The sequence below is a fragment of the Cololabis saira genome, chromosome 2 (genome assembly GCF_033807715.1).
Source record: "Cololabis saira isolate AMF1-May2022 chromosome 2, fColSai1.1, whole genome shotgun sequence".
Taxonomy (NCBI): Eukaryota; Metazoa; Chordata; class Actinopteri; order Beloniformes; family Belonidae; genus Cololabis; species Cololabis saira.
Genome location: NC_084588.1, coordinates 17270811 through 17414989, shown reverse-complemented (window position 1 = coordinate 17414989; position 144179 = coordinate 17270811). Strand labels below are relative to the sequence as shown.

The following is a 144179-nucleotide window of genomic DNA, read 5'->3' as shown; positions in this document are numbered from 1 at the left end:
ACTAAAACTTTGGATCTATTGAAAATGTTTTGTTTTTAATATTTATGTAATATTCATGATGTACATTTGACCTATTTGACATTAAAAAAACGCGAAGAAGGTAAACAGATCAATGACTGACTTGGAGGCTAAACAGCTTTCAGAAGACACTGATATTGAAATTATTATTTTAATTTATATATTTTTTTAGGATAGAAAAGGCCAACATAGGAGCTCAGAAAAGAATGTCTTTCTGTTGACAGACTTCTTCCATCTGCTGCACACAGAAAGTTTTAGCGCAGTCACCAAACACACAGTTGACCTCTGACCTTATTGTGGAGGAGTTTATTTGGACTCAAAGCATGAGGGGAGAACGTGAGTGTGGCGTGTCGCAGCTCATTTAAGCCAATTTGAAACAAAGGGGTTAAAAACAAGTTTGTTTTTGTCAGTGACCATGAACGGGGACTGGGCAGCAAAGAGCCATAGGTTTCTGCAGAATGATCAGCAGAGCGTGACCAAGTGGGGTGACTGTTTTTAATATCATAAGCATTAACCTCTGACTAACATCAGTAAGATATATATATATATATATATATATATATATATATATATATATATATATATATATGGCTTCATCCAGCTTGGATGAGCCTTTTATACCCAGAAGAGCTTTATTTTATTGTAGTGCTCAAAGTTATGAACCACAAAATAATTCAGGGCACAGAGACCATTACCTCGTCCATCACCTCTGAAATTTATTCCCATTGAACATTTATGCAGCATCACAGGACAACCCCTCTTATAAGGACAGAGAAATAAATATCCTCACTGGGACGATGCTGTTTCCTTTTACTTGCTGCAGAATAAACTCGCTATTTTTAGGACTAAAATATTGACAAGAACTTAAAAGTCTTATCTGCCCTTTCCAGGTTCCATGTTGACTCTAAATAAGGCAGTTATGTAATGAGCATTATGAATGCAGTTTCTTTGTGGATGTACGTTTCAGTTCTGTATTAATAAATCACATTTTTCCATACACACACACAGTTAAGTTCAAGACAAATTCCCAGATGTTCCACCAACTCCTCTGAATATGACTAATGGTGTGCTGCGTTCTGAATGCAAGATTAATCGGCCATGATTTGTGTTCATTAAGGACAGAATGTGCATTAACAGCAATTTCTTTCAGCTGACATTTCCTAAAGGAAGTAACACCTCAGAGAACAGGGGTGACTCTATAAAATTCCTTGCAGCTTTGTTAAGCAGGAACGGCAGTTCAGCAGGATACCGGGGAACTCGGGGGTCCCTGGTGGCAGCAAGGGCAAAAGGGACGGCCGTTGGATAGTGTGGTCGCTGCCCAAGTGGTTGTTTTATTGTTGCTGCAGGGAGTCCAGCTCATGGTGCAGGTCTGACGTTCTACTGAGTGCAGCAGTCTGCAGAGTTTAGTCTTAACACAAACTCACAGATGCTTTCTCTCCTGTGTGAATAGAAGCCAAGTCGTGCAGGTAAAAGCAAAGTACATTCACTCAGCTACAGTTCTGAAATATCCACGCGATTTGAGAAATGTCACTGTTTCTCACGTGCTACATGTATCAGATCACTTGTACTTTTCAGATCTAGATTTATTTGTTTTTTTTATTTATTTATTTTTTTTTGGGGGGGGGGGGGGGGGCGGTGACATCCACTGCCAATCCAGGAAGCAGGAACACACGGAGGCACATGTCAAGCACTGGAAATCTGCAACAAAAACCACAAACAAAGCACAAAACCAACAAATCCAACACGGAGCCAAAACACAAGCAGCAATCAACCCAAATCACAGTCTGAGCTAAGGTACCGCTAACTAACCCCAAAAACTACAGAGCAAGCATGCAGGTGAACAGACCAGTGTGTATGTCTATGTGTGTGTATGCCTGTATGTATATGATCATGCGTGTGCGTGTGTGTGTGTGTGTGTGTGTGTGTGTGTGTGTGTGTATGTATATGATCATGCGTGTGTGTGTGTGTGTGTGTGTGTGTGTGTGTGTGTGTGTGTGTGTGTGTGTGTGTGTGTACATGTCTTTGTGGCTATGTGTGTGTGTGTATGTGTGTGTGTGTGTGTGTGTGTATGTATATGTTTGTGTGGCTGTGTATGTGTGTGTATGTGTATGTATACGGATGTGACTGAGTGGCTATATATGTGTGAGTGTGTGTGTGTGTGTATGAGCGTGTATATGTATGTGTGGCTAAATGTAACTGTGTGTGTGTATACATATGTGTGTGTATGTGTGCATGCATGAATGTATGAATATGTATACGTGTACGTTAGTGTGTATATGTCTATGTGGCTATGTGTATGTATGTGTATGTGCAGATCTAGATTTATAAATAATAATCACTTTTTATTTTATCAGACACGACTATTGCAGAGCGATTATTGGATGGATGGATGGATGGATGGATTAAAAAGTAACAATAGAATACATCATAAAAACGTCTTTTTTTTCTTCTCTTTTTCTCTTTATCCTCCTCTTTCTTCTTTTGTCTGTGTCTCTTTAGTGGTCCCTGTAGCGGAACTCCCATTTCCATCTTCCTCTGTCACACCAGCCAGCCGTGTATCTTCTCTCACCACATCCAGAAATGTGATTTTTCTTGTTTTTCACCTGCTCTCCTCCCACCGTGTATTCACCATCTCCTTTACTCACATCCTACCTGGATGTTCCTCTGACGTTCATGCCCTGTCCAGCCTCGTCACTCCCAGACAACATCTAAACACCTCCAGCTCTACCTCCTCCAGCTCTGCTTCCTCTCTCTTGCCAGTGCCGTTGTCTCCAAGCGAGGCAGAGGGAATGAGTCCACAACCATCTCATAAACCTTCCCTCAACTCTTCTTTCACAGGCCCTCTTCTCCATCCTCTACCCATCTGCACTCTTTTCTTCACCTCTTCCACACACTCACCATGCTTTTTATGTACACACATGATCTATTTAAACTTATTTACAACCAGAAAAATGTATGAGATGTGAAATGCAAAAATATGGAATAAAGGAAAATACAATTTACATAATGATTACATAAAGTATAATTGGATCCTAAAGATCTACTATAAATATTAATTCAGGCATAAGAATAAACACTTTAATGGTTAAAATCCCAATTGCTTTATGTTTTTTCAAGAGAAAATTAACATCATCAACTTTATAGCTAGGCCTAATCACCTGAATACACAAAAGAAAATAAAACAAAACAGAGAGATTCATTTTTATGCAGGTCTATTTTTTTAATTAAGTGTTATCATGATGCCTTTTATTGTGGGTAATAAATGATTTGTTTTTTAAGTTTTGGATATAAAAACAGACCTGCATAAGAGAGTAATTGTTTTAAAGCCAACCAGCCACATACCCACCCCGACCCTTTAAGCTCCTTCTTCTTTAACGTATTGACGTGGATGTGTTTAATGAATTGATTTTACTTGTCCGACATAAATGCTGCTACAAAATGCTTTATGATGACCCCGATGAGGCCGGCAAGTCCTCAACCTTCAGTCACGTTTTAAAGTTGTTATATAATACAACAGATGCTGCTGCATTCTTGGCCTCTTTCACAAATTTTCCCTCCCCACGTACCTTGGAAGTAGGTCAGATTGTGGTAGAAACCTTTGGACCACTCAGCAGGAAAAAAAAGTTTCAACTTCACCCCTGAATTCTGATTATGGACATTATGACGTCAATAGTTACTTCCCTTCTCCCTGAGCAGCTTGACTGCAGTTTTATTTGTGCATCTAAAGTCATCACAGAAAACTGCATCATTTGGACTTTATATTTAAGAGATGACTTGCACAGTTTTGAAGGAGGCTTCAGAAAAAAAGAGAAACAGTAATGGTCAATGGTTTTTTTGTATCTTTTTTCGATAAACTTTGTTGTCTTCTTTCATGTCAACATTTCCATGATTTGTATTTGTTTTGCTTCATGCGTCACATTGTTATGTCGCAGCAGGTTTCAGTTGCTGGTGGCCACGCACTGGTTTTTTTGTTCTTCACCATCTCCATTCACTCTTAGGTTTCCCTGGTTCATCGCTAGATCCTCACCTTTGGCTCATCGTGTTTTTTATTTATCCTTTAATTATCCAGGAAAGTCCCATTGAGATACAATATCTCTTCTGCCAGGGAGTCCTGGTCAAGATGGCAGCAGAAACATAAATTCAGTTTCATATAAAAGAAAATACATACAAGGACAAGTAACTTTACAAAAAAATAAAAACATATCAAAACAAGAAACAAACAAACATAAAACATACAAGGATCAGAAAGCTAAAAAAAATTCATGACAAATAATGACACTTGTTTAAAAACAATGACATTGTTCTGTGAAAACTGATTTTAACATATGTTTGAACATGTTAATAAATTGGATATGTACAGAGGTAGTTTACCCAGTAATGCTTTTGCAATGAATATTAACATATGTGATTTTCTCCTTAGACTCAGTGAAGTCCATTCAACCATTTGATACAAATTACAATGATGTGTACGTGCACTTGAACCAGTTACAAACCGCAAGGCAGCATGATAGACTACATCCAGTTTTTTCAAAAGAAATGAAGATGCATGCATGTAAATTACATCACCATAGTCTAATACTGACAAAAAGGTACTTTGTACCATTCTTTTTCTAGCTGCAAAAGGAAAACATTTTTTTGCACGAAAATAAAAACCTAACTTTGGTCTGAGCTTTTTTAGGAGGCTATCAATATGAACATCAAAGGTCATCAAAGTGTCTGTGGTTTTCCATGTCTTGGCTGCATCGAAATGAACATTTGTATTTCAGTTATCAGCTTCCTGCATCTGCAGTGTGCTTGCTTTGGGTTTGGTTTATTTCTTTTGTTTGTTAAACCCCTTTTTTTTCTTTTCTTTTTCTAACATCAACCCTCTGCCACCGAGACTCTTTCGAGGTCTCCATCACCACTTCAGTTTCAATTTCTCACAAAATTTAGGTGCTCAGAGGAAAATATTGATTCAAAGCAAGGACAAACACAGATGTGGCCGTCCCCAATGATGAGCATGAATCAACTGTGTTTGTGCTCTCACTGCCAGAAGGGGGAGACGATGATTCTGCAGCGTCCCTGAATCTGACTCCTGATGAAAAAGCTCACGAGTTTCCTCAATCTTTTCTCTATAGTCTGACATTTCTTTCACAGTCTTTATCCTACACAATCCTTTTAACTCACCATCTTGTGTTTATACTCTTTAGCTTTTGCCCCACTTGTGTTAAAATCCTTAGTATAATGAAGCTGAGTGATTCTGACATTTTCCTTTTCAAATCCAGCTCGTATGTGAGTAAACGTCCAAAGGCTGTGTCAATATTTGGTATGACAGGAATATACCACAAAAATAAAAATGTATTTTTAGCGGTTTGGGAAGTAAAATATGAGTCAAGTAAGTTTTAATTGCTGGGTTTCCCCAACCTTAAATCCTAATAACTAATGGGAAACCCTTTATCTCAGGAAGATGTGACGCATTTTGAAAATGAACTCTTATATAAATTATAAAGGTGGATAAAGTGTCCCTGACTGTATAACTGCCTACAAAGATGAGGATTTCAGGTAAGAACAAACTGGAAACGTGACACACATGCAAAGCAATGGAGGCGGTGCACAACAAATTAATTACAACCTCTCATATCAGTGTTCTCCATCTCACTGTGGGGGCAGATTCATTTTTTTGATTCTCTGCCTCCATCTGAGCCTTTCACTCATATAATCTAAACAAGATTTCTGAAGATACCGACTAGCTCCTCGTGGGTAGGAGGAAAGACCTTGAGCCAAGCACCATCCCTGAAGCGTTGAGGGGGAAAAAGAGGAGGATTTGCCGAGAGTCAACAGGTTGGAAACATAGATCCCAACCAAGGGCGAACAGATCAAAAGGATTAAGAGCGGTGCTATTTAAGCAATGGAGGCAGCAAACCGCTACAGATGTTTGGAGAGGCACGGAAGAGGCAACTCTCACAGCAAAAGTTTAAAGTGACTCCAGCACTCCACAGGTAAGACTCCTGCTCACAACCATGATCTGATACTGTCTATATTACCTTTGGCATAAATGAGATTATACACCAGGAGAATCTGTAAAAGCAAACAATGAAACAACTAAATCTATAAAAGAAAATATAGTAGTCACAGCATAATCTGTTATAAATAAAGTTTGTCTCTTATCTGCTTGTGTTAAAATATCTTAGGAGATAAGGAGAAGATGCTGTGTCTTTAAAGGTGATTTAAATGTTTTGAGCAAACCTTTTCTTTCCATCACTGTCTAATTGAAGTTGGGATTTACTTACTTACGCAATGAGGAGTGTGACTGCACAAATAAATGATCTCTTTATCACTGATTTTCTTAAATCTTCTGCGCCTGTTATTTTCATTTCAGTTCAGTTTAATGCAGTTCAATAATACTTATTAATTACTGTCAGGAAAGTGTGTATTTTGCTCACTTTCTGAGATGCTGTTTAAACTCCTCATTAATAATTTTTTTTCTACTGTGATCCAAATCATTATCTTCTGCTTGACAACATGTTTTTTTTCTAGGCAGCGGCTACAAGTCTTCTCTCATCACTTAAACAAAATGGGGTTTGTTTTGGGGGTGTTTTTGCTTTTGGCTTTCAAAACACTTTCTTCTTGAATATTATTCTTGAATTTGTTTCAGTAAAATCATAATTAACACATTAGCTTTAATTGATATCATCGGCCTTTCCTTGTTTCCAATGTGCTCACAATAGGGTGGGATGGTGATTAAGAGCATTCTTTTAGATTTGTTTTATATCATTTTAATACAATACAACCACATTAACATTGCAAGAAACCCATTTTTAAATTAAAACAACCATCAGTTTTCATCTACAAGTCCCTAAAACAATGTAAACTTCAAAAATCTTAATCAAGAAAAGAAAAAGTTGCAGTGCTAGAAACACATTTTGATGAAAGTGCTGGATCTTCTGGGATAGTTTAAAACGTGTGAAACCTGATCCCCACACGTGGTGTTCATCTGTGCTGCACCCACCAGGGGATGAAGCTGGTCGTCATGGCAGCAGTGCTGGCAATGGTGGAGGTGGGGCAGGGATCCTGCTCCAGGTGTCATTTGAAAGACGTCAGCATCTGCGTGGAGCGCTGCGGCATCACCGAGTTAATCCACACCACCATATGTGAAGGATGGTGCTACCAGGAGGTGACAGCTGATTCACACTGTCAAAACAACACTTCTAAGTTGTGACACTTCTTGCATGCGATCTGTCATGATACCTGTCAGGTACTATGCAAGTATTTTGCATGCATGTGTGCATTTGTTTAAAGGGATTGTGACATGAAAAACAAATTTTTCTTGATTTTTTGTGTTTTGTTGGGTGTCTTGACATCAATTACACCCAAAAAACAACGAACTTTTAACATTCAGTGTATTGTGTGCTTTCTGGGATTTTCCGCATAACTATGCAAAAACGGCGCACCTGGTTTGGTGGCGGATCGTTACGTAACGACCCGCTAAATCACCGCCCCCTCCACCCAGCTCCCTGCCTCCTCTCCTCTCCAGCGCACCATAAAGGCTGATGATTTATGGTTCCGCGTTACACCGACGCAGAGCCTACGGCGTAGGGTTACGCGGCGACGCGCACCGTACGCTAAACCCTACGGCGTAGGCTCTGCGTCGATTTAACGCGGAACCATAAATCAGGCTTAACACGGAGCTGTTTAGAGCCTCTTTTGTTCTAATCACCGGAGGAAAACTGCTAAGAAGACCCGCGGCCACTGACTGGACTTAAGATAAGGGGACACTGCTGCTTGCATGCCTTTATTTTTATGATTGTTTGCTGTGGTTCGCCGTGCTGCTTTTCCGTGCATGCTTCGCCTGTCGCTCCCGGCTTAACTCTCCGACGCCGCTGTGAGCGTTGGAGGAGGTTGGGAGGAGGTTTGGAGGAGGAGCGGCGCAATGATTGACAGGAAAGGGGGGAAAGGAAGCGTTTTTCACGGCGCAAAAAAACACTGTAATAAAAAGCCAGGAATAGAGTACTAGAGTGAATTTTTTCTTGTTACACTCTTTTAGACACATTTGAGGGATGTTGGCCAAGACTTTTAATAGTGTTAAAAGCATGTTAAAAATGATGTCACAATACCTTTAAGGCCAGAGCATAAGGCTGTCATGATTGTTCATTTTCATAGTTTTCAGTATTTCTTTCTCTATTTTAGTTTTAGTCAAGTATTCATTTCTTGAAAGCTGTCCGATAACACTGTAGCAGAGACTTTCTCTCATAAAGTATGGTTGTATATTTATGGCCTGGTCATTTTTAACCTGAGACGGAGTCATCCATCTCAGGCATTCCTTTCTGTATGACAATTTATTTTGGGATGTAATGTTTGTTGCTGTTGGTGACAGGATTCCATATTCATGAACCATGGTAACCAGCCTCAACAGAACATCTGCAACGGAGACTGGACCTACGAGGAGAAGTTCATCGAGGGCTGTCCAGAGAGCTTCATCTACCCTGTGGCGACAAACTGCGGCTGCACCACATGTAACACAGGAAACACATTCTGTGGCCGCCCACCCACAATCTTACCGAGCTGCTAAACTGCCCATTTGTTCATGTAGCATGACCTTATTTTCAATGTTTTGCTTAACAAGCGCTGAAATAAAAACATTTTTAAAATTACTCCTGTTTTCCCTTGGGTTTTTTTTTTTTTTTGTCCCCAAGCATCTAAAACCACTTTGAAAATGCCCTTTATCCACTCCACAATGTCTTAAAGCATAATCCTCCAACGGTTCGCTGCCACAGAGCGATTTTATTGACAGGGAGATTAAAATGTCCTACCGACCGTTTTCCTTTTTGTCCCAGATGCGGTGACTGACCCCCAAAGTGCAGCAATGCTGCAAGTCAGGTTTTCATTCTGAGAAAGAAAAAGAAAGCGTCACCTGCTTTTTGACAGGTGTAAATGAAAATAAAGAGGCTGCAGTATAGCTAAGCGCTTCACTGGACGGCATGCTGGTCAGTGGCTTCCCTCCGTAGATTTCACAAAATATAGGAAGGGATTGGAAAGCTAAAATTAAATACAGCATCCTCTGAATCATGATGCACATACTGTATGTGTTTATGTCCTTGGAAGATGCTTTAGGGGTATTTTTGTCTCTTGGCATCAGTCAGTAATGAGAATAGTTTTTTGTTTTGTTTTGTTTTATTTTAAATGTCACATTGGTACCAAATAAAAGAAGAGTTTACTTTTGCACCAAGAATCAACAAAGACATTATCTGTCCACCCTTCCAATATGACAATTGAAATTTACTTAAAGGATATCAAAACTGAGGCAAAACATTGTTAGAATATTGAAGGAAAAGTACTCACATGGATACGTCACTTTTTTATACTTGAAATATTAAAAGTGGGGCAATCATTTATCTATTAGCATCAATTTATTGTTGTAGCTGTTTAAGGCAGAGCCAGTTTGGGCTAATTTACCTGTACATCAATAACACCTTTACAAAGCCATCAAATGCTACTGTACAAGTTTCTTTTGTTTTAGAATTGCGTTGCAAAAATAGATTTATTAACAAATCCAGCGAAGCTGGGGTTCATTCGTCCTGTATCATAGAAGTCAAGGTGAATGTAAGAATCATTTTATTTATTTGCATTTTCCACAGTGTATAGTACCGGTACATTTTTTCTGCTTTTCTGGGACCAGGTCACAGAGGGAAACAGACCGAGTAAAGGTCCCCAGACCTCTCTCTTAGCTCTTCCCAGCTCCCAATTAGCTCTGCCAGAGACAAACATGTGTTCTTGATTCCACTGAAAGATATAATCTCTTCAGTGAGTCCCACATCTGCCCCGAGGCCTCCTCCTGATGGGCTGGAGGTTTCCTGAGGAGGTTTGAGCAGCCTAACAAATGACAGAACCGCTGCAGCTGGTCCTCTCAATCTGGACAAGCAGTGATTCTTTTCTGATCTCTTTGCATGATGCTGAGCTCCTCCCCGTATCCCTTAGTGATGGCCATGCCACCCTTCCAGGAAGGCTAATTTTGACAATTTTGCATTCACCACCTCATCTTTTTCCATAAACACAGCTTATAGTGTGCTGCTAAAGAAACGTACATGTAAAGGTATCAATATGTCATCTTGTAGTGCAGCCGTCAAAGCCAAATGAAGACACTGATGAAACGACCAGTAACAGGAAAAGACAAAAACTGTTAGTTGATTACTCAAAGAATACCGACCCACTTTGACTTTGTACTACAAAAATACTGTATTTCAAATAAACAAAATGCATTATGTTGTATCCACTCAGTGCCTTACGTAGAGATCAGAGCTCCACAAACTTGCCTGTCGCGTAAATGAAGAACCAGCAACCGGAGGTGAGTTGTTAATGTCTCTCCCTACTTTATATATGATGGCATTGGTAATGTAATTCATACTATCAACTTACTACCGCCAATGAGATACTAAATCTAGGCTATGTCCCGCCTCCTCGCTGTAGATTGAAATGGCGCTGATTTGACACACGTTTCAGAATTGCAACCACAAAAAGAAAAAGAGAAACTGAGGGAAACATTTCTAAAATGGAGATGGATTTAGAAATGATGGAGAGAAAAAAAGGCATAGCCCTGAAATATGATTGTGCTCTTGGTTAGAGATTTGGATTTGCTGGTTCCGATTCTAGGTTTTAGTTCTGAGATTTTGGGGTTCTGATTCACAATATATTTGGCGTTAAGTTGACGCCATATAAGTGTTGTCCTGGGGTTGGTATTTGGTTTGGATTAATTAATAATTTAAGTGCTACAGTTGGAGATTGATGTGTAATGCTATAATTACAGGTAAAAACTGAAAAATCCAATTTCCAAATCGTTGTCAACCTATAATTAGCTGTTTGGTTGTCCGGAGGCTCAGCAGTAGATTTGTTAGGGAGATAAGCAGCTGACAGACCAGCAAGCACCCACGCTTCATCTGAGGTTCTCACTAATATGGGGCACCTGCTCATTGCCGAACAGCCGATGACTATGGTTATTGGTTGTCTTTTTCACACATATTCAAGTTCCTCACATTTTGTTGTGTTTGTTCATTTTAAATCAAAAGCAGATCTTTGGAATGTTTGGTTATACAACTGTGAGACAGTCGTGCCTTTTTATATGATGCTCGCAGTCGAGCGCCACTGCATCAACCTCCATGAGTGGTCAGCAGTGGCATCTATGTTTAACTGAATTCATTTCACAAATGTAACGCCTGTTTATGTCAAAGGTGATGCAGATCAGAAAGAAGACCAGTCACAAGGTCGAGGCAGATGTAAGTATCAGTATTGTGTCGTGGCACAAATCTGGTGAAGGATGCACAACTGTTTCTGCAGTGTTTAAAATGTCCAAATGTTGGTTAGACTCCATCATTCTTAAATGAAGGATTTATTAGGCTATTTTAGATTTGATAGCCCAACTGAGTAATCGGGAATAGATGGTTCCTATCCAACAGGTAACTAATAACCTGTGCAAATAAAGTTTTGAACCAGTGGTTACCGTTAATGAGATCCAGAGTTTCTTTGTCCTCCTTTGAGGGCTGTTCCTTTTCCACAACCGTCAGAGCAGCATTTTAACGGCCAGGGCTTTGTGGTGGAGAGAAGAGACTGAAACAGCTCCACTTTGACTCTTTAGAATCTGAATATACACGTGCTTTTACATTTCCTGCAAATCTGATGAGACAGAAGAGTCATATCAAGATTTTTAGATTAGATTATATGTCTTTATTGTCGCTGAACAATTTTAGTGAAATTGGCAATGCAGCTCTCGTATGCAAAGAAGAAAATTTGCAAAAAGAACCACAGCAAAAATACAATAAAAGACTGTAAAATACAATTGAATATAATATTCTGAAATACAAGGAAAATGTGCATGTGAGTGCTCTTGCGTGGCTTGGAGGAGGGTGGGTGTATGTGTATTGCTGTCGGGAGGGAGATGTCAGGAGGTGTCTGTGCGTGAGTGTCTGAGGGGTGGTGAGGTGTGTGATGTAGGCTGCAGGGGGTGAAGGATCTGACAGTTCTGGGGGAAAAGTTGTCCCTCAGCCTGTTTGTTGTGGTCCGTATGTTTCTGTACCGACTGCCTGATGGAAGCAGTCCATGGCGATGGATCTGGCCCTCTTCGTGACCCGGCCTGCATACAGTGGGGCAAAAAAGTATTTAGTCGGCCACCAATTGTGCAAGTTCTCCCACTTAAAAAGATAAGAGAGGCCTGTAATTTCCATCACAGGTATATTTCAACTATGAGAGAAAAAATGAAAAAAAAATCCAGAAAATTACATTCTCTGATTTTTAAATAATGTATTTGCAAATTATAGTGGAAAATAAGTATTTGGTCAATAACAAAAGGTCATCTCAATACTTTGTTATATACCCTTTGTTGGTAATGACAGAGGTCCAACGTTTTCTGTAAGTTTTCCCACAGTTTTCACACACTGTTGCTGGTATTTTGGCCCGTTCCTCCAAGCAGATCTCCTCTAGAGCAGTGATGTTTTGGGGCTGTCGCTGGGCAACACAGACTCTCAACTCCCTCCAAAGATTTTCTATGGGGTTGAGATCTGGAGACTGGCTAGGCCACTCCAGGACCTGGAAATGTTTCTTATGAAGCCACTCCTTCGTTGCCCGGGCGATGTGTTTAGATCATTGTCATGCTGAAAGACCAAGCCACGTTTCATCTTCAATGCCTTTGTTACTTTGGTCCCAGCTCTCTGCAGGTCATTCACTTGGTCCCCGTGTGGTTCTGGGATTTTTACTCACCGTTCTTCTGATCATTTTTACCCCACGGGGTGAGATCTTGGTGGAGCCCCAGATTGAGGGAGATTATCAGTGGACTTGTATGTCTTCCATTTTCTAATAATTGCTCCCAAAGTTGATTTCTTCACACCAAGCTGCTTACCTATTGCAGATTCAGTCTTCCCAGCCTGGTGCAGGTCTACAGTTTTGTTTCTCACGTCCTTTGACAGCTCTTTGGTCTTGGCCATAGTGGAGTTTGGAGTGTGACTGTTTGAGGTTGTGGACAGGTGTCTTTTATACTGATAACCAGTTAAAACAGGTGCCATTAATACAAGTAACGAGTGGAGGACAGAGGAGCTTCTTAAAGAAGAAGTTACAGGTCTGTGAAAGCCAGAAATCTTGCTTGTTTGTAGGTGACCAAATACTTATTTTACCAAGGAATTTACCAATTAATTCAATACAAATCCTACAATTTGGATTCTTTCCCCCCATTCTGTCTCTCATAGTTGAAATATACCTATGATGAAAATTACAGGCCTCTATCATCTTTTTAAGAGGGAGAACTTGCACAATTGGTTGCTGACTAAATACTTTTTTGCCCCACTGTATATAGAGTCCAAGTCTGGGAGTGGGCAGCCCACAATGCACTTGTTTCCTCTCCAGTGCCGTGCAACTGCCATATGTAACACCGAGGCAGAGGATGCTTTCGATGGTGGCCCTGTAAAGGTTTACGTGCAGACGAGAGGAGAGTCCAGCACGTTTCAGCTTCTTGACGAAGAAGAGACACATAGTTCTGAATAAAATAGTCACAAACGTAAGGGCACCATAAATCATTTCCAATAAAAGCTGAAGGTTTAAAAGTTGTTTTAGTTAATATTCCTAGTTTCCTCCGAGACTGAGGAATAGAAAGATTTTATTGCACATTTTTAAGTTTTCCAGACGACTTCATCATTTTAGAAGAAACTCTGAGGTTGGAATCGATGAAGGTCACATGACAGTCTGATGAGAGTTTGCCAAAAGACATCTGAATAATACCAAGACCATAAGAAGTAAAGTACGCCGATTTTCACAACAAAAAGACAGGACTGCTAGATGGCTGTGAAGTGGGATCCTTTTAATGTCCAGGTTAAATGCACAAATCTTGTAGAGTGATTCCTACACTCACATAAGGCCAAATAAAGGATGGCTGAATCAATCCCTGACCCCATGACATGCAGAAGTGTTCTTGAGTAGCCCCCATGTTCCTCGCCAATGTGTTCATTATGATTATAAAAAAATCTGAAACTGACTTTATATAAATAGAATATGTAATAAAATTGAGTGTGTTTGTGCGAATGGGTAAATGAGGCCTTTATTGCAAACCACTTTACAGTGCCTATATGTTAAAAAGGTGCTACTGTATACTGTACATCTGCAGAGAATTTACCATTGCTATTAGTAGTGCTTTACATACAAAACATACCGTTTTTATGGTTTTCAGTTTTTTAGAGGTGGGGTTGTGTGAAGCACCTGTGAGCAGTTAGCGCCTTACTAGCAGCAGACAGCCGGCACGGCGCTGTTTTCAGATTAAGATCCTTCAGTCTGAATCTTCAAGCAATCAGGAAGACGGTCAAAAAAGAGCACATTTTTACCGTTTTAAACAACTACCTCAAACATTTTGTAGAGGTGGGAGCGTATGCTTAACTGAGTTTTACACAGATTGCTGGGCGAGCTCTCGTAATTCACACCCCCTTGCTCTGTTCTCTTCTACTCCAACTAATGACATCATCATCATTTTTAACCTGTGTTCCTTTCTTCCCAGCAGATGTTACAAATCTGTTATTGTCCCTATTCTCTCCTCTTTCCTGTCCTCTCAACCACCAACTGGTCGAGGCAGATGGCCACCCTTCCTGAAACTGGTCCTGGCAGATGTTTCTTCCAGTTAAAGGGGAGTTTTTCCTCTCCACAGTCGCCTGGTGCTTGCTCAGGGCGGGGGGTTGTATCAAAGAAAAGTTTTGATGCAATCTGCCGGTATCCTTGGTGAAGCAATAACCATTAATAATAATAATAATAATAAAACTTTATTTGTATAGCACATTTCATACAAGAATTGTAGCTCAAAGTGCTTTACATCAATAATAAGGCAAACAGCAAGTGCAGTTTAAATAAAGAGAAAGGTATAAAATAACAATCAACATCATGTCAGATCCTAGCGTTCTTATATGTTACTTAGTTACCATAATCTCGTTACAAACACACATTAAAAACATTAATCAACATCATATCAGATCCTAGTGTTCTAATAGGTTACTTGAATTACCATAATCTCATTACGGAGTATAAATAGTGACAGTTAAATAAATTTAAAGTTTAAAAATATAAAAGTTTAGAAAAAATTAAACAGTACTGTAGGCACATACAGTGCAGAGTAAGTTAAAAGTGCAAGTCGGTGCAGTAAGAACTGGAACAAGTATTTAGGGTATTTAATGATGAAGGTGGGTCAAGGTGGTGATGAAGGTGATGAGGGTGGGTCAATCAAATGCTTTGGTGTACAGATATGTTTTAAGCTGCCTTTTGAATATCTCTAAGGTGTTTGCTTCCCTGATATTTGAGGGTAGTGCATTCCACAGTTTTGGGGCATAGTTAACAAAGGCTGCATCACCAATCTTTTTATTTTATGAGTGTTCTAGCTGGTGTGTAGTTTGTTAGGGAGTTTGCAATGTAGCTTGGTCCTTGTCCATTTAGGGCTTTGTATGTGAGAAGGAGGGCCTTAAAACCAATTCTAAAAGTCACAGGTAGCCAATGTAGAGTAGCTAAGATTGGACTAATGTGTTCTCGCCTCTTGGTTTTGGTTAATAGTCTAGCTGCAGAGTTTTGAATAAGTTGGAGTCTTTCAGTGGTTTTCTTAGGAAGACCAGTGAAGAGTGCATTGCAGTAGTCCAGTCGGCTAGATATGAACGCATGAATTAGCTTCTCAGCATCATTTTGATTTATGAATGGACAAACCTTTGCTATGTTTCTGAGGTGGAAAAAAGCGGTTTTGGTCACTTTGTTTATGTGTGAGTTGAAGTTCAAGTCTGAGTCAAGGATGACGCCAAGACTAGTTACCTCAGGTTTAATCCAGGAAGTTAATTAATGTTATTTTCTTAGCTTGGTATGAATTGGGTTACTTTGGAACGAGTTGAACTGTATTGTCGAACTGCCATGAGATGACGTTTGTCATGATTTGGCGCTATATGTATAAAATTACTGTTGTGGTCACTTGCCTTCATGTGCCATTGAGTCAACATGTTGTAAAGCAAAGATGTTCTGATTACCATCTCCAATCTTTTGTGTTCAACATTACTCAGCAACATTTAAAATATATATAACCGTTGGAAATATAAACCTGTTAAACATCAACAGCGTTTATAGTAACAATCAAGGTGTGCTGAAGTTAGTATTTAATTCGAAGCACACGTTTATAGGCAATCGATTGTCTGCTTATCTTAAAAACTCAGTATTGAATTTCCCAAAAACAAGCTGGCAGCTCATTAGATGCATGCTCGTATCCTTTAACAGCAAAGTGAAATAAGCGACAGCCCCCCCCTCTTTCTGTCAACATCCAGAAGGACTTTCCACCTTCTCACCCTTATGTTCATGGATTTTATTTCAGCCTTTAAAGCACTCCCCTCTCACGTCTGCAGCTCAGAGTCAACACGGCAGGCTGGATATCTGCTGACAGGTCTCCGTCCGTTCAGGTCATTGGTGTCGTGTAATAGTGGCTTGTTTTTACTCAGCAGCTCCCTGGAGGTGTTTTGCTCCTGCAGCCAATATTTAAGGAGACATTTTATCAAGTTTATAGCCAAGTCTGTCATCGCGCCTCCTCTGCTAGCAGAGGGAGGAAATGAACACCGTAATGCAGGCAGGCAATCTTAAAGTTTCTAAAAACAAAGACCACAACATTTTCAGACATCAGCTGTTTACGACTGACATTGACTTCTGAATGAGTGGATGCATTTTCATGAGAGATTGGCTTAAAAATAGATGGAAACGGCTTTGCTGTATTGTGCTTTTAAGTTTGTTTGTTTTTTTTCATGGTGCTGTGATTCGTCAACTTGATATTAATTGGTTTCATTTAAGCCGTTCAGAGCAGCGGAGTGACTCACGACAGACTGAAAGGCAGCCAGGCTGCTCTGAGGCTGCAATGGAAGAGATTGGAGGGCTTTGAGATGAAAACATGTTCACAGTCGCTCCTTGTTCGACCAACCTGAAACTGGTGCCGGTGCTGAGCAGCTTCCTGAGCCACGTTTTAAGACCCACTTTGCTTTTTCATATCCACAGTCTTTATAGAGCCAAATCATTACGATATTGTACCTAAATGTCTTCAAATGTTGAAGTTCCCTTAGCGCACACTGAATATCTGTAGAGGACAGCGGTTCACAAAGGATACATATCTGTTTTTGATCAAAATAAGTGTATTAATATTTCCAGTCATCTTTGATAAAAAAAAATAATGCCTTACACTTCTATAGCACTTTCCAACGGTACTCTTACCGCCCCAAAGCGCTTCATACTATATTCACACACCGGTTGTTAGCAAAGCTACCATGCAACGGTGCTGGCCTGACAACCGGGAGCCACTGGGGGTTCAGTGTCTTGCCCAAAGACACTTTGGTGGCAGGAACTAAGTCTTGGACCACTGACCTTCAGGCTCATGGGCAAATGCACTACCAATGGAGCCACTTTCTCCACATAAAGGTTGTTGTAGACAACGGTTGGAACGCTCATTGCTCTGCTGACAACAACCACTGTGATAGTAGAGCTGCAGACAACTTTTCACTAAATCCAGGTGCCATAAAGTAAAAATCCTGTCCAGCAGTTGTTCCAACCAGTCACTAAACCAGCTGCTCTGCAGGTAGATGGTAAGTCAGTAGAGAAAACACCTGTTTTAAATGTACAGGCTGGTCCAGAAACATGGCAGGGTTTTTACTTCATGACACCTAGATTATACACCTCTGCTGATTTTAGGACAATAAAAGTTGCTCTTCTGCCATCACAAAGTGCAGATAGACAGTCTCCGCTGCTTGATTTTGCAGTACATTCATTGTTTAGTCCTTTGCTTTGTTTCTACACTACAAGCTCGACACTGATGTGACATAAAAGTGGTAGTCAGATGGAATTTTGTTTTGCATCTAACTCAGTAAAGTTTAAGTGCCAGCATAAAACCAGTTTTCTTGGCGCTGACGTGATGCTTTCTTTCCGGCTGGGTGTCCAAAAACAAAATAACAGCTCTAAGTTTGGCACTGGCCTCCAACAAGGACTGGAACTACTTGGGAGGAAAAGACATAAATGCTACGATACTGATGTGAAGCAGGTGTACTTGTTACCAATTACCATAGTTATTATACGATTCCTTCGTTCCTCACACACTGTACAGCTGAAGGGAGGGATATTATTTCAGCAAGTGCATCTATTTTGTTTTTTGTTTAAGATTAATCTCAGTGTGGTATTAGATTAAACAGAGATCAGCTTTATTCTAATTCACCCACAGGGACCCGTGGATATCTTTGTGACAAACCATACAGTGATTGTTAAGATTTTTCAGTTCAGCGGAGGCTATCATCACTTGAATCATACTGCTGATGGGAAAAAATAACCTGAAGGATCCCTTGGTCACTCAGAAGCTCAGCAACTCCTCAAACTAATAAATGAAAATAATGAAGCAATCTCATTCTCCCAACATCAACACAAATAATGGAGCTCTTAATATTCCTACGGAGAGTCATAATAAAAGAAAGCACTGTTGTCATGTAAAGGCTGACACCTGGATTTAGATGATCTGCTGTACAAGGACCTAAAAGTTCTCTACTTGAGAAATATCTGAGCTTGGATTTGATTTTCACGGTAGAGCAAAAGTTCAGTTTTGTGATGAACGACTTGTTTGAATTGAATTACCCTGAGCATTGTATAAATATTTATAAGCTTAATTTATTTGCAGCCCCTTTACAAATGAGCTATAAAATGCACAAGACGTAGGCAATAGAAGGCAGAATGAAAGGAACGGCTCCTCTACATTTAATCATGCAACATTGTTTTTGTGAAATGAGAAGCTGGCTGCACACATCTCCACTATGAACCGCAATTTCTTGCATTTTATTTGCAAGAAAAGGGGGGGAAAACACCTCCATCAGTGTTGCACTGCAAAACTTAAGCTTTGTGGAAGTGTGATTTTCAGTCCCAGCTAAGAGCAGTATTAGAACCTGCAGATGCGATGAGGTGAAGCTGCCTCGGGCTGCACGACACCTCGCCCAGCTGAGCTACGTGGCGTCAAGATGTGTCTAAATTACACTTTACAGAGTGAAGAAATTCTGCATCTCTGTCTTTGACCAGCACAAAGAACTGCTGTGTCATGCTGGCTTCCTTAGAGTTGCAGGAGATGTAAGTAAAATGAGTTGTGCTTTACTCTTTCCGGTCTGTCATAATTGGAAAAAAATGACCTTACAGAAAGAAATAAAATTTCATTTTTCGTGGGTATTAATTAACTTGTTGGAATACTGATAACTCCACACAGACACATTAAAAGGGCTTGATATAATGTCAAACTGATTTCCTTTCTATAATGTACATAATGGAAAAACTAAAGTTATTTAGAAAGAAATGTCTTAGAAAGAAATGTCTTTGACTGAACCCTGCACATACATAGACTTAGTGGGCCCACAAACATACAGCTCTATATGGGATCAATATTCAGTTTGTAAAACTGTGCACACGCAAAAGCAGAAATCTGCATATGTCAGATTTATGAAGCAGCTTACTGGTATGGTTTCTTTTTATGAACACTGATGGTCATGAAATTTTACAAGTGTCTAATGTCCACTCCCATTTTTAACGGGAAATGGATGAATGAGGACATTCCCCTGGTTAACATTTTGTACATAAAAACAACTACACAGACATGAAATAACATGTCAGATTTACCACAATGGGTTATATTAAGAGACATGAAAAAAATGCAAAGCCGTAACATTCATCAATTAATTCGTCCCGTTTTGCCGCAGTTCCAGATTCACTAACCAAAAATGAACAAATGAAGGGGTGAATAATAATAATGATAAAAAAACAATAATAATCAGCTCTGCACATTCAGACCAAAAAGCCCCAACAGAGATAAGAAAACAAATTATTTGGTTTGAATACAAACATGAGAAATTGTTTTAGCTGAAAGCATCAGGACCTCCGGTGCTTTATCTGCAAATGATAAATGGACACATGCCCGCCGATAGGGGGGGACAAACGGGTCTGTTGTCCCGGGCCCAGGGTAGGGGGGGGGCCCAGAACAACAAACGGGTCTGTTGTCCCGGGCCCAGGGTAGGGGGGGGGCCCAGAACTGAAAAAAAAATTAAAAAAAATGTATTTATTTATTTATTTATTTTATTCTCATTAAATTATGGAATCATTTTTCAAAATGTTTCAAAATATGCCTATTTGTGGAAAAAATATGTAGTATTTGAGTTACATAAAAGCTTGTTATTTGTTTTCTTCCTAATTGTCCTTTCGGTCAAGAACCCCAAACACAAAAATGGTTTGGCCGCTGATCAAAATTTGATGTTATCATTTAATTCAACCATTAGAATGGTCAAAATGTCCAGTCAGCACAAGTCCGGTGCTCAGAAAAGAAGAGAAAAGAGAAGAAGAGAAGAAGAAAATAGAGGCCTCAGAGATTCTCTACACAAATATTTTAAAAAGGTGGTGACGGTGAAGCTGGAATTAATAAAGTCAGCGTAGAGCAAGGTAAGAAACAGCGCAGCCAACGTTTACCAACCTTGTAACTTAACCTAACTGGCTAGCTCTAATGTTAACGTCCATTAGCTTGTATAAAAACCTGAAGAGCAGAGGGAGAGGAGAGGAAGAGGGAGAAGGAGAGATCCGGGCGCAGGGGGGCCCATCTTAGATTATTTTGTCCGGGGCCCCGGCAAGACTGTCAGCTGGCCTGAATGGACAACTTGCATGTACCGAGTCTTACAGCCGTAAGTGGAGATCGTCATAAGCCTGGATCCATTTTCCATTCAAAAAACAATCAGGGACAAAGTAGCTTACAGGGAGAAAAAACTGTGTACCGGTAATTGTTATTCGGGACAGCCCTACAGATGTCTACCTGTTTCCTATCCCAGTCTAGATGCTGCCGGTCCAAATAACGATGCTCCCGCCACCATGTCCCTGACGGGATGAGGCTCTTTGCAAGAATGAAAAAGAAAATTATAAATCCCAAAAGAACAGTACATGGTATCGGCCAAGACTACTGGTCCACTGGCCGTTTGCAAACAGCAAAATAATACACATTAGCGCCACCACGTGGTCAACAGTGTTGGATGTTTGGTCAATGGCTCTTGTGTGGCTCTGTAGTGTAAAAACACGCTAGCTAAAAGGGCTGAGGAGGGGGACGGCCCTGTTAGAGGTCCGGTGTGTTTTCCCCACCAATGTAAACACTTTTTGATTGGGTGTACTCCTGAATTTTAGCATTGGTAAAAGTATTTCTTTTCTTTTTTTTTACTTCCCTTCAAAGACTAGATCTCTCCAAGGTGTGCCCCACCTCCCACCTGTTGACACAGTCACCCTGTGGAAAATGTGGAAAACTGACTGTATTTGAAGACTTTTAACACCCACCTTCCTCTCCGAGGGGTCTATACTACCACAGCCACACTCTGGAAGGTCTTGTCATTTCCAGCATTTAGTAATGTTTTTCTGATTTAATTTGTCGAGTCCAAACTCTAATGATTTTCCAGTCTGGAAACCACCTGTGGGCACGTGGGAGTTATTAGTACTGTGGGAGTTATTAGTACAACCTCATATCCGAAATGCTAATTCTAGTTTCTCTACTTTCACATAATGTAATATTGGATCTGGTTTTGAGGGGATAATTGGATACTATTCCAGTAAAACAATAGCCAAATATAATCTATCTTCATGAGCATTGTCAAAATCTGATCTTATTTCATTATGTAAAAATCTATGCCTCCAGGGCTCACAAACCATTCAAGAACTACTGAATTCACGTAAAACAAATCAGTTACTGCTCAGGTCCACTCCGTTCAGTCTGACCCAAATGCCCATGGTTTTGTTTTTTCCCCAAAAAGGCCCAAGGGTTGATGCAACAGCATGTCTGTTTTCATGGCACCTCTTGGCTTTACTATTGTTAATTTTGTTAAATGTATTCCTTTTTCTTTACAAATGTTTTATTTTCTATCCTAACAGCTGTCAATGTGATGAGAAGTGATAATTAAAACAAATCTATACAAAGAAATCAAAAGCAGCTTTTATTACCAAAGGAAGTAGAGCTTATAAAACATTTACATCCATGTCAGTTTCCTATTCAGAATCAATATAGATTAATATATTTTCTCCTGTTGTACAAGTAGGAAGCAAACGCATCTTCATTTCTTGGAAGTCCAAAATGTAACTGAATTCTGTTAACATGCTGGGAAAGTGTGGAAGCTGAGCCACTTGGATGTCTGGGATCGAGTTATTCCCACCTCAGAGAACGTCACGTTCTTTCTGTTGGAATAATTATGTATATAAATATAGACAAATGTTGAAGTGCCCCTCCTTGAACCGCCACCTTACTGTGGTGGAGGGGTTTGTGTTGTCCGAATGATCCTAGGAGCTTTGTTGTCTGGGGCATTACGCCCCTGGTAGGGTCTCCCATGGCAAACAGGTCCTAGGTGACGGGCCAGACTAAGAGCGGTTCACAAAGCCAATCATGAAGAGGAAGAAATCGAGGACCATTACGTCGCCCGGATCGGCGTCACCAGGGCCCCTCCCTGGAGCCAGGTCTGAGGTTGGGGAAAGGATTTCTAGGCGCAGCCAGGGGCCGGAGGGGATCCGGTTTGGGAACCACAGGATTTTATCTCTGCTTTTTGCAGATGATGTTGTCCTGTTGGCTTCATCGGACCAGGACCTTCAGCATGTGCTGGGGCGGTTTGAGGCCGAGTGCGACGCGGCAGGGATGAGAATCAGCACCTCCAAAACCGAGGCCATGGTTCTCCATCGGGAAAGGGTGGCATGCCTTCTCCGGGTGGGTGGAGAAGTCCTGCCTCAGGTGGAGGAGTTCAAGTATCTCGGGATCTTGTTCACGAGTGAGGGAACGATGGAGCGTGAGATTGACAGACGGATCGGTGCAGCGTCCGCAGTTATGCGGTCGATGTACTGGACCGTCTTGGTGAAGAGGGCGCTGAGTCGAAAGGCGAAGCTCTTGATTTACCGGTCAATCTACGCACCTACCCTCACCTATGGTCATGAACTTTGGGTAGTGACCGAAAGGACGAGATCACGGATACAAGCGGCCGAGATGAGTTTCCTCTGCAGGGTGGCTGGACGCTCCCTTAGAGATAGGGTGAGGAGTTCGGTCACCCGGGAGGAGCTCGGAGTCGAGCCGCTACTCCTTCACATTGAGAGGAGTCAGCTGAGGTGGCTTGGGCATCTGTACCAGATCCTCCTGGACGCCTTCCTAGGGAGGTGTTCCAGGCATGTCCCACCGGGAGGAGACCCCGGGGAAGACCCAGGACACGCTGGAGAGACTATGTCTCTCGGCTGGCCTGGGAACGCCTCGGACTCCCCCCGGAAGAGCTGGAGGAAGTGTCTGGGGTGAGGGAAGTCTGGGCATCTCTGCTGAGGCTGCTGCCCCCGCGACCCGGTTCCGGATAAGCGGTGGAAAATGGATGGCTGGATGGATGGATATGTTGAAATGATAATTTTTCATGATTATGCCACAACTTTGAATATTAATCTTATGCTTATTGCTTTATATGTGTTAACTGAAGCTACTGAGAAACAGAAGCTGCAACAAGCGCCGGGTAATGTGGGAGTAGAGCACATTCTCTTATCAAGCATTAGTGTGTGTGTGTGTGTCTGTGTGTGTGTCTGTGTGTGTGTGTGTGTGTGTGTGTGTGTGTGTGTGTGTGTGTGTGTGTCTGTGTGTTTGTGAAAGCGGTCTTTCAGGCAGGAAGACAGCAGCCAGGTGCCAGCGGAAAGGGAGGCCTGACTGCATCTTGGACTGAAGATATTAACTGACTGCTAGTATTATTCTACTATTGTGAGCTAATAATTTCCCACATTTGCATGAGCAGCACTAATCCCCACCCTTACACTGCTCGTGCTCGTGCAACCAGGGCGTTCCCAAATTAATAAAAAGAGGAGACGAGGCAGAGACGGACAGAGACAGACAGAGATGTTTGGAGGATTGTGACTGTACGTCTCCCCTCGGGAGTTTTTTAACCTGAACTGATGTCTCTTGTCTTTTGTTAATATCCAGCAGATTTAGGCTAGTTGCTGAGGGTGTCAATCTGGACCAGGCCCCCGGTCTCGCACTCAGCAGGCACGCCGATTTTTCCCAGTGGCCAGCCGCGGTACTGCAACAAAAAAATCCCATGGGGCCCAAAAAGCTTTTTTCCCATAGACCACAATAGTAAAAGAGAAGCCTCTAAAACTGTTCACAGGACACCTCCAGCTGTAATCACCGGCAATTACTAATCTTTGTATTCTATATTTTTAAGTCGTGGACTTTATATCCGTCAAAAATGTTTTCTAACGGCCAGAAAAGTCAAAGAAAAGTCTCTTTCTGAGCGTGACGTCACGGCTGTGCCGTGCACTCCATGGATGTATTATATTAATACATATTATATAATTATATTATATTAATACATTAATAATATACATTAATTAATATATTATATTAATACATATTATATTAATACTCGTTCTCATTGTCCCGGGGCATGATGGGAGGCCCCAGAGCATCATGGGAGGTGACTCAACTGCGCATGCTCTATGGGCCCCATAATGCGGAAGTAAACCCGGAAGTCAGGAACTTTTTTCGGCGTATGCGCCAGCGAGGAACTTCCATTGAAATGAACGGCGGCCATTTTCCTGTCCGGTATCCAGGTTAATATAATACATCCATGGTCTGGACCTGACACTTTCCCATCAACAGTGTGAAAATTAAGTGTTAAGAAAAGGGTTTATTTACACATGATCGAATAGAAATGAAAACACTTTAAACAACATTTACATCATGGAACATGTCCTTCCTAACCTTTTCAGTCTGGAAAATCAAAAAGTCACTAAGATTTAAATGGCAAACTTATTCCGAATGATTTCTCCCCCTTCCACTTCCACCTGCTCATAAAGCCACTTCCTGTCGCAGCGGCACTCAACCCCGCACTTGCGTGATCCACACTCCGGGCAGGGGTAGAAGCAGCCCATACAATCCACATCCAGACAGTCGCACATGTCCTTGCCGTTGGAAAGCAGACGACCTTTGGCGTCGTACACTCTGCTCTTGGCTGCAGCAGTTACCCTGCAGGAGGAAGATTTAAAACGTGCACAATGTGATGCGTTCTCTCACAGTCAACAATATGATTCCAGCCCCCCGCCCAGTGGTTTTTCTCTTTTATTAATGTCTCACACCGTGATGGTGTAAAATGATCAAAACTTGATTGTAAACCATCTCCGCATTAATGTAGATCAACACCGGCAGCCTTTAACACAATCTGGTAATGTCAACTGAAAACATTAGTGGGAAAGTGTCATTCTTCCCTATCATGAAGTCATGATCAGCCTCTGATTTCAGCAATTTAAGAGCCAAACGGTGACGCCTAGTGTCTTAAACTATTACAAGAATACTTGTACCCGCCCCAAACTATGAAATAATTGCTACTTTAGTGGGCTAAATTTATCAGTAACTGCCCAGTCAATTATTGGTAAGGAGGACACACGCAAGATATATAAGGTAGGTCACCAGCATCTGCTCCAAGCCGCCATCAATTAAATCAAAGCAGAAGCAAATAATAAGCAAGACCAGCACTTATGCACAAATTTAATTTGCAAGTGGATCAGAATGTTTATGTGGCATTTGTAACATAAAGACAATGACTCACTGACCACTTTATAGAAGAGCAGAGACATAAGAAGATACTTTCTGTGAATTAATATTTAGATTTTAGTGCTGTTAGAAGAAAGAAACACTGTCAGAGTTTCTCACCTGTCAGACATTTGTTTTCCTCCACGACCTCCTCGACCACCCTGCAACAACATCAGTACATTTAAAACTCAAGTAAATTATCCCATTAGTGGCTAATTACAGACTGAAAAATGTATTTTGACATACGCTCTTGAGATTGCAAACAGCGTTCCCAGTTTGGATTTATAGAAATTAATTGGCTGTGAATGTTCTACTATACTTCCAACTTGAATCAATTATGCCTTGGATAAAATGAATACGCTCCAGTTTCATGAAGATAAATAAGCTTTTACAGCAAATGCAGCAGTAAGTGTCACAATCTCCCTGGAGGAATGAAAACAAGACGCCCCCCCCCCATTCCCAGGACATCTGTGTTCTGACTGTATCAGAACTGTACCGGGCCGTCTGATAACATCAAGGACAATGGCTAAGGAGCAGCTCTGGTGCGAAGTTCACAGACTTACCACTTACACACACAATGATAAATACACCTTCCTTTAAAGTCAACGCCTTCCCCGGCCCCCACTCTTATCAGCCCCCCCAACACAGTCAACAGGTTTGAGAGCCGCGCCAATGGCCGCGGTGCTCACTTGGGGTACTGTGCCGGGATCCCCCCGCCCCTAGAACCACCCCACACACACACATGTGCAAGTCTTGTGATGATGATGTTAAATTTGTTATGTTGCTGTCTGTGCTGAGGTGTTTTTTTTTGCACTTTCACGCTGTGTACTTATACACAGTGTGAAGATGCCTTTTTTTCCCCTCCCCCATCCCAGTGTCATCCTTTCTCAACTGATCTGATCTCACCAGTTGACTCATGTTATTTGTTTTGTCTGTTGTCTTGATGGGTTGTACTGGTTGCAGTTTCACTGTGCTGGGACGCCAGCCCAGCGACAATAAAGCTTATTCATTCATTCAAGTGAGGTTTGGGGGAGGTTAAAAAAAAAAAAAAAAAAAAGGGAACCTGGATAATTTGATTCTCATGTCTGGGATGTCACAGTTCCCTAAAAATCAGAATCCCTCACTAAATGTCCCCGTTTTTTACCTCGACCCAAACAAAATGCCAGAGTAGATAACCAGTGCTAGCACCAACAGTGACAGAAACTTGTTTGGCTTTCCGTTTCAATTTGAAACGTATTTTAAAAATCATTACACTGTATTAGTTGTTCCTGAGTCAGAAAAAAGTATTTGAAAAAACATTAACCCGTGTCTAAACCATCTCAATCCACTGATAATTCTCAACGGAGCCACTTATACAATACTTTAACTGTGAAAATGACATCATCGGTGGTGACGGAAAACTTACCCTGAATCCACCTCTTTTTTCTCTGCGAATGGCAGCGTCTCTGGCTCTGTCTTTGTCTGCTTGTGTCCCCATTTGATTTGCCACATTTGTCTCCTTTGGTATTACTCCTCTTTTACGCAGCTCAATCTGTAAAAGCTATAGCAAAGTTATATGTTCGCTTAGTTTTAAAATACAGTCAAACGCAGTCAATCACATGGACAATTTTTTTGAGAAGAAAACTAAGATATTTGTGTCCGTGCCTTTGAAGTGTCCTGCGGTTGGCTGAATATGGTGGGCACAGCATCCTCTCTAAGGAACTGCTTCCCGTTGTAATCCCTGAAGCAGTCGGTCCTGAAATGCTCCGAGCAGAGGCAGGTGTTGGCTGTTGGGATGAAGTTTTTCATCCCCAGGCTCTGCACCCATTTGCTGGCAAGTTGAGGCTTGCTAAGAGGGAACCTGACAAAAAGAAAGATAGTTTTCAAACCAGACATGAAGGATTTCAACTATTACACCTGTTAAGAAGACGGCTAGTCTCAAAGATGTTAATTCTTACAGAGTACACCACTGACTGGTGAGAAGAAAAAATCTTTAGTTTTTCCAGATAAATAAGCTTTGAGCACCGACACCTTAATACCAATCCACAGTGCAATATTTCCGCTTGATTCGATTATTAAAATGAACATTTCGACACATCTCAATAATGCACAGGATGCCAAATTTGTTGCATAATCATTTACATGTGATCATTGGGTAAATGATCGACAACCAACTGGCTGACAGAGCTGAGTGCGAGCAAAAACTATTTTTTTCCCCTGTTAACTCCCATTTCTGGATCTTGTTTATGTGCCTTTTATGTCAATAATGGAGTTTTAACTTTTGTTTGCTTAAACTAGCAGCGTTTTACACCACATAAAGAGCCCCACCATGAAAGTGTTTCCTTTCACCCCTTCAAGTATCAAACAAAACGGTATAAATAATATCCAAATCACGTTTTTCTCTTTGTATTCTGCAAGACTTCACAACGTTATCAGAAGGTTCACGTTGCAAGTAGGAGCCAGATTAGTGTGCAAGACTGTATTCTGCAATTTCACGTTTGCTTATAGCAAATATCTGGACTACTACCATTATATAGTATATATATACAATTATACTTTTGTAGGTTGGTATTATAAGGTTGCTGTAAGCAGGAAGGATGACCCGGTGCTGCAATGTGCTCAGAACATGTTTATTACAGTCAGTATTTAAAAGTTTTAACGTTGTATTAACCCTACAAATAATCTAAAGAAAGTCAGATGTTATCGTTTCTAGCAGAGAGAAATACTCTTAAAGCCAAAATAAAACCCTTCGCGACATTTGTACAAAAACTTTAGACTATTCTCTAGAGCAGTGAAAACATACCTGTAAAACCTTATTTCTGACCCCTTGACAAACTTATTGTTGCACCCTGACGCCGCACAAATGACGGGCATGGTGTTTGTTCAATTGGAACGGATTCAGATGCAGAAATGTGTCCTGAAAAGACGAAAAGACGAAAAGAAATGTACAAAAGAGCACGACTCCCAATTGTTGTCGTTCGTCTTCTTCTCCGGCGGAAGTTGAAGCTTCTTTATTGTAACTAGTGCGCCCTCTAGCGACGCCTCTCGGCATCATTAAATATGTATGTAGTACTACAGTTTTATCATACTACTCATATGTGTATGATTAAACAAGGTCAAGTTTGAAAATAATTATTTATTTTATGTTAACGGTGCAGTAATAATTTAATGCTTTTGTTTTGTATCTTTAACATACCACATATATACTAGTGATGCACCGAAATGAAAATTTGTGGCCGAAACCAAAACCGAAAATGATAATAAACACTTGGCCGAATACCGAATAACATACCGAACATGGTTCTTCGCAGTTTTTCCATTTATTTTGCCCATTTTTTCACTATTGCATATATCAAATAAATGTGCTTTAGGCATGCTTTTCAAAGAAAAAAAGTCTTTTACAAAATTACAAGGTAGAAATATTTATTGAACATGAACAACTGAACATTTCCCAGAATTTTTCAAATATTCCAGCAGACATTATACCAACAAAGCACAATAACTTAAAATAAATAAATTGCCAAAATATTTTTTTTGGCCATCTTTGAGCTTACATTAGGCCTATAACTGACTGCTGAAAAATTGTTACATAGGCCTTAAAAAAATGCATTTAATGCATTAATGTGCATTGTAAAAAAAGTGAAAAAGAAGTGGATAAAACAAAATAAAGAAAAAGAAAATCACCCCCTTTCCCATACAAGTATTAATATGGGAAAGGGATTGATTTTCTTTTTATTTATTTTGTTTTATCCACTTCTTTTGCGTCATCTAAACATGCCGTTATTAATTGTTCGGTTTATTCCCCACTTATTTTTTCGGCCGAACAATTTCGGTTACTGAACATTCGGTGCATCACTAATATATACACATCTGTTCAATACTGTAGCGTTTATCTGACTAAGTAGCAGCCAGGTGTAATCGGATATCGTCTAAGATTTATTAACATAAATATATATAAAAACCAAACCAGACAACAAAAACAGAACAGCCTGCCTGACCTCCTACCAATCAGAGAGCCCAACTGGGTAGGAAATTGACAGGTTTACTGTCCTTTCAGCTTCTGCTGAGTTCAAAGCACCCAGTAAACGTCTAACCTGAACTTGTTTCTAAACGAGTAAAAGTACCACAGGCCAGTTGACGCAAAATAACTAATCCAACGCAGTCCATATACTGTAGGTACCATCGTCACTGGATTTTTATTTTCGTATTCCTTTTTAATTTATTTATTAAAATTCTGGGATTTATAAATTACTTAAATTATTAATTTATCTCATATGAAGTTGTGAGAGGTGTACACTACGGGGGGGTGGCTGGATCTGCTGATGTGGCAGGGAACAATGACAGCTGCTGCATGTACTGTAATGGAAGATGTGGGTCAAGGTAAGATGGGAGGTCCTTTTGCCTGGGGGCAGGAGAGGAGGATCATGAGTTTGTTTCTGAACTGAACCTGTTGAAGAATGTGTTCAGTTAATTAACTCTGTCCAGACTGGTATAGAGACAGTACCTCAGTGTTCACCTCCTGCTTGAAGCAGAAGAAGGACCAGATAGATGGAAGTTCAGATCATCTGGAATTGTTATACTTGTTATTCTCTTTTAAGGTTGCTGTAATTAAGCAAACTCTCAAAAGAACATGATCCAGATGCTCTGAATAATCATAGACTTATATCCAATCTTCCCTTTATTTCTAAAATCCTGCACTGTTGCAAATCAGCTATTTCACAATTTGCACAGACATGATCCATTTGATGAGTTTCAGTAAGGACTTAGATCACACCATTGCAGAAAAAGCGCTTGTGAAAGTTACTAATGATCTCCTCATGGCCTCAGACAGTGAGCTTGTTTCCATCCTTGTCCTCTACTAGATCTCAGTACAGCCTTTTGACCACAATATTCTATCACATAGGCTTGACTACATCATTGGGGTTACTGGAACTGCATTGGCCATAGATTTCAGTTTGTCATCCCTGTACAACAGAGGTAGCCATGATGTTCCGTATTGGACCTTTGCTGTTCGCTGTCTAGATGCATTCCTTTGGTTCTATCATTCAGCAAAATGGCATACATTTTCACTGCTATGCAGATGATTCTCAGCTATATTTTTTCGTAAAGCCAGATGAGATCAGTAAACTTATTGGATTACAAGCTTTTCTTAACAATATGAGGATCTGAATGTTAATTTCACGCAAGTAAACTCAGACAAGATTGAGATTGTTGTCATTGGAACTGAGTGTCTTAGAGAAAGACTGTCTTATCAACTGTCACTTGATGGTTTTACTTGGACTCCTTGTACTACTGTTAGGGACCTGGGCATTGTCTTTAATCAGGATTTATCCTTTAAACCAGTAATATATTAAGCTTCCAAGTCTGCTTTCTTGAAATATCACTAAAGTATTGCTAAAACCTTATTTCAGAGAGATGCAGAAAAGATGGCCATACATTTGTTACATCAAGATTGTACTGTTGCAACTCTACACTGCTAGGATGTCACATAATTGCTCTGAACTGCCTCCAGCTCATCAAAAATTCTGCAGCCAGAGCTCAGATGAAGATAAATGGGAAAGATCATGTCACTCCAATTTTAGCTTCTCTTCACTGGCTTCCGATTAAATCCAGGATCAAATACAATTCCTCTCCTTATTTATAACACTCTTAATGGCAGAGCTCCATCTTATCTAAAAAAAAACTTGAAGTTCTATACTGTCCCAACAGAGCAATTCACTCCCAAAGTGTATGACTACTTTTGATCTCCAGAGTTTTTGAGAGCAGAATGGGAGGCAGATCTCTCAGTTGTCAGGCTCCTCTAATGTGGAATCAACTCCCAGCTACTGTTCGTGATGCACACGTCCTCTAGTTTTAAGAAGAGGCTTAAAACCTACTTTTTTAATAAGGCTTATGGCTGGTTCAGGTAACCCGAACCATTCTTGTTCTCTGCAGCTCTTTTGGATCACCTACTTCTTTTATTTTACTGTTTTATTCATGCATGCTATTCGTGCAATTTATTGACATTGACTTCCTATTCAATGATTGATTCTACATGTATTGTTTAGGGCAGTGTTTCATTGCGTAGCACCCACTTTTCTTTTAGCAAATGACTTCAAACATCTGGGAATTGAGGAAACCAGTTGTTGGAGTTTAAGCAAAGGAAGGTTGTGCCATTGTTGCCAGATTTGTTGCTTCATGATACACCAAATATTTTTTTGCAGCCGGGCCAGTTCAGCACCCGGACCCTTCTCCTGCTACTCTTACCCACGCTGTTGTGATGGCAGTAGCATGGGGTTCAGCATTGTCTTTCTGAAACATGAAAAACCTTTCCGTATACTTTGGATGGAATATTATGTTACTCTAAAACCTCCATGCACTTTTCAGCATTGATGGTGCCTTTCTAGATGTGTAAGCTGTCCACACAATGGGCGCAACCCCAGCCCAGCAGAGATCCAGGGTTTTGATTTAAATGCTGATAATAAGCTGAATGGTTCATCTCCTCTGTAGTCTGCAGGATGGATGTCCATAGATTAAAAAAATTATTTCTAATTTTCATTCAACTGACAGAACACGTTTCCATTTTACATCAGACCATTTTAAATGAGCTTGGCGCCAGGAAAGATAGTGGCGTTTCTAAATTGTTTTTCCCAATGGCTTCTTCAATGTATGATAGAGCCATACGCTGCATTTGTGGATTGAATGGGAAACTGTATTCACAGACAGGGATTTCTGCAAGTGCTCCTGAGCCCATGTAGTGATTCCCAGTAGATAAGTATACCTGTTGACTGGGAGGATGAATATCACAACATCCAGTTATGACCTTCAGGCTTGTCCCTATAGCGCACAGACTTCCCCCCTGATTCTCAGAATCTTTTGAAGATCTTATACACTGTATTGTAGATCTTCAAAGTTTTCCTGAAATGGTTCCCTCTCTCTCTCTTTTTTTCCATTCTAATCTGCCCAATTTATGAGAAGTTCTGGCTTTCTGAGATGCTCCCTTTTATCCAATCTGTTGCCAATTAACCTATTGGCTGTCAAATGCTTTTGGGATGTGTTGCTGCCATTAAAATCAAAATGAGCTAAGACTTCCGATGAAATGGCAATATGTTTCAGCTTCAACAACTGATGTTGAGTATGTTATAAGGCTTTATACATTTGGAAATCATTGCATTCTGTTTTTATTTACATTTAGTCATCATTGTATATTTTTATTATTTATGTTTTGTATTTCTTAAGCATGTTTTCTTTTGCTTTCTTCATTGTTTTACTGTAATATGCATTTCTCAACTATGATTTGTATTATATATATATTATTACCCAGATCCTTTATTTAATAAATTACCTTGGATTGATGTTTGCTTGATAATTTGCTTTGTTAAAAAAAAAAGAGAAAAATAGGTTGGTGATATTTTTCGCTTAATAAATTCATATTTATATCAAATATCATATTTATCCACCCCTGCCTCTCGCCTGTTATTAGCTGGACTAGGCCCCAGCAGACCCTCGTGACCCTGAACGGGATAAAACGGGTATAGAAGATGGATGGATATTTATCCTTAGAAACCAAATTCACTGAGAAGCGCTTCAGGGCTATTATGAAAAACACGTTTTCTCTTGCTTTAACATATATAAAGTGGTCTCCCCTCAGCCTGCCAACTCAGAGGAGGAGGAAAGCAATCAAATTCTGCAGTGTCTGTACAGCCGCCCGGATGAGCCGTCCAGTGTGATGTGGCTTCTACGAGCCGTTCAGATTCTGCTCCCGTCGTTACGTAACCAAAATGAGATTTACATAGGTTGGCATCCGATGCGTGAAACCACGCCCACAACTAACTCCGCCGGCTGGAGCTTCCGCCATTTTTTCGTAGCGGTGTATCGCGTCATTCAGGCAGCCAATCAGCACAGAGCCTCATTATCATAGCCCCGCCCACTCAGAATCCCACATAGATAATGAGGTTAGAGAATGGGAAGATAAAGGCATGGCTCAGAGGCTGAATTTCTAATTTATTTAGCAAAAACAATCAAAAGCTTGTTTTTAAGACATTCAAGGCCTGTTTGAAATAGGTATTAGATGCCATAATAGGTCCCCTTTAACCCTCCTTCTGCCTGTAAGACTGGGCACAGGGCAAACATCCCCATATGTTTGTTGTCATTCCTCAGAGGAACTGCGGCTGCGCGTGAAGCGGCTCGATCACATGACGTAACGGCTAGCCGCGGAGCTAACGTGCTAGCCTCTGTTGTCAAAGAGAGACTGACAGCAACACCCGACCGACGGACCGGCCCGAACCATCTCACGAGAAGGTACACAGGCGGAAAGTTTCCGACAAGTAAATTACAAGCTCTTCTTCATATCCGAACGTGATCCGGCAGCCTGGAGATAGCAGAGCTGGGTGAGTTGAACTTGTAGTAAGAGTATCGATACTGGCCTGCTGTTGACTGAAGGATGATTTATGGTTCCGCGTTACACCGACGCAGAGCCTTCGGCGTAGGGTACGCGGCGACGCGCACCGTACGGTGTGCGTCGCTGCGTACCCTACGCCGTAGGATCTGCGTCGATTTAGGCTTGAGCTCGGAGCTAATCTCACCTGAACTGTTTCATGTTGTTACCAAGACTAGTTTCAGTTTACTGACGAAGCGCCGGACACTCCTCAACCGCTGTTAACGACTATTAGTTAATGTTTTTCAGATGAACTGATAGTTAGCTGCGTAATTATTATTATTTTTTTTTTTTACAAGAATAATATGATGAATTTCAACTTGGTGGGGTAACTTACTGAGCTAATGTTAGCAGCAGGTATGAGCTCTGGACCAGCGCTAAATCAGCCTTAAACTACTCTGTTGTCACACCACAAGTCTGGAAACATGTGCTGATCTTTGATTCGCTCTTTCAACTGTGTATACATGCAGGTAATTGCAATTTTCACTTGGATACTAACAATAAATTACAAGTTGAAAACAAGTCCAAGCTCCTCGGTGTCACTGCTCCCGTTTCGTTTATTGATATTGTTTGAAGCGTTTTTGAAAGAAGTTGGAGTTGAGAGACCCTAACACACCTGTCCACCCACATGATGAGGGATGTACGGTTGAAACCAGAAGCATTAAGAAAAGAGAAGAAAATGGAAAAAAAACAGAAACTAAGGTAACTGTTTTCAGGAGCTCAAACATTTACAGTTGAAACCAGAAGTTTACTTACACTGCAAAAAGACAGCATTTTTGTCTCACTGTCTGAAGTTAAATCAGACTAAACATCTCCTGTTTAAGGTCAGTCAGGATTACCAAAATGATTTAATTTTGCTAAATGCCACGAGAGAGAGAATTTCTTAAAGAATTGTATATTTTTTGAGGTCATAAGTTTACATACACGAAAAGTACTATGTCTTTTAATAACGTGGGGAAGCCCAGACGAAGATGTCATGGGTTTGGAAGCTCCTGATAAGTTAGCTGACAACATGTGAGTTAATTGAAGGCACACCTGGGGGTGTATTAAGGCCACACCTCAAACACTCTGCTTCCTTGTTTGAAATCATGGGAAAATCAAAAGAAATCAGCCAATAAATCAGGGAGAGCTCCACAAATCTGGTTCATCTATGGGTGCCAGATGTTTGAAGGTGCCACATTCATCTGTTCAAACAATTATACACACATATAAATATAATTGGAATGTCCAGCCATCACACCACTCAGGAAGGAAACGGGCTCTCTGTCCCAGAGAGATAGATGTGTTTTGGTCCGAAATGTGCAAATCCACCCCAGAACAAAAGCTAAAAGCCTTGTGAAGATGCTGGATGAAGCTGGTAAGAAAGAGTCATTATCCACAGTGACACGAGTCCTGCACTGACATGGGCTGAAAGGCCACTCAGTGTGAAAGAAGACATTAGTCATAAATAAAAAAGCCAGATTACAGTTTGCAAAAAAAGACAACAAAACAAAGACCCTAACTTCTGGAGACATGTCCTGTGGTCTGATGGAACAAAAATGGACCTGTTTGGCCATAAAGACCAATATTACATTTGGAGGAGAAAGGGGGAAGCTTGTAGACCTGAGAACACCACACGGACTGGGAAGCACAGAGGTGGCAGCATCATGTTGTGGGGCTGTTCTGCTCCAGCAGGAACTGAAGCTCTTCATAAAATAGACAGCATCATGAAGAAAAAACTTTACATGGAAAGATTAAGGCAACATGTCAAGACATCACCCAGGAAGCTAAAACCTGACCAACAACCTGACTCAGTTACACCAGTTCTGTCAGGAGGAATGGGTTAGAATTCCAGCAGAAGTGTCAGAAGCTTGTGGAAGGTGACCCAAAACGTTTGACCCAAGTCATGCAGTTCAAAGGCAATGCTACTAAATACTTAGGAAATATATTTAAACTTTCGACCTCGAAGAAAGTAATATAACATTCTCTAAGAAATGTTCTCTTATGGCATTTAGCAAAATGAAATAATTTTGGTAATCCTGGCTGACCTGAAATAGGAGAAGTTTAGTCTGATTTAAGTTCAGACAGTGAGACAAAAAATGTTATGTGTCTTTTTGCACACTGCATGTAAACTTCTGGTTTCAACTGTAAATGTTTGGGCTCCTGAAAACAGTTTGATGAAAATGAGTTTCATTAACTCAGTGACAACTTTTTGTTATGATTGCGATCTTGGAAACTTTCAAAAAGTAATTTGTTTTGAAAAAAAGTGGGTTGAACTTTCACCAGATTGTTATTCAGGTCTCCCTTTAAAAACATTCTATCAGAGACTTACTGAAAAAGTTCACTATTCTCAATGCTTCATAGAGGCTACATAAACATCTGGTGATAAATGATGATGATAAATGATGAGTCGAAGTTTGGCATTACAAAAGCAAAACAGGATGGTTGTTCAGTTCATAGATACTTTATTAATCCTCAAAGTGAAATTGATTATTTCCCGAGTTTTCATGATTAATTAATTGTAATTGGGAAATTCATTGTCACAGTAGTCATTTAAGTCTCTTCTAAGATTCATTGTAGAAGGTTATTGCAGTTGACAGGAAGGATCTCCTCTAGCAGTCTGTGTTTCAGTAGTACTGAAGAAACCTCTGACTGAAGAGACTGTTGCTGAATGAAGAGGATGCTCAGGGTTGTCCATGATCGTCTTCATTTTATGAAGTATCCTCCAGAACCGGCCCCAGAGCAGAGCCACTGTTTTATGAATCCAGACTGGAATTAATGCATATAAATTCTTGCCTACCTTTTGTAAAATGAAAGCATTACTCACAACTTCTAAGGGTGCCTACCTACACAAAGAGTTGTGGGCATGGAACTACTCTTCATTAATTCATTAAATAAAAAAATAAAAAAACAGCATCAGAATCCAAATGTAACTATCTGAAAAGACACAAATACACAGAGTGAATGTTCAGAGGATTGTGTGCACTTCAATCACTTGATCATGGTCTGTTTTCCTGCTTTAGAGCATTTATTTATTCATTTATTTGAACACAAATGCACAAAAATCTGTACATATCCACACCTGGGTAAGTTGTTTATGCTGACAAGTCACATTTCTCGCTGTGCACCTGCTGTTTGTGCAGGATGCCCTACACGTGTATGAATTCTTTCAGCATGGTCTCCTGATGTCATTCCCAGTGAAGCCCCAACCACAGTTAACTTAACGATATGTCTCTGTTCAGAAGAAGAGAAAACATCAGGGTGGAGCTGAAAGCATTGAATGAAATACTTCTTCTTCCAACAGTGTGTACATGGGAAAATTGATTTATTTTGGAGCCGGTGATTCATGAAATCTTTGACTTCTTCCTTTCACACGTAGTTGTTGCTGAATCTGTCCATTCATTTTTGCTTCACTAGAAAGAGTTGGATCCGTTTTTGCTCTGAGAGTTTGACAAAGCAACATTTCCCACTCATTTAAGCTGATTGCCTTTGTATGATGATGTTTGACTTTCTCACAAGGAATTTATGAATATGCTTTTCTTACTGTTCTCTGTAACCCACTAACACAGTTGCTGACACTGGCTGTAATTACACCTTCCAATTCCTAACTCTACGTGTGAAATGGTTATTTTTTTTCCCCTGAATATTAAATTAATTTACTTAACAGAAATTTGAGAAACTACACCCAGTAAATGTACTTTGAAAATGACAAATTTAGGTTATCTAAATTGTGACTGATTAACTGATTGTCAGCCAGCTGATACAATTGCATAATATGTGAGAAGAAAAACTAATAGCATTTTTTAAGTTAGATGCTAAGGTATCATTTGGGCTTTTGAGATTACATAATGTTCTCATAAACCTTTACAGTGTAGATAAGATAGTAACCTGAGGTTTAAATGAAGGTTTTCTTTTTTGCTTTATTGATTTTTGTGGGTACTTTAATTTCCAGCAGTCTATGGAAACAGGCACATGGACAAAGGTGACTGACTGATAAAACGCGGGGGACATTGGACTTTAACTGTCCGATCAGGGTGGGGATGGCATGAGGTCATATGCAAGGTAGAAATAGTTAAGGGCTAAAGAAAGTGAATTAAGTCAATAAAACTTGATATGTTTGATGACTGTTCCTGTCTGTTAAAGAGATTAGAGCTTTCTTTGTCTACTTTTTAAGCAATCAGAAATCAACCGTGTCCGTCCACTTGGCCCTTCTGACATGACATTTTACATATTGATCAGTGGTTTCTCAATATATTCAGAATTTCATTGCCCTGTGACACTCTTTGTAACACTTGTGAGAAATACTTTAATCAGAGACGGGTTTGAATCTTAAGCAGTGGACCTTGATGTAGGATATATTTACATTTTTAAACAAAACCAGGCTTTCAGTGCTGCAAGTTTGATTAAGAGAATGGGGCTACTAAAGTAATCAAAGAGGGGGATAAAGGCTAAATTCACATGGTGCTTCTGTGATTTTGGAGTCGCACAAATGACCGAAAGTAACCTATGCTGTTCCCTTTTTCACACTCCTCCCTCCGGCTTATGTTTTCCCTCTCGTCTCCCATAGGGCTCTGCAGAAAGGGACTTCTTTCATACTCGCCCGCCTTAAGATATCGAGTCATTAAACTCTCAGCATATTAAAGCCATAAGGATTTTGGCATTGGGAAAAGTTCGTCAGGCACTCCATCAACTGGAGATATCAACAGACTGAGTTTGTGGACTCCTATGGGCAAAATGGACAGACTATAAATAAAATATCAACTTCAGAGGTAAGACCATTCCAACACTGAACCTGTCACAGTTACGGCTCCAACTTCATTTGTTAAACATAACTTTTCGTTAAGGGTTTTGTTTTTCTATTTTTTTAAGGCTGATTTTTTTTTTTAAGGCACTTTGCTTCATTTCATCATTAGCTAATGCTACTGAAAGTCATAACGGCTCTTATTAAAATTTTCATATTTTAATGAGAGGAAAAAAGGCTATTTTTTATACTATACAGTGTAAAACCTTTTGTCCTTACTATTTGGAGCAGTTACTACTGCTTTTATGGGGTTAAGAAGCTTTTCAGTGGGGCTTGGTGAATAAATGCCATTGTAGCAGTTCAGTTAGTACTGTTTTATCGTGAGTTTTCTGTTTAACTTTTTGAGCAAAATTGTCTGGATTGTATGTAATTGTTTTTGGTCTGTTTTTCCATGTCAACATTAGGAATAACTCCCATATTGGAAAAATGCATTGGAAAAATTAACCAACTTAATGTGCACAAATACCAGTGCTCACATCATCCAGTGTCTCCCAGAGTTGAAAGAGTGAAAGCCAAAACGTGACAAAATCCAACTGTTCCATGTTTTTAAACTTGCAGGGAAGTCTGAACAGGCAGACAAAAATATTTCAGGTTTTTTATCTCAGAAAAGCGATACCCTTGTAGTAAAGTTGACAATGAACGTTTTTAATTATTGTGAAGACACACCATTGCACGGTCATATATACTTTTAAATAAAAAGGGGGAAAAAGTATGTACAAAGATGCAAAGGGCGAAGCTGAGGAAGCCTTGATGTAGGACATTGACCCCCACAATAAAGTTATTGCAAACACTTAAGTACATTTTAAGAAATATGCATGTATAAGTTAAGCTGACAGTTCAAGAAAACCTTTTTCTGACATGCTTCTTCAGTAAATTGGTGCATACAATTACCTCAAGGGGAAAAGCTGAATAATTGTGAATGCTAACTTTCTTTCTGCTAAAATGTGTTTGAATATGTAAATCATATTGTTATAGATGGACATATACTGGACATATACTGATGGCAAGAAATAAAAGGAACTACTAGCTTAAGCTTAATATTAATATTAAGCTGTTGCTACAAACCCTGGCACATAAAACTTATATAAACTTTGAATCTAGACTCAAGCTCACACTTAAGCTTGCTTTTTTACTCAGTGGAAATGCAGTACTTTTACTGAGCTGATTAGTTTTGAATCAAAAATCATTACGGATAATTTTGAATTGGACTGTGCAATACTTAAAAATTATCAAATCTAATATTTGCAGGAGAAGTTGTCCTGTCCCTGTTATGCTAATAATTAATCAGCTAAAAAAGACACATTTGATGGCCACTAAAAACTAACAAGGGGAAAAGAAAATAAGTATTGTGCTGTTTAATTTTGTTAAAAGGTTATGTATATCCCATGTGGTAATAAACATTTGACAAGTCAGATTTATGGTGCCTAAACTGACTGTTATTGTATATTCAGTCAAATATTATACAAAACTAACTTAAATCATCAGGTATCTAAAGAGGGGGTTATACATAAATGTATAAGTTATGCCACATTCATATTTAGGGGGAGATGGACAAAATATCAGCAACTCAAAAAAACACAACTAACTGCACCATCTGAAATTATTAATTTAATTACAGTTTCACATTAAATTGATACTTTAATTCTTTTTGCTGTGAAATTAATTTAACAAAAAATACACAATAGAAATGGTTTATTGTGTTATTATATTATACTTTATACGTTTTAGTTAAGGGGACTTAATAAACATGCAGTTAGTATAATGTTTATTCATTTCTCAAAAATAATTCAGTCAGCCCCATCTTGTACATCATAAAAAACACGTTTGAGTTTTTGTCGCAAATCCTGCATTTTCAAATTGGGCTTTCTGTCCTGCAGGCCGTTTTAAGAATAACCAGAAATGAGCATGCATGTCTGCTGAATCAGTTTCCTGCAGAAGTGGCACATGACAAGACTTTCATTTCTGCTTTTACCTCCATTTGGGTTTCTTGTACATATATCTGTAGATTTTGAGCTCATTTCAATAATTCTCACACTTTCAATCTTAGAACAATATTTTGGTTTGTGAAATTATAATAATGGTCCTGTCATTGATGCTATGTAACCACAGTTGTATGTTGAGCGTGAACAAAATCATGTTGTTGTCAAATAAACTACCACATGTCATGAGATTCACATCTCTGTGGTATTTATCCCACTGCTGTTCGTAGAAATGTTTCTGGTTCTCAAACTCTCTCCAATCTCCTTTTTTTGATATCCCCAGACTTTTGTTGGCTGACTACATGCATGATAAAAAAATCCTCACAGTCTAAAAAAAACCCCAACAACCTTAAACCTTTTTTTTTTATAAAAATTTGTGATCTAATACATTGATACATACAATATTCAAATACTTACAGTACCCTCAAGACCTGCTCTTTTACAGTCGGGGAGCGCAAATGTATGGTAGTTGTATTTTTGTTGAGAAGAAAAGGATACTGTTTTGTTTTGGAAAGATTGATTGATTTTTGAGTGTGCATGTTATTTTTGTTGCTCAGGTGCACGTTGATTTCGTAATGACAAGCTGCTGTGCAGAAGATGTCCACGCTGTCTGTGACTGATATCCCAGATGTTGGTCATGGTAAGAGGAACAGCCTTTGTCACATTTCTGAAGTCATAGTGTGAGATCAGACTGGACAGGATATAAAACTCTTGCAATCCTCCTCATTGTCACACCATGTCCCAATATCGGTATGCTCTTCAATTAAGACTGGTTCATGTCTATATACGCGCCAATTTTTAAACATGTTCATTTTAGGCAGCTATCACACCAGATAAAGACAAATAGAAATAATTTATCTGGAAATATTCAACAACAATGGCTCTTTGTTTTAAATGCATTTGTTTTTTTCAACCCTATCAGATGAAGGTAAGGTGTTTGATGGGGCGTCTGAGCTGCAGCTGGACTACATGGTTGAGGAGAGCAGCGGAGGCCCCACACTGAAGCCCGATGGGCTGCTATCCCTGACCAGCCTCTCCCCGCCCAATGACTTCCCTGTCCCTGCTCATAATGGCCCTTCACTGACTGACATTAGCAGTCCTCTGCCAGTGGAGCCAAATGACATTAAGATGGATCCAGATGCAGGGGACACACCTTCCATCATAGGTGAGAAAAAAGGTACTACAATATTTGGCTTATCGTGGGTAAGAGTGTTTTATGGCATTTTGGATAAAAGGGTCAGGAATTTGTTTATCAAATGTTGCCTTAGTCATTACAACCAGTCATAACTTTTGAAGTAAAAGAACACATGTTCATCGCCATCCTGAAAGGAAAAGCGAGAGCATGGCAACATCTGAGATCAGATATGGTTTAGTGACTGGTGGGAAAGTTTCCACAGAGCAGACTAAACAGTTTTTGTTTTCTTCTGCTCCATCTCTCATAATATCAGATGAGTTCACCTTGCTTTTTAACATTTTTATGATTCTGTGGCACAGTTCATATAGACCTATTTATAACCATTTTCACATAAAGGTCGAAGCATGTCCAGACCTATTTCACAGTTTCCTATTCTCTGCATGAGATGAGAGAGGTCATGAGCACAATGTACAAAGCACATGCTAATAATACGCAAAGGAAATTGCTGGTTGTTATTCATAGCAAGTTGAAAAGATGTTTGAGAGTCTCTCGAGGCTGCTTATACATTGTTAAAAGTTGGTTTGAAAATTACAGAAAAGACAAACGTGAGCTGGCAAAATAAAAGTAAAGTAGCTTATTTTCAAAGCAGTTCATATTATATCGGAGAGATCCTGCATATATAGGAGATATCCTGTATATTAGTAGTGCAAACAGAGAGTGGTTGTTTGCTCAAACAGAATGAGCATGTTAGGTGAGTGAACCTTTGAGACTTGGAGAGCTGATAATCTCACTAATAAATACTGCAGAAGTGTAAGTTTGATAGTAGTTCATAGGTTCCTGCTGGAACCTTGACAGATTTTAACTGATGGTTACTAACATCCCCTCTCCTCCTCCCTGCCCCCTCCCCTTCTCAATCACTGAAGGTTTTCCAATCCTTTAAGTGCTCTAAGGATAGAGGCCTCCAGTGGAGCAAAGAGGCTTTTGTTGTGACTCCTGCAGTTATTCTTTTTGCTGGTTATGGACTTAACCAGTATATTTTTCTGCTGGTGAATGATTAGTATCATCTTAAACAGCCTGAACAAAGTAAAGCCCCATTCATGGTAGCATTTACCCTCTATGTTGGTGGTTCATGCAGCTCTGAAAAGACACATCTGCATGTTGTAGCGTTTTGCTGCCACTTGGGGGCAGTCTCAACACATGAAGGGAAGGGTGCTTGTGGTGGTGGAATGGAAACAAGGAACCAATGTAGTGGACAAAGTGCTTTATAGGGGGGTGGAGCTAAACCTAAATGTGTAGTTTGTTCTAATGTGGTGTAATGAATTACTCTTTAACTTGTGCATGTTTTGTTGAGGCCATTTGAGACATAACACACAAATCCTGATGTAAAAAACATGTCAATTTCCCTAGTGTCCAATTTCTTTTTTTTTCTTTTATTTACTGCCTCTTGTTTGTTTCCACACTAAACCTCTCAGAGCATTTCCAGCTGTATAAGTGTCTTTTCACCACCAAACTACCTACTTTGAAACAACTGAAATGTGACAGGAATAAAGTCCTGACTAATTGATCATTAATTCTCATGAAAATCTCAGGTCTTCATTTGGGAGATCTGTCTGGTGCAGATGGTTGCATTTTCACATGCATTTCCTGTGGAAATTGTATAGAATTTCAGAGCTCTGTGCTTGAAACATGAACAAGCTTTTTGTTCATGTGGAATGCATGAAATTAATTATCTTTTAAAAATCGATATACTTTCTTTTACCATGCGGCTGTTTCAGACGGCCGGCCAGCGAAGAGGAAGAAGGGGCCTGCTCCAAAGATGCTAGGAAATGAGGTGTGCAGTGTTTGCGGCGACAAGGCCTCTGGTTTCCACTACAATGTGCTGAGCTGTGAGGGCTGCAAGGGCTTTTTTCGCCGAAGCATCATTAAAAGTGCCCAGTACAGCTGCAAGAACAACGGTCGCTGTGAAATGGACATGTACATGCGCCGCAAGTGCCAGCAGTGTCGTCTGCGAAAGTGTCGGGAGGCAGGCATGCTGGAGCAGTGTAAGTGATGATGATTGTGAAAATGTAGGTTTTACTGTGTGTGAATGCGTGGTTACATGTATCAGTGAGAAGTATGATTTTTAAACAATTTGTATTACTATGGATTATATGATAGGATGATATGCATCCTGTGTGACCTTTTTCAGGCGTGCTTTCTGAGGAGCAAATACGACTTAAAAAGATGAAGAAACAGCACGATGAGGAAACAGCTCGCACATCCACAGTGGTCACACCCACCCCTCCACCGGAAACAGCCACTCTTGATCCACAGCAGCACGAGATGATTGAGAAGCTGGTGTCCATGCAGAAGCAATGCAACAAGAGGTCTTTCCTTGACCGACCAAAAGTGACGGTAAATGAATGCTTCGAAACAGAATTGCTACAAAAAAATGTGTTTGCTAAGAGCATTTTGTTCTCAAATGCTGATGTTGGTCGTTTGTAAATGTTTTAGAGTCAGATTTACCCAGCCTCTGCTCATTTGTCAATTAATTACAGCCTTGGCCACAGAGTCAGGATTTGCAGAATCGAGAAGTGCGTCAGCAGCGGTTCGCCCACTTCACTGAGCTCGCCATCATGTCAGTTCAAGAGATTGTGGACTTTGCTAAGCAGCTTCCTGGCTTCCTTGAGCTCACAAGAGAAGACCAGATCGCTCTGTTGAAGACCTCTACCATTGAGGTTTGTTGCTTATGGTTGGTTTGGGCTTTTGTTCAGGAATTGCATTTATTTTACTAATAAATCCCTCCTCATATACGACCATATTCTGAACAAAGGGCAGCATGTTGAGGTTTCTGGTCACACCAAAGGGCAAACTCTGGATCTGGTTATCACTGACTCTGCTTCCATCGGTAACCTACAGGTCTATGATCTCAGTGTATCTGACCACAAAGTGGTCTCAATGGCCTTAAACTTTATGCTGCCTACTATTAGACCTAACTAGAAAAGCATTGACTCAGCCACTATGACCATGGATCTCCAGCTCATCACCTGCCCAGCCTCTGCATCAATGGATGAATTAGTGGAACTCTACAATACATCTCTGAGCAGTGTTTTTGATCTCCATGCTCCTGTCAAGTCACGTGAGGTCAATTTCTCACGCTCCGCTCTCTGGTTCAAACTAGGGCTGTTCGATTAATCGATTTTAAATCGTAATCGCGATTATGTAATTAGAACGATGTTAAAACGTGAAAATCGTAAAATCGATTTTTCACTTTTTTTTTTTTTTTGTCTGCACACATATTAATGATTGATACCATATTAATGATTGATGGAAATACCTCTCAATACCTGTGACAAGTGCCCCATGGGAGAGGCTCTTTATTGTAGGAGGGGGCGTTGTAACATGCCACCGGGCATCCCTCAAGCCAGATGCGGTAGACCGGCTCGTGTTCCTTGCAAAAAACTTGCAAATGTGAATAGCAAATGTAATGACTGACATTACACACCTCTACCTCCTTCATGGGTTGCATTATTATTTAGCATGCCAAGACCCAGTTTAGTTTGATTAGAAAATGTCTTGTTTTATTTAATTGGAAATATAACTTACTGTATATTTGCAAGTGCTGATTTGCTGATTTTTTTTTTTTTATTATTTTACAGAGTTTTGCACTTTATTCATTCATTTTTGGTTTAATAAGAGCAAAGTTTGCACTTAAAGCCCAATGGGGCAAATGTTCAATAAAAGAACAGCATATTTGAAATCATTTCTTTGCCTTTTGTCAATTCACAAAATAATCGTAATCGAAAATCGGATTTTGAGAGAAAAAAATCGAGATTTTATTTTTGGGCAAAATCGAACAGCCCTAGTTCAAACATGAGCTAAGGACAATAAAAACAGCTGGGGCTGGCCTGGAGCGACGCTGCAGACACTCCAACTCCCTTAAAGATGGTCGCTCACAATTCTATTCCGGGTTAATCAATAAAAACTCTGGCAACAGCTTTTTTCAACCATAAGCTATCTCCTGAAGCCACAACCATCATCACAACTGAGGCTACAAAGGAGCAATGCAACAGCTTCATCGACTTTTTCAGATCAAAGGTCAAAAACATTTGCTCTGTGATGTCCAGCTCTCCATGTCTGCTCCCCTCTGACACCAACACCTTCTCTACGAGTGTGCTGGCTCCTCTACATCTCACTGAAGTTCAGGAGTACAGCCATGTTGAGGAAATCCTCAAAAAAATGAAATCCTGTACCCTGGACTCCCTTCCCACTGCTCTGCTCAAGTCACATATCCCCACTCTCAGTCCTCTCATCACCAAGGTTGTTAACCTTTCCCTTCATATCTGGCTATGTCCCACCTACTCTCAAGGTTGCTGTCATCCGTCCCCTTCTCAAGAAAGCCACCCTGGACCTGGAGGTTCTAGCCAATTACAGGCCTATCTCCAACCTTGCTTTCCTGTCCAAGGTGTTAGAGAAGGTAGTCGCCTCTCAACTTCAGAACCACCTCAAACGTAACGACTTGTTTGAAAAGTTTCAGTCAGGTTTTCGTTCAGCCCACAGCACTGAAACGGCTTTGCTCAGGGTTACAAATGAGCTGCTGATGACAGCCGATGCTGGATCCCCCTCACTCCTCATCCTCCTGGACCTGACTGCTGCGTTTGACGCAGTGGATCACACTCTCCTCCTAGAGCGCCTCTACACCGCTGTCGGACTATCACACTCTGCACTCAAGTGGTTTCAGTCCTATCTTTCTGTCAGAACTGAATATGTCTCACTAGGAAGATGCAAGTCCAGACTGCTCCCTGTCTCCTGTGGTGTTCCGCAGGGGTCGGTCCTCGGCCCCATCCTCTTCATTATTTACATGCTCCCCCTCGGTCGTGTCATCAGCAGACATAAGATGTCCTTCAAATGTTATGCTGACCACACGCAGCTTTACTTAAAAACTGCCTCAAGCCCCTCTGCAGCCATTTCATGTCTCTCCGCCGGTCTTGGGGGGATAAAGACATGGATGAGCAACAACTTTCTCCAGCTAAACGGTAGCAAAACCGAAGCTCTCCTTGTTGGCACTCCACACCAGGTTCAGTCATCCTCCGTAACTCACCTCACCTTCCATGGTCAGGTCAAACCCCTCTCCTCCACAGTCACTAATCTGGGAGTTAGGTTTGATCCTCACCTGACCTTTTAATGACCATGTAAAACACCTGTGCAAAACCTCCTTTTATCATCTCAAAAACACCTTCAAACTCCGTCCCACTTTAACCCTGTCAGATGCAGAGAAGCTCGTCCACGCATTCATCTCCTCTAGACTGGATTACTGTAACTCTCTCTTCACACGGGCGACCGGGCCTTTTGCTCAGTAGCCCCTTGCTTATGGTCTCCCTGACCATCTAAGGACGGCACAGACACTGGACTCTTTTAAGACTGGCCTAAAAACCTTTTTATTCAGGAAGTTGAGTGTTATGACTTATTATTGTTAGTTTTAACTATGTACTAGCTCTGTGGCACTCTGAGATTTTCGGATGAAGAGTGCCTTACAAATAGAATGTATTATTATTTAAACTAACTACTATTGAAGTTGATTAACTGCAAAAAAGTTGTGACTGTAACCAACATTTGTTTTTGTTTTAGTACTTTACTCACAGATGTTTATCTTCCTCAGATTATGCTGCTTGAAACATCTCGACGTTACAACCCTGCCATTGAAAGCATCACATTTCTGAAGGATTTTAGCTATAATAAGGAGGATTTTGCCAAAGCAGGTGCACTTACTATCTTTTTCTTATCAGGTTTTATGTTTGTATTTATGACAAAGGAAAAAAAAAATTTGTCAGTTGTGGCTTTCCCACATGCATCTTATTTCCTTCTTGCATCTATGTCATCCTTAATCCTTCCAGGGCTTCAGTTTGAGTTCATAAACCCCATCTTTGAGTTTTCCAAAGGAATGAATGACCTGCACCTTGATGAGGCTGAATATGCTCTGCTCATCGCTATCAACATCTTCTCTGCAGGTCAGCCTTTATAAAGTACACCATCTCTAGCTTGTCAGTGTACAGAGCTCGGAGTGAGATTATCTGTCTCCTTTTAATTCCTTAAGGATTACATGGATTGTTTAAAGTTTTTGCACTGCATGCATTTAATCTCAGCCAAAAGAAATTTTAGGTAATAAGGATTTTAACTCTTTTTACTGTATATGCTTTGTTATAATAACTGTGCTTAGATCGGCCAAACGTTCAGGACCATGATCTGGTTGAGAGGCTGCAACAACCATATGTGGATGCACTGCGCTCTTACATCATGATAAAGAGACCAAATGTGAGTACTCAGGGCTTTGCATAACCGCTCCTGTTGTGATGGACATGTCAGCATAACCTGGTTGTCATCATCACAACAAGCACATTGGGTCAGAGTCTGGGTCAAATTGTTTTGCTGGGACTGGTAAGGGAGCGGTAGTGCACTATCCGCAGCCCTTTGGAGAAAGGGAGAACTTAATATTACATGTATACGGCTAATAAATGTAAACTACTTGCTTTGCTTTTCTTTCTTTTTTTTTTTTTTTTTTTTTTTTAAAGAAATGCATGATCAAATGATAAAAATGAAACTTAAAAAAAACAGCTTGCAATCCTTTCATTGCAGTTTTACCACATTCATTGTTATGCATTTTTTTCCCCAGCACAAGGCCAAAGTTGCCCTATTAAAATTAAGATTTTCTCTGAAAAGTATTGTAAAAAAACAGGAAATATTTTAAGAGTTTACCTTAAATTTATTTTTCTCAGCCCCCAGAGAAAATGAAAACAAGAGATAACCCTTCAACTTCATATTAATTAATACTTCATGATAATTATTGACTTAGCCCATATCGACATTACACCACTCCAAGTCATAAAGAGAGACATGTATTATTTACGTCCTGTTTTAAAAGGTGAAACACAGTAGATACTCCTAGGAAGTGGTCACTGAATTAAAGGTCTCCTTAGCTAATTGTATAATTAAAATTCTGTTTCATCTTTCCTCAGGATCATCTGATGTTCCCCCGTATGCTGATGAAACTGGTGAGCCTTCGCACGTTAAGTAGTGTTCACTCGGAGCAGGTTTTTGCCCTACGCCTGCAGGATAAGAAACTTCCCCCGCTGCTGTCTGAAATCTGGGATGTCAATGAGTGACTGCAGTCCCGATGTTGAACTCTGTGGCTTTATGAACCCTGATACAGGACATCACATCAAGCAAGACCACAGACTCCTTTTCTGCCGTTTTGGTCAGAGATTGATTATTGCATTGAGATTTTTTTTTTTCAATTTTTTTTTCTTTCCCTCTCAAGAAGGAGGAGAGCATTGTTGCCTCTTTGCTCACTAACGGACTGCTGAGTGGCTTTGTGTTCATTAGGAGAACCATGAAGGCCGCCTTTTTTTTCTTTTTTTGGTTTGTTTTTCCCTTTCATGTAGATGCTGACATGACACGTTCCTGCATTTGGCTTTTCAGACAGTTATTTCTGGTTTAATACTAGCTGAAAGTTGTGTCAGTCCGTAGAGCTGTTCTGTGCTCTTCTAAAATTTAAAATCAGGAAAGTGCGGAGCAGGTCTTTGCTGTGACTGTGACTGTCTCAAACATCAGGATTATGGACCTACGTTAAGTCGAAAAGTGATTTCTGCAGTTGTGCAATAGATGGAATTGTATCTAGGATTGAGCAGACCTATATCTGCCATTCGCTTAATTAATGTTTGGTTAATTTAGAAGGCCATGTAGTTGGTATTGCACACTTGTAATATACCTTAAAAAAGTTGTATTCCCCTTGGAGTTACAGAAATCCAAAAATTGGGTTACAGGGCTCCAGACTGCAGTTTAGGGTTTTGGCATTTTTTTGCAACAAGGCACACCGGGATTTAAAAAAAAAAAAATTCAGTTATTCTTTCAGTCGTCATCATATTAATTGTGAAACACAAAGAGGGAGTGACAATCTGTTTGTGTTTGTATCTTGTGTGAATAAGAGAGTAGAGAATCAACACAAGACTTTTGGCATTTTAAGAGTCATCTGTTTAAGCTCTCTAAAAAGCAGGCAATCTCGGATGGAAAATACGAAGACCACCTCCTGTTCTGAAATGTGCAAGCAGTAGGCAAACTGTGCACACACACTGTTCCTGGTGCGACACAAATGTGAAACGTGTAAAGGACAGCAAGGCGTCACGTGTGTCTACACGGGAACAGATTCACTATCATGCAGCAGCATTTTAAAGTCAAATTATTAGTCTGCAGAAGAGGTTCGTCGGACAAGTTTAATTGTTTTGAAATTACTATTATGTGCTACTGATTGGAAGTGGCACTTTTAACATTCACCTAACTCACCAGATTAATTGTTATTCTGTCTTAAGTGCATTACTGATAAATCCTTTGGTAATCAAGTCAGTTTATCCTTCAGGAATATCAAACCAGTTTTATTTTAAAGGAAGAATTTAATGTTGACCTTTAGATGGCTGTTGTTGTTTTTTTAAGTAACTGTTTTTGCAAAGTAATTCTTTGTGTCTGTTTTCCTTTAAAATAAATAAGAATTTTGGTCATTTCTGTAAATTGTCTGTTTATAACCAAATAATTAATTTATCATTCATGCAGTCAAGATAGACTGTTTTCTAAATTATGTGCTGCTGCTTTTAACATTTTCAGTTTGGAGCACCAGTGCCTCTAGTTAAAAGTTAAATAAATAAAATAAGTTAGTCTGGAGTCCTGGTTAAGTTGCTCAGGTAATGTGAATATAAACCTCTGACAAGTGGAGTCTTCTTTCATTTATGTTTTAATAGTTGAGCTTTCTTCTGGGTGCATACAAGATTGTTTTGGTCACAAACAAACAAAATTTTACATAAAGCATATATTTATTTTCATGTAAAAACCGTGTTAAGCACCCAGAAGAATGCACAATAACATTAACGCACAAGACGGTAAACCTACACACATCTGGGCGACTGCTATCATTTACAGGAAACTGTGATTTAACTTTTTTTTCTAAGCTGTGCACTCACTGGTACCTTCACATGGGTGCTACTAATGTGTTGAGAAATTAAAAGATATCAGAATCTAACTTCAAAAAGAACTTTTCTCTGACGTTCCTTTCGAAAGAGACCCGTTCTTACAAAGTTGTACTTACAAATGACCAAAGTAGACCCGATTTATCTCTTCATTTGTTTTTATTTGATTGTGAAGTAGTTTTAATAGTTCCATCAATGAGCAGTACTACTTTTTTCTTCATTGTTGGTTCATGATTTTCTAGAATTAAAAGTATGCAGAATAGATTTAATTTTAACTAGATTGACTTTGTTTACTTTTGATAATTTGCTTTATTACAAATATTGAGAGAAAAAATATTTAAAAATAATTCAATCTAAAGATGTGCAATAGTCTTAAATTAAACAGTTACTCAAAGTCAGCAGCTTTAACTGGTCCAGTTCTGGAAAGCCTCATTAAAAATGTACTAGTTTTAACAGGGAAGAAGAAAATAAAAATCTGAGTTTAATTTCATAACCGCAGAGATTCCGATGTTTATGTCCATGCTTCATTTTCAGTCTTTTTGAGTTTTTCAGTTGTGTTGCGTCAAAGATGATTGAGTCTCAGTGTAAGTTAATAATTATTACGTTTATTTTTTCTGCCTTTCATTTGAGTCAAGAAATAAGTATAACATCATTGCAATCTTGTTTTGATGTGACAGTAATTTCATTTACTATCTGTGTAGCTTTTTCAAAGCCTATAAGAGCTGCCACGGGCAAATATTTGTTTGATCTGTTTAAACATTGATGCTTTCAATTCTTTTCAAAACTCATATGATGCAGCTTTGAAAAATCAGATGATACAGACTTGAAGCTTTGTACAGTAGTGGTCTGCAGTTGTTTTGTGGGTTTAACTCATTAAAATGGTGTTCAACCTTGACATGTGACAGTTATAATTGGACACAGGCTCTTTAGATGAGCACACAAATCCAAATGCATGCAACTCTTAGTTTTCATTGATTTATTTTTTTTTAATAAATGCACCGTTTTGCAGCACGCATTCTCCCTTTTTAAAGTTGGAAAACACTTAGAATAGAATTTGGCTGTCATTCATATATTTTCTTTCCCACCTGTGGCATCTTAAAACATCTGATGGGGGGGGGAAAAAATAGTAAATTTGTAAAAATCACATCCTTTTTTTTGTTTTTGCTCTTCGGCTGATCTATGACACAGCTGCTTGTGTCACTCCGATAACTTAAGTGATCTAATGAGACAATAATACACTGCTGCAGTCTGGTGCTTCAGCATGTTGGATTAAACTGTGTCAACACACTTTGTATAAAATTCTTTTTAAAAAGTGCTGAATATTGACAACTAGATCTTGCCCCCTTTTCTTTTTTTCTCCCCCCTTACTAAATCAACAGTGGGGGGGTAACTCCGGCTGCACAATCATCACGGTAATGGTTGGTTCATAGATTTTCTTCATTGACTGATGTTTGGAAAGATGCCTAACAAAAGAGTACAGTTCAGTATTTTTTACACAACAGCACAGCCTTGGGTTAGTGTGGTTTTCTTTTCTCCTTAGCTGTCATGTTGCATTACTAAATTGAATTTTGCTTGGAATAAAATCGTAAATCTAACATCACGAAACTGAATTATGGACTCCAGAGGGCAATCTGTACATAGGTACGCATTTTGATTAAACAAAAACACATGAAGTTAGAAATGATTTTCTGTCATTTACCGATCACGTTTGAATCCTTTTCCCATTACAAAATATGATTCATTATATTTTCATCATTGTCTCAAAACACCAAGACCCTTCAGTAATGTGTTTTATTTTTGTTGAAAGCAGCTGATAAACATGAGTGCATTCAAGAATTGTAAGTTCATGTTTGTGTTTTTAATTTCTTCAGTTATGAAATTCCTTCTTTTCTGATCCTTTGCAATGAAAATGTGAGGTTTGTTTTTTAAATGTTTGGTTTGATATTTGCAGGTTATCTCTAACAAAACACTTACTAGGTTGTTTGAAATGTTTTCTCCTCCGTGAGGGTGAATCTTCTACCCTTTCGCAGTCAAATGTCATGTCCATTAACAGGGGGAATATGATCAAACTGAAGATATGAGTGTGCTGCTTTCTAATCGACTTTAAAAAAAAAAAAAATCTGTTTTTGGCTCTTGAAGTTGTTATGTACATGTTAATGCTGTAGGTATCATGGTTAATTGTACTGTATATACTTTAACTGTAATCTCCGATATCTTTTTAAATCATGTCTTCAAAGGGTGATGCTGTAAACTTGATTAATTATAGAAATTCAAACCTATTTTAATACTTGTAACTTCTGTTTTGTATGTACAGTATAAATTAAAGCTCTGCTGTAGTGCTGACGTTTGAGATCAGAATCACTTGTTTATCACTCAGATTTTTTTTTTTCTTACCTCGGAGTTTACATTAGACTGCACAGACAAGATTATAATTTACCCGGGCCTGTGTGATTAATAAATTAGTCTTCTCTTGGTTGGCTCGGACAGGAAAACCTTCCGATCCCTAACTCGTGACTGCACGGTTGTCCCCTCACACCAAGTGGGTTCCTGGTCCGATTACCAGCAGGGGTCTTTCTGTGTGGAGTTTGCATGTTCATCTTTGCTCATAGAAGTCAGTGTGAGTTTTTGGTTGTTTGGTTATATACAGTATGGTCCCGCGATGGACTGTCCAGGGTGTGCAGCCTTGCTCGTCATCGCAGAAAGGGCAGGTTAAGGCTCCAACAGACCCCTGGGACCCTGAATATAAATGAGCAGGTATACATAATGGATGAATGGATTCGAGTCTGATTCCAGAAAATTAATCGTGAGTTCAAACAGTTATTGTTAAACTCATGAGAGGTTACTGCAAGATTTGTGATGAAAATGATTCGGGTTTATAGATTTGTTTTTGAAAAGCTACTAATTTCTGCCATAATTTCTGATTTTCCTAAAAGATGGCGCCAGGTTCCTTGTAAGTACACACAGAGGATGCATCAGTAATGATCAACTATTTGAATTATCACAGTCAGTTGTTATCTGTTATCAGTTGTTTGTCTAGTCAAGTCACAGTTTATACATGTATATGTACCTGTCATGGGTGATATACTGTATATAATGTGGAAAGAATATAATAAAGGATACATTTTTTTTGTATGTTTAACTAATTAAACTGATGGAAGAAGTTGGAGACATGATGTACATGTTGATGTTTCAAAAATGGAAATTTCAAATTCTCAAACATGGAAGCTTTACAAACGCCTCTTTTTCCAGACAGCACAGCGGATCAATGAAATCGACCACAGCTTGAGGGTGTGCAGCCAAGATAATTGTCAGCAGCTCAGTGTGTAAGCTGAAGTGACATCTGCTCACCAATACCCCTTCTGTTCCAGGCATACTGAGTCAGGAGAAGAAAAATGTTCTGTTATCAGTGAAGTTGACCTCAAATGTTTTGACACACGACCCTAAATCAAAAAATGATGGGACACTGTACTAAATGAAAAACTAAGAAATAAACCATCTAAAAAAAAACAAGAGGAAAAAAAGCAACTTTAATTGCCACTATATTTTAAAAAGGTTGGGAGTGAATGATGTTTATGTGTAACATGCCTTTCTATTTTTAACAGTCGATACATCTGGGAGCCGAGGAAGTCAGTTAGGGGCATTAGGATATAAATGTTATCCCTTCCTTGTCTGATATTAGATTCTCACTGTTCAAAAGGCCTGAGTCTTCATCATTTTTGTTTCATGAATCACCATATATTATCCTTTTCTGAAACGTAAGCACCTTTAGCAGACTCTTCAACTGTGAAGCCCTGTTATTAGTGGACTCAGCATGCGGTTTAGAATCGTCTTGTTGAAAGATACAAGGGTTTCCATAAAAAAAGATGTGGTCAGATGTTGCCCGAAAACTTGTATACTGTATACATTTTCAGCATTGATATTTCTTTTCCAGAAGTTCAAGCTGCCCATTCCATAGGCACCCATGCACCCCTACGCTGCCATAGATGCAGGATTTGAACTTTTCGCTGATGATAACAAGATGGTCCTGTTTACGTGAAGAAGATGCAGTGTCTGTACCTTTCAGGGAGAATATAAAACATGGCTTAACACAGGACAGTTTTCAAGTTTGCCTCAGTCCATTTTAAATGAGCTATGCTTGTGAAAAGTCTGCAGTGATACTGAAACGCATTCAGATATATGCCTGCCTCTCTCTTTCTCTTTACATTGTAGAGCTTTAAACTGTATTTGTGGATGGCACTGCAAGTTCTTCATAATGATTTCTGCAATATTTTCTAGCCCCATGGAGTGATTATCATCACAGAATCGTGTTTTTAATGCAGCAGCACCAGACTGCCCTTTCCCAGGTGCACAGAGATCTTTCCAGATTCTGTTGCTCTTCTGATAATATGATGTACTAGATGTTGAGATAATCAAAGCATTCACAATTTTTCCATTAAGGAACATCACTCGAAAATTGTTCCACAATTTGTAGATGGTGTTTTTTTACAGATTAGAAAATATCTGCCCATCTTTCCTTCTGGGAGTTTCTCTAAGATGCTCTTTTTATACACAATTATGCCACTGATCTAATTAGTTGCAAGATGTTCCACCAGGTGTTTCATTTTAGTACCACTTACTTTTTTAAGTCTTCTATTGCATAACTTGGAGATATGTTTCTGCCATCAAGTTAAAAATGAACAAACATGAAATCCATAAATATCTCACTCTAAAGATTTGAAATGTTTTAATGCTTATTCATTAGTACAACATAGATTTATGAAAGTTGCAAAATATTGCAGTGTTTTTATCACTTTGCACAGTATTGAATTGTTTTTGAAACTGGGGTTGTAAAATTGAATTAATTCATCATGATACATTCATGACTTGTTCCGTTTTCTAATGTGTTATCTGTGTGTGAGTAGACTTTTTAATTGGAAATGTATTTAAGATGAATTGCATCTCTTCTGATGGGGATGGATAAAAAAATATCCTGTTCATATTCAAAATGTAGCTCTTTAGAATGTGTGTGTGTGTGTGTGTGTGTGTGTGTATATATATATATATATATGTATATATATATATATATATATATATATATGTGTATATATATGTATGTGTATATATATATATATGTGTATATGTGTGTATATATATATATATATATATATATATATATATATATATATATATATATATATATATATGTGTGTGTGTGTATATATATATATATATTCCTCAAATAATGCAGAAAAATGGGGAAAGGAATCTTGATAAAGTGAAGACACCATGTTTTGTAAATTAGGGTCCATTGGATGTAGATGTCATATTTAGATAATTATTTTAATCGTACTGGGATAGTGACAATGATAAGCTTTTATTTAGTTATATGGAGGATTAAAACTGGCATAATAAAAAAAATAAAAGCAGAAATATATTTGGTTTTTCCTTTTCCATATACATGCATTTCTTCGTTTTTACATCCCCTCCTCTCCTCTTATTGTTTACCTACTCATTTCTGCCTTGCTATGCAAATGAGGAGGGCTGCCCCTCTTGGTCCAGCTCCTCTGCTATTGGCCCGATCCTGCTCCTTCTGGTTTATTGACCAATAGTAGAGGAGCGACACCAAGAAAAGCAGCCCCCAAGGAATGCATGTGTAAGGAAAAGGAAAAACAAATATATATATATATATATATATATATATATATATATATATATATATATATATATATATATATATATATATATATATCTTAAAGAAAGTGCCCATATAAGGAAAGGAAAAAGAAAATGTATACATTTCTTCGTGAAAATGCACGTATAAGGAAAATGAAATGTACTGTATATACTGTCTATATTTCGTAATTATATATATTTTTAACTTTTTCCTTTTTTTTACCCCTCCCCTGCATGTGTGTGTTAAGTGTTCTGCTGCTGAACAAAGTGAGTTTCCCCACTGAGGGAGAAATAAAGGATTATCTTATCTTATCTTAAAAACAAAATAGTTCTGCTTTTATTCTTAATAATGTCAGTTTGGGTCCACCATAAGCGGTAGTCTAGGCTGAAATTTTAACAGGCGGTCAAACATTGGTGAATAATCTCTCAAGTTCCAGATAATTAATTTTATAATAGTAATAATAATAATAATAATAATAATAATAATAATAATAATAATACATTATTATTATTATTATTACTATAACAAATTATCACTTTCTCTATATAATTTGACTAGTTTGTTCGGTCTTCAGTTATTAATTTGATTAAAAAAGCGGATCAAATTACATCCCTGTTCATCATTTCAAAAAGATAATTTGATAGTTTTGTGTAGGTTTGTTTATAACTCGGGTTAGTTTGGGTTGTTCGTATGCGGAACTCCCCGCAGAGCGCTGATGATGATGATGAGGAGGAGGAGGAGGAGGAGGCGATGTTGTGAAGCAGGTTGTAACTGACTCGTCCATCGAGCTCGGAGACGAGCACACACACATTTCGCATCATTAGCTATGCTGCACACCAGTAAAACAAAGGAGTAAGCCGGTTAAAAAATAAAAAAAATTCTCCTATTTATAGTTTGAAACAGTAAAGTGTAGCGTTGTGGCCCCCGGGCTGCATGTAGAGCAGGCTGGCCGGACTCGCGTCTCCGTGAGCGGGGAGGAACCTCACTCCAGGCCGGCGGCTGGCCCGGGCCTTGCGGAGCGGCTAGCGGAGCGGCTAACTGGCTGACAGCAGCAGGTAGGCTGGCCCTCACACGGCGTCCTGGGGACTCAACCCCGCCCAGCGGATTCACAGTCCGCAGTCCGAGTCATTGTTTTGACATGGTCGCCTTATGTTGGACTTGACATGTGAGTATTGATGAGATAAAAGCTGCTGTTAGCAGCGAGGAGGCTAGTTAGCGCTGTAGCAAATCCAGGCGTGACGTAGGAGGAGAGGATGCTGAAGGTGAGTGAGCAGGAACATAACAACCATGGACCATAAACCATAAACTACACCATAAAATACACGGACGATGTCTGAAGGCGTTGGCATTTCCATATCTAATGTATTATGTTATCTATCCACCAGCTACTGTCTTATTTCTGACACTAGTATTTCTGCTTTACACGGCGACACAGACCTGCACCATGTAACCGAGTGTAAATGACACTCACCACCCTATTATGTTTAAATCGCATTTTCAAAATCACCCATTGGGTATGCCTAAATATATCTTGTTCTAGAGTAAGACAGAAAAAACTATTGGTCACGAAGTAACATCTGGCAGCTTCGGGAGAGATCATCTGATAAGGATATTAACTAACTGGATTGCATTAACACCGAAATAGTCATTTACAGGCGATTTTCATTTACAGCTTCTGAGCAATTAAAAAAAGAAACCATACCATCATAACAGTTTATTTAAATATCTAAATATATATTTAAGGTTTATGTATTATATGCTCATTAACATCCACCTAATCCTGTTATATATTATGATATAATAGGTTTAAATCAGGTCCAAAATGTGAGCAATGTCTGCCTTGAGGGTTAAACATTTATGTAGGTCATATGGTTAAAGGGAAGATATGCATTTGTTTCTGTTAGATGAACCGAATTTGAGCTTGATTATTTTCATTATATCGATTTTTTTTTTTTTTTTTTTTGTGAATTGTAACTTTAAAGATAAACTGAGTCGAAAAATATTAGGGGTGATTGAAATAGGAATTATTTGGATGTCAAAGACTGCACAAAATGCTTAAACAGGACAATGGATGTTTTACAAACTGAGAACAAATGCTTCATCTGTTGTTTACTGAAATCACTTGGCACATGATCTTCTGCACGATTTATGACAATCACATCCAGTTAAAGAACAATTTAAGGCAAAGAATATGCTATGCTATATTATGAAATGTATGTAACATACCTTAGAATGAATTCAGTCATTGTTACTCAGAAAAACTTCATTCTGTCATGTGCTTGGAATTCTAACGCATGACCCTCATCCAACCTTTTACAACATAGCTACCCAAAATGCCACAAGAGAAAAGTGCACCGGTATCATTTTACTGCTATCATATTTTTGTGAATACAGTTAATAGTTTTTTAAAGAGTTAATCCTGATTTGGTATAACTGACAATTGAACCAAAGCATGAATTTATGTCACTTTTGCTTTATAAAGTCAAGGTCTCAGTGACCTTTGAAAACACATTTTTGCAATAATTAAGTTCATGTCAAGATCACCTTGAATGTAAAGCCAAAAGTTAAAAGCTTTACAATCAACCCATACCTGTGGGGGAGGTGAGTCAGAAACATCAGTAAAGATTTTCATTATTGGGCATCAATGTCTTCTTTGACATGAGGAAGGATTTATTTAACTTTCGTGATGAAAGATCAAAGTCATTGCAACATCACAACACATTTCTGGTCTTAAATCATTCATTTTTGTGACCACATACAGTCACAGATATCGTTTTTTTTTTTCTTACAGAATAAATTCATGACATGCAGAGCTTCTACTTTTTTTTTTAATCTAAAGATACTGCTTTCTGAGTTTTTATGATAAACAACAAAACAATCATTGGGAATTCTACAGCAATACACTGCTTCACAAAAAGGAAATACTTTAACAATACAGGAGATTTGAGCAACCATGTTGGCTATTTCCACCCTGAGTTAAGCTCTGCAATCTCAAGGAACACAGACAGCCTAACCTGTGAGCCAAAAACTGAGAGGGAAGGGTTTAAGAAATCACTACAGGAACTAACAATACTAAAATACTCTGCAGTGTTGGCTTCAAAACCAGTTTTACTGTCAAGGGGTAAAATATATTTTACATAAGCTTAGCTGTAGAACATATCAGTGCAACAAGAAAAGACTGCAATCCAGACGTGACAATTGATGCCTTAAAGTACCGATTATCTCTTGTTTGTGTGACTGTTGGGCTAAACTGGTGAAGCAATCTTTTTCACTGCTGTTCTCTGACTGGCAAGACAAACTGTCCATGTTGGAAGCATGTGAATCATATCTACCTCCTTTCTCTTGGCTTGCATAATCAGTGACTGCTGTTTTTATATCACTCTGAAGAGATTAATCTATGCTTTTACCAACATCGCTGTCTTGCCTGCAAAGATGAGACGGTTCTCTCAGTCTTTGCTTTACATTTTTTTTAGTATTAAAAAAACCCCCACTAAACCCACTTACTACATACATCTAAGGACACTCACAGAGGTGGCACAGATTGTCCGTCCTTGTCTAAAAATAATTATTTGATTTTTTTTTTTCTTTTCCCCTCCATGTTTGAGCAGGATGAGTCTGCCTACAGCTCTGGTCTTTTTAAAACTGCCATTTTGGCATTGTACCAGGAAGCATTCACGCACTTGCATGTAGATTCATAGTCCTGATCATTTCATAAGATAAAAAAATATGTGTTTTGTGTAGGCCCATCCCTGGAAATATTTGAAGGGTTCACAATCACATTTGTTTCCTGATATAACATTTGTCGTAATCAAACCTTTTTTCCTAAATTTTTAAGTTAGGGCATTTATTCTTAACCTTGCCTTGAATAAATGCATATTATTGAGTAATTTATGTTCATCAACAAACAGTAAGATAATTTTTACCAATTTTGAGTGACAATTTACTTTAGTTCGGCATTCACAACCAGTAAGACTGTCAGGTTTTTAGCCTATTTGAATAATTTCACAAAGTATAATGAGTGGTGACGTAAAATTTTTTTTACAAGACAGGTTTCAGCCGACTGTGGAGTACTATTTGGACTAACCATGCTTTCGTAAAGCATGCTGTTGCACTTAACTGTTATGTTAGGGTTATGTTATTCGTAAATGAAAATCATCAAAAGGAACTATTTGTTGTGGCCCCTATATTTATACTCTATACTATTTATTTTCCTTGATTGATTGTTTTTTTTTTGTTTTCCATGAGACATTTATAGTAGATTTTTTTTTTTTTTTAAACGTTTACCCACTAAAACTTGTCAAGATTTGTCCATTTCACAGATGTTCTATGTCTTATTTTAACAGCCTCCTCTAGCCATAAGTAGCACTATTGGACATAATTGCACCTACAAAGCATCTGAGCCTTCTTTGATACAGTCATCCTTAATATCCCTGGATATGTCCTCTGGACACTGCTGTGTCACATACAAGCTATGCTGTGGTTAATGACAGCCCTGGCTTCGATGTGACTTTAGTATCACACTCTGGATTTACATAGTGCTCATTTTCTGCCATGTTATCACATTTCGGGAAGCTGTTTTATTTCTAGTCCATCCATTATCTATACCCGCTTTATCCTTTGCAGGGTCACGGACGTCTGCTGGAGCCTATCCCAGCTAATTTTCAGGCGAGAGGCAGGGGTTACACCCTGGACAGGTCGCCAGTCTATTGCAGGGCCACATATACAGACAGACAGCCATGCATACAACATGCACACTCACACCTGGGCAATTTATAATCATCAGTTAACTTCCCATGCATGTTTTTGGACTGTGGGAGGAAGCAATACCCAGAAGGAACCCACGCAAGCACGGGGAGAACATGCAAACACCACACAGAAAGACTCCTGCCAGGCAAGGGAGTCGAACAGGGAACCTTCTTGCTGTGAGGCAACAGTGCTAACCACCAAGGCACCCTGCTGTCTGTTTTATTTCTAATCTTACGTGACTATTTAATTTGATGAAATATGAATAGAATTAAAATGAATGCTGTAAATTCTGCTAAGTCTGCAACAGTTTTTTTTTTATGTTACCAAAGTCCAAAAGTCATGGACAATTAACAAATTCAGAGAAAATGAATGAGATTGCTGTTACAGAAATGTGTCTGGATTAGTCACCAGGACTTGTGGTCCGATTACATGGTGTAACTCTACTGGTGTAGGTTTTCCATTACATTAGTACTTTGTAATTGATACATTGTCAGTACTATCTAAGTCGAATCAAGGAAGGCTGAATCAATACTAAATAATAATGCAGTAGATTGGTCAGAAAGAAGCCTCCCATATGGGTATAAAGACAACATTTTACAACTGTAAAATCCTGCACACATTATTGCACTTCTTTTGCCTCTGTGGAAGAGTTTGCACATATGTGGCAATGGATAGAGGAAAATAAAGATAAGGATATCCCATCTGTGGATGTTTATCATATATTCATGTGCATGAATTAAAAAACATATTTATGAACCAAGATTATGGCCTTATGCTTGACTTGCTGTTCCAGGATGAGGTGAGCAACAATTGTTTTTCTAATCCAGTGTCACAGCATGCTGCAATGGTGAGTTTCTCTGTTCACTTTGAGGCAAGGCTGACTGCATTAGGAACATAAAGTGGAGAAGTGTCAAGTTGTACCATGAAATGAACAAGTCCATTTTTAAAAATGCAACTTGGTGAATGGAACCATATCTAAGGTCTTAATTTAAAAACTTCTCAGTGTAATGTGAAAAAAGAAATACTTCCAGTTAAAACTGCTGCCCAAATTCCCCTAACCCCTTTGTTTTTTAATGTCTGCCTACATCGTACTTTAAATTACAAGACTTTTTTCAATATAACAATGTTAAGATTGTGAGAGATTATTGTCTACAGATCAATCTTAATCTTATCTTGGTTATTTGTAATGCTTAAGTGTAATATAATGTGTTCTGGGTGATTTATTGATCCTCGAGTTTATCAGTGCAAGGATAACACCCTGTAAAGGACAGTAAATGTCTGCTCAGAGTTAAATGTTTGTGTTTCAGGGTGGAGTTTCTGGAGCATGACCCTTATGTGGTATTTGTGTTTATATTAAAGGCTGTTCATCATGAGATGATCACTCTGGCAGAAGTAGTTTTATAATGACAGCTGTTACAGGACTGAGTATTAAAATGATGAATAATGAAGCCTGGTTTTGGTTTGAGAACTTTTGGATTTTACTGCTCATCACTGAGATTTAAAAAGCCCTATGCCAACATGCTGGAAGATATATTTTGGGAAGAGACAGATATTCAACATGTATTTATAGTTTGTTATTCTTTTCATGATTTTGGTGTAAGGCACATTGGTAGGACAACCTTAACACGTTGATCTTGTTTATGACATTGTTATCATTTTTTTTACATTAACACCGTATCCTATAGTTTTTGATCCTAATCACCATAAATATCTTAGGGAATGTGAACACAATAGTGTTTCTGGAAATAGTCTTAGAGTAATCTTTGGGCTGTGGTTATCCTTACTGTGACCATTTATTTTCCTTTCAGTATAATTGGCTTCAGATTGCACCACTTTAGTTGTTAGAACTTTATGTTCCTAAGGACAGCAACTCACTAGGTGTATATTGTTTTTCTGTTCTTGTTCTCGGTTTGTAATTTGGTTACTGTCAGAGAATGGCTATGCAGCTGTACTCATTTACGTATAATGTAATAACTGGTAGATTACTGTACCTTGAGGGAACTGGTCTGTGAGAGGCAACATAGAGTGGCTTTGTGGTGAACAATATCAATCTGTGTTGGTGCTGCTTGAGTTTGCTGCCATAACCTGTAAGGCTTTAAAGGCTATAGAACAAGCTGTCAACAGTGTTCATTCCACCTCTAAGCTGCTTACTAAATCAGTGAGCCTTTCTTTATCCTCCAACAAAAACAGCCTGCTGAGACGATGTAAAACACAGATGTGCAAACGTTTTATAGGTATGTACAATGTAGGGCTGGGCGATTGTGGACAAAAATAAAATCCAGATTTTTTTTTTTTTTTCTCTGAAAACCCGATTTTCGATTTCGATTTTTTTTTTGGTAAAACTACAAAAGACAATGGAATAAATTGTTTCAAATATTTTATCTTTATTTTTAAAGAAAAATAGCAAACAAATTTCCCTATTGGGAATGAAGTGCAATTGAAAGATACTGTAAATCCTCCTTGAGTTTAATAAAGTGACAACATTTACAATTTTCTTGACCAAACAAAGATGACTAAACGAGCTCTGTCTGTAATGCAGCCAGCTGCAAAAAAGGAAAATCGATTTTCCTTTTTTAACATCGTCTTGATTAATAAATCCGATTTTAGATTTAAAATCGATTAACTGCACAGCCCTAGTACAATGCAAGAGACACTCTTTGTGGAGGGAGACTTGCAACTTATTAGTTTGTGGAAATAGTGTTGGCTCTATTGTAGGACAGTGAGAAAGCTAATGCATCGTCATATCTGGTGTCTCTTATGGTTCTCCTGTTCTTTTCATTGTTTCCCTGTCAAGTACAGATGATTACACGTAACAATGGCAATCAACAATGTCAACGTTTTTAATTTCCTGCAAGGCGATATGTTATGTATAATCTGATATTACAGTGACAATTTGAGCAGAGCTGTAATGCTGTTACAAACAGTACTCACATTCAAATCGTAAGTCCATCCATTTTCTGCCTGTTTTATCCTGTACAGGGTCACAGGGGTCTGCTGGAGCCTATCCCAGCTCATTACTGGCGAGAGGCAGGGGTTCACCCTGGACAGGTCGCCAGTCTATCAAAGAAAACACATAGAGAGACAACATGCACACTCACACCTACAGACAGTTTCATCAATCAAGCTAACATGCATGTTTTTGGTTTGTGGGAGAAAGCCAGAGTAACCATGCAAGCACAAGGAGAACATGCAAACTCCACACAGAAAGACTCCTGCCGGGCCCGGGAGTCGAACCGGGAACCTTCTTGTCATGAGGCAACAGTGCTAACCACTAAACCACTGTGCTGCTGCCCCCAAGTTTTAAGTGTCAAATGTTATTTTCTGCTCTCTTTGTTGCAGGTCTATCTTTCTTGAACCACCATAATGATGTTTAAGGAGCTGTGTTTCAGTTAAACTCCAGTTGGGATGGAAATACATCATTGATTTGAGGGAACAGTTATCCTGGATGCCTTGACAAAGAGGACGTGGTCATTTCACGATGGAGAAAAAGAAAATGTGCCCACGCCTTCTCGACTACTTGGTGGTGGTCGGAGCAAGGTATGTACTAAATCTTGGTTTGCCTATTGCGGGTCAATTTGGTCATCAGGGGAATCATGAAGGGTGGTGCTGATGTAGGGTAGTCCTCTTAGAATTAATTTTTTTAATTTATTAATTTAGAATAGGGACAGCGCATATTAATACACATGTAAATAAGTACATACATAAATGTAAATATGCCAGATATAGCCAACAGAAATGTCACTCTCAAGTCTACTTAATGCTGTAATAATTGATTTGTAATATCTTGTTTATGATAAATGCATAAAATGCAGCTCCTGGTTATTGTACAGTCACAAGAAATAAAATATTAATTTAACTGGTTTACTTTATTTATTTATTTGCCTTGAAATGTGATTTGATCTTCATCTTAATCACACCTATAGATAGGCAGCAATTATTTCAGACAAACACTTTTGGTAACGCTGGATCAGACCTGTCCAACTTTGAGCAGGAATTTTTGACCACTCCTTTCTGTAGACCCGCTTCAGATCTGGCACATTTTGTCTGGTGTGAATCGTTCTCTTGGGGTCGTACTAAAATATCTCTTTGGGGTTGATGTCTGGGCTCTGACTGAGCCACTTCAAAAAGAAGATTTTCTTTTTCTGCAGCCATTCTGTGACAGATATGCTTTCATGATTACGGTCATTGTCCTGCTGCATCAACGAGCTTCTACTTAACTTCAGCAGGTGGACAGCCACCTCGACCTTATTCTGATGTTCTGGTAAACTTTAAAATGTATATTTTTCCTCAATCATGGAAAGTGGTCCAGGCGCGAAACCAGCAAATCATGCCCAAAACCTGATGCTTCCTCCACCATACTTCACCATTTGAGTGATGTTCATTTGATACAATACTCAACATCATATATAGTGCTGATCACTGTTTGAACAATGTTGCTTTTGTTTCAGCAGTCCATCAACATTTTCCCATTAGTGTTAAGCAAAATCGTCTTTAGCAAACAAGAGGCTTGCAGCGTTTTTTCTTTTAGGGAAAGCAGAGGAAGCAGTTTCTAACTCCCTGGTGTTTGCAATAGACACCCTCCAGTTCAATGATGTGTGTATGGTCAGTATCTTTGCTGGGATGTCAAACTGCTCCAGTGAACTATAATCGTTAACGTTTTTCAAGCTTCTTTACTTCTGAGTCCCTATCTTTCAAACTAGGCAGTGGTTTTAACAGCCAGTGTTACAGTTTTGCTTTTGTATCCATCAAATAACTGTAGGGAATTTGCTTGCTTGATATTGCGTCATATTGATTTTGAGTCATTTCACCTAAAATGTTCTTTATTTCCAACTCTTAAAGACAAACTCATAGCCAGGTGAGCTGCAGTCTGGGAAGATACATCATGAGTTTTAAAATGCACGGACAACATAGTTATTTTACTATTTTATGTTCCCTGTAGAACAATGTGAAATAAAAAAATGCAGTATTTTGCTGCTTTTATAACAGAAGGAATGTTTGTTCATCTGCTCCTTAGGCAACCAAGTAGTGACAGTGTGGCCCAGACCCCTCAGCTGCTCCGCCGTTATCCATTGGAAGACCATCCGGACTTTCCCCTCCCACCAGACGTGGTGTTCTTCTGCCAACCGGAGGGCTGCCTGAGTATACGACAGCGCAGGGTTAGCCTACGTGACGACTCCTCATTTGTTTTCACATTGACGGACAAGGACTCAGGAATCACTCGTTATGGAATTTGTGTCAACTTCTATCGATCTTTTCTACGTGGACATCACCGTACCAGAGACAAGAGCAGTCACCCAGAAACAACAGCACAGGCAGCCGAGACCACTAGTGAAGTGTCTGATGGCAGCAGTGGAGGTTCAACCACTGTGTCATCTGCACTTAACAACACTGGATCCGCACATCCACCTGCTTCCGGTGAAGAGTGTGGGCAACCAGGGGACGAGCCAAACTCTGGCAAATCCCCACAGCACAGACGGAGTGCTGCTAAGGTGGCAGCCAGGAACCGCAACAGCACACTGACCTCACTGTGCATACTCAGCCACTACCCATTCTTATCCACCTTTAGGGAATGCTTATATGTTCTTAAGAGGCTGGTGGACTGTTGCAGTCAGAGGCTAACTCAACGAGCTGGGCTCCCACGTGCCACCCAAAGGTGAGGCTTTATTTTGTAATTAACTAGTTGACACGCAGCTTTTTGTTCTGATGTTGGAACTCGCTTAAATTGAACAAAACTTTGATTATCCAATGCTTGGATTATTTGAAGTAAAAGTGGTGCCCTCCAAATACCAAAATGTAAAAGTCTCTATTCCACTAACAGTTTTGTATAGATTATAATTATTTTCCCAGCCTCTTGGTTGGGCAGTTGCTCAACAGTACAACTGTATATCAGCATAAATATATATATATATATATATATATATATATATATATATATATATATGTATATATGTATATGTATTATGAAGAATGAATCACAATGCTGCAAAACAACAGATTGTCATTTCTAACCTGTTCTAACATTTTATGCTTCGACTTCAAATTAGTGTCCTTGAAAATGGGTAGTAACTCAACAGATTATGTCTTCTATGGAGGACCAAACTGACATAATTTAAAATAAAAGTAGAAATGTGTATATTTTGTGAACAATAGATATTTTTTGTTTTTCCTTTTTCCTTATACATGCATTCCTTGTCTCCTATTTTTACTTAACCTTATGCTTTTCGGCCTCATTATGCAAATGCAGCAGAAATAATGAAGCAGAACTGCATAAAGTAAAAGGAAGAGACAAGGAAATGTAAAATCAAGGAATGCATGTATAAGGAAAAACATATACATTTATTCGTAAAAATGCATGTATAAGGAAAAGGAAAAACAAAATGTATACATTTCTGCTTTTATTTTTAATTATGACAGTTTTGGTCCTCCATAGTTTGCATCTTGACATAGAAAAGTTGCTGGAAAGGTTTGCTGAAAAGCAGCACTTTGTTGCTATTATAGTTTCTGTTGGCATTTTCTACAATGCCTTCTGCTCTAAACACTTGTATGTGAAAAGTGGGAAAAAAAGCCAACTGGAAGAGCAGTTTGCCTTTTTTTTCCCCTCTTTCTTCTTTTTTTTTTAACTTTCCACACACAAATGTTTACAAAGAGCCTTTTGTCTGCAGCGCCATGTGGCTTTAGATGCCATCTGCACCTTGTTTGTTGTTTTCACAGTGTACTTTGTTATCACACTCTACCTTGACAATGGGAAATAGGAACTAGAATATCCACATCAGTTTTGCTTTGAAAAGTGTCTCACACCAAATATTATTTCAGGCATAGGTGATACTAAGGAACAGGTAAATCCAATTAGACAGGATGCAACTTATTGAACAATATTTGGACTATTTTAACCTTTTGAACTTAAAATTGTTAAAACAAACAGTTGAAAATTAAAAAAGCAGTCAAAAAAGTATGAGAACCAAGTTTTGACTTTGGAATTCATTTTTGTTTCTTAATTTTTCTCTTACGAGATTTTGTTTTTGGAGATCGCATAAAAGGTCAAACACAGGGTTCACACTGCTATATATTATAAACCTCTAATCTCTTATACTATACTTTTGTTGGGGATGAAAATTGTCAATGAGATGGAAAAAAAATTCCATTTAGGATACTGTTTTGTTTTTGTTGATACAAATTATGGATAAAAAAAAAACCCTGAAAAAGAGGTACCGGTAAGTGTTTACTTTAAGTGGCTGAAAATAATGCATTTTTCAGGGACAGTTCTCTGCTCTTAAGGTTAGTTTTATGCCTTTTGTTATACTGATACATTGTATTTTTGGATTAAAAGGTCTTTTTTTGGACTTTGACGTCACATTGTTTTTTACCTAGGCATGGCTTTTATATTGCCAGTAGAAAGGGGTAAAAAAAAAAAAAAAAAACGTTTATTCCTGGCTTGACTGGTCAAAATGTCATGCTGCAATGACGAAGAAGGAGAAGAGCAATGGCATAATGGCTGTCGAGGCTCGGTGCTATGGCGACTCTGACAGATTGAGGTCTCTGGCTGCCTTTGGGTAGCAGCTGCAGTTGCTGTGAAGGATCTAAAAGACTAATGATTTAGCTCTCTTCTTTACACAAACGTACACTACTAGATGATAACTAATGTCAAAATGTGTGTTTTAAAGTTTTCAAATGAATATATTAGCAACTACTTAAAAGCCTCTATCATTTCATCAGTGTATTAGGGATTTCAATTTTCAAATTTTCTTTTTTCAGTATTATGCTAAACCTTGACTTTAATCAGTTTTTAAGATTACATTTACCTTTTGATTTCTTTTTTTCCCTGCACCACTATATGCATGAGTAAAGCTAAGCAGCAGCAGCAGCAGCACAGTATTTTCAAATTGAGCAGCTTGACGGTTGAGACACTTGTTCAAGATGCTGAAATTTACCAGTAGCTCTTGCAATGACATTTACATCATACTGTGTAAGAGGAAGTTGGGTTTTTTTTTTTTTTTTTGGATGGTGTTTTGAGTACTTGGGTCAGGTCAAATTGTCAGTTCAAATTGTGGCATTCATCGAACTAAACGTTATATTTAAGCCTATCATATTTTTTTATGACATCTATTCATTATGTCATGTGCCAGTGTAACACCTCATCTCTCTGAAATGTGCTTTCCACAGTAATGCTTTTTTAACCCTTTTTTTTTTCTTAAACAAAACCTTTAAGTCACATGTCGAATCACACTCCTAAGTTTTTTTTTTTTTTTTTTTTTTTTAGCATCATAGCCTTTAAGTAAACAATTAAATAATGAAAATAAATGTAATTTTAATTCTGGATCAAAAAAATTGATGGACTATGCATCTTGGTTGATGTTCTTTTGCAGGGATACCATGTGGCGGGTATTTACAGGTGCATTATCAGTGGAAGAGAAAGGCAGCCAGCTGCTTGCCGACCTACGGGAAATTGAATCCTGGGTGTACAGGTTGCTGCGTTCACCAGTGGCAGTGCCCGGCCAGAGACGTGTGGATGTGGAGTTGCTGCCCCATGAACTAAAACGGTCCCTTACCTTTGCGCTGCCTGACAACTCTCGCTTCTCTTTGGTCGACTTCCCCCTCCACTTGCCTTTGGAGCTACTGGGTGTGGATGCCTGTCTTCAGGTCCTCAGCTGCGTACTGCTAGAGCACAAGGTAAGGTCAAGTACACGGGTAAAATAAGGATGCAGACTGTCATCAGTTTATTTATTTTTTTACCTTTTGTAATTTTAATGAAGAGCATGCAGATATGCATTATATACATATGCACGGACATTGAGTTCCACTGGAGAACGGCATCGTGCACCTGCCAGGATGGAGGAGACCTAGTGGCATCTGACTTAATTTTATGGCTGTCAGTGTTTACAGAGCCTCATGATAAAAGCTGTGACTTGGAAACAGGCTGTTGATGCCATGAAATACTTTAACCATTAGATCAATTAGTATAGATGTTTTATAGGAGTCACTGTTGGCTCTATGCTGGTTTGCTGTTACGTTTGGTTTATATCAGCATGGATCTGTGGGATTATTTGTAACCGTTCCTTTGCTTTTCAGTTTTAATCAAACTTTTTTTTATTTCTTTTTTTTCTTTGTCCAGCCAGTCTAACTTAAATGATGTTCCACAAAACAAAATTACTTTTCTTTTTCCCATGTGTGTTTTAACTGTCTGCAAAAGGAAAATTTTATATGTAGATCCATCCATTTCAATTCAGTGGTTGGCCTTTAAAGATTAAAGCTCCCCTAGACATTTCTTCTCCTCAGGTTCAACAAAAAAATAAATCTCAACCTGTATATAATGTTTGCATTCATCCATTTTGGCCTTTTGAAGAACACAAATTCCGTATATCATTAAATTCAGTCAAGGTGAACTAAGTGCAGCCTAAGTGCTACTATATTTATTTTTCATAAAAACTCAGTTTTTAATATTGCTCTTATATAAGAAATATATGTCAAAGTGACAGTTCATGCTGAATGTTTGACAAAAAGCCAGTTTGAATAGATACTTCACTAGGTGAAGGAGTCTCTATTTCAGAAATAATGTATTATCAAAGTAGGGAAGTGAAATTACACCATATTTTAAGATGCATAGAAAACTAAGTTTGTTGTTAAGAAAACAAATTAATGCCAATTCTATACCATTTTTTTGTCTCTTTTGTCTTGAAAGGTCATTCTTCAATCCAGGGATTACAATGCTTTGTCTATGAGTGTGATGGCCTTTGTGGCCATGATCTACCCACTAGAGTACATGTTTCCCGTCATCCCCCTGCTACCAACATGTATGGCTTCTGCTGAACAAGTAAGATTGACAGATTAAATTAATACACTTTTAATTAATGGGTCAGTTGCTTACACATATTTGGCAAACAAATTATTATTTTTTCTTTCTTGTGAACATGTTTTGTTGGAACATTAAAATTGTGATTAACTGAGGATTTCTCTTCCTCGCAGCTTCTCCTTGCTCCCACTCCCTACATCATTGGTGTACCAGCCAGCTTCTTCCTCTATAAAGCAGATTTTAAAATGCCAGATGATGTTTGGCTTGTTGACCTTGACAGCAGCAAGGTTTGTGCACGATTTTATACACCCTCTTCTCATTTTGAAAAAAAATCTGAATCTGCCAAAATTGTTATCAGCAGGTCAGACCCCAAGAAATAAGAATTAGAAAATAAATTTGCCTTTTGTGTGCCTCTAATTTAAAACTGTCAATATGTATGTATTGCCCTCATCCTATAGCACTGTCATTGGCTGATGTTTATCAAACACAGTCCAAAAACCAATTAATAAGAAAACACCATGATCTCCACAGTGGAATTACATCACCACACATTTCTTATGGGATGCAAAAGATGATGCTCTAACTGTTCTGCCCTTTAAGACTGATTAACCTGACATGAGGAAGCACTTGTATGGGCTTACATTTGTTTTTAATGTTTTTTGTTTCTTAACCAATATGGAGTTCAACATTTTACAGTAGCGTTTCTGCTTGCAGGTTATAGCACCTACCAATGCAGAGGTTCTGCCTCCTCTTCCAGAACCTGAAGCAGGCGAGCTTAAGAAACATTTAAAACAGGTAATGTGTGCACTATTTTTATTTTATTTTATTTGATTTCTTTTTTTAATTTTCCTGCACTGAGAGCTGAGGTTCACCTCAAACCAATGGGAATACTGTTTTCTAAAGTTTCCTGGAATCCAGGTACTGTTGTGACTTCTCTTTCACTAGTAGTTGATGCATACGTGTAAAACTTCTCTTTCAACAGTTTGAAGAATAGGTCCCTGTTTCATCAGCAGAGTTGTATGTATTGTAGACGAGTGTGAAGATGTTTTAAACTGGTTTTGTAGTGCACTAACAATTTTGTTTTCCCCCAAATTCTTTTGTTTTTCTTTTCTGAATTTTTTCTGTTGTTTTTTTTTTGCATGCTCTAGCTCTTGGAGGTAAAATCAGATGCTCGTACCAAAGGCAAAATCTGTAGTATTACTGATTGCAACTAATTTACCCCTCTAACCCAGTTACCTAGTGTAATATCAGAATCTGGTTCTGCTTCATGGAAACACCTTCTTTTTTTTAATATTCCACACTGAAAGGATGAATAATAATATACCAGCATACTAATTATCTTGTCTTCATTTCTAATATTTTTTTGAGTATTTGAATCAAACTCAGATATTCCTTTCCTTCTGTCTTCTGTTCGTCAAACAGTCAAATGTGACTTTAACAGATTTCATGAAGCAATATCCTCTGCTGTCATATGCCTTGAATCAGAGCCAGTTTGTGAGCTGTGTGTGTTCAGTAGCTTGTGTGTGTGAGTGTCTGGTTTGTAGGAGTGTGCAAAGCCTCAGTCTTTCCTGTGTATACCTGGATACAACCACACAGTATTTCAGTGAATAGTGTCGTAAAAGGTGTCTTAACTCATTTGTTAAAACAACACTGACCCCTCAGCGTATTCCTGCTTGTTTTAAAGACTCTACGTAAATAAATTGTTCCAATAATTACGTGGTTTATTTGCCCAAGCAGATGGTTATTTTCACTAGGTTCAACTCACCCTATTTTTCTGCTGTGAAATTGTTTAGTTTTAACTTGTTATAGCAACTCAAGCGTTCATAAATTGTATTTTCATATTTTTTTTTCCTTTTTCAAAAGATCAGCTGTTTGTTGTGTATGTGTCATCATCACTCCATTGGAACCATTGGTTTTTCCCAGTTGGTCACCATGGATGATCGATGTGTCATTCAAAGGCCAGATTCTGCTGATGAAGTCTGGTTTTTGGTTAAGTTGTCACTGTGACTTCGTTTCTCATCGTTTATCACGCAAGGCACAGAAGCATCTCCCTTTTCTTGATTGGATCTTTTCTCTCTGTCAAATTTGCTCTCACGTTCCATTCATTCTGCCTTGCAAATTCTCTTAAGAAAAAGCACATTCTTTTTACTCTCCTTACACCAGTAAATTGATAAAGGGAAAACATAAATTCTTGATGATGTTTGGGATCGAATTGACACACATTTCTGGTGGCACCAAAACAAACTTTCTTCTTTTTTTGTTGTTTTGTTTTTTTGTATGTCGACAAAAACAGACAAATTGGGTAATACTGCTGAAAGGAGACAAAGAAAAGAAAAGGAAAGGGTCGTGATCGAGATCCTTCAGTCATGTGCTATTCCAGTGTCGGTCACAAAGTTGTCATCCCAGGCCTTCATGTGATTTTCCTCGCATCTCTCTTATCCCCTTCCTAGTGTCTGGTTAGGTTGACCGTGATCACCCAAAAGCAGATCTTCTCCTCTGAAAATAAGGTTACCCATTTCTCCTCCTGTGGAATGTGTAATGCCCCTGCACGGATTTCCTCTCTCACACATTATTTTGCTTGTCACAACTACTTGTCTCCTGTTCTCCAGACATAAACAAATTGCATAACAATGTTAACAGAATGTTGCAGACTGTGTTTTCTTTAAACACACTGCTTAGCTCTGGCTTGAGCATGACTGAATGTGCGTGCATCTATCTTGGCATCAGTGATAGCTCTTGTAACCAACATAAGAGAAGGTGAAGCTTATCTCCTTGACCCATCCAGAGGCAGCAACTAAATGTTCCATTATGCTAAGCTAAACATTGATTCCTGAGACTGCAGCAGATCCCTTAAAGCAAGCCATGCATAGTGACTTACTTCCCTTGTGCTTCTCTTTTCCAAAATACCACACCCACCGCAGGCATCAACATGTGCAACACTGATTTCTTTAGATGCTTAGAGGATCTAAGAGAAAAGTGTGACAACCCAGAAAATTGAGATAATTTGGTTGGGACTCCTGGGTGTATAAGCTCTTTTTTAGCACCATGTGAGTTGGCAAAATAAAACTGATTGTTTCAGTATAATTTCAGAAAGTTAGATCGTACTGTAAAAATAACAATTTAGAAATATATTTTTCATGAGCATCTTCATTCTTTGCCGTGGATTTAATAGTTTATCCCTTTTAGAAAGGGTGAACACTTGTATAATGTCAAAATAAAAACGTGTTGATGCTGTTCGTGGGTGTGGTCTGTCTGTTTTTGGCTTTCGGTGCACTGTTGTGTTTTTCATTTTTTTCTGTTGTGTTTTAGGCCTTGGCCAGTATGAGCTTGAACACCCAACCCATTCTGAACCTGGAGAAGTTCCAGGAAGGCCAGGACATGCCCCTGCTCCCACCTGGTAGAGACAAAGCTTCTCCGTCATCCACGGAGTTCAACCCTCTAATTTACGGCAATGACGTTGATTCTGTGGATGTAGCCACCAGGCAAGTTCCAGGCATATATTGATTACATCTATGGTTACTCTGCTGTTTATCCAAGGATCCTTTGGGTCATATTTATATTTAGTAAACTAAAACCTACTTTTTTTCTAGGGTTGCCATGGTGCGGTTCTTCAACTCCCCAAACGTTCTCCAGGGCTTCCAGATGCACACTCGCACCTTGCGCCTCTTTCCCAGACCGGTGGTTGCTTTTCAGTCATCGTCTTTCCTTGCTTCTAGGCCACGTCGCTCTAGCTTTGCAGATAAACTTTCACACACCCAGGCAGTGGAGTTCTATGGAGAATGGGCTCTCAATCCCGGCAACCTTGCTTTTCAGAGGATACATAACAGTAAAACTACTCTAATAGCCTAATTTATATGCAATATGAGTTTATATGCACTCTGAGTTGTGTTGAATTAAAATGGTGATGCATATATCTGTTTTCATAGATGTGTTTGATCCCTCTTTAATTGGAGACAAGCCTAAGTGGTATGCACACCAACTCCAGCCAGTAGTCTACAGAGTCTATGATGGAAGTTCCCAGCTGGTTGAGGCTATGGCTGGTCCCTTAGAAGATGATGGAAATGAATCTGACCCCACAGATAGGTAAGACAAAACATGTTCTTTCTAAAGTGACATCTGACAGGTCAGGTTTTGCTTTATTTTAAGAAATATGAGCATTTGGAAGATCCAGATTGTGTGCTGTTGCTTATGTTTGATTTCCTTCAGCGGTAGTGACAGTGAGGGATGTGATGACTCTAGCTCATCTTACTCCTCACTTGGAGATCTAGTGAGTGAGATGATTCAAGGTGACATCCAGGGAGACACACCAAGTAAGTTCCTGTTTCTTTAAAAGAGTAGCATTTATTGTGAGTTCCTTTTTTGATTTTAAAATCTCATCTTGATGTCAAAGACGTGGGTCCACCCACCCATGCTGCACTGGGAGATGCCAGTGAGGTTGAGTTTCAAGACCTCCAAGCCTTACGGGAGCATAGCGGAGCGGAGGGTCCTCCCAGTGGAGATGGAACTGCTGAACCCTCTGATGGCCAGCCTCTTCGCTCAAGCTCCAGCACAACTGCAAGCTCAAGCCCCAGCACAATCATCCAGGGAGTCAGTCATGTGTGTTTTTATAATTTACTTTTTTTTTTTCCCCCCTTGCCACATTTTCTAAACTTATTGTCTGGTTTAATGACGTTCGTTTTCGTGTATACATCTTTATACATCGTCTTCAAATCTTTTGTCATAGTTGTTAGTGTTAAAAGGCCACATTTATGTTGTTCCATTTTTTTTTTTTTCATTTTTCCAGGAACAAGGGGAACCTGAAATTGAAGCATCAGCCAGTGCTGCTTTACAGAACCCTGTTCCTGGACTGGGAAGTCAGCCATTCCTCAGACCTGCAGTTGATGCTGGTCTGGTGGACCCAGCCAACAAAAAGCAAGAGTACGACAACCCATACTTTGAGCCTCAGTATGGCTTCCCCTCTGAGGATGACCCTGATGCAGAAGAGCAAGTGGAATCATACACCCCTCGATTCAACCAGAACCTCAATGGCAACAAGTGTGTTATACTTGTTCATCAATTGAATGATAACATTGTAATCATTCAAATAGGCTCTCTGATCGGCCATGCGGTGTTCTTGCATGGTCGTCTTGAATCTTTGGTGGTGTGATGTGATATTGTGTGAATGCTTGACAGTCTACAAGTCGGTGTTGTCTCATGTCTGTGATCCGTGGTAATGTCTTGGTGTATTTTATTTTTTAAATTTAGAACACAAAGGCCTTTACGTCCCAGTAGCCTAAGACTTCCAGGAGAGTCTGACGGGGAAGGAGATTCTCGCAACAGCTCACCAAACTCCACTATTTCCAACAGCAGTAACGATGGATTTGGAGGACTCATGTCATTTGCCAGTAAGAATTCTTAAGTTTATTATTTGATTATTTTCCATCTTTATTATGAAAATCGTGGACTAGGTTTAATCTTTTTTGTGCACAGCTTTTCATAAAACATATGATGAAGTTGCTGTTTTGACGAATTTAGGTTCTCAAATTCATGCTACGTTTTTTTTTTTTTTTTTTGGTTTTCATATTTGTAAAGGTCTTGATGGCCACTTTATGCCTTTGACTAGAATGTTGCATTTCTTGTTTTTGAAAAAGGTGCCTTGAATGTGTTTGATCTTGTTATAAGATCAAATATAATTCTCACATTTCCATGTCAGGTTTTTTTTCTGTTTGATAAAATCCTTAAGGTAACATTTGACACAGAACCTGAATAGATATTTACCAAAGTAGTCTGCATTGTCTCTAACTTCTCTTTTCTGCATAATTTATACATTTAGAGTAGATCCAACTAAGCAAACATAAATGTCCAAAGGCAATAAAAACATTTACACAAAGTATCCCTACTGACATTGCTGCTTGTAATGCTGATGTTTGTTTAATAGTTTATTATCTGACCTCCTTAAATAATCATTGTCTAAATGATTGAAATTAAATGAGATGTAAAGGCCAGCCTTCTCAGGCTGACCGATATATTATGCGTTACTATATTTTATAAAGGCTGTGCGAGTTTCAGTCTGTCAAACATTTTACATATAAAATTGCGGCTGTTGAGTTTATTTTTCACATTTGTGTCAGTTACATCTTGATAGCAAAGGCTGCTATAGAACAGTTAGTACAAAATGTGTACACATCATAAATGTTGGTTAATTCACATTGTTTTTGATTGCATTTGTTTTATCATTTAAGTCACGATTTTTATTGATTACATCATTGCTTCCTCTTCAGGCAATCTTTATAAGAACCATGGTTCCAGTTTCAGTCTGTCAAATCTTGCCCTTCCCAATAAGGCTGCGAGGGAGAAATCAACACCGTTCCCTAGTCTGAAAGGTAATTTGATCACTTTTTAAATCTGTTCAAGTTCTCAATAAAACCAATTTCTCCCATCTTACTGTTTGTTCAGTCAGATAGGACATTTTTTTTTAGATGCAATAAGAGACAGTTAAATGACAACTCAGTTGAAGATTTTTGTCATGCTTTAACTCATTTTAATTTTTTATATCGCCGGCTTCATGTTTGTAGACTTTCGTTTCACCCTATTTTAGTAATGAACAACCCCAACCTGTCCATTGCCTAACTTGATAAAAAAAAATCCTAGCTAATGTAAATTAAATGAAAATACAAAAGCGGAATATTTTTTTGTTTTCTTGTTTGATCAATTTACTGTGTTTTTCTGTCTTTTTTGTTTTTCTTTTTTGAAACCTTTTTTGGTGGTAAAAGAATATTTTAATTTTGATGTTGAGGAGGAAATGGAGGAAGCAGGTTTGTAGAATTCATTTTTATAGCTTGACTATCTTCTGGATTGCCAACCATATATGGCACTATTTAAAGGAGAATATTGAGGATAAATGTTTTTCCTCTCAAGTCCCAAAGGAAAATCCACTCAAAACAGAATACACTTTTGTTGTTTCTGTGTAGTTTTTTTTTCTTCAAATAAATGATCACACATCTTGTTATCTAAATCATAAGTTAATAGTGAAAATTGACGAGGATGATCTGAACTCTGTTTTAGGCTGGATTTTCACTGAGAGAGGGGAAAAAAGAAATGGGTGTAGCATGATGAACCAACTCAATAGCTCCACTCTATGTGGAATAGCTGCCATGGAAAATGTTCTGTTCCTTTGATCATAATGTGTTTTGTCTTTGTTGTTCAGATGACCCTGACAGCCCTGGTATGTTTATCTGGTGTGACAGTTTTGTTTTATTTTTTCCCTCTGACCTGGCATTCCTTTAACCTTTTAAAGTGACTTCGCACCCTGTTTCTGTGCATAAGCCAAAGATAGAGGATACACCTTTTAATATTGACGTGCATCTGTCCCTGCTTCTTGTTCCTCTGCAATTCCTTTGTGTGACTGTTGGGGGATCTTATAATGCACACATATATTACTGATGACTTGGTATGGCATCTCCACACCCTCACCAGAATATGAAGGATTTTCAGTCATTTTTGGTCTGTGTTCAGACACTTACTGTTGTATTGTTCCAACAGTTAAGTCTTTGATGTTCACAGAAAAATCCTTAATCAGTGATTGGAACTAATCTTCCACCTGCCTCTCGACCCTCACATGTTCAACGTCTTGTTTGCTTGTTTGGCGGTTCTTCTTCTTGAATGTATCAGCTCCTTTTTGAGATAATCTGTGTTTACTAGATTATTGCACTAGAGTATTGCAAGTATTTTCCCGTAATAGTACATGCTCTTTCTATAATGTTTTTGTTTGTTTGTTTTCTAAAGAAGCTATAGGCCCTGTGATTAAAAATGCATCTTGCACAACCACCAAAGAAACAACTCCATCCATTACCATTGTTGACATTGTTCAGCAGCGATCACACAGTTCAGGCTCCTGAGCTTTACCCTGCTCTGGGGGCTGTACATGTTGAATATGTTGCTCAAAACCTGGCCATTTTCATCCAAACCAACACGTCCAGGCTCTGTACCATCACCAGTACATCCTGTTATTTATCTTTTCTGTTTGACCTTTTCTTCTTTTACTTTTAATTTGTTTTTTCTCTGTTAAAGCACCATGTTAAGTGTGCATGTGTGTTGTGTCAGGGTTTGATGTTCAGACTGGTTGGGTCTGGGCCGGTGTCCCTATCTCTGTCCACCCTTTTTGCGGCACTAATTCTGGGTTTTGTGTGCAGTATTTGGGCTAAATTCTCTAATGGAGATAATTACAGAGGCCGGCCCGGGGAGCGGAGAAGGTGGGTTCTGCCCTTTTTATTGAGTGAGCTGCATGCTTCTCCAAGCCAGTCAATTACATCTCCCAGCATCTTTCATGTCTTTCACCATTTCAGTCACGTGTATGACATCAAAGGTCCAGTGAAACATTAGTGTTTTGTCCTGCCACCGTCATGAATTGTGACTGTTCTTCCCTCTAACTGTTATTTCACTACCTATTCATTTTAATTTCCAAAACTTGCTCTATCACAATTTATGTTCAAAAGAGTCTAAAATAGTGTGCTCAGATTGAGCAGAAATTTGCGGGGAAAAGAGATCAATATGCAGCAGTTAATCTTGAGGAGATAAACGAGGAGCAGGGCACAGAACAGGATGTTTTTAAATGAAGAATAAGATTAGAAAAGACTAAACCAGCATCCATTATTTGTCATTGTTTTCTTGTCCTTCAAGCTCCTGCAGAGAACATGTGCAGTTGGGCTGACTCATCCTGCAATTGTGCAGCGAACAAAAAGCTGTGGCTACAGCAAAAACATGCAAATTCTAAAGCTTACCAATGCAAATGGTTTTTCATTACTGAATTCAGGGTTTTGTTGGGAAAGGCTTGGACTGCCTTTTACAAGGCTGGTTATTTTCATTGCTCTTTTAACACTACTTAAGTGAGGTTATGAAAACTGAAGCTTTCATTATTTGTAAGAAATGTATCATTGTCTTTTCTATAGTTGGTGGTATAATTGAAAGTATACTGATGTATGATATATTTATCAAAAATAATGAGCAATAATATCTTAAACCGAGACAACATGGGTTTTGTAGTAGTTCATTAGTAATTCATCAATTCACAGTGTTTGTCATTTCAGGTATTACCAGATGCTCATTGTAGGCTGAATTCTAGAAAATTATGTCATCACGCTATTGAATCTGAAGATAATTAATACCCTGTTGGGAGGTTAGCTTTGTCCACCCATGCTTAGTAAAGAATAGCAGCAAGAAAATCAGCATGCTGATATATTTTAATAGTATTTACATTTTTAGGGCACAATTGGCATTTTATTAGACTGTATAGAACAGGAAAGAGAGAGGAGGAGGGTGGCATGCAGGTCTGTACTTGAGCATGGGTAGACTGCAAGGAGGACTCAAACAGTTGTGATACATGGCACCCTGAACACTACACATATTCATTGATACTTAAGTAGTATAGTAAAGATATTGGTAGATAGTTTATATATGATACCATATTCTTTAAATTAATTAAACAGTTATGAGATCTGCCAGTTTTGCCAGACTCAGGAGCGCTAATTATATTAAGTAACTGAAGTGATTAGGATTTAGTCCAGAAGAGCTTTAGATATTGACTAAACCGGTGAAATCCATTTTTGGCTTTAGAGTTAAAGAGACAGTTTCATCCACGCTCATGTCGTGTTTCAATTCTCTTGCATATTGAATAGAAGCATCACTGCACTCGGAATTGAATTTATTTATGTCTGTATTGTGATAGTTTTAAGGTTTTCATATTTTGAGTGTGAATGTCTGTAGGCTGATTTGAGCCGAAAGGTTTAGTGTCTAGTTCAACTTAGGGTTTTTATATCTGGCCTGGTAAATAATATTTTTCTAACCCTGTTTGCATATAGCCTGCTTCTGCAGATTCATTTAAGGTTTTGCTGGTTAGACTGATATGGATTTATCTTCCATCTTCCCTGTTACACAGGTTAATTGATCATTTGTCCCTGAAGGTTAAGAACTATTGCAAAAGGGTTAAGACCTTTTATCTACTGAGCTTTCCAAGAATGGCTAGCGGCCCTGCAAAAACATCAATGAACTAGTACTCCAGTGGAGTGTCCAGCTCTATATTGTTTATTAACGACAAACATTTTCATTTAGCTTCGCTTTGCCATAGAACAAAATCCATATTTAGTCAAACTCTGTCTGTGGTATTTTGTTTTTAATTATACTTTTATAAGAAAAAACTAAAAAAAACAATAAAATGTATTGCAAGTTTTGTATCACATTCTGGTGTTTGTTGTTGAGGATGCCCTTGTCATGTTTGGAAATATGTTACTGGATGCATCAGTGGCTCCAAACTAGTGGCCAGTGAATATATGGTTTGAGTTGTACAAATCACAAACTAGTTACATTTTGTTTGGATGATACAGTAATTCAATACAAAACAAAAGGATGCTTGAAATGTACCCTGTCTGCTCAGCTGTGAGTTTGCCATCATTGAGATGATTTAATGCAGTGTACAAGGTTTTTTTTTTAGGAAATCGTAAAACTTTTTGTTAAATCTTTTGGTTTCTCAGTCCCTGACGAAAATGGAAGAAAGATGTTTTACCTCCAGACCTGATTGTAACTTGATTTCTTTGATTGATAAAAGAAAATTATTTTGTGTTTTTTCAAAGTTTTGCAATAATGCTTATGCTGCATTTGGCTTGAAAGATTTTAACTTTTTTTTCCCAGATGGTCGTAAAATTACACTAACGTGATAAAATTTAATCTTTCCAAATCCTTTGGTCCTGTCCAGACATTAAATTAAGTAATCCAACATTAGATGAAAAACATGTGACATCTTACACTGACTTACACAAAAAAAGACTGAGCTAAAATGCAGATAAAGTGTGTGTTTTTTGTTTTGTTCTTGTTTTTTTTTTTTAAAGTAACACTCCTTTATTCAGGTGCCTATAGAGCCACTTTTAACCGCAATTATTAAAAATAAATAATTGCTATATATCATTATTAGTCACATTGCTGTAGAGTAATTTTGATTTCTGTTTTTTCCCTCTAATTGGTGCTGGTTTGTTAAAGTCCTACAACAATATCTCTTTTGGTTTGGTCTGAACTTCCTTGGGCCATTGATTCTTAGCTTATTCAGCCACCTTGTAGTAGATTTGCCAAGGGCGTACGATGAAAACAAACCGAAGTCATTACCACTCCTTTGCCTTGTGCTTTGACAGTTGATATGAGGATTTATGGAAAAACATCTCCACTTGGTCTTGTATGTTCCTGTTGCATTTTATTTCCCCAAGTAATGCTGACCCTGGTAGATCAGACCCACATCTAAGAAGGATGTAAAGTCTGAAAATGATCTGTAGAGCCTTCCCATCCAAAGGGCAGCACCAACGGTCGCTTATCAAACTACCAGTTGGTTAGCACTACGACCAATCAGCAATGAACAAGGTGACATAGAAGATTTTGATGGTGCAAGAGAGAGGGCAATGTTATAAAAATGGAAGACACCTTTTTTGTTTTGAAATAAGAATTTGAGAATATCTTTCACATCAAAGGCCGTGTGTAACACAGCGACAGACATAATCACATTCAGATTACGTTTCGAACTGTTTATTTCATTGTTAAAACAAGTTTACCAGAGACCTCTTTCCATTTGTAAAGGAGATGGGCCTCATCCACCTCAATCCCTACAAGACGGTCACGGAAGATGTCATTGGCCAACATGTCTCACTGTTTCGTCTGCAAAAACCAGGCTTCAGAACTGCTGAATATCAGCTGGTCCACTCTTGTTGTGGACTGCAAGTTGCAGGGCCAAGACTCCGAATGTGTTTGCCTCTTTCACTTTGTCCTCCATCAGGATGATCAATGGAGAGACAACAACTATCAGTGGGTTTTCACTAAGGGCCATTTAGCTACTAGCGGCGCTAACAGGTTTATTAAACTTTTGGATGGACTGATTTCATTATCTCCCCAGGACTTTAGGTTATTGTTGATGAGCTCCAGCGGATGGTAACTAGACGGAGCTGCAAAGCAAATTTTAAATTTGCTGGCGATATGTCTAGAAATCTAGACAGTTATATTGTGTTGAGCTCTAACATTTACCATATGATGTTTGTTTTTTTTTTCTACTTCTTAGTATTGCACAAGGTGAACTTGCTCAAACATCCAGTCCTGCAAAGATAAACACCACCAATTGACTACAAATTCTCTGGAAGTGGCCTTGTTGTCCTTGCCAGATTGAGAGAAAAAAAAAGATCCTTCACACTTTCACACACACACAGAAGCTAAATAACCTAATATAACTGGAATACAGCTGGTAAACACCACTGTATTAGCTTTACCTGTTGTACGTAATACAATGGCTGGTGACTGTAATGGGGGTTGTATTTGACCTGGCTGTTAATTATTCTCTTAATTTCTATTGAAACATGAGGTGTTCTTGGTTTTTCACTGCTTCTGCATTTTGGTTTAGCCTTTTTTTAAATGTATTTATTTATTTATTTTTATTAGATGCTATAACATAGTAAGTTGTTCAACTCTGGGTCTCTTTTCCTAGCTTTAAGAATTGGGAAGGACCAGATGTTTTTTTCCTTTTTAAATAATTATGTCTTTATGTATTACTATGTAAGAAGTAGTTTGTTGTGTTGACAGCCTCTGTGCCAGTATTGCAGTTAAAGGTTTTGGTGAGTTGAAGGAGTTTTCATCATACAGAATATTACAATATTCCCTCATTGATAGGAATTATATCAATATTTCTCATTTTCCAGTTGATAAGAACATTGATGATACAATATTAAGCCAATAAACAATTGGTGGCCAATACAACTGTAGACACGATGTAATGTCTATTTACCTTTTTGGAATTGTATTAGCTTGGGTTGAATTCTCTCATGTTTGAGCAAGCCGATAAGGAAGTCAAATGGGGAAACGTTAAAACAAACCTACCAGCCTAAATCTTCAGCTTTATATAAATCCTAATATACTTGTTTAATGATTGATCCAACCCAAACAACTGGTTATGTATTGGGGGCACTGCATCACAGCAACATATATGAACATGAATACCATTCTTCCACTCACGCCATTGTTTCCGTCATGCATGATGTCACTGATGTCGTGCTGTACGCACCATCCTCCCTCTGACCTCAACTTTACACTGCTAATGTGTGATGTCGCCACCACGGGCGCCTTCTGGACTCCTGGGGGGTTGTGTGTGTGTGCGTGTGTGTCTGCAGGGTTGCATTTCTTCCCCTCTTGCCATGATAATACATTTTAGTTGCTCCAGTAATTTGTTCGGTGGTAGATATCCTTCAGTAGATTCCAAATGTTTCCATCTTCTTCACAAAGATGCTTCCTGTCCTAACCGATCCTCTAAATACAGTAGTTGTAAATTGTGTTTCCTGTCCTGGTTTACAGCTGATGTGCGAGTGTCTCTTTAGTCTAGTCTGCATCCCCTGAGCTCTTCAAGCTTAGTGAACTTTTAATTTGCAGTTTTGTTCATTTACAAGTTATTTTGCCCCCACCCCACCCTTTTTTTTAATTTTTATTTTGTTTATTCTTGGATTGTTTTTTCAGGGGCACGTGCACCTCGAGCACTTGTGGACCAGAAGTCTTCAGTAATAAAACACAGCCCAACAGTGAAGAGAGAATCGCCCTCACCTCAGGGTCGAATCAACAATACAAGGTAGATAATTTTTAAACACTTTACAATGTCTTTATTGCAGAATAAAATTATATACAAAATGACTGACTGAAATTGTCATTTTGATCCAGTGAGAACCAGCAGTTCTTGAAAGAAGTGGTACAGAGTGTTCTGGATGGACAGGGAGTCGGCTGGCTCAACATGAAAAAAGTGCGCCGCCTGCTGGAGAATGAGCAGCTTCGCGGTTTCGTGTTGAGTAAACTCAACAGAGCTATTCAGTCAGAGGAAGATGCCCGACAGGAGATCATACGTGATGTGGTGAGATGCTTGTTTTTGTGCCAGGAAAGCAACATATGAACTACAAATCATCAGGAATAAGCATTCAGATGTTGCTTGTATCACTATTTTTACTTTTTGGTGTTTAGTTAAAAAAAAATTAAAAAAAATTTAGCATGTCGCTATTTGATTTGAGACTGACTTATATTATAAACCTTGTTACTGTGTCTAATTTCCAGGAGGTGAGCAGAAAGGTTTACAAAGGCATGCTGGACATCTTGAAGTGCACAGTTTCCAGTCTGGAGCACACTTACACTAATGCAGGCCTGGGAGGAATGGCCAGTGTCTTCAGCCTACTGGAAATTGCACGCACACATTATCAAACCAAAGGTATGTCCCATATGTGTAACACAGGAATGTATCAAGTTTATGCAACATTTTCTACTTTTAGAGTAAGTAAGTTATTGTATTTTGCTAAATAATTTTTGAGAAGCATTGTGCTGAGAACCATAACGGCAGCGTGCCTGTGCTACTAACACTCGTCTGTGTCTTTGCATTGTGTTCCTGTTAAGCTCTTAGCTGCATGTTAGACCTTGACTCACAAAGACAATAACTGAAAGTATGAACTGCTTATGCCTAATACTTTTAACCCTCTCCCAGTTTAAATCTTCACATACTCTATTTTCCTGTAATTTTCATGAACTGTTTGGCCCTTAATTTTGACAACCTGGTAGACCCAGAAAAACGCAAGCGAAGCCCCACGGACAGTGCTGGCAGCCCAGGGAGTAAAGAGAGTCCTTCTGGTCGTATGGAGACTGCCAGACCTCAGGGCCTCCTGAATATCCCCCACCTGCATCTGCCTCACCACACCACGGGCAAAGGAGCCCATCATTTTGATACCCGGAGTCTGAATGAGGAGAACTTTATTGCCTCGATTGGTGTGTACACCACCCCAGCCCGGTTGCATGTGCACTGTATATTTCCCCTCCCTGCCCTCTACCAGCTCATCAACCGTATAGTCCCACCCCTCTCCCAACCGTCTCAACGAAAGATTTCTTCACTTGTCCCAGACAGATTTTTAAGCTGTAATTATATTCCACACACTTTAACTTAAGCTGATAATTGTCATTGAATATGACCTAAAACTATTCAAAATTCACATGGTGTATTGAAAATGATTTTCAAAAACAGAATTTGGTTTGAAATTGAATAAAATTGTGAACAAGGCCTTGTTTACAATTATAAAATAATATTAAAGTGTCTGGAATACATCCCTGCCTTCAAGCCTGGACTGCGCGTGTTTGTTTCCCTTTCCTAAAACATTTGTGCAACTGTTTCCCTCCTTTCTGAGGATCTGTTGTTGGCCTCTTAGCACCTTGAATGCATGTTTTTGTTTTGTTCTTGCGATGTGCAAATCTGCAGTAGCGGACGAAGAAAAACCCGAGGTATGCGCATCGGTAGTCAAATTGATATCCGTCTGTGCCTTTACTGCAGGTTTTTGCAAGGTTTGCTGTAGAAAAGAAAGCAGCTCCCTTTGCTCTCAGCATGGACGGTGGTAGCATCACTCCCCAGTAAACAGTCCCAGTAAAGAAAGAGATTTCACACAAGTATTTTCTATTGGTCACTAAAGGCATAACTGACTTCAAAACTCTTACTCATGCTTTTACAAGTTAATTTTCCAAAAATGATACTGGGTCTGTATACAGGGGAATCTCTCAGTCCAGCCACCCTGAAACCTCTCCTACCTGCACCCCTACTTTTCCTGTTAGAAGTTGCACCTTCAATTCTACAGAATGCTGTAAGACTTGCATCCTGGCTTCTGCAACTACTCCATTCCACTCAGTGGCTAATCAGCCTTTCAAGCCCATCTCATGCTCTTCTCCATATCAGCCATCGCTCCTTTTGCAGCTCTGGAGAGCCAGACAAATGTGATAGATTTAGAACCAGGTGACTTTAGGTCAGCTAAAGCTCATTTTGACATCACTGTGTGGCTCTCCAGGACTTTCTACGGGAGCTCTGGGTGTGTTGTAATGTTACCTTAGTAGTTGTTACTGTGGCTCCAGCAGAACAAATCCTTGTTTTTCCCTTTGTGTTTAAAACACAGCTACATGCAAACATTACAAAACACCTTCCTTCAATGATAACAAATTTCGGTGCTTATTTTGATTTTGTTTATTGTTTAAATGCCCACCCACCATACATGCTTTTTCAACAAGCTCTCTGATTCTCTCTGTCTTTCTCTCCTTGCTTGCAATGCATCTTGGGTAGAATTGTGGAGCAAGCACCAGGATAAGCAAAAAGCTATGGAAAAACCACAGAGTAAGAGACTTTTCACACACCCAAAAGGGAAAAAATATAAAGTTTGGGGTGTTAAACTGCTGACTTTGTGGCGCCCCCTTAACCTTCCTTTTTCAAACTGTTAGCTGTTGGAAAAGTAAAAGACAATACCCCTTTCATAGTAATAAAAGTTCCAATTCAAGATAACAAAATCAATACATATTACTAGTCTCATAAACAACAAATTAAATGTAGATAAGGTTAGTTACAATTGGAAAGTTCATTCTTTCCCCAAGTTGAGAGGAGTGAGCTTCATTTGACTTTGAATTGTCTTTATTTTCTAAACATGATAACTTGGGTTGACTGTGAGACAGCGGGCAGAGTAGGTTGTTCTGCAGCCTGAAGCTCCACCATGTGATGAGGAGACAAGACACAATAAGCTCATTGGTGTGTGTGTTTTTTATAGAAATAAACCACCAAAAACAATGGATGAGTGTTTGTGTTAATGGCTGACAGAGAAACGCGTTGTAAATGGCTTTCCTGAACTTAGTCAACATTTAAGACGCTCTGAATTTCAAAAGGATATTATTGTGGGAAATTGCCAGCTTGTTTTAGTTTTATTTTACTTTTTTTTTTTAACAGAATAAAAGCCGAATTATTTTTCTGTGTGGCTCAATTGATATGGTGTTCTTGGCAGAAAGAAATATGGAAATTTTGTGTTTTTATATTTACTGGATTAAGCTCAAGAATTATGTATATTTTTTTCCCAATGTTCTTCTTACTTTCCCCGTGCGACCATGTATCAAGATGAGCAGAAGTGAATTCCTGCTGCCCTGTCCTGCTCTTTTTAACTGTATTTTTTCCAAGTGGCTTGCTGTAAATTGTGTATTTACAGGCAGCAATCTACAGCTATATTTAAGACTTTATGAAATGGTTTGCCAAAGTTAAATGCCACCAAAAGCGAAAAACGCAAGGAAGTATCAGGATGTATGCGTCACCACGTCTCCACCCACGGAGGTGATAAATGACAAATCACACTTGAAACAGAAAATGTCTCCTTTGCCGTTCATCACTTTGTCTGCATGCCTAACTGCCTGTGTCTGTCTGTTTTCGTTGTAACTTCGGCCACATTTGCAGCACTGACTGAGAATTAATGTTGCGCTCTTGCAGTTTTGTTTTCATTTGTAATGTTTTCCCAGTTTTATTGCACTCTCTGCTTGCCTCTTGGTCTTATATCTTTTCAGTGTCTTTAAAGATTTTTTTCACTCAGTGAAGCAGCACAGTATTTTATACAAATATATATTTAATATATATTATCAAAGATATATAAGTAAAGTTGTCAAAAAAACTTGTATAGATATAACAATTCATTCACCTGTATTTTAAGATCTAAATTTTAAAATCATGTAATGTTTTAATTAGTGTTACACAGTGTGCTTCGCTGTGCACAACTATAATCTAGTGTTTGATAGTCTTTGGCACTTCAGACTAGTGTCGGCTTCCTTTTTAGTAATAATATTACGTTCTTATTCAGGAAAACAGTGTTATAATCATATGCACTTTGCAGGTTCTGAAGTAGCAAAGCAGCAGCGCTCGCAGGTGACTGATGCAGAGGAGAAAAAGTCCCAGATCAGTGCGGACAGTGGCCTCAGTGTGGCGTCTGGATCTCAGGTTTGTTCAGTGACATGGACCTAATTAATCACCATCCTTCTATACAGGTTCTGTTGTTATGTGAATAAGAAAGTCTAACTTTTGTCATATGTAAGGTGAATATTCGAATGCAATTTAAAAAAAAAAAAAAAAAAAAAAAAGTTAGTTTTTAAAAATTGAGTAAAAAGAACATCAAACATTACAAAACATACAGTATTACATGTCATTATTTATTGTCAAGGCGAATTCCTGACATTCAGATACCTGGAAGTGTATTTTACCGCCCGGCACTGACTTATTCCACTCATCTCGGTCCACCATTTCTCTCCTTTGGGTTTTCCAGAAGAGTGACACAGAGTCCGTTACGAGCTCAGAACCACCGGTCCTGATGAGAAGCACCAGCCAGGACTCGGAGGCTAGCACAGTGGTAGGGCACGACCAACTCACACATCATTCATTTGATTTGGTTTTAATCAATGCAATACATGTGATTATTAAAAAAACTAGTATCATATAGTCTGAAAATACTTAATTTCCACTGTGGCCTTTTTTTGGAGTGTGTATTACTGTCTTTAGGTTGTCCATTGGACCTCTTAATCTCCACTGGCTGAGCGTGTCGGTTGTTACAAACTCATCATGCTTTATTTTTGACTTAAGTAGTGAGAGTATTTGAATATGATTGCCATTAAGTTCTGTATCTAAAAAATGTCCACATTTGCCCTGTTCTTATTTTCTTTTTTATGTTTTAGATAAGCAACAGCTCTGGAGAGACTCTCGGAGCTGACAGTGATCTGAGCAGTACGGCGGGAGAAGGATTCGGAGGGAGAATTGCTCCTCATTTGACTCAGTCCAGAGGAACGCTGTCAGACAGTGAGATTGAAACCAATCCTGCCACGAGCACAGTCTTTGTAAGTCAAAGAGTTGCTTATATTGATTATCAAATCAAGTATCACATTAATCGGCTGTAAAAGGAACATTTATTTACATTTTTCCACTAATAAAATGTTAAAACGGCTGTAACAAAAGCCAGTTTGTCCATTTCAATGTGGCTAATTCAACAAACATTTGCACTTGTATTTGTGGCCATTATATTAGCCGTTGGAGCACAAACCTCATCTTTCCCCGACTCCACAGGGAAAGACCCACACACTGAAACCAGGTGTAAAGGACCATGTTCCTGCTTTGGCGAAGGGGGTTCCCGCACAGCCCATGGAGGACCTGAGTATGAGGATTTACCTTTGTGAAGGCCTGCTGGGTAAGTGTTGCGCTCTACTTCAAATACTTATTCAGACAGCTTAAACATACACTGATGTTTTTAGGAAGCACTTCCATGTTGTGTTCTTGAAATGCTTTCCTTTTCTGTCTCTAGATTGCTTTGCTTTACTAACAAACATAAAAAGTGTTGCCAGATCTTGGAATTTCCATAATGAAGCTTGAAAGTTGCCGCTCTTTTCCTTTAACTTGTTCAAAGTCTTTCTTTGAATTATGCCTAAAAAAGGGACCAAGTTGAAGTTTTTGTATTAGTATACAGTACAGATTTATATTTTTGGAGAGAAAGCAGAAGTTGGATATATGATGACCTCAAGTGATGCTAGTTTTAAACCACTCAATTTGATAAAGTAAAGCATTATTTTTTTTAAATTAATTAATTTAAGATTTTTATAACGCTCCACAGTTAGATTGGAGTGACTGACTAAAAATAAGAATGAATTAATAAGCAATTGTGCCTACTATGTTTTGAGAATTGTGTGTCACATCTGTCTGCAAGAAATTACTGTTGTGTAACTGTGACTATTTGTTTATGTTATCAACAAAGTCAAAATATGCTATTTGAACTTTGATATGAGATCATAAACGTGGTATCCCATCAAAAACTGCAGGTAATTCTCGTACAACATGTAAATATATTCTTTGAAGTATTCATTGCAAAGTAGAGCTCATAAATGAGTGAATACATGAGTGTGCCGTCTTTGTTTTGTTTCTGTGGAGTGCTTCTCTGCTTGCTCTGCTCTTGTTTTTGCCACTAAACCTTCCTCTTCGCCTAACCCCATCCCTGCTTTTGCTGCTTTTCTTCCCTCCTGCTGCTCATGGGAAATTCCTCCAGGGCGCGATAAGAGCTCCGTTTGGGATCAACTAGAGGATGCTGCCATGGAAACCTTTTCTCTAAGTAGGGCTGATCTCTTGCCTTTGCTCCGTTTACCTTTTGTGTGTGTGTTCAGTTCATCTAGGTCTGGGTTTAGTCTTTTTAATGTGATGTTAATTTTTCCTCTTCGATAGTGAGCTGCGTATCTGGGTTTAGCATGACTGGAATCGTAAGTTTCCAGGAAGCTACCGTCGGGTAAACATAAAATTGAGAAAAAGTATGATGGAGGAAAGTAATTTATAATTTCACCTTGTGAAAACAATTTCTGCTCAATCAAATTTTAAGTCTTCTTATATGAGCAATCTTGCTGTGTAAAGGTTCTGTACACCAGCGTGTGTTCATCAGCGAGTGAAAAAAGTTACATTATTAGTCTTGAGAATGTTATTTTAGAGTTTGATGGATTGCACAGCGTGTTGACAGTGTTGATCCAGAACAGTGGTTGATATCTGGTTATAACTCAGCAAAAAGGGTTTTTATGGCGGGGGTGGCCTCGTTAGCTTCCGTGTCACAGGAACCCCAAAATACACAGAAGCAAACTGCTAATAATGGAACCAGTAAAATAGAAATATAAAAAAATGCATTGAAAATTCAGGTCTGTACAGACTTACCTGACATTTCCGTAATGCTACTCAAGACGCGGCGCTAATTGTTGCATTGCCTAAAGGTTTGACCTTTTTAACCCTTTCTGAAAAATATCCTAAGTAATAAATTGAAAGAAAATTGCAGTGCAAATGTATTAAAATTGACTGGGATGACTGTGTACTTGTGGGTGCATATGCTGTGTGTTGTTGTTTTAAAAGACTGTCCGTGTAGCTACGGAAGGAGGGGTTTTGCACATAGTTGGAGCTACAGTTGTTTTTCTTCATGTTTCCAGGTAAGGAGCGCTCCACACTCTGGGATCAGGTGCAGTTCTGGGAGGACGTCTTCTTAGATGCTGTGATGTTGGAACGTGAGGGCATGGGGATGGACCAGGGACCTCAGGAGATGATCGAAAGGTTCACTAAATCTACAGTCTGTAATGAATTTGAGCTGTTGGGAGAGATCCACCGATTGCAATTCTCTTGGCTGATTCTTAAGTGTCTAATCTGCTAATTCCAACATACAAATAAACATTGTGTAGAGAGCTGTGCATATGACATATTAGTGACCAAAAAACAATCAATATTCAACGGCCTATAACTAAAACATGCTCTTTAGTTCAATTTTGTCCAGTTTTTGATCACAAGCTGATCACACTCGGTTCATCTCTATTCTGATTTTCAGATGCTACTTCTTAATCGAGTTTTTGCTCATATGCATTCAGGCTGAGCTTTATGAAACTTACCCAAGACTATTACATTTGCTTGTCTTGTGTAACACAGGTACAAATCCCTGGGTGAGCATGACCGGAAACGTCTGGAGGATGATGAAGACAGACTTCTGGGAACCCTGCTGCATAACATGATTGCTTACATGTTAATGATGAAAGTAGGGGAGCCTGTTTGTTAGTTCAAACATGGAGAAACGAATGTATTCTTTCCCCCTCTAACCTCCAGATGTCTAAACGTTCTATACATTTGTTTGTTTAGGTAACCAAAAACGACATAAAGAAAAAAGTGAGGCGCTTGATGGGCAAGTCCCACATTGGCCTCGCATACAGCCAAGAGATCAACGAGATACTGGACAAACTGGCTAATATGGTGAATATTTGTCTCCTTTTTAAATTTGTTTAGCTTGGTCTCGGTCAGTTTTTTTGTGATAGTAGCAACTTAAGCCAAATTATTTGTGTAGAATGGCCGTGAGCTGTCCATCAGGCCCAGTGGAAGCCGTCACATCAAGAAGCAAACGTTTGTCGTCCATGCTGGTACTGATACCACAGGAGACATCTTTTTTATGGAGGTATGTAATTCCTAGTGGAGCTTGTGGATTGTAACTCCTCTGTCCTGCTTTTTGAGAACAGACTGTCCTGTATTCATACATGTATACTAGGGCTGGGCGATATATTGAGATTTTAATATATATCGATATATTTTCAAACACGATATGGTACGAGACAATATTGTTTATATCGATTCAAAAAAAAAAAAAAAAAAAATCTTTTTTACATTTTTTTTTTTTATGATTTTGATATAGCTTATTTTGTGACAAATTGACTTGAATGTTTTATTTGAGATTTGCACAAATGTTTTGTTATTTGCACAACTGTCAACCTCAGTGGAAAAGTCTGCCTGTTACTGTCTACATTGTATTAATTGCACAGTGTATTTTAATTTAATTGTTATGCAGGAAAGGGATATTTGTTTTATTTTATTCAAGAAGCATTTTTATTCTATATATGCAGGCAGTTTATTTTTATTTCATTAGTTTTATACATTTTGATATTGTGCAGACCTCTGTTAATAAAGTACCTGTGTGACATTTTGCACGAGGCTTTGTATTAAAACTGACTGTTTTTTTAAGGGTTTGCCTCAGAAAAAAATGAAGCTAACAGAGATGCTATGCTATAATGCTTTGGGGGAAACCCCAATTAAGGCACAGAAAAAATATCGAGATATATATCGAGTATCGCCATTTAGCTAGAAAATATCGAGATATGACTTTTGGTCCATATCGCCCAGCCCTAATGTATACTAAAGTTTGCTCATCTTTGTTTCAGGTGTGTGACGACTGTATAGTCCTGCGCAGCAACATCGGTACCGTTTACGAGCGCTGGTGGTACGAGAAGCTCATCAACATGACTTACTGCCCCAAGACCAAGGTGTTGTGTCTCTGGAGACGCAATGGCCAAGAAACACAGCTCAACAAGTTCTATACCAAAAAGGTCAGAAATGGCATCCAGTGACTTGGTTGACTTCAGGTGAACGTTATTTATTCATTCATTTAACTTTAACCGTTTCATTATAGTGTCGTGAACTCTACTACTGTGTTAAAGACAGCATGGAAAGAGCTGCAGCAAGACAGCAAAGCATTAAACCAGGTAAAAATGTTGTTTTTTCCCTCCTGCTCCCTCTCTTTTTGGCCTTTCAACTAACGAGCCTTTTGTCAGGGATGACGAGTGGTGTCTGAAGAAATTCAGTTGGGTGTAACAAAGAGTGTGGTTTCACAATTAAATATATAATTTTATTGGGGTTAAAAAGCTGAAAATATTCACCATCTACGTCAGTATTCAGTTTACCAGACCTTTTTGGGAGAATACAAGCATCAAGTTTACTTTTGACATATTTAAAGGTTTTGTGTTTTATATTGGAGTAATTTCAGTCTGTTAAATATCCAAAGTAGAAAACTTTTTGCACACCGGGTTTGCAGAAAAGTGCGTCGGAGGAGGAAAGCTGCAGCCAAATATAAAAAGAAAACTCCTGCACACCTTCTTCTCACCGTGCATTCGTTTATTAGGCCAACGTTTTGGTCAGACCTTTTTTCAAGGCATCAATAAAAGAAATTAAAAAAAGCCTTGAAAAAGGTCTATGACCGAAATGTTGGCCTAATAAACGAATGCACGGTTAGAAGAAGGTATGCAGGAGTTTTCTTTTTATATTCGTCTGTTAAATATAAAACAAATTGAGTAAACAGAACTTGGCACCTCAGCAAAGCTAAAACCATCGTCCTCGGCATCTCTCTCTTAGGTCCGGAGCTGGGCGGAGAGTTCCCGGTCCAGGACATGAAGACTGGAGAAGGTGGTCTGCTCCAGGTCACACTGGAAGGAATCAACCTGAAATTCATGCACAGCCAGGTAAGAGGCCAGGACCACAGCAGAGGAACTGCCTCTCATCTCACATATGGGCATGAGAATATGAAATCACTCATGGTTCAGACTTCATATCGACCGTCTGTCCAACTCTCTGCTCGTCTCTTGTTTGCCTCAATACCATTTCCTTTCATTTTGTGACCTCTTCCTCTATTGCCATCAAAATATAGCTGCAAAAATGGGATGTATAACAATTCAGAGCTAGTTTGATTGGTATTGCGTCATACCTACTGCTTTCTTTTAGAGGAAGAGTCCCTGGTTGTGCTTTTTTATTTTTTTATTTCTAAGATTTGCTTTTTTGAGTTTAACTTTCTGTTTTTGTTTGTGTATTTGCATGCCTGCTTTCCCTAAACACCACATCCTGCCACACGCGTTTTCTTTGACATCTGTGGTGCTCAAACCTCATGTCCATTTACTGTGTGGGAGGAGTTGACGTGTTAATCTGTGTGTGTTGTGCAACAGTTGGAATACAGATGACCTCAAGCAGACTTTTCATTAATAATTGGCTATGTGATAGCAACTTTTGATTCAAGTTTGGACCCTTGAACATCATGTCTTGTCCTCATGTCTGTGTAGGCAGTGATAGTTGGGACTCATCCTTTTCTTCAGGTGGTTTAGAGTACAAAGGTGTGATTGTACTTTAATTTTTTTTATTTCTTTTTTTGTAGACGTTTCAATCTCTATTCAAGTTAATTGGCAGAGCGTTGCGACAACTAACAAATATCGTATGTATTTAATAACTTAAACCATCTAAGTGCAATGTTCCTACAAAGAGACAACACAAATGTTATTCAACTTACCTTTTAATGCAATATTTATATCTAAATTCTTGCCAAAACATAGACCCTTAATCAACTCCCTAAATCAGTAACTGTTAAAGTGAGCCAGTTTCCTTAAATACTGAAAATCAATAGCAATGTGGTGTTTTCTTCTTTGTTTAAATAAGCAGTACTAAAATAATGAATGAATTTTTAAAAAAAAATGTCCACAGAGCATTATCTATCCTGTTGACATTTTTCTTTTAAAATGAAGCAGAAGTTTAATATTCATCATTTTTGGTTTGAAAAGGAATAATAGTCGTGATTTTTTTGAAGTCTAAAAAGAGTAGATTTTTGGTTTTTCCTTTTGATCTAGAAGAACAATCAGTAATCATTCAACATTAATGCAACCGAGACTGGCATTTGGGGTTATACATAACTCAAAAAGACCAGAAATGGCTGCAGATTTATTTTCAGTCACCAGTTATCACAACAGACTGCAGCAGTGAGCGCTGCACCAAATAATTCACATCAGTTTTTACTATATCTGTTATTTGTAAGCTACATCAAACAGAAAGGTGGTCCAAAATATCAGTCAGTGCAGCTTTTTGACCAAATTTAAATTTGAAATAATACACAAAACATCTGCAGAGCTCCAGTAAACTTTAGCTAGTATGTTGCCACAATGACTACATTTACATGCAGTCAAAATTCGGGTTATTGCTAATATTCCGGTTACTGAAACATTTGGAAATAAATCTCGCTATCCCGGTACTTTCTACCGTCTACAAATGCCAAAATGGTCATATCCTTCATTACATTTATGAAGTGATTAGTCTCCTCCTCACTCCAAAAGTGTGGCGTGGTCTTGCGTTTCTCCGTGTTTATAAGAACTTCCTGGAATCAAAAGACCAAGATTCCTTGCAAACAGAGCATGCGCAGAAAACAAATTCATGTTCCGTTTGATGGGGATATTCCGTTAGGCGTTTTACATGACTGAATATTCAGGTTATGAAAGGAGTAACCCAGGGGTCGTTTTCGGGTTTTTAAAAACCGGAATATGAGCAAATTCAGGTTATTCAAAGGGGTTATTGGTGTTTACATGGCCGTGCAAAACCGGGTTATTGCTAATATTCTGGTTTTAAAAGGGTTATTGATGCATGTAAACGCAGTCACTGCTAAGCTGCTGCCTTGATTCCTGCTCGCTCTTCTTTGTCTTTTTCCGTCTCAGGCTCGTGTGCTGAAGTTGTGCTTTATAATCAAAAGACGCGACTGCCACCCACTTCCCTTACAATAAAACCTGAATATAATTAACCCAAGTTAAAGTTCTGTATTACTGATAAACGTACTTTTTGCAGGAACTTTGGTGCAGTTGTTACAGTGGCTCATAAATAGTCTTTACAAAGACACAGGCATAGTTACTTATGGGGGGGAAAAACATAGGATTTATAGGATTTTTTTTTTTATCAGCTGTTTAATAGGACTTCTTGGCAGACTGACTAAAAGTGACTAAACCCAGTGTTGTAATGGGTCGGGAAGTTGTGCAGTAAGATGTTGTCAGAGACGACATCCTTCACGGCAGTGGGATTTCCTGTCAATCAGTGACTGCCCTCATTTATCTGTTCTGCTGTGTGAGCAAGTTGCGTTGGTGCCAGCCCTTGTTGCTGGAGGAGGAGGCATGGAGGGCTCTGGGGGATTGAGATGTGTAAAGTCCAGGAAAACAAAGGTGAATTCAGTTCTCAATACCCTAGTTAACCTCTGGTCCTCTCTTTTTCTTTTTCTTTTCGGTTTGTTTTTATTTTAATTTTTCTCTTACTTCCCAGACTCTGGGGGTGAATCCTCTTGTGAGGGGTTTTTCATTATTGGCTCCGGTAACCTGTCAGCTAGATTCTTGATTTGAATCTGTGCGAGGCTCCTGTGCGTAGCGCCCTCTCGGAGCGCCGTCGAGTGTTTGTGCTCTTCTGTCCGATAATAATCCAAACCATTTCTCTCCCATGCTCTCTCCCCCTGCAAGGAGCGGAAGGTACACAACCTCTGCTGTGTTTGCTTATTAGCAGTTACATATTATTGGGTTCCTTTCGTTTTATCGTTTGTGTTTTTAATGTCCTAGTTGTATGCCGAGTCAAATTTTGTGTCTGTCTTCATTTTGTATGGAACTTCCATGTATGCATCATATGGGCCATTTTGCATCTCTGAGACTTTTCTTTTTCTTAAATCTATCTTTGTCGTAAATTTACCAAAGCAAAAGAAAAAACCTAATTTCTCCCACTTCTGATCCACTTCATTAATGAACGGAGTCATTTTGAAGTAGTGGTGAGCTTTGAGCAGACTAAATGCATTTCTCCTCATCGCCCATGAATGCGTTTGATCATGGAAACTTCTCATAGTGTGCTCCTCTTTTCTTTTCTTAGCTGTTAAGAGCTTGCATCCCATGCGTAGCTGTTCTTTTATTTTTACCTTTCATACTGAATAAGACAAGTTTAACATGGCTAATTTTTCAATATGAAGTGTTTATTCTTCATATCCGGTTGTGTTGAGTTAATAATGTTCTGTCTTGTTTTGTTTGTTTTTGTTTGTTTTTAGGTTTTCATAGAGCTGAGTCACATTAAAAAGTGCAATACAGTGAAGGGAGTCTTTGTCCTGGAGGAATTTGGTAATTACACCATCTATTGATTCTAGGCCTGTACTCGGCATGGCAGTAACTCAGCATCCTGGCAGTCAGACTGATGACGGCTCGTGAACATTTACTAAATTAGATACACTCAACTTGAGGCATGTTTCAAACTTGTGCTGCAGCGATTGATCAAGTGAATCAGAGGAGAGGATGTGGGTTTTAGTCACGTGGAAACGTTAAGGATAACACTTCATTTAACTTATTAGGAAGGGTTGGAGCCGACAGGAGAAGGGCTCATTCGTGGTACCGCATTTCATGCCACATGGTGTTTTTAAAGAATGACGCCGTGTAAGATGATGCTACACGGTGGTGAAATCCTGATTGGTAGTGGAACCTGCAGGAAACCAGTGACAACTGGTTTGACTGAAAGCGTCAAAGACTTTATAGAGAGAAGCAGCACGGAACAAAACCAGACAATGGTTGCACTGGACAATCTTCATCAATTTAACACTTCACACTTTGCTAACAACAGATTACGCAGTATGCAAAATACCACAGTAACTGGATGGTTTGCTACTTCCAGAAAAATCTCCAGAGTGCAATTGAGCAGTCCATACTGGATCCCATGATGCATCATGATACAATATGGAGGAAGGAGGCGTCACGTAACTGGCTTCTGCTGGTTGTTCTTAAAGTTGTACTAACAATGACTGCAGGACTAGTATGCAGGACATACTGTTTGCTACACTTAAAGTCCAGTACGTAGTATGTGATTTCAGAAATGTGTTTTGGAAAAGTTTCATCATAATGGTGAAACTAAAATAAGAGGATGATAAAATGTCTTCATTTTTTTGTTCTTTGCAAAGAGCAAAACAGATCAAACAATCACTACTACTAATACCACTGTCATTTAGCTTTTAGATTTTATCCAAAGCAACTCGCATCTGCGAGAACAATCCATAAGATTAATAACATTAGGTCCCTACAACTCAGATTTTTGTTGTCTATGACCTGGGATTTCTACAGTTGGATGACAAACTGGCACACCAACATAATCAAAAGTACTCTTCACCTCAGATTGTTTCACAAAATTCTGAGGCTGCCCCCAAGTGGTCACAATGTGTCACAACACCAGAGCGGAGGTCGAGCATGTTCAAGCCCATCAGGGGAATATACAGCAGACAACAGGTGATGGATTCTGGATTACAGCTGCATATTTCCCATGGTTTATATTCAGAAAGGAGGACACATTTTTCAAAACCAAGGGAGGAAAAAAATACAAAACATGAATCACATCCAAATCACATATGCAGATGGTTTGAAATCACTGCGATTATATTTCTTGAAGGCTGTGGCTGCTCGAATCAGATTTTATATAATCCTCTGTGTTTCTATGGTTACGGACAGAGGTGTAGAGAATCTACTGTTGGAAAGTTGCACCAGCAATTTGGCAATGATGTTACTGGACATTTTCAAATGTGTTTTTAGGCACCAACACGTTAATCAATTATGTTTAAAAGCACAGTTTCTTTCAGTACAACTGATTCGAAGTGATCAAGTCCAGTATACAGAAAAAGCTTTCTTTGTGGGGAATTATCTCTCGTGTCTGAAATGTTTTTGCATTGTGGCGAGAAGTCGGGGATTTCAGTCCGTGTCTGAAGTGAAGCTGTTTTAAGCAAAAGTTAGATCAGTCAGTCAGTGTTCAGACGAGGTGCACGGAGGTAAAGTTGAGTGTCTGGCTGGGTTACTGCCGTGCCTCTGTGCTGCTTTTGTAATGTTGCCCTCATCTTTGCCACTATGAAAACCTTCATTCTCCAGCAGGTAAAGTGTTGTCACCTTTCTTCTTCAAACTAAATGTGTGCCGATTATTTCACCACTCCATCTTCACATTGATCTTATTTTCCCACCTTTCCTCTAATAGTTTTCCTCATTATCCTTCATCACTTGCTTTTAATTTGGGAGATCACTCACGTGTTCATCATTTTCTTTATCTCCAAGTGGAGATCTTTGCGGTTGGGTGGAGGTTGAATAGAGATTTAATATTTCTCAGCCTCTTCATCAGTCCTGATCTCGGCCTCTTGGTGTCTGCTGTCTCTGGGTTCACAGTTACTAATGAAAAGTCCGTCTGTCCTGTGGACAGCGACGTGCTCCTGGGTCAAAGGATTTGGGCCTCTCGTAGCTGCTTTTCTGTGATGTCCTGTCAGTACACTGGTGTGGAGGGATTGGGGAGGGAGGTTGGGATTCCTTTTCTTCTTAGTTTTTTCCATTTTTCCTTTTCAGTCTCCTGATATGAGACATTTCTGGGTTTTTTGTCCTTATTGTGGGCCATGAACAGATGTCTTAACACAACCCCCCCCCTGACATCTGAGGTCATGGAAACTAATTCTAATGATTTTTAAACGTTTCTTTTAACATAACTGAATTTGGCCTAAAATGCATCTTTTGTCCTTGCTACTGTCTCTTTAAACTGAATTTACAGTTGTAATAGACTCTTCTTGACCCACAGTTCATTTCATATTGAAAGTCCAGCCCTGTAACCTCCCCAAAGCCTTCAAACATTAACTCATCAAAGTTCCTGCTGCCTTTGAATTCTTTGTTTTGTCTCTTGCACCGGCATAGTTCCTGAAACTAAAGAAGTGGTGATCCACAAGTACAAGACCCCCATGGTGAGTCGTCCTCTTGAGTTGGCGCTTCTACTTACTTTTTATTTCCCCCCCCATCACTTTAATTAGTGTAATAAACATTAGAGTTTACCACTAAAGACAAACATGATGCCTGTTGCATTGGTGTGAAGGTTTGAGCGAGGTATTCCTGAGTGGAAATTCCTCTCTGAAACGCAGCAGAGTCACGTCCAGTTCTGAGCAACGAGAGCTCAGTGGTTTTGTGTTGTGAGCAGAAACTGATGCAAATGTGCTGCTTGAAAGATTGTGAACGCACACCTGTCAGACTTTCACACAAGTCTTAAAAGAGGATGAGGAACGAGGACATATTATACAGAGGAAATGCTCCAGTTTCACATGTGTGAGTAGTAAGAGTCGGCATCTGGTGCAAGTTTCTAGTCAATCAAATTTGGAGACAGATGTACTGAAACTGTCCTTCAGATTTTTCTTATATTTAAACAAAAGTTACCGTATTTTCTGGACTATAAGCTGCACCTGCATATAAGCCGCATCCGCTCTATTTAAAAAAAAAAAAAAAAAAGATATACAAGCCGCAGATATTTATGTTGTTAGATTAGATATTTACTACGTGTACAGAAGGATTTTGAACTGTAAATGATGTACATGTTTGTACCTAAATAGATCTTTCCTAACAGTGTCTTTTAACACGGCAGCAACTTTGCTGATTAAAACGGGACAGAACCAAGAGAAAATAACCGGTATTTATTTATCTATTTATCTGTTTGAAATATGCTTCTACCTACTTCTATCTGCTAAAGAAGAAGTAGCGTACTCTTCTTTGCATTTATTTTGTCTTAGTTTTGATTCTAATTCCGGTTAAAGCGCCCCGAGCGCTGGAAAAAAATCCACAGAATAGCCGCATCTTTGTATAAGCCGCACGGTTCAAAACCTATGAAAAAAGTAGCGGCTTATAGTCCAGAAAATACGGTAATTGTTCAGTCAGTGATGGCAGGCGCTCCTTGTCCTGGTCTATCAAGAGTCCTAACTATGATGCTCCCACCACCATGCCTCACAGATGGGTAGGTTTTTAGAATCAAACGTGCGTTTTTCTTTCTCCAAATTTAACCGAGGCTGGAGAGCATTAAAAACCTCTTTTGTTTTTGTGATGTTACCCTTCCAGAGGTTTTGTAAATTTCAGACTTCAAAATGTGGTGCAGCTCCATGTTACTCTATCACTGCCTCCCCCCTCAAAAAAAACCCATCCAACTCTAATTTATACTTTAAATCAGCTGCTGATGCTCACAGTTCTAATAACATGAGCAAATATAATGTTTTTGTTGTCATTTATGATTTGTGTTCTACATAAAAAAAAACTAATTTGATGAAAAACTGACTACGATATTTGAAAAGTTGTTTTCTCCAACGGTCATAAAGCTTTACATCAGAACCAGTTTTCTCATGATGCTATTGAATGTGAAGACCCGTGTTCCTTGTATAACTGACAACTAACAGCATTTGTCACCTACTTGTACCGTCACCCTCCCTTTCCCGTCCCTCTGCAGGCACATCAGATCTGTTACTCGGTCCTCTGTCTCTTCTCGTACGTGGCGGCAGTGAAGGGGAAGGAGGCGGAAGGAAAACCCAAGATGTTGTCACCGAGACCGCTTCCAAGCTAGTCATCACCCTGAGCTTTCTATTCCTTTCTCTTTCCCTCCTTCAGTGTGCCTCAACTTGAAACAGCATCTCAGCTCCTAAGCCGGACTTTCGACAATCCCTGACTTTAAATCTAAGCACACACACTTCTGCTCTCTCTCCTTCTGTATATATAAGCTGAAAACCTCTTTCGTTCCAGTTGTGTAGACATGTTTGGTCTGTGATGATGTGTAAATACTTCACCCCCCTCCCCCACTGCTGTTGTCCCGATGTTCGCTCCGGCTTGTTCAATGTTTGCAGCTCTTTACCTTGGGAGAAGTGACTCCCCTCAGGCGCGTCTGCTTTGCGAGTCTCCTATTGTTCCAGCTGACAGGAACTGCTGTTTTTACCAACGTGAGATGTGCGGATTCCCCCCGCGGCAGAGTGCATGCAGGTCCCGTGCACAGCCTTGACATTTACCGCCCCGTCCCCGTCCCCGTCTCCATCCAACTGCGTGTTGTTCTGTGATATGTGGTCACTGTAAAGTTCAGTCTAAGTCCAAGTTTAAACCGGTGAAACATCCAGAGACCCTCTTATAGTGCAGGATGTTTCCATCCTGGAAAAGCTGTCGTATACTGCACCGGAGCAACGCATGTAAACGCTTCTTAATGGTGTGTGAACCCTAAAATACTGTGAGTGTTCTCAGATGTTCTCTCGCCCTCGACCGGCCCGCCAGGCTGAATTACTGTTCTAGTTCTACTGTAAGAGTTCTCGTCTGTGGTCTGCTGTTATTAAATGCATGTTACTATGAGGAAGAAAAATAAATATTATATATATATATATTTCTATATATAGTATTTATTTAATATATACATATATGAACTGTAGATTTGTCCAAAATGTTAATTTGCTAGATGTGCAATACTTAAGTAGTTAGCCACTGCTAGGGCCAGGTTAACGTAACCGACTTAACTGGCTTTCACAGGGTGAAGAATGTACTTTTTTTTTATTTTTATTTTTTTTATTGTTTTTTTTTTTATTATTGCAGTGTTTATTGATGACTCTGATATTGGTGTGACATGACTGTTCAAAGTGTCCTCTAAAGGGATCGGTCCATTACGCGAGACAAAACAGATGGTGGTCATCTTGTATTTAAGCCCCGCCCCCATCGCTCACGTCAGGGCAGGTGTTTTCAGACAGCAGGCGCTACAGATGCTCTGGAAAAATAAGTCGTCATTTCCTTATTGTTTTCCATCTGCGGGCAGCGTCAAATACATCCACGATTGAGCACGAGTCTTTATTTGTGCTCAGTTTAGAGGACGCTCGAGCCGCTGCCGTCATATTTGTGTATATTATCAATTTTGCATCCAAACAATAGCAAACATTCCTGCCAGACTTGCCGCATCTAAACATTGATAGATGTGTGGGCTATAGCTGCGTTCATTTGATTGATTTTTTTGCTTGTTTGTTTTAAGAGCCAGATAAGTCAGGACTACTGTATGTTAATCAGTCTGGCTTTAATGATTAGATGAACATAACTACTGACACCGGAAGTCACGACCTGAATGATATACTGGCAGTTTGATCAATAACAGCAACACGGCAGAGGAAATGGTGAATCTGCAAACTGTCTTATCTTCCTCTACTTAAACCTCTGAGGACGGCATGTTAAATCCCCCGGTACATGACACGACCAGCTGCTGGTAATGTCCTAAAATTTCTAGACTCCCTCCACCAGTCAGAAAAGTGACCTAGAACGACCTCCATGCAGGTTTTACTTTCCTCTCAGCGTTTGAAAAGGCTCAATGCTGCGGTGGAGTCGAGTTCTGTCCCAGAACATTAGGTCATCTTGGAAGAAGATAAACAAGCAAAAACACAGATGGAGAATCTCAGCTCCCTGCAGAAAACACCTGCTTTTACATGGTTGCTTACTTTGTCGGGGGTGTGGAGACTAAAATAAAACCACTGGAGTGAGATAGTTTTCTGTCCCGTGATTGACCTGTCAGATGTGTTGAAGCCAACCCTAGTCCTCACCTCCAGTAGGTCGTAGTGGAGGGAAAACAGAAGCTGAATCCGCACCCATCAACTTAAACTGTAAGAGTGTGTGTGTGTACGTGTGTACGTGTGTAGTTGTACTTTTTCTCCAGATCAGCAATATATTGGTAGAGCTATATCATTGGAAGAGGTTTATTTTGATCCTGACATGCTTGTATTTTTAGTAGTTCATCTGTGTAAGGAAAGGAAGATGGTGTTTCATAAACGCAGAACTCCACCTGAAGCACCTCTGGAACTGATCTGGGAATCTTTGCTCAAGTTAAAAAGGACCTTTTGTTTGCTTTCTTAACTGGAATATTACACATCCCTTCAGTCACTGTACCTGAATGGCTGCTGTTAAGAGAAAGGAAAAAAAAAAAGATGCCAGGCAGAAGTATTCCAGTAACTGAAAATATTTATAGAACATGTACAGCTTTGGCAATATAATAAAGTTGTCCCAGATGAAGCTATTTGTCTTTATTGTATTTTTATGAAAGAAAATGTACTGTATGAAGTGGAACAAGAATGAAAAGCTTTGAAAATGTATTCCAACAAGTGGTGTGAAACACGTTCTCAGAATGAAAGTTTACATTCAAGTTTTGAGTCCACACCGAAACTCAAACATATTAAAGTGTGCAAAGCTGGTAAAAGCAAAGGTTCTTGCACTAGATTAGCTCCAGGCACATTTCTGTCTATTCCCAACAGGCTTTATCTTAACTTCCTATTTTCCCTTCGATGGAATTACAGGATTTATAAAAAGAAGAATGGGAAAATGGTGAGATTTTAACTTTCAATCTTCTGTTACCGTGATGCTCAAATGGCAGTTTCCAGCTGCATTTACAGATGTGGATGAGGGATCATCGATATCAGAGTTCCCAACTGCATAAGCAATTACAAACAAATATCACCCTGGTAACCGTACTGAGATCTTTGTTATCCAGGACACTTTTCTCATTTTCTGCACATATCTATTATGATCAGCTGTTCAATTTAAATTTAAAAAAAAATATGATTTATGATTATTTTGATGGATGCAGAAATCCTGATAATTAAAAAATATTTATTCCCTGACTCTGGAAGCATGTCACACATTTATAGAATTTAATATTGAAATTTCCAAGGTAAACTTTGCAGGATAAATAAAATTTCATGACAACAGAACAAATGCTTGATATATGTTGTGTTTTTGGCCAGAAACACAGCATGACCTCAATATTTAATAAATAAATGCTAAATGAAAGAAGACATCGCTCACTGTGGTCAAGTGGAGTCTGTCTGAAGTGCTTGTCATCACAATATTTACTCTTTTTTTTTTTTTTTTTTTTACTTGATTACAATGTTTTTATCATTGATTGGAGCCAAAATTGGAATTGCGAGTAAAAAGATCAATTGCACAGCCCCAACTCACGCAACAACTCTGTAATGCCCCGAAACGATACCCAGTTTATTGGGTAAGACTTAAATAAAATTCTATTTCAAAGTAAGTTTGTGTAGAACTGACATTATTTGGATGCCCACCAGGTTTTAAAAGGTTAAATTTCAAGCTGCTGCACTCCCAGTTATTTACAAGATAAAGGTACATTTGTAAGTTTGTTTTACAAGGTAGAATTCTTTTCTGAACGGTATATGTAACGACACATTTTGTCAACATCCTGATACCGTATCTGGAAAACGTTGGCACATCGGCAGTAAACTTAGGCAGAGAAGTTAACACGTATTAGTCACCTCAGGTTTCCCTCAGGAGGACTGGTGCCGTCGTCGTTAAAGGCAGTAAAGACAGTAAATCACATGACCGAACAGGTAGCGAGATGTTTTACAGAGGAAAGCAGGAACTCGCTTATATCCCAACATCACCACACAGCGTACAGGTAATCTTTGTTTCTTGCTGCTCCTGTGCTCATCCAGGGTCACAGATCACCGAGTTTGAAAAAGTCATGAAGGATCAAATCAAACAAGAAAAGTGAGGAACAGAAAATTCAATTTTCTTTGCTGGAAAAGTAGGATGTGAATCTGTAAACAGGAAGTCTTGAGCCAAATATTTCCACCGAAGAACTGGGAATGATAGATTGTTTCAGAAAATTAATAAGGACAATGTATACAACTAAATGTAAAGTTTCATTAAAATAAAAAAAAAACTAAACAGGTCAGTTCAAAAGCATCTTCACACCAAATCAAGAGGCTTTTGTTCATCTTTGCATTATTGTGTTGCACCAAGTTTCATATTTGCGACTTCTAAACTTTACAGACTTTTTCCATTAAACCTGAATGACGGGTCAGAGATTTTCCTCTTGACTTGTTTTTGCTTTGCTGTGCTCTCGGAGCGACTCTAGTGTTCTAGTTTTATATCCCCTCGCAAAAAGGCAGTCTACCTATTTAAATGCGGCCGAGTCTCCACGGCTCATACGTCCTCGTGCACGGCTTTGCGGAGGATCCGGAGACGAGACATGACTTCGTCCCAGTCCAGGTAGGCTCCCTCCAGGTGTCGCAGCCTGTCCGGCCGGCTCTCGTAGCTCCTCCTCCCGTGCAGGAGACGCCAGTTGTCGAAGGTCACGATGTCACCTGTAATGGAAAAGCAGAGGCTGGGATTCATTCCTCTGCTGCTCGACGCTGGACCGCACACGCAGACGGGCACATTCACGAGTTTCAAGGAACTTCATGATTGGGGTCACGGGGATGAAAGCATCCCGACGAGGAGCCGTAAATTACGCTGCTGAAACCGGCAGCAGCAACCTGCAACTTTTTTTCTGTTTTCATTTCTTCATGTTAATCACTGGAGGCTGCAGACTCTTTTCTGAGCAGGTTATTTCAAAGGTTTTACCAGCATTGTGTAACTTGATTAGTCCTACAGAGATGGAGATCAAAGTGACATGTTGACCACAAAGATTGTGTAGCAGCGAGTTTAAATTACTTCCCTCAGGTAGACGATACAGTGGACCAAAGGCAAACAGGAACATATTTAAAAACTCATTCATTCCCAACGCCGTTAAGGCTCTGAATGAGGGCACGTCTCTGTAGACTTGTCTTTTATGTACATGTCCTTGTTGTTCCTCTTTTTTTGCCACTAAGATGTTTTAGGTGTAAATGTTAAAGGAGCTTGAGGCTCCTTTTAAGAAATGAGACTCTCTAGCGCCACCCTTCACCACGACGGCCGTCGGGGGTACTGCAGCCAACAGTGAAGCCGGCACGGGAGAACGGGGAGAACGCACATGCAGCGTCATGTGACGTCACATCCGCAGCCCAGCGCGGGAAATTCGGGACCGAATTGCAGCACATTTTGCAGCACACAGCCTGTTCAAGGCAAAGGAGAGATACACTAGAGGGCTCATTCTTTTGGGTTTGGAACGCTTCATCTGACATTATTACTAGAAAACTTAAAATGTATACGGATTTTTTTCATAAATCTTGCCACAATCCGGCCTCAAGCTCCTTTAAGTGTTTGTTGATATGTCATGTTACTGTGGTTTTTTTGTATTATGAGACAAAAGACAAATCTCTACTTGTGGACAAATACATTAACTACCTAACTTGGACATCAATGAGCCAGTCTATGTTTAGTTGACTACAAGAATGAGTATCTTCTGTTTTCTCGGAGTATACTGACGCTTTCATTTCATTTTGCCTTGTCCCTTTTCTTTTTCTTTTTTTTAATTTAATCTCAGGCACAATGTTATGCAGAGGAGCCCTTTAGCGCAGTGGGCACAGATTAATTCTCCTTCCTTTCTAACAAAGGCTAAGGTTTGGAGCGGGCACACTGACCTGGCTCCATGGTGTAGGTGACCACGTTCTCCGGCCGGTTCATGATCTGCACGTAGGCCTTCAGGGCTCTGTAGAACGGCTGCACCTGATGCACGGGCAGGTCCAGCACAGAGTTCCTGGTGGCGTTGTTGTAGTTTATCCTCACAACTCGGCCCTCAGAGTCAACACTGAACAAAGAGGACAATGGAAAACAAAGTTAAAGTCAGCCGAGCAGGAGTTTTTAGCTGAGACACAGAGTTCATGTCATCAGTTTGAGTACAGCTTCTGTATTTTGAGATTGTATAATTGCTCAGACAAATCAATAGATAAAACCATTAGTGGTGCGACGGATCATCATTGATCCGTTCGGATCAATATCTTCGGTTCGCCACACACATGATCCGCAGATTGATTTATGAAGAAAAAAAAGAAGCTGTGCAAGTTCAGTCCACACACCAGCCTGGTCGTGAGCGGAGGAACGGCAGAGCATCATTTAAATCCCCTGAACGGCAGCGTCTCGGCTTCCCTGTCAAATATAATGATGAAGGGACGAGGTCGGTGGAGGAAACCGTGACGTGTGTCGGCACTGTGGCACAAGAAGGCCGTGTGACAGTGGAAACACATCAAGCATGGCCGCATATTTGAAGCGACTTCCCCCCGGTGTTTCACTGACAGCAGTAAAGACGGAGGCTGCTCAACAACCGCATCAGCGCTGCAGTTCTGCAGCCCCTTGTTGCACAATCCCAGCGAGCTAAAGCCCTCACAAACACTATGGGCGTGTTTAGAGGTGCAGACAGGGAACATAGCGACTGCAGAGAGGTCCACGCTCTCCCCAGACGAATAGACGCCCTTGTCTTTGTGAAGAAGGATTTGCTTTAATAAGCTCAGGTATGCTTTGCTTTCTTTCCTTTACTCTTCTTTGATGAAGTGGACATTGGCTTCAGTTCACTATCCATGTTTCAAGGAGGATGACTTGCCTTCTGATGTTGCACTTAAATCGTTTTTCCTTAATTATGTTAAGAGGAAGATTATGCCTTGTACACTTTAAGTTGATATATTTCCATTTAATAATATGAAAGTGATAATAAACGAAAAGACAAAACGTTTATGTCTTATCTTTTTTTGGGGGGGGGTTTTGCTGACTGAGAAATGATCTGATCCATGGGTTTTTCGATCCGTTACACGCTTAAAAACCATTAATTATGAAATTACTGTCATCATCTGAAAAGCCTGATTAAGAGTTGATGCATTCCCATGTCCAGAAGTTTACTGCTCACCAAATGCACCCGGATATGCTAACTACAAAACAAACCTAATGCAGGGAATACTGCATCTTCCCTAGATTTTGCAGGAATAGAGAGTCAAGGTCGACATTCTCCTCCTGAGCAGCAGATGGCAGTGTCTCACTTAGAATCAAAAGCATGAACACAAACTCCCTGCTGCCGGGTTTTAATGCCGTCTCAATCCTCCCTCCCCAGTAAATGCACCTGCATCTGAGTAAACAGCCGGCTGAGCGGCCCTGCAGCACTTACTCGATGATGCATTTCTTGGACTGCAGCATGAAGTCGCAGTAGTCCGTCCCGGTGTCGGTGAAGTCCACCAGCAGCGAGCTGAGAGCCCTGAAGGCCTCGGGGTCTTCTCTCTGCAGCTTCTCAGCCATGTGGAAACCATCCACCACCTCGCTCTCTCCTCCTTCCACAGCCTGGTTGATGCAGTGCAAGAACTGCACCTTCAACATCACAACAAACACATTTTACAACCCAAACTCCTAAAGAAGGAAATGCCAGGCATGTTTCAGAGCTGAGGCCATTCCTGTTCAGAGCTGTTTTCATCGTCTAAACAGAAAAGTGGGGTTTTTTTACTCACTCCAGGTGCAAAGTGCAGTGCGGGGTAGTCTGTATGCAAGCTCAGCTTCCCTGAAGTGTAGGCCACATTGTTTGCCATGGGTTTGTCCTGGACCTGCCACGTATGCCTGAGAACAGTGATAACATTCATTAATTAAACCCACTTTCATTATTCAACTTAAGCTTTAGAAGATCAGAAACAACAATTAAGCTGTAAAGAGAAAAGGATGAGATGAGATGAAGTCCGGGAGGGATCCCCGTGGGGGAAAACGGAGCTGCTTCACAGGAATGCTTAGACTACAGACTCTTAAACAGATTCTTCATTGACATGCAGCGGGAGTGGAGCACTAATGAGGGAAAGTTATCTCCCGTGCTCTGTTTGCGTGCCTCGGTTCGGATGTAGCCTGAGTCGTTAAAGTCTCTCTGACGGCAGGCCCTCATCGGCTGACGGAGGTAAAGCTTTACGCTCCCCACCTCCGGTCTGACACCAGCTAATATCTCTGCTTTAAAAAGAGCTGAAATACTTTAAGTTGTTTTCCCCGTCTCTGCCCTGAAATAATCAACACGGCAGTAAGAGCTGAAGTGATGAAAGGGCCAGTAGACACGTGAAACGCAGCTACAGATCAATTAGAAGTGGGGATATTTGATCTAAACACCTGTCTAAATCAATCTCAATGCTTCTCTCAATACAACATCTAACTACCGTATTTTCTGGACTATAAGCCGCTACTTTTTTCATACGTTTTGAACCGTGCAGCTTATACAAAGGTGCGGCTATTCTGTGGATTTTTCTTCCACCGCTCGGGGCGCTCTAACCAGAATTAGAATCAAAACTAAGACAAAATAAATGTAAAGAAGAATATGCTACTTCTTCTTTAGCAGATAGAAGTAGGTAGAAGCAGATTTCAAACAGATACATAGATAAATAAATACCGGTTATCTTCTCATTACAAGCAAAAAAATCTTATTTTAAGTGAAAATCTACTTGAAAACAGGTGGAAATTGTTGTTTTTTCCAGTGAAGAGTCTTGTTTTAAGTGTAATGAGATTTTTTTTGACTAAAAATGAGACATTTTAACTAGAAATAAGACAAATATTCTTGTTAAGATTTTGAGTTTTTGCAGTGTAGGAAAGGATCTATTTAGGTACAAACATGTACATCATTTACAGTTCAAAATCCTTCTGTACATGTAGTAAATATCTACAACATAAATATCTGCGGCTTGTATATCTTTTTTTTTATTATTTTTTTTAAAATAGAGCGGATGTGGCTTATATGCAGGTGCGGCTTATAGTCCAGAAAATACGGTAATTTAGATTTTCTCCTGTAAATCCTTTTTTTTTTTAAATGAACAAAAACAACAAAAGCAGGTTTTGTTCCGGCTAAAATATGATCAGCGGATGCTGCAATTGCTCGTGATTTAGTGGGAAGTGAGATTCATCAAGAAGGAGCCTGGTTTTACCCGTAAAACGTCAGCCTCAGGTATCCGATCCTCTCGGCCAGTCTGGCCACCTGGCCCTGCTCCACCGGAGCTCCCTTCAGGTACACGATGCCGACGCGCCGCAGGGCCAGGAGCCAGGCGAACGCCGCCTTATCGTCATGGAGCACTTCGTGATAATCGGCTGTGGGAATGCGCAGGTTGGAATCCCAACAATAACGTTCTGAAATGAGAAACACAGACAGAGAAGTTCGTCATCCACTCTCCTCCACCAAAGGGAGAAACGAGTATCGTAGAATAACAGAGCTGGTAGCTTGTTACGTGATGCCTCATCCGTTTTTCTTCTCCATGTTGGGGAACCTTGTATTTATTTGTATTTATTTTATTTAGCACAATTTCAAAAATAGTGCAAGGAGGGAACGAAGCCCAGAGGGCTTGTACAGAGTTCCACTCCCGTCATCTACTGTAAACAGAAAATTAAATGTACAAACATAGGAAAAATCTAATTATAAACATGAAAATAAAACAAGGATACATAATAGAGAATACATTGAAAAATTAGGACATGAGATGTTTTTTCAGCAATTTTTTGAAGGATATAAATGACAATGTGGACCTCAGATCTAAATTGTTCCAGAGTTTAGGACCTCTAAATGAAATATTAAACCGATGAAAAGATGTTCGACAGAAGGGTAAATGTAGATTGACACGGTGTCTAGTAGAGTATGAATGCAAGTCAGATAAAAAACTAAAGAAATTATGAAAGGTGTCCGGAAGATCTTGCTTATTGTTGATAAACTTGTGCACAAATAAACATGAGTGAAAAACATTGAGTTTATAAAATGTTAACCTTTGTTAACATCTTGTTACAAGAGAGCCTGCGTGTCCCGTTTCTAATGCATCTTCACTCCACGCCATGCAGATAAATCTCATTATGTTTGTGTTCAGCTGAATGACAGACGAACTCTGCCATGTGTGAGCTTTGTCACTGAAGACATCTTGTTGTGTTCAGTTTACATAATGGACACGACTACTATCTCCTAATAAGCACATATTGTAGACGTGCCTATGTGATAGATTGTTTGTTATATTTTTCTAATCCAAATATAAAACAATTACTACCATTGTTCCCCCTGCTTACAGGAACCCATGACATTTTAAATGATGCAGCCTGCCGCAGCTTGCAGAAGTCTCAACACACACACGAAGACGAATGTCTGGCTGAAAAAAAAAAAGTCAGCGAGTCTCCATCAGACAGAAGTGGAAAAAATCCTTCCATAGCTCTCCACCCAGCTGGCTCCACTCCTTTTTCCATGAAGCCTCTCTCTCCAGTGACTCCCAAAGAAACAGCTGCTAAGTCCATTAGCGAGAGCAGGACTGAGCACGGGAGGCTGTGTACCTGGCTGCTGTTTATGGGCCCTCTTCACATGTCTCTTCACTATCCTCAAACTTAAAACAACCCTTAAATCGGATTAACTCCATGCACAATTTATCCTTATCTAAAGTGTCTAAAACCACTAAAGAAAAAAAAAAGTGATTGTTACTGCGAGGGCTGTGAAGATTCAGAGATGCAACAAAAGTGACTTCAACTGGTGATGTGGAATTTCAATGCCCGTCTTTAAAGGCGGTGAGGCATGAAGCGCACACCGATGCTACGGTTATCATGACTCACAGACCTCCCCCCAGGCTGTTGTCACAAATAATCAGTTTCTGGCTTCACAATTCAAATGGCCAAGAACTTGTTACAACTTGGCATGAGGGAGAGAGAGAGAGAGAGGGAGACGGGGAGAAAAATACAGACAAGAGCATGAGAAACTGGGGCAAAGGTCAAACCTGAATGTTACAATTACTTGTGAAACTGGACCTGAACGACTCGGGCAGACACCACATTGTTTCAGCTTTTTCGGTTGGGGGTGTCACTTGTGACAAAGGGGTTACGAATGATTGCAGTCTGCACATAGATCAGCTGTGCAGTCCTGGCTGCAGTTCAGCAGGAATCTCATTCTGGGAACGCTTCACGCCAGCTGCTATCAGGAGAGTTCACGGTGTGCCTGCTGGGTTCAATAAAATATGAGAACTCCGTCTAATCATGTAATCTGCACATCAGCTTGCTTTTGACTGGGAAGAATAACAACAAATCTGAGTCGTGAAAGATCAAAAACCAAATTCTTTTAGTGTCAGGTCACTCTGGTCCCACAGAAACGCTCTGAGAGGATGTTTTCGGCTGAAGTGCTCCTGATACAAATCAAAGTTTTGAACAGATATCTGACATTTAGCTGGAAAGTAAGTTCATAAATTCTGTAGCTCGGTCCAGGTTGAGGATTTTAATAAAAGCAACAATACTAGTACTTTGTACTTGCTTTCCAAGTTACTCTTATCCAAAAATCTGCAGCAGTCATGGATCAGATCGTCTCAATTGAGTAACTAGAAAAACATCCTGCAGGTTTATGCACTAAAACCCAAGGAGTTCTTACTCCGCTGATGCTCCACTTCTCCACCAAGTGCATGTGTAATCTTTCTGGTTCCGGTTGATAACCCACAGAGAACTTTCCTTCACTACTGTCATGGAAGTCAACCCCCAGAAAGGTATTACATGTTTTTTTAATGGATTTTCATCACCACAGAATTTATAATCAAACCTTAACATCAGTTCTATCAGGACTGATTTGGTCAAATATGCTACTCTTTTCATGTGCATTCATTTACAGGTATGGCTCTGCTCCGGGAACTCTCTGTCCTTCAACGTGCATACATGCAGCGCCTGAGGCAGCGGGAGCAGCAGCAGAGACCCCTCCGGGTACAGAACAGAGGAAGCATGACCAACAGCAGACATGACACCGGAGTCACACACGGTTTGGTAATTATGAAATGTGGGGGGGCCGTGAAGAAGCTGCAACAACAGCAAGAAGCTTAAATAGCACATGCTGTATGAGATCTGTCTGTTGGCTGAAGAAAAGTATGGTCTGATTGGGGATTGGGGACAATTACCATTGCAAGTTGGAAATATTTATATTTAGAGGCCTAGGTTGGTTCTTGGATGCCATCCTGCTCTAGTGAGGAGAGCCGGCGGCAAAAAACTGACCGCCCAAAACAAACCTGACTATTCAGTAGTAAACCAGTTAATATATACACTTGCTGGCCACTTCGTTCCTGAACATGAAGCTGGTGAAGGAAGGTGATTTAAGTCAGTGGTTCCCAAACTTTCTGTGCCCAAGGCACACCAAAGGACAAATAAAAATGTCAAGGCACACCTATTGTGCAAAATAGCCTTATAACACGTGTTATCACTAATATCATCTGTTTATCTGTTAAGTTTATTATTTACTAATGCCAAATAAGATATGACAAAGACAACATAAGTGCATTCAAAGTAGTATATAGTAAATTAAAATAATTATTTTTGTCTAGTTGTATACTATATTGCAGTAGGCTAACTTGGACTTGCCTCAAGGCACACCAGTGTGCCGCGGCACACAGTTTGGGAACCACTGATTTAAGTGACCTTGACCATGACATGGTTATTGGTACCAGATAAGATGGTATGAGTACTTCAAAAACTGCTCATCAATTGGAATTTCCAGACGAGTTCATAACAAGAGTTTGCAGAGAACGGTCTAAAAAAAAAAATCATAAAGGAAGCATGCATTCAGCCTTACTGGTCTGGGTGAAAACTCAGACGCCTGAGGTCCGAGGAGAAAAGCCAAACTAATCTGAGATGCAAAACTAACTCAGTAACCACGAGTCACCACCAATGTTTGCAGAAAACTGTCTGAAAGTGTGACATGTAAAAACATGAAGCTGGTGCGCTACGTCAAATGGTAGCGTCAGAATCTGAAGAAAGCGAGAGGCACAGATCCATCCTGCCTTGTTTCAGTGGTTCAGGCTTGTGGTTTTAGCGCATTAGGGATATTTTCTTTGCACATTTACACCCTCTAATACCAAGGAGTATCGCTTAAAGATACACAAATTGCAATTTTTCTCTTCCGTTTCCATTTTCATAAGGGTCTGAGTTCCTGAAGCCGATTTTGGCAGATTCCTTTTTCTTTCCTAGAGTTATTATCAGCAGTCTGCGTTAACTTAATCCAACAATGAAACACGGCAGAGGCTGCAGCCTACATGCTCTACTAACTTTATTTTCAGCCTCTTTGCATTCATTAGCTTCATAACACTGAGCATCTTCAGCAGCAGGTTGGGGCTCTAAGTGATGGATGAACTTTGTCAAAAACATTTTGGCTGCCACTCCCCCACACGTAATGTTTTAAAACTTCCTCAACACGTCTCCAACTGAACTGATTCTAGCGAGGAAACTCTGAAAGGCTTGAAACAAGACAACAAGACTTCTTTTTATTTTCTGGACGATATTTCACCTTCTACCCTGAATATTACGTAGCTCAAATAGACTCAAAAAGTTTCAATCTTTTAAACTGTAGAAGTCACATGCAGCTCACTGACCCTCCACGTCTGTGGGGTGTGAGACTTTCTGTCCACCGTCAGTTGTTTACCCAGTTTTGGTCACATTTTAAAGACTGGACCTGCATTAAGCCTGGATTCCATCCTAAAAGGGGAGTTTTTCCTGCCAATGTTTGGTTTAAGGTTTTTCTGCCACTAGGAGACTTTTTACCTGCCATTGTTTATGTACTTATAGCTCGGGGGTCTTGCTCTGGGTCTCTGGAAAGTGCCTAGAGACAACTTATGTCGTAATAGACGCTTTATAAATAAAATTGAATTGAATCTCCTACCCAACCACTTTCACAATCATTCCCACCTTCATTCATGTCACCTACTCCCTTGACATGTATCATGTAGGCACTGGGGTTTCCACTAGGGCTGGGGATCGATTCAAATGTCAAGAATCGATTCCATTCCGATTCTTAAGATTCAGAATCGATTATCAAGATTTGATTCGATCCGATTCGATTCCGATATTGATTTGGGTTAGTGTTATTAAAACTGTTTTTTGAGTTGTTGCATGAATTATATGACTGTAGTTATGCAAAATATTACTACTAGTATTATATTGAGATTCATCAAAGTTTTGGCAGCTAATGATGCTGTAAGGACCAATCAGCTCCCAGAATGCTGATAGAACTGCTTTCAGAAACATCATGTGGGTCAGAATTACCAAACAGATCCAGGGAGGAAACAGAGACGGATGAAATCGCTTTTATTTTTTCCCACATTCCGTTTTTATTTGTTCCATTTTCGGTCTATTTTGGTTTTTAATTTTTGAGCATTTGGTTTTTAGCATTTTTTGCAAATGTAACCCCAAGACAGTATATAAAGTAATGAAATATAGACAATTTATGCAATTATAACCTAACACTTTAATGTTTTCATACCTTTAAACATATTTAAAAGGCAAAAACATGGCGCCAGTTATTCTCGTGTCCAACAAAACATTCCTTTTTTGGGGATAAACAAAAAAATAACCAAAAGTTGTAATGTAATGATGAAAAAAAAATACATAAATAAATAAAAGAAAAAAAAAATCGATCTTTAGACATATGAATCGATTTATAGGAATTAATATGAGAATCGATTTAAAATTGGGAAATCGATTTTTTTCAACACAGGCCTAGTTTCCACCAGGAACTTCACTGTCTCTTATGGTATCCCAAAAAAGAAAATAGGTTGCCTCACAAGGGATGCTTCATTGACACAAGACTTTTGTTCATATGTGTTCATCTCTACAGTAACACTAAACCAGCGGTCGGTGACCCTGTTCCTAGAGAGCCGCAGTCCTGCATATCTTAGATGTTCAGCACACCATGACACAAGCAGCTTTATCATTAACAGACTTGTGCTGACCTGGATGACATCTAAAACATGCAGGACTGCAGCTCTTCAGGACCAGGGCTGCTGACCCTGCACTAAAAACAGCTGTGAGGTCCAGCCATGTACGCTCCTTCCTGGAGAGAGAGACATCTGGTCGTATGTGGAGACCCACATGTACTCTAAAACCAGAAGGTAAGGTGACGTACTTGAAGTTGTGCACTTGTGATCGGACAAACGAGGACATGGTTTTAATCAATGTTTAAACAAGCTCTACATGAATGTCCTCAACCTCAGCATGCTCTTGTTTTAGCTTCGGTGTTCTGCAGCTGTGACCACAGGTCCAAGTTAAGCCCCAAATATCAGTCTTATACTACACTTGTACTAGTGGAAGTATACGAACACATGTGTAGATGTGCAAATGCTAATTTAAAAACACTCAACCTCAATCAATCTTGCATAGTTTCCAGCTTTGGTTCATAGGCAGAATGTCAAAAAAGTTACTGGTATGTATGAATTTTCTTCCTTCTTTCTCTAATATCTGTATGAAATAAAACATACAGTGAGACAACCTCTACCTTCTGCTGTTTTCACAGTTGTGTAAATTTACTAGGTTTTTTTTACATAAAGAAATGTGCTAGCATGCGCATGATGGGACAGCTGATGAGATCCATTTGGATCAGATGTACATTTCTACAGTGGCTCTCCAGACAAGGAAGCTGCAGGTTTAGACTCTTTCTGGCACCTCATGACCGTGTGGATCATCCTTCATTGTGGTCTGTTTAAGTTTACAGGCTAGTGTTTATTTTCTTTGTAGCTCCCAGTCCTACAAATTTCTGCAGCGATCCAGTTCTTGTTTTGGTTAAGTTTTATCTCTGCTCCTGGATCAGTGGGCCATCCATGGAATGCACAGACAAGGTTAAATAAAAAAAAATGTAAAAGAATTCATTAAATTAGATCAAAACAGCTGAAAAAGAAATTGAACGTGACGGTATTCTTTCTGTTGTAGTTTGATGTTAATATAAACCATTCTCAGAACCCTCTTATTTGATTTAAAAATGTGTTGAAATATAAGTTTTAATATTGAAGAAAATGTCTCCAACATATAAATGTAACAGTTTTTATTCATGGTATGTGGGCCCTTAGCTTGATTTTAAGTCATCCATAAAGTATTAATCTATCAGTGCAGCTAGTCATGAAATGTACTTACATAATAGTTTAATAAACCTAGAATAACTTAAGGTAGTTCTTTCAGGCTGTATATTAGCATTTCTTTTGATCAACTTTTTTTAGAGATATTCAGTAAAATGTAGAAAGCTTTACCACAACCCTTTAAGACAGTCTCTTGCTACTTCTAACTTTTTACATATTGCGTTTACTGTTTCTAGGTTCAAGTTCATGTTGAAAGAGCACTTTATAACTTCTGAACGTTAATCGACTTTGAAAGTTTCCACTTTTAATCAGCCGTACTTTGATTCTTCAATAATTAACAGTAAATACATCATCAACATTTTTCTCTGTTACATTTTTATTGCAGGAACGTTAACTACCCTATAAATCAGATATGAGACAGGTGGTCAAGGCTGAGTTATTATACTTCCAACTTCTGTTTGGAAACTTGGAGTTTTATAAAACCTTGTATGGCAAGTTGTTTATATCAATGTTGACATATGTGAAATTATTTTCAGTAAAAATACTAATTTGCATCTGAATTCAATACTAGTGTGTGAGAGGCTTTAGATTATGCGTATGAGTTTATTAATTTTTTTACTTGCAAAGCAGGAAATGCTGAAAATCCCGTAAGGATTTCATCTGTTAAACAACTTGATACCATTCATATCAGGACCATGAAAAAATAAACTATCATAAGTTAAACTGGTTTTGACAAAGAATATGTACTTTTGTGTTTTCATAGAATACATACAGTGTGTGTGTATATCAATGGATTTGCCAAAAAAAAAACACCTCACTCACTCCATCCTCCACTAATCCAACAATAACACCTATTTATAAAACAAACCTGGATGCATTGGGCTGCTGATTTCTGCATTCCTAGTTTGAAAAGACAGTATGAGCTGTGTTTTCTCACTACACACGCCACACAAATCCAAACGCTCTGCAACTGGATCCCAAACTCAACCGAGCCTTGCGGTAGTTTGTTAAAACTGTGTCTTTGTAATCAACATATGCTTAATGCTTTCAGTGTAATTTCAAGAGCAGGTTGGACGTCTGCCTTGACGAACAAACGAGAAAGCCAATCATTAGAATGATTAAGCTTCACATTAAATTTGACATATAGGTGTTGAATCCTGAAACGAGATGACAAAGAGGTGGAATTTCACTCAAATACAGCTCATCCGTGGGGGGATTATGGGAACACAGTGTGACAGATGAATGTGGTATGTGGGAGAAAACTAGTGAAATTTGTTAAAAATGGCCAACTCCAAATTTCTGGAAAAAGACAAGTTTGGCTAACTATAATTTCTGACATTTCTGAACTGCTAAAATCATCAGAGTCCTGTTACAGCTGACTACACAGTGGAAGACAACGATTGGGAAAACTAGCTCTGCTTCACAGTATGGATTTTTCAAATTCCTTCAGGGTGATAAAGTGAGTAGATTTATATGATGGCATGTGTTTAGAAATATGTTTCTGCTGAATTGTAAATGGTGTGTGAAATGATGGTCATGTCTGTGAGAATGCATTCAATTTCCAGTGAAGAACATCTGCAGCTCTGTTTCCAGAAACCTTTCTATCAACTGACTAATGGTGATTCTGAAGACTAAATCTGGACCAGATGGCAGGAGAGAAAACACCAGCCAGGATGGGACCTGACAAATTGGCTGCTGGTTGGCAGGTTGGAGAAAAGTCCAAACTCAAATGAGTAAATTAATGAGAGTATGTGACAGTAAGTTTAAAATAAATGTCAAATTCAAATGAAATGCTATCCCAATGTAACAAGCCACACAGCAGAGGAAATTATAACAAAATAAAATAATTCATGACTAGAATTACTCAAACTTTTTTTGAAAATACTAACAGAAAAACAATGTTACGCTTTTCCAGCCATATTTAAAAGGTTTAAATAGCTCATATGAGCCTGTTCAAACCTGAATAGAAGTTTTTCAGACCATATTAAAATGAACTGACACTAAACTTGAATGATTTATTCTATATCATAGTCTGGAGCTGCATGGTCAGATCATTAAAACCCTCTCCACAAACCAAATTATAGGCTTTTTTTTTTTAAAACATACCACTATTTTTCCCCAACCTGTACAAAATTAAGCAAAAAAGTTAATGCGTTTAAATGGGAGGGCAAAGAAAACAACTAGTCCCCATGTTGTTCTAGTTCTCAAGCATCACAGCTTCATATCAGTGTAAAAATGATGAAACTTGGTTTAAAACTATCCATTTTCAACCATGCTATTCTCACTGCACTTCAGAAGACAAAGCCATTTTTATTATACTACTAATAATAAATTCAGTGGCAATTAGATAATTTTCCCAAACTTGAACGGGTCAACACATGACTCCGATTGTGCATGAAGTAGTACTGCATGTACCGCAGGCTCTCATAAGGCACTTTAGGGGTTATCAAGCACACTTTGAAAATACATTTACATTTGTACATCAGATTGAGGTTGCAAAATAATGTACAACCAGTGGGAGAGAGGGTGGAGTGGAGTCAAGTGTTTCACTAACCCCTTCAAGTCTGCTGCAAAGAGAAGAAGGAAAAAAAGCTGAAAATAAATGGTTGAAAGTGTTTCTCTATCTGTCATCTTGACCCAAGCATGTCACAGACATTTCATTGAGGCCTCAACCTTGTGAAAAAAGGAAACAAGTGTTTCATTTAAACTTATTTATGACTTTCTGTCTGTCCCCGAGACCAAACGGCAATATCTATCAAAACAGCATTAATAGGTACACAGTGACTATAGGGGGAAGATTTTCCACTTTGCATTTAGAGCCCTTGTCAGACTTTTGACCAAAGATATGCTTCTTTTATTTGGTTCTAGCTGGGAACTTGGGACATTGTTGGCAGGCGGATGGAGAATAAAATAAAGCACAGCTGTTAAGTTAAATAAATCTCATTACACCTGAGGTGAGATGAGATTTTTCAGATATATCATTTAACAAAACTACATTACCATGCTTTTCATAATGTCTAAGTAATTTTTTTCTTAAATGTTCCCAGTACTACTGATAAGTGTGTAAAGCACCAAACACAAAGATTGACAGCTTAAAAAAACAAAAATCAAACAACTGTTAAATTGGAAACAGAAAAATATATATTTTTTATTATTATTTCTACTTCACTGAATAGTTTGAGTGGTAATTTTTAAAATCAGCTTTAGTTCTGACATTACACAATAAAACTAAAATGTCAGCTATAGCTTTCTTTTTGTTGAAAACTATACTGAAAGTGAATAATACAAATAGGACATGAGCCAAAGGGCAGAAACCTGTGGTACTTACTCTGTTAACACAACATGGCGTTGTTATGCTAACAAATGACTTGAGTTGTAACAAAAAGTGATATGCCAATATGCTTTGTTGAGGGTTATGGTTGACATGACATCTTGGCAAGAAGACTGACTACTTCTACAAAATATCAATCTTTGGTCATACTTTTGCCGTCTGAAACAATCAGAAGCACCTCCTTTATTTCAGTACGCCACTGACACGAAATTATTCATGCTTTCTACTCTGAGTAAACCAACATGACAAGCACACAATATGAGGCCTGAGAGAATGACACGATTTAAATACTGAAAGCATTTGACAGGCTCTGAGTAAATCACTAACAGATTAATTGGTGACATGAAAAGTCACTGCAGAGAAATACATTTAGAGTGACAGAAGCGTGTGTTGTTCTCAGAAGCCATTCAGCACCCTCAGTCTCTTTAAAGAGCCATGTCAGGTTATTAAGGCAAACGGCAGCGAAAAATACATTATACGTTTATTGTCGCATTCTAAAACATCTATGAACGACGTGTGTGCCAACAAGTACAGACCTAAACGAGGTTGATTAAAAGAAAATGCTTTTGAGAGTAACATTTTCACATAATGTTTGACTAATATTTAATTGAGTTCCGCTAATGGGTAGTCCTACGGTGGCCGAGACCCGCCATTGCTGAAAATAAAAGTAACGCTGCAAACAGAAACAAACGCCGCTGCAAATAAAAGAAATGCTGCAAATATAAAGAAACCCCGCTGCAAATAAAATAAAAAACAACGCAATTAAAAAAGCCACAACGGAAGTGAATTACCGGGGACTTTTTTTGCCGATGCACCGGTGTTGCACATTAAAAATTACACGTAGCGACGTTGAACACTAACCTTTTCACTTCTTTTCTCGTTCGTTGTTCTTCTTATTCCTCGCTCTTCTTATTTCTTCCTTTTCACTTACGTCCCATTCGTCTTCTTCTTCTCCTCTCACGTAAAAAACACTGGTGCATCAGCAAAAATAGTACCCAGTAATTCACTTCCGTTGTGGCTTTTTTATTTGCGTCATTTTTTTTTTATTTGCAGCGGCGTTTCTTTATATTTGCAGCGTTTATTTTATTTACAGCAGCGTTTCTTTTTATTTGCAGCATTTCTTTAATTTTCAGCAATGGCGGGTCTCGGCCACCGTAAAGTCCAGCAAAACAATAGAAATGCATTAAAATTAAGGGATTTCTAAAACCACTTGTTATCTGCCTCCTTCCTCTTTTCGCAGAACAGAAATTAAATGCATCAATTTACACGACTGACTGACTAGCCTGAAATGCACTGACCTTGTGTTGGTGTTAGAGCAGTGGTTTCCAAACCTTTTCTGCCGACCCCCTCAGTGTAAATGAACAGGCCCCATCTATCTCTCCAAGCATGTGGCTAGAAGGTCGCTGGAAGCAGCAGGCTCATAATTAGTCTCTAGAGTCGTGTTGAGCATTACATCCACCTAGACAGCCGGGACAGATGGGTTCTGATGGACCAGTACTTACACATCAATAACAAAATAGGCAAATGTTAAGAAGTGGAAGACGTGAAGACATGAACTCTCCCCCTTTTACATCCATCAACAGCAGTTTCCATGACCTTGTTAGCCAACATGTGTGAACTCAGAACAAGGTGACAGTAACTGGAAACAGATGTGCGTACAAACAGTAAAACAGTCTTTTTGAAACATTTACTGTCAGCGTTATAATTTGCCTGGTCTGTCTATACGGACCCTATCCACTGTCACTTAAACCATTAGTCTCATCAGTGGCATTTTATTTATGCAATTTATTCTGACACAGATTTGCTGAGTGCCAATAATAACGGGCATCGTTCCACATTTTGCTCAAAACTGCTTTGATTCACACTGTTTTAGTCTTTAACAAAGGTTTACACTCCTTACCCACTAATAATAGACCTAGGGTTTATTAAACCCTGGAATACTACTTTAGGCAGAGGTGTCATAAGTATTCACATTCATTATTCAGGTAGAAGTATAGATACTAGAGTTTAAAAATACTCCTGTAGAAGTTGAAGTATCAACTCAAGTTTTTTACTCAAGTAAAAGTATAAAAGTACTGGATTCAAAACTACTTAAAGTATAAAAGTAAAAGTAATGTGAGGGGGAAAAAAGCCATGGAAAATGAATGCATCTTAGTATAATGCAAATATATTAAAGAGCCATGTATGTGTACTATTGAGCATTAACATGTGTTTCAGAGAGCAGGAGATATGATGACTAGTTGCCTATAAGTATTGTAATGGTGCAAAAAGTCAAACTTCAGAGGCATGTTATCATTTATCCTAACCTTTATTGGAATGTACATCCAAGTTTAGTTGCAGGAATCTGATGTAAGAACAAAACTGGACAAGAACATCTGAAACAACCACAACCAAATTCACTCTATCTGGATGGAACAATTTAACAGGATAGTTTTTTTTTTAAAGCCCGAAATGAAATAGAGTAACGAGGCTGTTTTTAAAATGTAAGGAGTAAAAAGTACAGATAATTGCGTGAAAATGTAAGGAGTAATAGTAAAAAGTCATCTGAAAAATAATTACTCCAGTGAAGTATAGATAACCAAAATTTCTACTTAAGTGAGGTAACGAAGTATTTGTACTTTGTTACTTGACACCTCTGACTTTAGGCAATTTATTTTGGACATCTTCAGAAATATAATTAAGCAATTCTGCAAAACAAAACAAAAAAAAAAGGCCTCAGGTTTTCTTAATAGTTAAATGAAGAACATACACTAAAAACCCAGCCCTAGATATACCCGTCAAAACCCGTGGTTTTAGAAACTTTGGCACCAATAACCGCTTCTGAATATTTTCTTTCATCCAGACGCTTTTGGCAGATGGTACTGTAGTATCTATCTGACACTATGCTCAAGCTCTTAAATTTGCAGAAGACCATCTTTTTGCAATAGCAGATTGAAACTATGTTCAAAGGTTGTCAGTGGAATGCGGTTCAGGACTTGCTGGGCAGTTTATTCAGCCCTGCTTTTCAACCAGCTATTCTTCTCTGCTGTTGCTTCTGACAGATCAAAGACATTCACTTCATATCCACTTTTTCTGATCCAGCAATGTTGGCTTCCCTTTGATCAAAGAATATTAATCCTGAGAGACCACGGCTAATATTTTAGAAGTATTTGGAAAATATTAGTACTGTTTTTTTGGGTCAGTTTGCAGTAGCTTAACCACTCAAAGTTTCTAAGGACGTGTTGAAAACCTTAAATGCAAAAAAAGAATTGATTATTGACAAAAGAAATTAAGCTTTCTAGAACAAAAAGCCCTGCTGTGGGTTCACCCTGTCTGCAAGGTTATGAGTAAAAGTAAATGAGAATCACGGCACATTTTTTTCATTTAAATGTCTTCACCCTTCTCTATTTGAGTTGTAATTACTTTAAACAGTTGGCTTACATGCTAATATCACAACCACACATCAACTGTCAAATCTGATGTAGATCTAGTTCCAAATAAACTGTAAAAAGTATGTTTAATAATGTACAGTTGTATTGTGTAGAGAAGGTCAAATGTCCGTCAAAAGCCTAAGGTTCTGCAGCTGGACAGTTTGACTTCCAGCATCTGCAGACTCAGGGATCTGTTCATTCCCATGAAAGGAAATACTGACAAAAGTGAGTTTGTATTTTGTCAGAACATACAGTTTTTTTTTGTTTTTTTTTGTACTTTCACTCTAAATAATTTTTCCATATGACAGATGGGGCCCGAAGTCTAACATTTATACCAACATCAGCATTTTCAGGGCTCTATTGCAAAAAACAGTTGCATAAGGTATTTCTCACTTCATTTTGTCTGAGTAGATGTGAACGGTCATTAAAATCGAAGACGCTAAACGAACTCCAGGTGATCTAATATACTCTAAAGTAAACAAAGACTTTCCCCGAATACCTAACTTGGGAGTTTCTAACAAAAGGGTTATTTATAATTGCCACTTACCATTTGAGAATGACTGAAAATAAGAGTTGCTGAACTGGATCTCAAAGCTGGATTGGACCTTAGACATTTGTAATGTGTGAGAGGAACAAATTCTTATTCCAGCCAGCTTCTATATTTGGGACTGAATTACATGACACGACAAAGCTACGGTTTCAACAGTTTACACTGAAATGTGTCCTTCAATTGTATTATTTCCATGCCTCGGTGCTGAACTGCGCATTGTGGTTTGGGATGTACAACTCCATAGCAACAGCAAAAGCAGAAGAAAAAAACATTACCTCAAACATAAAAACAGAAGGTGGTACAGAGTGAATAATAACCCCAAAGCTCCAATTATCATATTGACCTCAGTGTCCTTTTTGCACTACACGTTTACTGCTGAGAGTACTTAAATAGGCAGACTTGGACCTGTAAAATTTAGGTGCACTGCATGAAAAAGAAAACAGAAATTCAAACTGTGGACTTGGCTTCAAGTGAGTAAATGTGACAGAGACGGAAAGAGTACGAATCTGAGCACGTCTTTGCTCTGAGACCGCGCATCATATATCTTATGAGAATGTAGACGTTACTAGTATTTTTCAGTGCAAGAAATTTCAGCCTGGTGCTCAGGAGGAAAACATTAAACCCAGAGTTAGTATATGCACATGTCATCTTTTATTGTGTTGTTCATAAGCTTAGCAGTATATTCCAGGAGCGCTCTTGGCTCGGAGCTAAGAGCTTAAAAAAAAAAAAAAGGCTATACAATACGACTATCCATCTGCTAATTGCTATGAGGGGGTTTTGTTTACACTTCAACATGAACGGGGGGGGCTCTGCAAAGCAAACGCATGCACAAGCCCTTAATCAGTCTGGAACAGACGAGGAGCCGCTCAGCCCTGTGGGTCCTTCAGGACCACGTGTGTGTTCACAAAATGACTACGGTCCATCCCCCGCTCCTCTGAAGTGCCGCTACCTTGTTTCCAGGCTGAACCTTCTCTTCCACTCTCCGGCGGACTCTAGAGTGTATTGGGCCGGTGTAAACGGACTGAAAAATTTGTTCTCTTTTAGTCTTACAAAAAAAAAAGAAAGAAAGGAACACCATCTTCCCTAACAACGGTCTAGTGTTTCTGAAGCAAACAAAAAAAAAGTTTAAATCAGGGACATCTTTCTTTTTTTTTTTTTTTTTTCCAGGAATGAGGTTTACAGAGAAAGTTTACCGATGGTCTTTTCACGGCTACACTCACACACAGTAGCTGCTTAATGACACATCAATGGACAAGTACTTTCTTTACATCGAATTCTAATGCTGGTAAAAGGACTGTTGTGTACAGGGCCATGTATGAGTGGAATTCATTTCCCAAACACATCACACAAACAAACAGCATAAGAACATTAGAATTGTTAGTCAAGCAACATCTTTTGAATCAGTATAAGTAAAATGATAGAACATTGAAATAGAGATCACTTAAACAAGTAGCTTGCTGAGACTGAGTGTCTGAGATGCTGGAAATGGAAACATAGTTGGTTTTGACTGTTGTTGAATGTATTTTTTCCTTTCTTTTTTTCTGTATTAGATCAGTTGTGAAGTTCTAGACATTCTGCAAATGAAATGAAATTGTGGACTGCTTTTCAGACTTTTTGACGACCTCAGATGAACTCTTAACTGTGCAGAGTTTTTGTTTTGTTTTGTGTTATATTCTCATTTCACTTTCGTCATTTTGTGGAATGTCTCTGCTCTTTTATTCTTTTGTTTTTAATTTGATATTCTTTTTATCTAGTGGAAATGTATTTGGTTTGCTTTTATTATGTTATGTTTTAGTATTGTATTATTTTAAAATGTTGGCGGACCCCAGGAAGAATAGTTGCAGTCATGCTGTAGCTAATGGGGATTCTAATTAAACAATTAAACATCAAATCAATTCATGCTGTTGCTACAGGCATTACACCTTTTGTATTTCTATTCAAATACACAATTCTCCGCTTTAGGTCCCTTCCTGACACTGGAGTACAACAGACCCCAAGTTTAGACTGCTTTGCTTGTTGCTTTTATATTTTTGGGAGGGGTTTTACTGGTCTTTGGCAAAAAAGAGGAAAGGTGAGAACGAGTGCCAGAGCACCAGCGGCAAGGACTCGACCCAGGTACGCACGACTCGGTCCAGTGAGCTGCAGAAGGGACATCACTCAGACTTACTGCTGGAAAAACTGTAACTGAGTAACACTGCACTTGTATAACTGACCTAATATGACATACTGAGAGTGGATGGTGAAAACACCACCAAAATACTTCGGTTGGAACACACACATAAAAAAAAGACAGTCAGTTTACAACTGTGTAAGAGGATAAGATCATTGCAGGTAAGTTGCTAACATAAGTTTTCTTTAAAATGTGGACTGAACTTTATTGTGGTGAAAACATGGAAGTATAATGTCATGTCATTTCATTTAATGTCTTATAGGGTTGGCTGGATTTCCTTTCTAAATCTGGGACTGAGATCAGTGACTTAAAGTCAATATTCCATGGCAAGGTGATGAATGATTACAGCTTTAAAACCAAACAAGTCAAGACAGTGTTTGTTCTTCCTTTCAATTCTGAGACAGCTGTGTTGTGATTAATGGTCTGCTTTAAAAATAATCCCTTTCCCCATTACATCAGTGATAATTAGAGTATAATCATTAGCTTCAGACAACAGTAGCCCCATATCCAAAGCAGGGTTTCTTCAGCAGATATGGGATTTGCATATTTAAAATCTCATCAGGATGCCACATTCCACCTGACATTATTCTATTATAAATACATTTAGGAAGTGATGCGGCTTCTTTATAACACTACTGCTCAAGCTCATACAATTTATTTTCAGTTTATCATATCCATCACCTGTATGTTTTGGATAAAAACAGTCATACTAATATGAACTGTTATAGAGTCTGTTTTCTTCTATCAACATGTCATTAAGCCATAAGTAATTAATGCCTCATTTCATGCATTGCCCTATCTTCCGGTTAGTAAATATCAGGTATACATCATGGACTTTCTGAGGTATGTCTGCATTAAGTCAACAAGAACATTAATCTAAACGTGGCGAATGTCTCAATGGAGCAGCTTTTACAGATGGATGAGGCCTTTTCAATCGTTATATACAGTACAGTTTTTGTTGAAGCTGTAATAGATTTAAAAGCACAAACTTGATGCATTGGTGCCAAAAATAACCAACTTTAGTCTAAAGAAAATCTTATATAATGCAGGGACAAGTGTATACCAAGAATCTTGAAAATCCAGATTTGCTCATTAAAATTTACATTAAAATACAAAAGATCCACTCACCATTGAGGAAAAGCTCTTCTTGCAAAGCTTGTCTAGCAGTTGGAGAGAAGCAGCGTTTCTTTAGCCACTCTGCATCAAACACGCTGATGTGCTGGTCAGGCCACACAATGGAAACCTGAGAAGATAAAAACCCCACAGATCCAGGTTATCCTTAAAGCTATTGCCACGTTTTTACCCTTTAATATTTTGTTGTGATAACCTTTAAACTGGAGGAACATTATTATCAGTTCAATTTAATACTCTTCAAAAACCTCCAGTATGATTTGCAAAAATGTTTTCTTTTTTTGGGGATCATTTATGATTTTGACCTCAAACATATGGGTCAGTCTCTGAACGGTTAAGCCTGAAAGGCGTCTTTCTTTTTTCAAAACATGAGATGATAAGAAAGAATAAAATGCATAATTATTCTGAAAAATAATTTTTCCTTTTTAACGATTTCTGTTTTGAATGCTTGTATAGGCCTTCAGCTGCAACCATCAATTCATAGATTTTTCTACAGTCAAAGGGAAATATGAAATCATTAATTGCACATTGGAGCCACATGTTTACTAGAGGGCTATGCAGTAAATCTTGATAAGCACATCATAATATACCTATTAAAATTACTGCATTCAATTTTAATTAACAAGAGCAAACAGTAACTTGGCAGGAGAGTCGTGTCAAAATAATCTGTTTATAGCTGTGTCCTACTTAAGAAGCTGAATGCTTAGAAAGACATAGATCACAGTGGAGAACTTAAAGGTCAGGCTGAGCGTGCACTTCTGCCATAATTAGATCGTCTCCCTTCATCGAGCTCCAGTTTTTTACCAGGCAGGTCCTCTCAAATAGTCAACAGGACATGTTTTGTGACACCTAAGTATAAAGGGTTGTGCTCTTTAAAATTAATGTACAATGTACATAATCTTTATTTTTACTGTTATGCTGACAATTTACAAAATCTATCTGCTAATGAAACCAAATGGTGCATAATGTTCTTTGTCCGAATGTATTGCTGAAGTTAAGCAGTGGTTGACAACAAAACTGAATGTATTGTGTTTGGGGTTGATGGCTGGCCTCGGCACCTTGACTTCAAAGATCAGTTCAACTATCAGAAATCAGGGAGTGACTTTCGACAGTCCTCTGAAATTTGACAAACAAATCAACAATGTGATGAGGTTTTTTTCCATTTGCATCTCCTGGCCAAAGTTAAAATGTTTCTTAGTCGACATGACCAAGAGAAGGCCGTCCATGCCCTAATTACCTCACGGTTAGACTTTTGCAACGCACTTCATGTAGGAGTCTCCCCGCCTTCTCTTAATCGACTTCAACTTGTGCAAAATGCTGCTGCCCGTCTTTTAACCAACACTAACAGACGTGTGCACTCACTCCTGTCCTCGACTCTCTTCATTGGCTTCCTGTCCTTTATAGATTTGACTTTAAACTTTTGATATTGGTTTTTAAAGCTCTTAATGCCCTTGCACCCTTGTATTTATCTGAGCTTTTAACTATCCGTAATCCCGGTAGAGCACTGAGGTCAACTAATCAACTTTTGTTCGAAGTCCCGAGGTCAAAATATAAACACTGGGGTGCCCTTTCCGTTTCCGCCCCCGGGCTCTGAAATAAGCTCCCGCCGAGATGCGGCTTATTCCTGACCTCGGCATTTTTAGATCTAGGTTAAAAACCCACTTGTTTAAGATGGCTTTTAACACCCAGTAGTGTGATTAAACTTTTATCTTATTAGATTTCGTTGCATTTTATTGTTTTTGAATGTTCTTAGTTATCCTCCTTTTTATCTATCACTATCGCTGTAAAACACTTTGGCACACCGAAAGGCTGTTGTAAAGTGCTATATAAATAATGTACATTACAATACACACGGGTGTAATAAAAAAAAATAAAAATAAAAATACTGGACTATAATACAAGGGAAACGTTTTCAGGCGCTTTGTGTTGGAGGTACAGTGTTGTATTTTGAGTACTATAATGATGAGTAAAGTATAGATATAGGGAACATTATCTACCAAAACAGTTTAAAAAATGTAAGTTTGAGATTGGACAATTGTCGTATTTTTTTTTTATTAAACTTATTTTGTACTTATACACCTGTTTTAATCTTATCTTTGTTATGATCTCTATACATTTGGATACTTTTCTTGGAATTGTAAAACTTTTGAAGAAACAAAACCAATGCCATCAATTTCTTCAAAAGTAGAGCTTAAAAGGAAAAAGGATTTTTCTTTTTTTTTTAAAGGACAAAATGCATCCACAGAGAGACCAACAGAGACTACACCCTTGTTGAAGCCGGCTAACAATAATCCAGATCTGAAAAACTGCATCACACACTGACTCAGTGTAGTATTGCTTAACCTTTCAAAATTCAAAAGAACTAGAACAGTCTGCTAATGATGGAACCTAACCCTATTCTAAAGTCAAATGTGAGACCATGTGCCCATAAGTTGAAGCTTAGCTAAAATTGGGTCGTTCAAAAAGGACAATGATGCCAAGCACACCAGAAAATATAAAAAAACAATCCAATTTTCATCCCTCGGTTCAGTTAAAATGCCACAGCAGTACTTAACTGAAATGAAACCACATTCCGAAACAGAGTAGTTCCTCCACAAAAATGTGAGAGACTGATGGCATTATAACAAAAAAAAACATCTTCAAGTGATTGCAGCTCAAGGTTGTAACAAGCTAGTCGATAATGGGGTTTATCTCCTTTTTCCACACACTTGCACTTTGGCTTAGTTTTTGTTGAATGACCCAGTACAATGTGCCGCTTCTTTTTTTCTTAAACACATCCAAAAAGAGCTTAGAAATGAGAGAGTGCGAACGCTTCCATTTTCATGTGACCTAACAAAGTCATATGACTTTGCTTTCATAAATATCATGTTAACACCAAGTGTATACAGTGGAAACACGTGGTTAAATGGAATATATTTATAAAAAGAATAAAACCTGTTACCAAAGCTCATCAGTGTTAAAGAAAGGAAGTTAAAGGAACAGTATGAAACAAATAGTTGATATTTCAAATACCAAAAATCCACCACCCAGTGTTTTAATAGTTTGGTTCTTCTCCATGCCTTTTTAAGAAGGCATGGAGAAGAACCAAAAGTAAAGAAAACTGTGTTTCTGTGAAAGGTGTCAAATTGTGGAATTGCTGTGATAAGGATTTAAGAATGTGTACCTCAATTTATGTTTTCAAAAAAATGTTTAAATATAAAACGATAAACAGTTATAAAGAAATCTGTTAATTATGTTGGTATAGCCTATTATAGATTAACATGAAAATAGCACCACTATATACCCCTTTTTGCATTATTGGTATTACTATTTTTATATAATATAATGCAATGACAGTTTCTCTTTGTTTTCTTTTTATATATTTCTTTTCTTATTTGTGTATTATCATCCACCGGATGCCATATTGTGTGAATGATATACACTGCACAGAATAGGCTATAATAAGCCCTTGGCTTCAGCCTAATCCTTTTTCGGACATTTCTATTTACCTTTTGTTTGTTTGTGAAATGAACATGTAAATGTTTCAATGTGTTCTGTCCGAAATAAACCATTCATTCATTAAACTCTTGTTACAGCAAAATGTGACAGATAATCATATGCACCAAAAGAAAGAGGCTACAGTGACACATGTGATTTACAAACGTATCCATTCATTTTCCATTTGAATATTGGAGAGTCAAAATGAAATGTATCCACCTATCTTGAAGATGTTCCAGGCCGGAAAGGTAAAAGTACACACACAGCCTGTCTACTGCCCGGCTTGGAAAAAAGTTGACATTTGAATTTAACTAAGCAAACAGGTAAGAGGAAGCCACATCCTGCAGTCGTGGAAAAGACGTTACTCGGCTCCAGGAATCAACTCTCAAATCAAGAGCAGATCTCCTCTTAATGTATAACAGTGAATGCAGTAGCACTTTCACATACAGCATGAAGAAAATCCAATGTGTTTGTAATAAACAGCAGTGTGTAGTATTGTGCAAAAGTCTGAGGCAACCTTAGTTGTTGTTGTTTTATGAAGGTTTTAATGACATGTGTATTTACTTTCCAGTCTCTCTAAGCTAATAACAGAAATACAGAAACTTGGCTCTCTTAAACCACATTAACGTCATTGCAAACATCTGCATGGGACAGTCTGCTAGGGAGAGATCACATTAAATGCAGACCTAACTTGTAATTATTTTGTTCTGAACGTTGTATGATTTTATTGAGTAAATATTAGCTAGACGTCATCAGAAGTTTTTCTATGGCCAATGCTCAGCCAACTAATAATCGGGTCCATCTCAAACATTATCACTGCATTTACTCTTTGCATCTTTACAAAGAGATTGAAGAATACACAAGGACACAAAAAGTACCAGGCTCTAATGAGGCTAGATTTAGCCTGTTCCAGAGTTATGGATCCATCAGCGTAAAAAGAGGATGATGGGATGTACACCTGTGGAGGCCGTGTTATGATCTAGCATGGCTTCAGTCGGTAAGGTTTAAGTTCAGCAGAGTCATGTGCCCAAACAATGAGGTCAGTTGACTAAGTGAATATGGTGGAAGGATTCTTTCCTTGCTTTATGGCATAGGCATAATTCAAGATGACATGTTCAGGAGTTATCAAGCTCAAATGATGAAAAAGTGTTTCAGGGAGTATGAGACATAATGTTTACACTTGGATAGATTAAGTCGTGGGCAACAGACACTTGGTTCTGTCTAGACCTTAACCCCACTGCGTATCTTTTCTGCTGGAGAAGAGATATGTACCAGTCTAACTCTCTTATCAACAATACAGGTCTTCTTGAAAAATGGATGCATCTCTGATAAGAAAAAAAAAATATTGCATAAGCTTATTCAAATAATGCCACGGACAAAGGGTTTATCAACCAAGGCTATAGCAGACATTTTGTGTGAGACTTTTCTTTTCTTCTTGGGCAATGAGTGCAAGCATGTTGCATCTGATGTGAACAGAAAATAGATAATGAACCATGATGTAGGCTCCATTAACCACACTGGAAATGTACAGCCAATAGTTAAAGTGTATGAGTTGTCTTATTTTTTTTTAAAGGGAACCTATTATGAAAAACACGTTTTCTCTTGCTTTAACATATATAAAGTGGTCTCCCCTCAGCCTGCCAACTCAGAGAAGGAGGAAAGCAACCAAATTCTGCAGTGTCTGTACAGCCGCCCGGATGAGCCATCCAGTGTGATGTGGCTTCTACAAGCTGTTCAGATTCTGCGCCCGTCGTTACGTAATGACGGGAGCGATTTACATAGGTTGGCCTCCGATGCGTGAAACCACGCCCACAACTAACTCCGCCGGCCAGAGCTTCTGCTATTTTTTTCGTAGCGGTGTATCGCATCATTCAGGCAGCCAATCAGCACAGAGCCTCATTATCATAGCCCCGCCCACTCAGAATCCTGCATAGATAATGAGGTTAGAGAATGGGAAGATAAAGACATGGCTCAGAGTAGGGGTGGGGCGATACGGGTAACTCACGATTCAATAACGATAACGATAATATCACGATAAACGATATTCGATATATTGTAAGAAATTTCATCAACGATATATCACGATATATGTGGCTGAAAAAATACCCATAAAAAGGAAAAACGTCTGTAGTTATGCATTTATTCTAATGGTTTTAGCTTATTGATTTAATTGAGTTAGGTGTTGTATAAATAAACATATTTTCTTGTTCTGCATTTAATCTCAATTCTTAGTATTTTATTTTTCTGAAGTTTTGTGACGTTTCCGGTTATTTTCACTATTTCTAAATTTTCTTCAATTGAAATACGTTTTTTTTGTTTTTGTTTTTGTATTTGCCTCATTTAGTATGCATTTATTTATCTTTAGTTGTACTTGGATGTATCTTTAATCTATCTGTTTTTGGTTGTTATTTTTTTGTTTTTTTCATTTTCTTTTTTTTTTATTTAGGAAAATTCATTTTCTTTTTTTCATTGTTTTCTGCTTATTATTATCTTTAGTTTTTATTTGTTTTTGTTTTTTTGTCTTGTTTTTCTTTTTAGTTGTTTTTCTTTGTACTTTTTATCTACTTTGTTTTATTCTGTTTAACTAACATTTTATATTGTACTGTAAAAGTTTTATAGAAATGTATATTTGTACTGTTGGACCCCAGGAAGAATAGTGGCTGCTGAGGCAGCAACTAATGGGGATCTGAAATAAATAAATAAATAAATATTCAATGCCAAAACTTCATACAATGTACAAAGAAAGTGCATTTATATAGAGCCTCACTGCCTCCTAGGCCTGTAAATGTAAACACTGTACAGCTGGACAAATTAAAGTGCATGAACATTAATAACATGTTTATATAAACCAGGACAGTGCACTGCTTTGTTTCTAATACTGAAAACTCAGTAAGCAGCTTAATTCTGCATAGTACCTCACTGCCTCCTAGTCTTGTAAATGTAAACAATGTACAGCTAGACAAATTAAAGCTCATGAACAATAGTGCGGTGACAACCGCGTAAAATCCATTATGTGTGTTGTAATAAAAATATCGATATTTGCCATCAGTTTATGGATTATTTATTGCGACAGAGAGCGCAACAATATATTGCAATATCGATTTTTTTCCCCACCACTAGTTTAGAGGCTGAATTTTTTTATTTATTTAGCAAAAACAATCAAAAGCTTGCTTTTCAGACATTCAAGGCCTGTTTAAAATTGGTATTAGATGCCATAATAGGTCCCCTTTAAAGTGTATGAGTTGTTTTATTTATTTTTTTCTAAATATCGAAGATCCGCACTGCATGTTTTTCTGCATGTGTTGAGAATATGGCAACAACCTACCTTGTTGTCATTAGTGAGCTCCACAACATCTACTCCCGTGTGGACATCGAGCTCAGACATCAACAGCAAGCGGGCCTGAGCCGACTCCAGGGTGCAGAGGGGACATTGGCAGTTGTCTCTCAGCCAGGTGAACGGGTACATGCTGTGGCCTCCGTCCTCCCACTCCACCTCCATCAGCCTCTCCTCATCCAGGGCCCGGACATGCCTCACGGAGTGGCCGGCCACAGGGAGGGGGGCAGAGCCAAGAGTCTGATGCCCACGATGATGCACTGCAAACATGCAGGAGGACGGCGGTCCTGCGGCCGGCAGCCGTCTATAAACAGCCCTCAGGACCTGCTGGGCCGCGGCAGAGCCGCTCCTCTGTAGGGCCGGCAGGGCAACACGTGCAAATGTACCCATCCACATTTCTGGATGTTTCCTCCGGGCAACTTCAGGGCCAGATTAAACAACTGTAGGAAAAGAAAAGAAAAAGAGGAAAAACTGAGAATCATGAACTTCTTTCCTTTAGATCATAAAATAAAAACATGGGGGAAAAAAAAAAACACAGAAATTATCCAATTTACCAACACTAAAAGTGTTGTGAAAGTTTATTCATATTGGAATTTGTCAACATTAAACTGCCTGTAAGACATGTGTTTAAAATGTGTATGGTTAAGTATTATTCTGAAGTACTGATGTAACCTGATGTCAATCTATTACATGTGCAAAGAAAACCCTTAAACCATTATAACATTATCCATGAAAGCTTTGTAAACACAAACGTGAGCTTTGACACGTCTCCTTGCTGACTGAGACTGGTCAACGTCAGTGATCCGTGGGAATGATGTGGTGCCAAGAGCATTTTAATCCAAAAATAATCCAAAACACTCTCTCTTGCAAAATACTGCAAGTGTATTCAGTTTTCTCACGTTGTTTGGTCACATTTGCAAACAAATACCAAAGTAATCAAATCAAAAATCACATCTGAGAACCTGTAACTACATGTTTTATCTCAGGAAAAGCTTTCAGGTTAGTCCCTGAAACTACAAACCAGTCTGCTTTTCTCTTCATACAAGGCATATTGGAAGAAAATACATGAATACATCGACAACTTTTAAACTTGTGACCTGAATAATGACATTTAGAGGAAGTTAAGACAGCTGAGCCATGACAGCAGCTTCAGTAGCAAAACAACAGACCCCTCAATAAAACCAGGCGTTTAAAGCTAAAGTATAACCAGTACGTGGACCACAGGTTCCCCCCTGTAATTCACACTCGAGTAAAGTTAAATACACTTAGCTGCAGTTTGAAAACACTATGAAAACAAGCTGGATCTGCCTGTTAGCAGGCTAGTGATTTATGGTTCCGCGTTACACCAACGCAGAGCCTACGGCGTACGGTGTGCGTCGCCGCGTACCCTACGCCGGAGGCTACGCCGTAACCCTACGGCGTATGGTCTGCGTCGGTGTAACGCGGAAGCATAATTCCGGCTCCAGTAACTAGTCCTCCTCGTACCACAGCTGGCTGCTGGCGCGACTCAAAGTTTGTCAAGGACCTGGAGCTGGAAACCGGACAGAGAAAGCGCTGTATCGTCCTCCTGCAACAGATGTTACCTGTAATGATGAGAGCACGGCGGGTCTGTTGTTCCCACGGGCGCAGCCACAGTGACGGGAGGAGGAGGGAAGTGGGTGAGAGGTCGAGCTGACACAACCAGCATCAACTCTGCTCTACTTTAACCAGATAAACTCTGCTCTACTTTAACCATGATAAACTCTGCTCTACTTTCTGTTCCACACAACACAGCCACAGCCTGGTTAGGTCATTTAGTAGATAAGAGTTATAAATAGTAACAGACTGCGTTTACATGCATCAATAACCCTTTTAAAACCCAAATATTGGCAATAACCCAAATTTGCACGGCCATGTAAACACCAATAACCCCTTTGAATAACCCAAATTTGCTCATATTCCGGTTTTTAAAAACCCGAATATGACCCCTGGGTTACTCCTTTTAAAACCCGAATATTCGGTCATGTAAACGCCAAACGGAATATCCCGATCAAACGGAACAGGAATTTGTTTTCTGCTCATGCTCTGTTCGCAAGGAATCCTGGTCTTTTGAGTCCAGGATGTACTTCTAAACACGGCGAAACGCAAGACCATGCAACACTTTTGGAGTGAGGAGGAGACTAATCACTTCATAAATGTAATGAAGGATATGAACATTTTGGCATTTGTAGACGGTAGAAAGTACGGGGATAGCGAGATTTACAAGAAGGTGAGCGAAAAGTTGCACGAAGCAGCATTTGTTTTGAATTTGGATACAGGAAGAGGAAGCAGAAATTATGCTAATTGCTTCATCACGTTCTCCGCGCGTCGCTGGTTTGATGGAGATATCCCAAATGATTAATTACCATGTAAACGGAATATTCCGAATGTTTCTGTAACCGGAATATTAGCAATAACCGGAATTTTGACTGCATGTAAACGTAGTCACTGTTTTACTGAGGTTTTATTACATAAACTGACTTGAAAGCTACGGAGGCATATTGCATTCACTTGAGAAAAAAAAAATCTGCTCTGTTTTTCTGAATTAACGAGATAAAATTTTAATTAAAAAAAATAAAAAAACTGCTCTGTTTTTCTGATTTAACGAGATAATGTCCGGCAGATCAGAATGGGCTTTCCGTCTGAACAACGTAAAGTCCTGAGGTGCCTGCGCAAAGTCGACAAACTAATAACAATACCATCTATGTAACTTAAAGACAAGAGTATCTCCCAATGTTTCAAACCAAAAGCAAAATAAAACTGGATTAAACTGGACAGGCGTAACATGTTTGCTTCCATGAAATCCAGCTCTCAAGTGAATGACAGCTTCTTGCAAGTTGTGATGTCTCTGGATAATTCAGAAAAACAGAGCAGATTTTTTTTTTTTTCATTAAAACTTTTCTCGGAATTCTGAGATAATTAACTTGTTAATTTAGAAAAACAGAGAAGATTTTTTTTTTTTTTTATATTTTTATCCCGGTTTTTTCCCCCATTTTATCACCCAGTGCTCCTACCTAAGTGACAGTCCTGGGCATTGCCATCCTTTACCAACCCCGGGAGGGCCCTGCACTGAGCTCAGGTCTCCTTCTTAACCTGAGGAGTGAGCAGGCCGCATCTTTTCACCAGACAGGGTGGGGTTTCTCCGGCCGGACGTAGCGCGTGGAAGGATCACGTTATTCCGGCCGGATCCTCCCCACCCCATCTGGCGCCCCGGTTGGCCAGAGGGGGCATGTGTAGCCCAGGACTGTTGCATGTTTTTGTGAGGGTAGCTCACATTGCTAACCAAGGGAACACGGGGAGAACATGCAAACTCCACACAGAAAGGCCCTTTCGCCAACCCCACCCAGGCTGTGGGCACTGAAGTCATGGGGGAACTAACACACACTTCAGCGCCCACAGCGTCCCCGGCGGGAATCGAACCCAGGACCTTCAAGATTTTTTTTTAATTAATATTTTATCTTGTTAATTCAGAAAAACAGCCGATTTTTCTTTTTCTCAAGTGAATGCAATACGCTTCCGTAGAAAGCAACTCAGTAAAATTATGCAAAAGATTCTCTATATTGAGCCTTTATAGGCAATAAGGCAAGGCAAGTTTATTTGTATCGCACAATTCAACACAAGGTAATTCAAAGTGCTTTACATCAACTTTAAAAGGCAGCAAGACACAATTAAACATCCATCCATTATCTATACCCGCTTTATCCTTTGCAGGGTCACGGGGGTCTGCTGGAGCACACCTACGGGCAATTTAGAATGATAATTTTACCTAGCATGTATGTTTTTGGACTGTGGGAGGAAACCGGAGTACCCGGAGGAAACCCACGCAAGCACGGGGAGAACATGGGAGTCAACCAGGGACCTTCTTGCTGTGAGGCAACAGTGCTAACCACTAAGCCACCGTGCTGCCGACAATTAAACAGTAAATAACAAATACAATGATAAGAAAAAAGGTCAGATTATAAGAAGCACAAGTTGTTAAAAAGTAAGGGCAGTAGAGTACAGCAGGTAAGTATTTAGGGGACCTATGATGGCATCTAATACCTATTTTAAACAGGCCTTGAATGTCTTAAAAACAAGCTTTTGATTGTTTTTGCTAAATAAATTAGAAATTCAGCCTCTGAGCCATGTCTTTATCATCCCATTCTCTAACCTCATTATCTATGCAGGATTCTGAGTGGGCGGGGCTATGATAATGAGGCTCTGTGCTGATTGGCTGCCTGAATGACTCGATACACCGCTACGAAAAAATGGCGGAAGCTCCGGCTGGCGGAGTTAGTTGTGGGCGTGGTTTCACGCATCGAAGGCCAACCTATGTAAATCGCATTTTCGTTACGTAACGACAGGAGAAGAATCTGAACAGCTCGTAGAAGCCACATCACACTGGACGGCTCATCCAGGGGGCTGTACAGACACTGCAGAATTTGGTTGCTTTCCTCCTTCTCTGAGTTGGCAGGCTGAGGGGAGACCACTTTATATATGTTAAAGCAAGAGAAAACGTGTTTTTCATTAGGTCCCCTTTAAGAGTACGCTTCAGTAAACAGTAATGTTTTTAGCCCTGATTAAAACTGCCCTTACTTTTTAACAACTTGTGCTTTTTATTATACCTCTTTTCTTATCACTTTATTTCATTTTATTTGTTATTTACTGTTTAATTGTGTCTTGCCACTTTTAATGTTGATGTAAAGCACTTTGAATTACCTTGTGTTGAATTGTGCTATACAAATAAACTTGCCTTGCCTTACAGGAGCTGACAGTTGGAGCAGACCTCAGGTCTACAGGAAGTTTGTTCCACCGGTGAGGAGCAGAGTAACTGAATGCTGCCTCACCTTGCTTGGTTCTTGTTCTTGGGAACCACAACAAACCAGATCCAGATGAACCTCAGGGGTCTGGGAGCTTCATAGGAACTAACAGATTATAACGAGTTAACACCCATATGTTTAGCACGTTTGCCTTGGTATAAATTGATGTCATGTGTCATGTAACATTTCTTTTTATGTGATTGAGAGCATATATTTTGGTGTTAGGACTACCAAATCAAAATTTCTGACATAACACAATCCCATCAACTAAGTTTAAGAAGCCTGAGTCTGAAAATATGTCATTCAGGGAGCCATTGAGATTTGCAGGATTCTGTGATCAGAGGATAATTATCCAACTTCCCCAAATGTCCCCCCACTGAATTTCATACCACAAAGCATTCTTTCCTCTGGAGAAAGCAGCACAAAGCTTTAATGCCAAATTCAAAAGATTTGCATCCCGTGCAATTGAAAACCAGAACATGGCTGTACAAGTCTGATGAAAAGCAAACTGTTGTACAGTATCTCAGTGATGTTACGTCCAACATGTCACAAACATTTTATTAAGAACATATGAAATTTCATCTACTAAACAGTCTATGGATTATTTCTGTAAAGTATTGGAAAGTCATCTGTCCCTTGTCACCTTCACCCTCCTTGCCTCCGGTGAGGGCATCGCTGGTGTATGAATGTTACGGTGGTGGTTGGCGAGGCCGTTAGGTGGATTGGCTGCCACGTTTCCGTCAGTCTGCCCCAGGGCGGCTGTGGCTACACATGTAGTTTACCACCACGTATGAATGAGGAGTGAATGAATAATGGAACCATTGTGTGAGCACTTTCAGTGTCCAGAAGAGTGCAATATAAAAGTAATCCGTTATTATTACCTCTCATAATTTGAGCAAGTGCATGCCAAATCTCTTGTGAATGCATAAACAGACTGTCAACCGCAAGGCAGTTTGTAATGTGGCACATACAGTATGTCACAGAACCTTGTAGATTTGATTCCCAAACTTAGTCATTTTAATGCTTAAACCTAAAGAGTGGCTGAAGATGAAAATGAGATCTCCTAAACTGGCACCAAGCAGAAGTCAAGTGAACTTGGACTACAACTCCAGTGCACTAAGCTTTGTGGCACTCTTTGCCACAAAAACACTCAGCCCAACTTTTATATATGCGTCTTTAAATTTCTGGAGCTGGTTATTGTATTAACTGGTTATTGGACTCTATTGTTTATAAATGACGGTTAATTAAACTGCTTCTAGTCAACTTTACTCCTCAAAAAAAGTAGGGAACATTTTACATATCTGTGACTAGAGGCCAATTGTTTTGCAATTCCCGGATGAGTGGTAAAAAAGTTGACTACATTAAGAAGTCTGTTAAGTAAAAACAAGGATTTTCTTTATCGGACAACTCAAGGAAGTTATATAATTATAGAATTTGTACTGTGCCACTTACCCATGTATGATCATGCTATAAAAACAGCATGCATGTTATTCAACAATTTTAATCATACTCTCAATCTGGATGCCTTTTATTTTACATAAAACTGCAGAATATGATGTTAATGCTGGCTTTTTAAGGCTCTGAACTAGCAGAATCGTGAGAGTTAATGTTCCATTCACGCATAAAGACACACCAGGGCCAATCATAATGTTTGTCCAGTAAAACACTCGATGCACATCTTTTACAGCTCCATCAGTTGACATTTTTCTGGAATTAGATTCCATGCCTTTTCTTGGTCACATATCCATTTTTCTTAGTGATACAGCACAGTATATTATATCTTATACTGCTGAATGGAAAACACAAGAAATGCAAGACCTTTTTTTTTAATGTACAGCTTAAATTATCCGGCACTCATAATAACAACAATAAAAGCAACTGAATTTATTATTTTATAACATCCAAGTTTACATAACATGTTTAGGGTTCCAAGGTTAAATGATGATTACAGCTTAGTCACTTTTATGACTAGCATTTGTGTAGCTTTATATGGACTTTGTGTTATTGTTTCAAGGATAATTCCATGGTATCCAAACCGCAACATGTGATCTTCAATGTATTTTAATAAAAAAAGGTACCAAAACCAAACATCTTTGCAGGGGAGAGCTTTGTGTATAAAAAGAATGCAGTGCTCTTTCAAAGTCTGCAAATGTGATTCAAATCGAATGAAAGTTTGTCCTAGAATTGTAATTTGTATGAATTAACTAAATCACATTCACATAATGTAACAGTGGAATTCACATTAAAAACAACCTGATTTCCCAAAAAACTGAGGCACCAAACAACATACATGACTTGTAAATGCCATAAATCTGTGTCTTATTCACTGAAGAACATAATGAACATTCTAAATATCTACAAAAATGTAATATGAATAACTCCTGTTTTAGATATTCACAATCACATTGTTCCTCGTCTTGAGTTCCAGTTTTAACATTGAACCAGATACTGTGTACATCATGGGATTGAAGAATTATTTACAATGTTAGTGCAAATTTCCAGGACTTTAACTGGTCCCATCAATCAACAGTATTAAAAGTAGAGATAAAACATGTGAAAGAATACAAAGTATAAGATTTATTTCATGTTGAATGTCAAGTGTTTAATTAAGACATGAAATCATTTCAGTGCATTCAAAAAAAAAACAGATTACAAATATAGTATACAGTAGTTCACAATTCCAGCTTGTGTCTTCTTGATATTATCCTGATCTTGTAACGGCGTCTACTTGCTGGAGTGAGGAATTTTTTCAACAGTCTCTATAAAGATGGCTTCTTTTTTGTTTTAGAAGTTGTCAATTAAATTCAATTTTATTTGTATAGCATCTAATACAACAAAAGTTGTCTCTAGACGCTTTCCAGAGACCCTGAACATGACCCCCGAGCAATTATTACATAAATAATGGCAGGTAAAACCTCCCCTAGTGGGAGAAAAGCCTTAAGCCAAACAGTGGCAAGGAAAAACTCCCCTTTAGGAGGGAAGAAACCTTGAGCAGGACCAGGCTCATAAGGGGGGGGCCCTCCTGCCGAAGGCCAGACTGGGGTGGTCAGGGGGGGCAGCAAGCACACAGCAGACATGTGGAAGCAGCAGCGGGATGACCAGAGGTGGGGGGGGGGGGGGGGGGGGGGGGGGCTGGGGGGCTGGGGGGGGGCACAGGCAGGTGGAAGCAGCAGCGGGATGACCAGGGGGGGGGACCGCAGGCCAGCACACAGCTCCTGAAATTCCGGCCTGCAAACATGCACAAAAGAGAAAAAGGGGGCCAGCACAAGAAACTATGGGAACGATGGATAAAATTGATGGCTATGAGATACTTATAATAAATAAAAATGGAGAACGAGAGGAGAGGAGAAGAAGGGTGATGGGCAAAGCCCAGTGGATCATGTCGGTGCCCCCCTGCAGCATCTATAGCAGCATATCTACCACCAAGCTATGTTTGAGACTAACTATTATAGTCTTGTTCTATAGCTGCAACTACTGACTCTAATACACTAGACTTTACACTAACTAGAGATTTACCAACACCAGCTAGAGATTTACTAAACACTAAATCTAGGCTTTACTAAACAGAAAGGTTTTAAGTTTTTTTTTTCTTTCTCCCTTGTCTGCACACATATTAATGATTGATACCATGACGGTAGAAACCAAAAGTATATATAT

The 144179-nt window shown here is 39.0% G+C and overlaps 5 protein-coding genes across 40 annotated transcripts; 3 read left to right on the top strand and 2 right to left on the bottom strand.

Annotated features, from left to right (window-relative positions):
• The first annotated feature begins 6994 nt into the window (after positions 1-6994).
• On the top strand, positions 6995-8566 carry LOC133419849 (gonadotropin subunit beta-1-like). The gene is made up of 2 exons (XM_061709315.1): positions 6995-7171; positions 8372-8566. Exons 1-2 carry the CDS (start codon positions 7013-7015, stop codon positions 8564-8566), a joined length of 354 nt encoding a protein of 117 aa, XP_061565299.1. The 5' UTR covers positions 6995-7012.
• A 16036-nt stretch (positions 8567-24602) lies between these two features.
• arl14ep (ADP-ribosylation factor-like 14 effector protein) lies at positions 24603-28559 on the bottom strand. Its single transcript, XM_061709305.1, has 5 exons — positions 28377-28559; positions 27239-27434; positions 27000-27134; positions 25715-25755; positions 24603-25030 (listed from the first exon to the last, which is right to left on the bottom strand). Exons 1-5 carry the CDS (start codon positions 28445-28447, stop codon positions 24802-24804), a joined length of 672 nt encoding a protein of 223 aa, XP_061565289.1. The 5' UTR covers positions 28448-28559; the 3' UTR covers positions 24603-24801.
• A 5200-nt stretch (positions 28560-33759) lies between these two features.
• Positions 33760-53216, top strand: nr1h3 (nuclear receptor subfamily 1, group H, member 3). Of its 2 annotated transcripts, none has more exons than XM_061739086.1 (11): positions 33760-33942; positions 38536-38737; positions 41306-41388; positions 41671-41913; positions 43659-43925; positions 44072-44277; positions 44421-44600; positions 47522-47621; positions 47757-47870; positions 48080-48174; positions 48876-53216. In XM_061739086.1, exons 3-11 carry the CDS (start codon positions 41346-41348, stop codon positions 49020-49022), a joined length of 1395 nt encoding a protein of 464 aa, XP_061595070.1. In that variant the 5' UTR covers positions 33760-33942; positions 38536-38737; positions 41306-41345; the 3' UTR covers positions 49023-53216. The 2 variants fall into 2 exon arrangements, with proteins under 2 accessions (XP_061595070.1, XP_061595065.1); XM_061739081.1 differs by having other exon boundaries at positions 41671-41925.
• A 4059-nt stretch (positions 53217-57275) lies between these two features.
• On the top strand, positions 57276-104996 carry madd (MAP-kinase activating death domain). Of its 35 annotated transcripts, none has more exons than XM_061739045.1 (39): positions 57276-57581; positions 64612-64809; positions 66287-66925; positions 69636-69939; positions 70949-71080; positions 71233-71346; positions 71774-71854; positions 73510-73566; positions 74369-74541; positions 74650-74885; positions 74986-75142; positions 75266-75369; positions 75450-75646; positions 75843-76093; positions 76304-76443; positions 77320-77421; positions 77812-77853; positions 78246-78263; positions 79231-79290; positions 84566-84674; positions 84764-84950; positions 85148-85298; positions 85643-85846; positions 87177-87227; positions 88753-88856; positions 89179-89262; positions 89585-89743; positions 89970-90090; positions 90940-91002; positions 91853-91973; positions 92340-92445; positions 92547-92657; positions 92749-92856; positions 93614-93778; positions 93862-93934; positions 94581-94687; positions 98044-98113; positions 100694-100740; positions 102258-104996. In XM_061739045.1, exons 2-39 carry the CDS (start codon positions 64751-64753, stop codon positions 102369-102371), a joined length of 5121 nt encoding a protein of 1706 aa, XP_061595029.1. In that variant the 5' UTR covers positions 57276-57581; positions 64612-64750; the 3' UTR covers positions 102372-104996. The 35 variants fall into 35 exon arrangements, with proteins under 35 accessions (XP_061595029.1, XP_061595037.1, XP_061595028.1 ...); XM_061739053.1 differs by having other exon boundaries at positions 75450-75655; positions 75843-75976; XM_061739044.1 differs by having other exon boundaries at positions 75450-75655; positions 89179-89259.
• A 679-nt stretch (positions 104997-105675) lies between these two features.
• bbox1 (butyrobetaine (gamma), 2-oxoglutarate dioxygenase (gamma-butyrobetaine hydroxylase) 1) lies at positions 105676-136168 on the bottom strand. Its single transcript, XM_061739080.1, has 7 exons — positions 135697-136168; positions 128892-129006; positions 111403-111601; positions 109963-110068; positions 109629-109825; positions 108118-108284; positions 105676-106920 (listed from the first exon to the last, which is right to left on the bottom strand). Exons 1-7 carry the CDS (start codon positions 136099-136101, stop codon positions 106760-106762), a joined length of 1350 nt encoding a protein of 449 aa, XP_061595064.1. The 5' UTR covers positions 136102-136168; the 3' UTR covers positions 105676-106759.
• Positions 136169-144179: the final 8011 nt, after the last annotated feature.

Excerpts from the sequence above, each read along its gene's own strand:
- LOC133419849 (XM_061709315.1), top strand. The coding sequence starts at position 7,013 with ATGAAGCTGGTCGTCATGGCAGCAGTGCTGGCAATGGTGGAGGTGGGG. Across the intron at positions 7,172-8,371 it reads AAGGATGGTGCTACCAGGAG|GATTCCATATTCATGAACCA; the intron begins GTGACAGCTGAT and ends TGTTGGTGACAG.
- arl14ep (XM_061709305.1), bottom strand. The coding sequence starts at position 28,447 with ATGCCCGTCATTTGTGCGGCGTCAGGGTGCAACAATAAGTTTGTCAAG. Across the intron at positions 27,135-27,238 it reads AACCGCAGGACACTTCAAAG|CTTTTACAGATTGAGCTGCG; the intron begins GCACGGACACAA and ends ACTTTGCTATAG. Across the intron at positions 25,031-25,714 it reads GGAAAACAAATGTCTGACAG|GGTAACTGCTGCAGCCAAGA; the intron begins GTGAGAAACTCT and ends TTCCTCCTGCAG.
- nr1h3 (XM_061739081.1), top strand. The coding sequence starts at position 41,346 with ATGTCCACGCTGTCTGTGACTGATATCCCAGATGTTGGTCATG. Across the intron at positions 41,926-43,658 it reads CATCATAGGTGAGAAAAAAG|ACGGCCGGCCAGCGAAGAGG; the intron begins GTACTACAATAT and ends CGGCTGTTTCAG. Across the intron at positions 44,278-44,420 it reads TTGACCGACCAAAAGTGACG|CCTTGGCCACAGAGTCAGGA; the intron begins GTAAATGAATGC and ends AATTAATTACAG.
- madd (XM_061739039.1), top strand. The coding sequence starts at position 64,751 with ATGGAGAAAAAGAAAATGTGCCCACGCCTTCTCGACTACTTGGTGGTG. Across the intron at positions 88,857-89,178 it reads GTGTGGCGTCTGGATCTCAG|AAGAGTGACACAGAGTCCGT; the intron begins GTTTGTTCAGTG and ends TGGGTTTTCCAG. Across the intron at positions 98,114-100,693 it reads CTTTGTCCTGGAGGAATTTG|TTCCTGAAACTAAAGAAGTG; the intron begins GTAATTACACCA and ends GCACCGGCATAG.
- bbox1 (XM_061739080.1), bottom strand. The coding sequence starts at position 136,101 with ATGTGGATGGGTACATTTGCACGTGTTGCCCTGCCGGCCCTACAGAGG. Across the intron at positions 109,826-109,962 it reads CACTGCACTTTGCACCTGGA|GTGCAGTTCTTGCACTGCAT; the intron begins GTGAGTAAAAAA and ends GTGATGTTGAAG. Across the intron at positions 106,921-108,117 it reads CACCTACACCATGGAGCCAG|GTGACATCGTGACCTTCGAC; the intron begins GTCAGTGTGCCC and ends TTTCCATTACAG.